Genomic DNA, 141,195 nt, shown 5'->3' on the forward strand with positions numbered 1-141,195 from the left:
AGTAGCCTGGGCGGATCACCTGAAGTTGGGAGTTCGAGACCAGCCTGACCAACATGGAGAAACCCCTGTCTCTGCTAAAAATACAAAATTAGCTGGGTGTGGTGGCGCATGCCTGTAATCCCAGCCACTCTGGAGGCTGAGGCAGGAGAATCACTTGAACCCGGGAGGCGGAGGTTGCAGTCAGCTGAGATCACGCCATTGCACTCCAGCCTGGGCAACAAGAGCAAACTCTCTCAAAAAAAAAAAAAAGAAAAAAAAAGAAGAAGAAGAAGGAGAAAGAAAGAAAGAAAGACAGAAAGAAAGAAAATGAAAAAAGAAAATCATAAAGAAGACAAACTATATTTACTATTCGTGACATGAATATTTAAGAATATTTGTTTTTTTTTTTGCATTTAAATTTTAACTAAAATCTGGAATTGGTTTTGATGTGTGAAATATGATTCCAATTTTACCAATGAATTTTTTTCTCCTTCCTCCAGCACCTGGCAACCACCATTCTACTTTCTCTTTGTATGAATTTGCCAATTTTAGGTACCTCATAAGTGGAATCATACAATTTTTTATTTTTATTTTTTAAAGACAGAGTCTCGCTCTGTCACCTAGGCTGGAGTGCAGTGGCACAATTTTGGCTCACTGCAACCTCTGCCTCCCGGGTTCAAATGATTCTCCTGCCTCAGACTCCTGAGTAGCTGGGATTACAGGCATGTGCCATCATGCCCGGCTAAGTATTTTTTGTATTTGTAGTAGAGACGGGGTTTCACCATGTTTTTACCAGGCTGGTCTCAAACTCCTGACCTCAAGTGATCTGCCTGCCTCGGCCTCCCAAAGTGCTGGGATTACAGGCATGAGCCACCATGTTCAGCCACAATGTTTATTTTTTATGTCTGGCTTGCTTCACTTTAGCATAGTGTCCTCAAGATTCATTCCTGGTGTAGCATGTATCAGAATTTCCTCTCTTATTAAGGCTAAATAATATTCCACTGTATTTATTTTTCTTTTTTTTTTTAAATTGAGATGGAGTCGCACTCTGTCACCCAGGCTGGAGTGCATTGGCACAATCTCGGCTCACCGCAAGCTCTTACCTCCCGGGTTCAAGCGATTCTCCTGCCTCAGCCTCTTGAGTAGCTGGAATTACAGGTGCCTGCCACCACGCCTGGCTAATTTTTGTATTTTTAGTAGAGACAAGGTTTCACCACGTTGGCCAGGCTGGTCTCGAACTCCTGACCTCAGGTGATGCACCTGCCTCGGCCTCCCAAAGTGCTGGGATTACAGGTGCAAGCCACCACGCCCAGGCTCCATTATATTTCTATAAGCACATGTTGTGTCTCCATTCATTCATTGGTGGATACTTGGGATGCTTCCACATTTTGGCTATTGTGAATAATACTGCTATGAACATGGATGTACAAATATGTCTCTGAGCTCCTGCTTTCAATTCTTTGGAGTAAGGACCCAGAAGTGGAATTGCTGCTGGATCACATGGAAATTTAATTTTTGAGGAACTTCCATGCTGTTTTCCATAGCAGTTGTGCCATCTTACATGCCCACCAAGAGTGCACAAGCCGATTCTCTCTCTCTCTCTCTCTCTCTCTCTCTCTCTCTCTCTCTCTTTCTCTCTCTCTCTCTCTCTCTCTCTCCTCTCTCTCTCTCTCCTCTCTCTCTCTCTCTCTCTCTCTCTGTGTGTGTGTGTGTGTGTGTGTGTGTGTGTGTGTGTGTTTAGTAGCTATCCTAGTGGGTGTGAGATGCGGGTATAAGCGCTTCTTGTCCGGTTTAACAATGAAGGGATGATGGCCGCCATCTGGTGGTAGAAGTGAGAATGTTTCCATATTTCCAAACTTTTGACAATTTATAATTTCTACCGAGCGTCCCAGGACCAGTCTGGATGAAGGGAGAGGCAGGGTTTGGCAGCACCAGCCAGGCTGTAACTTTTTGAAACTCTTTTCAGTTCAGTGGGTACTGAAGTGGGTTCTTCTCCCCACTCAGCTTTGGGAGTGCCAAGGCAGAGACCGTGGGCAGAGACCTCCCACACCTTTGTTCATAAGGGCTCTGGGACTCCTTTGAGGTAACCTTGTCTTTTCTGGTTCAGTTCTGGAATGTAAAGCCCTCCCTGGCTGCTCCCGCTCCAGGGGGGCCCTCCTTTGTGGCTTTGCCTTCATCTCAAAAGCCGAGTGGCTTCCTGCCCATGGAGTCTCTGGGATCCAGCCTTGCTTTGTGCCTCCTCCCTTCCTGGCTGTCCCTGACGCAAGCCCTGAGATGTCTCACATTGAAGAGGTTCATTGCAAAATTCAGCAGGAAACCCAGGTTATAGGTAACAATTTAACAGTGGAACTCTAATATCTCTCAGAAATATGAGGGCTCTTGTTCTTGGTCTACAAACTGCTCGTGAAGCCCCTTTTCTCTCAGAAGTTCTACTGACCTGGCCAGGCAGGGTGGCTCATGGCTATAGTCCCAGATATTGGGAGGCTATGGTGGGAGGCTTGTTTGAGGCCAGGAGTTTGAGGCTGCAGTGAACCATGATCATGCCACTCCACTCCAGCCTGGACAACAAAGTGAGACCATCTCAAAAAAGAAAAAAAAAAAAGGCTGGATGCAGTGGCTCACGCTTGTAATCCTGGCACTTTGGGAGGCCAAGGCGGGTGGATCACAAGGTCAGGAGATCCAGACCATCCTGGCCAACATGGTGAAACCCCGTCTCTACTAAAAATACAAAAAAAATAGCCAGGCATGGTGGCACAACCCTGTAGTCCCAGCTACTGGGGAGGCTGAGGCAGGAGAATCACTTGAACACAGGAGGTGGAGGTTGCAGTAAGCCGAGATCTCACCACTGCACTTCAGCCTGGGCAACAGAGTGAGACTCTGTCTCAAAAAAAAAAAACGAAAAATAAACAAACAAAAAAACAAGAAGTTCCACTGACCTGCTCTTCTTTTGAATTTCTCAGCCTCAGCCATCTCTCATATAGAGAGAAGTTTGTGTTTCCTCAGAAAGCTGTGCAGTATGTAAACTCTAGGGCAGCACCAGGGACTGGTTTTGTGGCACCAGGGACTGATTTCATGGAAGACAATTTTTCCATGGACCAGGGGGCAGGGGCAGCAGTATATGGTTCAGGATCATTCAAGCTCATTATATTTAGTGTGCTCTTTATTTCTATTATTATTACATTGTTATTATAATGAAATAATTATACAACTCACCGTAACGTAGAATCAGTGGGAGCCCTGAACTTGTTCAACTAGACAGTCCCATATGTGGGTGATGGAAAACAGTGACCGATCATCAGGCATTAGATTCTCATGAGGAGTGCGCAACCTAGATCCCTGGCATGTGCAGTCCACAATGGTGTTCACACTCCTATGAGAATCTAATGCCCCTGCTGATCTGACAGGAGGCGGAGCTCAGGCAGTCATGGGAACGCTGGGAAGAAGCTGTAAACACAGATGAGGCTTCACTCACTCACCCAACACTCACCGCCTGCTGTGTGGTCCAGTTCCTAACAGATCCCAGACCCCTGTTCTAGAGGACACCTTTCTGGGTTGTCTGATCTCAATTCTCTATAAAGTATGGATGACTGATAGCAATGCAAAAATAATTTTTGTTTATAGAGGTGGATATTCTGTCCTGTCCTGTAGAAGTTGCATTGATTTTCTTCCCCACCTCCTTTGTTAAAAAACAATTTGCTTACATTTGCTCCTCCTGTTACCCAAATGAACCTGGGTGGGCCTGCCTGACCCAGCAAAGCTAAACACTGGCATGAGGATCACAGCCAGAGAAAGCGGGGCATGTATTGCAGGGAGCCAAGCAAGGCGAATCTGGCAGCTCCTGCTTAAGACCTGAACTCTCTGATGGCTTACAGACAAAGGTTTTACTTTTTATGTTTATTTATTTTTGAGGCAGGGTCTTGCTCTGTCACCCAGACTGGAATACAGTGGTGCGATCGTGGCTCACTGCAACCTCCACCTCCTGGATTCAAGCGATTCTCCTGCCTCAACCTCCCAAGTAGCTGGGATTATAGGCATGTGCCACCACACCCAGCTAATTTTTGTATTTTTAGTAAAGATGGGGTTTCATCATGTTGAAGAGGCTGGTCTTGAACTCCTGGTCTCAGGTGATCCACTTGCCTCAGCCTCCCAAAGTGCTGGGATTATAGGCATGAGCCACCATGCCCGGCCAGGCAAGGGTTTTTAAAGGCAGAGAGGCAGAGGTTACAGGCAAAGTTGTAAATCAATACATACAGGCTATATATTGATTTTACCTAGAAAGGCAGGACCTCTCAAAGGCAGGGGGGCCACGGGTCACAGGTAGGTTCAAAGATTTTCTGATTTGCAATTGGTTCGGGAGGCAAAGCTTTGTCTAAAAATTTGGGGTCAGCAGAAAAGAATGTTACCTCTGGCTTCTGGGCATGACTTCCTCCAGGCCCCTCAGGAAGAAATTTTGAACAAAGACCAGAAGTCAGAGTTCAGTTCTCAGCTGCCCTTATCTGAAGTCTAGGAGCCAGCAGATCCATTTCGTGGGTGTCCAGATTTCTGAAAAACAACTCAGGGACATGGGTAACAAAACATCTCCTCACTCTAACTTCCTTGGCTATTTTTTGTTTGTTTTTTGTTTTGTTTTTGAGACAGAGTCTCGCCCTCTCACCCAGGCTGGAGTGCAATGGCGTGATCTTGGCTCACTTCAACCTCCGCCTCCCAGGTTCAAGCAATTCTCCTGCCTAAGCCTCCCAAGTAGCTGGGATCACAGGCGCCCACCACCACACCCAGCTCGCTTTCTTTGTATTTTTAGTAGAGACAGGGTTTCCCCGCATTGGCCAGGCTGGTCTCGAACCCCCGAACTCGGGTGATCCGCTCTCTTTGGCCTCCCAAAATGCTGGGATTACAGGTGTGAGCCACCACGCCCCACCTTGGCTATTGTCTTAAGCTACTATTACCTTCTTCCTTATCAAGCTACTCATTTACTTCTCAGGGCTAGCTAGAGACCTGGAATTTTCTTTGAAGGAACTCAAGATTTTCCTTTATTTTCATGCTTAAAAGGGCTCTCAGGCCCCTAAAACGGGTCCCTACTCTATCCCAGTTCGTTTCAATAACCTTGATTTATAAATGTTGTCTGGTCTTTGGATTTTCTTTTTTTTTTTTTTTTTTCTTTTTTGAGACAGAATCTTGCTCTGTCGCCCGGGCTGGAGTGCAGTGGCTGGATCTCAGCTCACTGCAAGCTCTGTCTCCCGGGTTTATGCCATTCTCCTGCCTCAGCCTCCCGAGTAGCCGGGACTACAGGCACCCGCCACCTCGCCCGGCTAGTTTTTTTGTATTTTTTAGTAGAGACGGGGTTTCACCGTGTTAGCCAGGATGGTCTCGATCTCCTGACCTCATGATCCGCCCGTCTCGGCCTCCCTGGATTTTCTTTTAAATCTCTTATAACATTGGCCTTTTTTTTTTTTTTGGATAGGATCTCCCTCTGTTGCCCAGGCTGGGTGGCTTTCTCCCCTCATTGATTAATAAGTGGAATAAAATCTTTTTTTTTTTTTTTGAGACAAAGTCTTGCTCTGTTGCCCAGGGTAGAGCGCAGTGGCTCGGTCTCGGCTCACTGCAACCTCCGCCTCCCAGGTTCAAGTGATTCTCCTGCCTCAGCCTCCCGAGTAGCTGGGATTACAGGCGCCCGCTACCGCGTCTGGCTAATTTTTGTATTTTTAGTAGAGACGGAGTTTCACCATGTTGTCCAGGCTGGTCTCAAACTCCTGATCTCAGGTGATCCACCCGCCTTGGTCTCCCTAAGTGCTGGGATTACAGGCGTGAGCCACCATGCCCAGCCTACTTTAACCTTTTTCTTTTTATTTCTTTTTTTTTTAAGACAGTTTTTGCTCTTGGTGCCCACGGTGGAGTACAATAGCATGATCTCGGCTCACCGCAACCTCCGCCTTCCAGGTTCAAGTGATTCTCCTGCCTCAGCCTTCCCGAGTAGCTGGGATTACAGGCACGTGCCACCATACCTGGCTAATTTTGTATTTTTAGTGGAGACGGAGTTTCTCCATGTTAGTCAGGCTGGTCTTGAACTCCTGACCTCAGGTGATCCACCCACCTCGTCCTCCCAAAATGCTGGGTTTACAGGCGTGAGCCACCAGGCCCCACCTACTTTAACCTTTTTCAAGAAAGAATTGCTACCAGGGGAGAAGAGAGGGGACAATGGTTACAGTGTTTCACTTTGGGAAGATGAAAAAAGTTCTGGGCCGGGTGCAGTGGCTCACACCTGTAATCCCAGCACTTTGGGAGGCCAAGGCGGGTGGATCACGATGTCAGGAGTTGGAGACCAGCCTGGCCAACATAGTGAAACCCCGTCTCTCCTAAAAATACAAAAATTAGCCGGATGTGGTGGCAGTCACCTTTAGTCCCAGCTACTCGAAAGGCCGAGGCAGGAGAATTGCTTGAACCCAGGAGGTGGAGGTTGCAGTCAGCCCACAGCAAAATTCTGTCTCAAAAAAAAAAAAAAAAATTAAAATAATAAGCCTTATGGTACATACATTTTACCATGACTGCTTTTTTTTTTTTCTTTTTTTTTTTGAGACGGAGTCTCACTCTGCCACCCAGGCTGGAGTGCAGTGGCCGGATCTCAGCTCACTGCAAGCTCCGCCTCCCAGGTTCACGCCATTCTCCTGCCTCAGCCTCCCGAGTAGCTGGGACTACAGGCGCCCGCCACCTCGCCCGGCTAGTTTTTTGTATTTTTTTTAGTAGAGACGGGGTTTCACCGTGTTGGCCAGGATGGTCTCGATCTCCTGACCTCGTGATCTGCCCGTCTCGGCCTCCCAAAGTGCTGGGATTACAGGGTTGAGCCACTTCCCCCGGCCCATGACTGCTTTTTTAAAAAAGAAAATGATTTGCTAATTTTGTCATGAGCAGTACAAGGTTACAGATAACCAGGTTCGTGTGTGTTTGTGTCTTTCCACAGTGTCAGGCTTTTATTGATGCTATTTAAATGACAAAAGCCACAAGCTACATGGAGTTCCCAAGGAGACAATTCTCCTTAGTACTTCCCATCACTCAGCAGTCAGCTGCGTGCACACAGGCTCCAGCCAGTCCATAAGTAAGTCAATATTGCAAACCGTATAAAATAACATACTTAATTAATATGTAAGTGTCACATATTAAACATCCCACAACAAACAAAGTAACATTTAACATAAAGAAGAAAAAGAGATAGGAGAAAGGGTTAAGGAACAAGTCCTGGGGAGCAGGAAGACAGAAGGAGTCCTGGTCTGGTGGTCTGGGCCCGGTAATAGATCTTGCAAGGAAGAGCCTTTAATGTGGCTGAGCTTTCAGGGGTCAAATGCTGAGTTCTTTTGGTTTGTCTGTTTTTTGAGACAGAAGTTCACTCTTGTTGCCCAGGCTGGAGTGCAATGGCGTGATCTCTGCTCACTACAACCTCTGTCTCCTGGGTTCAAGTGATTCTTCTGCCTCAGCCTCCTGAGGAGCTGGGATTACAGGCACCCACCATCACTCCCAGCTGATTTTTGTAGTTTTAGTAGAGACGGGGTTTCACCATGTTGGGAGGCTGGTCTCAAACTCCTGACGTCAGGTGATCCATCTGCCTCGGCCTCCCAAAGTGCTGGGATTATAGGCGTGAGCCACCACGCCCAGCCAAATGCTGAGTTCTTATGAGTGATAATGATGGGTTGTGGCTATTTCAAGCTGTTAGAGGCTTGCTTCTTTTTTTTTTTTTTTCATGGAGTCTTGCTTTGTCTCCCAGGCTGGACTGCAGTGGCATGATCTCAGCTCACCACAACCTCCACTTCCCAGGTTCAAGCAATCCTCCTGCCTCAGCCTCCCAAGTAGCTGGAACTACAGGTGAATGCCACTATGCCCAGTTAATTTTTGTATTTTTAGTAGAGATGGAGTTTCACTATGTTGGCCAGCCTGGTCTCCAACTCCTGACCTTGTGATCCACCTGCCTCAGCCTCCCAAAGTGCTGGGATTACAGGTGTGAGCCACTGCACCCAGCCAGCCGAGGCCTGATGGTTTATAGTCATGGAGTCCTCTGATGAGAACTGATGGTGGAAGAGTGTGCTTGTTTGCATCTTTATCTGGTTGGATGCAGTCTTCTTCTTTTTCTTCTTTTTTATTTTGTTTCTTAAGCAAAAACATCTTATCCTAGTTGGCAAAGTGCTCTATGAAATAGAAAATGGAGCATTTTTCTAAGATGGACTTAGTTGCATCAAGGGTGCTCTGTACAAGTTTGAATACGTTTCTGGCGGGTTCCTATGGGGAAAGCCAAAATTAGGCAAGATTTCACAGATTGTCAGAGCCTGAACCTTTTTTAGTGTATGCAATTTTTAAAAATAGACCTTCTTCCTCCTACCCCACCCCCTCAGTTCTCAACCAAACAACAAACAATGACTGTGACCTCACCATTGATAAGGGCCACAGTAGAGGAGATGGAAGGATCCTTGCTATTGTTGTGTAAGGATTATTTTGGTAGCAAACGGTGGCAGCCTTCCTGGAACTGGCTTAGACATAAACAAAGAAGTACTGGGGCTGGGCGTGGTGGCTCACACCTGTAATCCCAGCACTTTGGGAGGCTGAGGCGAGCGGATCACCTGAGGTCAGGAGTTCGAGACCAGCCTGGCCGACATGGTGATATCCTGTCTCTACTCAAAACTACAAAAATTAGCCAGCATGGTGGCTTACACCTGTAGTCCCAGCTATTCGGGAGGCTGAGGCAGGGGAACTGCTTGAACCCGGGAGGGGGAGGTTGCAGTGAACCAAGATTGCACCACTGCACTCCAACCTGGGCAACAGAGTGAGACTCTATCTCAAAAAAAAAAAAAGATACTAGGAGGATCCTGCAGGTGTTGAAGGGCGTATTCACTTCCTGTTTCTGCTGTAGCAAAATATCAATCACACGTTTGATATTCTCTTACAGATCTGGAGGTGCCAAAGTGCAGCAGTCTGAGATGTGTTGGCAGGCAGGTTCTTTCTGTAGGCTCTGGGGAAGAACCTATTTCGCTGCCTTCTTCACCTCCTGGAGGCCATCTGCATTCCCATGTGGCAGTGGGGAGTGAAAACAGGAACGTGGCAGCTCTGACTGGAAACAATGTGATTGATAAAGAGGGTGGGCAATGGGGGCACATTTTCTCAAAAGAAAGGGTTGCTTTTCACTGAAGAGGGAGTGAAGGCCTGGGAAGGCAAGATAAGAGGGGTGCACTCAGCTGTGATAGAGAGGCCAACCAGGGGCTGGACGCAGTGGCTCATGCCTGTAATCCCAGCATTTTGGGAGGCCGAGGCAGTAAAATCTCTTGAGGCCAGGAGTTTGAGACTAGCTTGGGAAATGTAGCGAGACTCCCATCTCTACAAAAAATTTAAAAATTAGCCAGGCGTGGCGGTGCATGCCGATGGTCCCAGCTACTTGGGAGGCTTGGGTGAGAGGATCACTTGAGCCCAGGAGTTTGAGGCTGCACTGGGCCATGACTGCACCACTGCATTCCAGCCTGAGTGACAGGGTGAGACCGTCTCAAAAATCAATGAATAAATAAATAAATAAATTGCCAGGCCACAGAAAATGCTTAAGTATTACAACTGGTAAATCACAAGAGTTGTGGTTGATGTGGCTCCCAGTCAGTTGAGTGGTAATGGGGCTAGTGGACTCATGGTTGGGAATGAAGAAGCGAGAAGGTTCAAGGGTGAGAACTGAAATCATTGCTGTCTCCCCATCCCTGTCCCACGGGAAAATCCAATGCCCAGTCCTTACCAGCTCCTCGAGACAGCCTGCATTTCTTGGCTCAAGAGCCCTTCTTCGGATCTCCCCAGTCTCTCACCTCTGCCAGCACGTCCCTTGCCACTGACCCTGACTCTCCTGCATCCCTCTCAGAAGGACCTTGTGATTACACAGGGTCCATGTGGATAATCCAGCATGACTTCCCCACTTCAAAATCCTTAGTCGTGCCGGGCGCGGTGGCTCAAGCCTGTAATCCCAGCACTTTGGGAGGCCGAGACGGGCGGATCACGAGGTCAGGAGATCGAGACCATCCTGGCTAACACGGTGAAACCCCGTCTCTACTAAAAAAATACAAAAATCTAGCCAGGCGAGGTGGCGGGCGCCTGTAGTCCCAGCTACTCGGGAGGCTGAGGCAGGAGAATGGCACAAACCTGGAAGGCGGAGCTTGCAGTGAGCTGAGATCCGGCCACTGCACTCCAGCCTGGGCGACAGAGCCAGACTCCGTCTCAAAAACAAACAAACAAACAAACAAACAACAACAAAAAAAACAAAATCCTTAGTCGTATCTGCAAAGTCCCTTCACCATGTAAAATAACATATTCATGGGTTCTGGGGATTAGGGGCCCAATGCTCCAAGTAACTTTCATGGGAATCTTTACCTCCAGAAATGGGGAGAAGTAGGCAGGGACTCCCTTCATACACAAGAGACAGCTGCCTCCTGCTATACCCCCAAATACTTACACACTTGCCTTTTTACATCTGAACTGGAAAGACCCTACCTCAGTGTCATGGGGACCGGGGTGGGAGACAGAAGAGCTGCAACACCTGCTTGGCTATTGTTAGGGACAAACAAAGCAGCCACGGTCGCTTAGTGATGACTTCCGGTTCCACCTGAGTGCTTTGGCCACCCATACTGCTCTCAGAGCTCTTTAAAGATGAGTTCTCGTGCTGGGCACTGTGGCTCACGCCTGTAATCCCAGGACTTTGGGAGGCTGAGGTGGACAGATCACCTGATGTCAGGAGTTCAAGACCAGCCTGACCAACATGGAGAAACCCCGTCTCTACTAAAAGTACGAAATTAGCCAGGCATGGTGGTGCATGCTTGTAATCCCAGCTACTCAGGAGGCTGAGGTAGGAGAATTGCCTGAACCCAGGAGGCGGAGGTTGCAGTGAGCCGAGATCACGCCATAGAACTCCAGCCTGGGCAATAAAAGTGAAACTCTTTCAAAAAAAAAAAACCTTCTTAAAAACTGTAATAAAATATACTAATGTTCTATTTTATTATTTCCCTTTCTTCAGTTTTTTTCTCATGATGGGGATTAATTGACACTTGTGAGTGGTATAAAGAATAACACCCTCATTTTACACATGGCTTGGATGACTGAGTGAGAAGAAACAGAAGAAATAAAACGGCAGAAGCTGGGTGCCACCCGGATGTTGACAAAAACGTTGAGTCATGGGATGAGGGGTGGACTAGAACCCTTTCTGAGTGTCCTCTAGCTTGATGGTCTCTAGAGCTTTAAGAGGTGAACATCGTCGGGCGTGGTGGCTCACGCCTGTAATCTCAGCACTTTGGGAGGCCGAGGTGGGCGGATCATGAGGTCAGGAGATCGAGACCATCCTGGCTAACATGGTGAAACCGTGTCTCTATTAAAAATACAAAAAATTAGCCGAGCATGGTGGTGGGCGCCTGTAGTCCCAGCTACTTGTAAGGCTGAGGCAGGAGAATGGTGTGAACCCGGGAGGCGGAGCTTGCAGTGAGCAGAGATTGCCCCATTGCACTCCAGCCCTCCAGCCTGGGTGACAGAGTGAGACTCTGTCTCAAAAAAAAAAAAAAAGAGGTGAACATCTTGTGTGTCCAGCCATCCCCTCTTGGGAGGTCAGAGGGACCAGAATCCCGAGGAGAAAGTACCACAGATGACCACTAGAGGGTGCCCTTCATTCTCCTTGACCCTCTCTGGTCCAACTGCTAATCTAGGAACCTCTTTAGCTGCCCAGACCAGCAGACGGCATTTCAGATGTGCAGAAAGAACACAACCGCCCCAACTTCCTGCCCTCCTCTTGTGGTGGAAAGACAAATGGTAGAGTCGGGGAAGAATGTAGACAGCAAGGAAGTGGGCAGATCCAGATGCTCTGCTGTGTGTCCCTAAACTTTGCTCTCAGGCTTCTGACTGCCCAATACAGTCACTCTTGATCAGCCATGCAACCATCTGTTTCTCTCCAAACACTATGGCTACTTTGTGTCTGTCCACATTCTCTCCACTTGGTGAGCTCCTACACATCCTTCAAGGCCCAGTTCAAATGCTACCACTCAGACTCTTTCTTCTCTCCCACTTTTGTGCTTCCACAGCACTAGCATTCATCACTTTGCATAGTAATAACTTATGTGCCTTCTGTCCTGTACAGCATGTGCTCTGCCCATGAATGACTTGCCCAGTTCTGAGTCTCTACTTGCATAGGGTCTGGCACAAATTGAAGGTCACTGTATTTAGCCTGCATCATATTATGGCTTCAACTTCCTCCTACACCTTGCAGGACTTTCTTGCGGGCAGATGCTGATTCAGATTCTTTTCTTGAATTCTTGCACTGTCCAGCACATGGCCTGGTAAAGTAGGCACTCAAGTTTGGTAGAATGAGGTTGCCTCCTTTGTGTATGCAACTCTTTTTTTTTGAGCTGGAGTTTTCCTCCTGTTGCCCAGGCTGGAGTGCAATGGCTTGATCTCAGCTCACCGCAACCTCCGCCTCCGGGATTCAAGTGATTCTCTTGCCTCAGCCTCCTGAGTAGCTGGGATTACAGGCATGCCCCACCATGCCCAGCTACTTTTGTATTTTTAGTAGAGACGGGGTTTCTCCGTGTTGGTCAAGCTGGTCTCGAATTCCCGACCTCAGGTGATCCAGCTTCTTTTTTCAGTCAACGAGTATCTATCAGGTATTTCCTATTGTGTTCAGGAATATGCTGGGTGCCATGGTTGGGAGGGTATAATATTGTGAAATACACAGTTGGTCTTTGTCCCCATTTCCTGGCATGCAACTCCTAAAATCCTTAGACTCTTCGAAGTGTTATCTTTCTGTATGCTAATGAGTTGACTTATGACTGGCAGCTCATATGTGGCTTCACAGGATGGGTGCTGATCACTGAAGAGACCCAGAAGGATTAGAAGATTGGCACATTCAGCTCCACCTCCCAGGAGGTGAATGGCGCTGAAAATTAAACTGATCACCAGTGGGTCGATGGTCTCGTCAATCATGCCTACATAATGAAGCCTCCATACCAACCACAAAGGACAGGGTTTAGAGAGTTTCTGGGGAGCCAAACATGTGGAGGTTCCTGCAAGGCAGTGCGTCCTTGGAGGGCATGGAAGCTCTGTCCCTCTTCCCCTTTACCTTTTCCTGTGCAACATTTCATCTGTATCCTTTGTAATATCCTTTACAACAGACTGGTAAGCATAAATAAGCATTTCCCTGAGTTCTGTGAGCCACTGTAGAAAATTAATCAACCCCAAGGAGGAAGCCATGGGAACCCCCATTTATAGCCAGTAGGTCAGAAGCACGGGTAAAACATCCTGGTGCTTGTGATTGGCGTCAGAAGTGACAGGAAGTCTAGTGGGACTGAGCCCTTAATCTGTGTGATCTGATGCTGTCTCCAGGTTGGTAGTGGCGAAATTGAATTGGAGGACACCCATAAGCTGTTGAATGTAGAACAGATCGCTTGCCTGTTGGTAGGGATAAGTTTCCACACATTTCATGGAAGCCTTCTGTGTTGACTGTGGTATGAGAGCAGAGGAAAAGTAGTTGATGTTTTGTCCACTCAGGTGGTACTTGAGAAAGTGTTCAGTCCTCCAGGAGTTTTCCAGCTGGAGAGATCAGTCTATAACAGTAAATATGAAGAAGGCAGAGAGACCCAGATGGTGGAATAGGAGTTGCCTACTCCTATTCATCTCATCTCCTCCACAGTGCCCTGGTTTTGACAACTATCCATGGATTGATGTACCTTTGTGAGAGTCCAGGGAAGAAATTCTAGAACAGCATTGGAGCAAAAAATCTAAACATAGGAACACTGAAGAAAATAAAAAGAACAGTTTCACTGCATCACCCCTGCCCATAGGTGGTACAGGTCAGTGACACGATAGACCCCCTCAGCCCACAGTAACTCCCACAGGGAAATGTAAAAGTATAATGAGTGAACACTCAGCTTCCCCAGCTGTGCAGGATGCTTCCTAAGAGTCCTCCCTCTTCTTCATTCCACCCAGAATACTGAAGGGATGCACATGAACGAGTAGCTGGGAGAATGTGGAGGAAGGAACAGAGGCAAGAGACTCAAAGCAATCAGAGTAGAAAACTCAACAAAGGGTCACATACCTTACTAGCTGCTTCACAGACTCCATCAAGGGCCTGCCCACAAGCTGCTTGGGATGCCTTACCTGTAGACTCTCCAGCTGGCCCATGGGCACCCCGAATACTCTATGTGCTTCACCGCTCTCACCACCCCATGGCTGGACCTCTCTACGTGTACCCTGGACATCAAGTGTAGGGCTTTACAGATGGTTTGCAAGCACACGCACTCAACAGGCTTGACACCGTAGGACTGGGAGAAGGCACACAAATGAGCATTTCAGGGCACTGCCCCTAAGGAAAACAAATGGGAGACTCTCCGTGCTTGGCCTGGCTTTGCAGTATTAACAGAAGGTATACCATCTTTTTTTTTTTTTTTTTTTTTTTTTTTTTTTGAGACGGAGTCTCGCTTTGTCACCCAGGCTGGAGTGCAGTGGCCAGATCTCAGCTCACTGCAAGCTCCGCCTCCCAGGTTCACGCCATTCTCCTGCCTCAGCCTCCCGAGTAGCTGGGACTACAGGCGCTGCCACCTCGCCCGGCTAGGTTTTTGTATTTTTAGTAGAGACGGGGTTTCACCATGTTAGCCAGGATGGTCTCGATCTCCTGACCTCGTGATCCGCCCGTCTCGGCCTCCCAAAGTGCTGGGATTACAGGCTTGAGCCACCGCGCCCGGCCAGAAGGTATACCATCTTAAGAATCCCCCCCATCCCAAGAGCGAACAAGAAGAGTGGAGTGGGTGCATCCACAGAAAAAGTACGAGATAGCCTCAGAATCCCTGAGCCTGCTTAACTGGTAAAGGTGTTTTCCTCCCAAAGCCAGTTATCAAAGACAGGAAGAAGTGATTTCTTCAAGTAAATACAAAGACAGTAATGTAAGACTTTAAGCAACATGAAAACTGAGGAAGCATGACACCATGAAAGGAACACAATAATTTTACAGTAACCAACCCCAAAGAAGTGGAGATCTAAATATTTCCTGACAAGGAATTCAAAATAATTGTTTTAAGGGAGCACAGCAAGCCACAGCAGAACACAGACAACTCAACGAAAATTAGGAAAACAATACATTTAAAAAGGAGATGTTCGCTGGGCGCGGTGGCTCAAGCCTGTAATCCCAGCACTTTGGGAGGCCGAGATGGGCGGATCACAAGGTCAGGAGATCGAGACCATCCTGGCTAATACGGTGAAACCCCGTCTCTACTAAAAAATGCAAAAAACTAGCCGGGCGACGAGGCGGGCGCCTGTAGTCCCAGCTACTCGGGAGGCTGAGACAGGAGAATGGCGTGAACCCGGGAGGCGGAGCTTGCAGTGAGCTGAGAGCCGGCCACTGCACTCCAGCCTGGGCGGCAGAGCAAGACTCCGTCTCAAAAAAAAAAAAAGGAGATGTTCAACAAGAGTGAAACTCTGTCCCAAAACAAAAACAAACACAAAACAAGAAAAATTAGCTGGGCTTGGTGGCATGTGCCTGTAATCCGGGAGACTGAGGCAGGAGAATTGCTTGTACCCGGGAAGTGGAGGTTGCAGTGAGCCGAGATCGCACCATTGGACTCCAGCGTAGGCAACAAGAGTGAAACTCGAAAATAAAATAAAATAAAAATAAAAAGATTTTTAAAAAATTGTATATCTGTATGGGGTATTTGCCATAGAGCTTTCAGGACTGGTTGTTGCCCTGGGTGAGTCAGTGAATGAGCAGTGATGCATATGAAGGTCTAGGACATTACTGTACACGATGCAGACTTTACAAACACTGTACATGTAAGCTATACAAGTTCATTTGAAAGATAATTGTGCTATGATGTTACAAGGGCTATGACATCACTAGGTGATATGAATTTTTCAATTTCATTATAATCTTATGGGACTACCATCTAATATGCGGTCCATCATTGACCAAAACATCATTATGTAGATATAATGTATATGCCGCCCTTTAAGGAAACACACAGGCTGAAAGTGAAGAGATGAAAAAGATGTTTGACTCCCATGTCCATTGCAGCATTTTCCATAATAGCCAAGACATGGAAACAACCTCAGTGTCTACAAACAGATGAATGGATAATGAAAATATAACTATATATTTAACTATATGTTATATACATATAACTGTGTGTGAGAGAGAGAGAGAGAGACAAAGACAGACAATATTATTGAGAATTAGAATTTTACTGAATCTTTAAAAATTAGAATAGACCAGGTACGGTAGCTCATGCCTGTAATTCTAACACTTTGGGAGGCTGAGACAGGAGGACTGCTTGAGCCCAGGAGTTTGAGACCAACCTGGAAAACATAACAAGACCTCATCTCTACAAAAAAATACAAAAATTAGGCACGCATGGTGGCATATGCCTGTGGTTCCAGCTACTCAGGAAACTGAGGCAGGAGGATCGATTGAGCCCAGGAGGTCAAGGCTGCAGTGAGCTGTGATTGCACCACTGCACTCCAGCCAGGGTGACAGAGTGAGATCCTGTCTTTAAAAACAAAGAAAAAGAAGGCCAGGTGTGGTGACTCATGCCTGTAATCTCAGTACTTTGGGAGGCTGAGGTGGGCAGATTGCTTGAGGTCGGGAGTTTGAGACCAGACAGGCCAGCACGGTGAAACCCCGTCTCTACTAAAAATACAAAAATCTGGCCGGGCGCGGTGGCTCAAGCCTGTAATCCCAGCACTTTGGGAGGCCGAGACGGGCGGATCACGAGGTCAGGAGATCGAGACCATCCTGGCTAACACGGTGAAACCCCGTCTCTACTAAAAAATACAAAAAATTAGCCAGGCGCAGTGGTGGGCGCCTGTAGTCCCAGCTACTCGGGAGGCTGAGGCAGGAGAATGGCATGAACCCGGGAGGCGGAGCTTGTAGTGAGCTGAGATCCGGCCACTGCACTCCAGCCTGGGCGACAGAGCGAGACTCTGTATCAAAAAAAAAACAAAAAACAAAAAAAAAACACAAAAATTTGCTGGGCATGGTGGCACGCACCTGTAATCTCAGCTACTCGGGAGGCTGAAGTAGGAGAATTGCTTGACCCTGGGAGGCAGAGGTTGCAGTGAGCCGAGATTGTGCCACTGCACTCCAGCCTGGGCGACAGAGCAAGATTCTGTCTCAAAAAAAAAAAAAAAAAAAAAATTCATGGCAAAATCCTGGAGCATTTTCATGTTTATCAATTGAATTCTTTCATTTTACAACAAGGAAACTGAGGCTCAGAGAAGGGAAGGATTCACAAAGAAAGTTGTTGTCAAACCAGGCCTGGAATTCTGATCACCTGACACCTCAGCCTTGAACTTGGTGTGCAAAAGGCATTGTTGGAAATAGGGTTACAGAGTTTACTATATCACACAGCTGAAATGGGGTCCTTAAAGGTTAGCAAAATAATTTATTGATTGATTTATTGAATGAATGAATGAAACACAAACCAAGAAGTCATAGCTTTGTTAGTTTAGGATAAGTTCTATCCACAGAAGCATTTATTCACCCTTCAGAAGAAAATTTTTTTTTTTTTTTTGAGACGGAGTGTTGCTCTTTTGCCCAGGCTGAGTGCAGTGGCTCGATCTCAGCTCACTGCAACCTCCGCCTCCCAGGTTCAAGGGATTCTTCTGTCTCAGCAGAAGTGAGTAGCTGGGACTCATGAGTAGCTGGGACTACAGGCGCCTGCCACCATGCCTGAATAATTTTTGTATTTTTAGTAGAGGTGGGGTTTCACTGTATTGGCCAGGCTAGTCTCAAACTCCTGACCTCATGATCCGCCTGCCTTGGCCTCCCAAAGTGCTGGGATTTCAGGCATGAGCCTCCGCATCTGGCCTAGCAGAGAATTTTATTTTATTTTATTTTATTTATTTATTTATTTTTATTATTTTTTTTTTTTGAGGCGGAGTCTCGCTCTGTCACCCGGGCTAGAGTGCAGTGGCCGGATCTCAGCTCACTGCAAGCTCCGCCTCCCGGGTTCACGCCATTCTCCTGCCTCAGCCTCCCAAGTAGCTGGGACTACAGGCGCCCGCCACCTCGCCCGGCTAGTTTTTTGTAATTTTTAGTAGCGACGGGGTTTCACCGTGTGAGCCAGGATGGTCTCAATCTCCTGACCTCGTGATCCGCCCGTCTCGGCCTCCCAAAGTGCTGGGATTACAGGCTTGAGCCACCGCGCCCGGCCGAGAGAATTTTAAATTGGCTTTTAGGAAGGTTTTTTAGCAGCTAAACTTTGGATGAGCCTAATAAGAAAGAGTTCAGGCCTTGGCCAGGTGCAGGGGCTCATCCCTGTAATCCCAGCACTTTGGGAGGCAGAGGAGGGCGGATCACAAGGTCAAAAGATCGAGACCAGCTTGGCCAACATGGCGAAACCCTGTCTCTAAAAAAATACAAAAATTGGCCGGGCGCGGTGGCTCAAGCCTGTAATCCTAGCACTTTGGGAGGCCGAGACGGGCGGATCACGAGGTCAGGAGATCGAGACCATCCTGACTAACACGGTGAAACCCCGTCTCTACTAAAAACTACAAAAAACTAGCCGGGCGAGGTGGCGGCGCCTGTAGTCCCAGCTACTCGGGAGGCTGAGGCAGGAGAATGGCGTGAACCCGGGAGGCGGAGCTTGCAGTGAGCTGAGATCCGGCCACAGCACTCCAGCCTGGGTGACAGCGCGAGACTCCGTCTCAAAAAAAAAAAAAAAAAAAAAAAAAAAAAAAATACAAAAATTAGCCAGACGTGGTGGCAGGCGCCTGTAGTCCCAGCTACTTGGGAGGCTGAAGCAGGAGAATCACTTGAAACTGGGAGTCGGAGGTTGCAGTGAGCTGAGATCAAGCCATTGCACTCCAGCCTGGTGACAAGAGCAAAACTCCATCTAAAAAAAAAAAAAAAAAAGAAATTAGTAAATACTGCAAATCATGAATCTTCTGAGCCAGATGTTTTGTTTTGTTTTGTTTTGTTTGAGATGGAGTCTTGCTCTGTCGTCCAGGCTGGAGTGCAGTGGCATGATCTCAGCTCACTGCAACCTCTGCCTCGTAGGTCCAAGCAATTCTCCTGCCTCAGCCTCCCGAGTAGCTGGGACTACAGGCGCCCGCCAAAACGCTTGACTAATTTTTGTATTTTTAGTAAAGATGGGGTTTCACCATGTTGGCCAGGCTGGTCTCGAACTACTGACTTCAGGTGATCAGCCCTCCTCGGCCTCCCAAAGTGCTGGCGTGAGCCACTGTGCCCAGCCAGAGCCAGGTGTTTGTTAAACATTTATCAGACATATCAGGTTATCATCATTATTACTGAAATCGACAACTCATTCGCTCTGGGCAGACACAACACACATCCGTTTGCCTATTTTTACTAATGTGACTGCTCATTTGAGTCAGAGCAGCCAATTCAACAAAATGGTTAACTGGTTTCTCCACCCCATCCCCCATGTTCAGAGGGGCCATGGGCCTCGCTGGGAGTTTCTGTCTCACAGTGTTGCAGGAGGGAACCCAATTCCGTCAAAATGCTCCACTGGCCACATTTCTCAATGTCGCCACTCACACGCCCTTAGAAACAGGAAGCCTGTCCCTTGCCTCCTCCGAGCAGAAGATGTCTCAGCAGTTCCAGGGTGCACAGGAGCTTTCAAGAGTCACCCTCATTGTGAGATGGTGAGTTTGTCACGCATGAGCTGGTTTCTTACCTGGATCTGTCTCTGCGTGGGAGTTGGCGTCCTGTCGCTCTTCTTGAGACTAAGCCTACCACCTCCAGGAATGCTCAGGGCAAACTCGTCTGTGGGGACACCTCACCCACCCACACTGCCAAATCTGCACCCTGGCCCCTGGCCCCCACCAGGACGCCCTCCCATACCATGAGGGTCCTCTGGTGGGTCTTGCTGGAGTGACACAGGGCAGTGAGAAGATTCTGGCTTCCGGACAGCTGTGGACCGTCAGCTTCCCTGGAAAAGGGATGCTTGTCTACAGATGACGCCTGGGTCTCTCCCCCGTGGGCAGACTAGAAAGGGGAAGTGGTCAGGATGAGGCTCACTGTCTCGAGCGGTGGGTGAGGGCCTGTGAGTGAGGAATGCCTCTCGCCAGCTGTGCCTGAACCGCAGCACTCCGGCCACTGCTGTCTCCTTAGCCGCTCGGATACCTTCACAGTTCAGGTAAGCATCTCGGCTTTCCAAGGGACTGTTTCCTGCTCTCTTCACAATAGACATCTGTCAGTGCTGGCATCAGGACATGTGTCCCTGGGAGCCACCGATGGGCACCGGGCCAGGGGATGGCAGCCTGGGGCCCTGGTACGACTGCTGCGTAGGGTTGGAGAAAAACTTGCATTGAAGAATCTGCTCTGCCGGTAACTGGCTGAGTGACCTGAGGCATCACTTCACTTCTCTGGGCCTTTTCCTCCTGTGTATGTCGGGGCGATGAAGTCGTCTACCTCTCGGGTTGAAATGAGATAATGACTGGGAACGAGAGGTGTGAACTGTAACGAGTTATTCCCACTCTCTGGATGCCGAGAGTGTGTTTTGGGACTGATATGTGAGAAGACTGCCATGGCGCCGTGCTGGAGGTAGGGGTGGGAGCAAGGCACTGACTGTGTCAATTTATTTATTTTTATTTTATTTATTTATCTATCTATTTTTGAGATGGAGTTTTGCTCTTGTTGCCCAGGCTGGAGGGCAGTGATGCGATCTCAGCTCATTGCAACCAACACCTCCCGGGTTCAAGCGATTCTCCTGCCTCAGCCTCCCGAGTAGCTGGGATTACAGGCACCCGCCACCACACCTGGTTAATTTCTGTATGTTTAGTAGAGATGGAGTTTCACTGTGTTGGTCAGGCTGCTCTTGAACTCCTGACCTCAGGTGATCCGCCTGCTTCAGGCTCCCAAAGGGCTGGGATTACAGTGGTGTGAATTTAGGCTATGTCTTGGGGCTCTTGGATGAAAGACCTGGAACCTCCAGTCTTGGCACCGTTGTCATTGCGTCTCTGGCTTTAAGTAGTTCATTAGGCACCTTCCCTTCCAGAGGCCTCGAGACCAAAGTGTGTTGGGCTGGCGTGAGTTCTCGGTAGAGCCATCTGCTTTTGCCCTGTAGAAAATTATTTCGAGAAGAGACCTGGGTTCGGCTTCGCCATATCCACTCCCACTGCCCTGTGTATCCACTTGTCCCCGAGGTCTTGGCCGTGAAGCAATGCAGAGCACAGGCTTCACTCTGCTTCAGTGGTAAATAACGACTGAGAGGCAGGCGGGGCGCGGTGGCTCACTCCTGTAATCCTAGCATTTTGGGAGGCCAAGGCGGGCAGATCACAAGGTCAAGAAATCGAGACCAGCCTGGCCAACATGGTGAAATCCCGTCTCTACTAAAAATACAAAAATTAGCTGGACGTGGTGGCGGGTGCCTGTAGTTGCAGCTACTCGGGAGGCTGAGGCAGGAGAATCATTTGAGCCTGGGAGGTGGAGGCTGCAGTGAGCCAAGATTATGCCACTGTACTCCAGCCTGGTGACAGAGCAAGCAGACTCCATCTCAAAACAAAACAAAACAAACCAAACTACTGAGAGGCTTAAAGCAAGGAAAGGACAGGGTCACACTGGTATTTGGCAGCCAGTGGGGAGCCAGATGGGGGCTAGGGGCCCCCGAAAATGGAATGGTCCAGGTACAGAGATGAGGACTTGGACTACATTTGGAGGCTGACAGGCTGAAGCGGGGTGGGGATGGGGCCATGAAAGAGGAATGAAGTGAGGTTTCTGGTCTTTCCCAGAAGTGAAAGGATAGAGAAGGGGAGAAGAGAGGCTGGACGCCTTTTAATGACCCTGCCCTGCACTTCCCCACGCACACTTGGGTTTTAAGTTGCCAGTGACTATCCACATGACCATTTCTGGTGCTGACATCAGTGAGAAGGACAACTGGAGCCAGACTCAGTGGCTCACGCCTGTAATCCCAGCACTTTGGGAGGCCGAGGCAGGTGGATCACTTGAGGTCAGGAGTTTGAGACCAGCCTGGCCAACATGGCAGAACCCCATCTCTACTAAAACTACACAAAAATGAGCCGGGTATGGTGGTGCATGCGTGTCTGTAATCCCAGCTACTCAGGAGGCTGAGGCAGGAGAATGGCTTTAACCGGGAAGTAGGGGTTGCAGTGAGCCGAGATTGCACCAATGGAGTCTAGCCTGGGCGACAGAGCAAGACTCTATCTCAAAAAAAAAAAAAAAGAGAAGGACGAGTGAGAACAAGGCCTCACTGAGCATGAACAGCAACAGTCTGGGAATTAGAGGTGAACTGGGGCAAGAGCTGCTCAGGCCAACCAGCCTAAATGTTCTCTACAGCCTCTCAGATCCTTGAGATCTAGGCTGAGATTAGTTCGAACCCTTATTCTAGGCCTGCGGAAGTCCAAAGCCCTCCCCAAGACTTCTGTGGACTCCCGAGGAGTTCACCTCTTTTTCCATGGTCCGCAATGGGCCTGCAGCCTCTGTGGGTTAAACTGTTTATATTGCACTGTTTATATTCCACCCCTTTCATAGTTCCCCACACCCCCAGTACAAATCTGCTCACAAAAGCACTGGCAGATGCAGCAGACTTTACCAAAGACTAAGCGGGGGGCCACCAGAGGGGCTTGTAACGCACCAGTGCAAACAACTACACATGGAACATAACAAGGCCCTGCTCTGAAAATGTCTTTGCCACCCCATCCCTGAGGACTTTCTATCGGTTTCTTCTCTTATTAGCAAATGAGGCCCATTCTGCTCATCGCACAGTAAGCCGATCACTGAGGTGACCAGTTTTTTTTTTGGTTTTTTTTTTTTTTTTTTGAGACAGAGTCTCGCTCTGTCACCCAGGCTGGAGTGCAGTGGCCGGATCTCAGCTCACTGCAAGCTCCGCCTCCTGGGTTCACACCATTCTCCTGCCTCAGCCTCCCAGGTAGCTGGGACTACAGGCGCCCGCCACCTCGCCCGGCTAGTTTTTTGTAGTTTTTAGTAGAGACGGGGTTTCACCGTGTTAGCCAGGATGGTCTCGATCTCCTGACCTCGCAATCCGCCCGTCTCAGCCTCCCAAAGTGCTAGGATTACAGGCTTGAGCCACTGCGCCCGGCCTTTTTTTTTTTTTTTTGAGATGGAGTCTTACTCTGTCACCCAGGCTGGAGTGCAGTCGTGCGATCTTGGCTCACTGCAACCTCCGCCTCCCAGGTTCACGCCATTCTCCTGCCTCAGGCTCCCAGGTAGCTGGGACTACAGGCGCCCACCACCTTGCCCGGCTGATTTTTTGTATTTTTTAGTAGAGACGGGGTTTCACCGTGTTAGCCAGGATGGTCTCGATCTCTTGACCTCGTGACCTGCCTGCCTCGGCCTCCCGAAGTGCTGGGATTACAGGTGGGAGCCACCACGCCGAGATGACCAGTTTCGCAGCAGAGAATGTGTTTATTCATGAGGCAGCCAAGTGAGGAGATTGGAAAATAGGTCTCAAACTGACTTCCTCAAAGATGGGGTTTAGAGACGTTGATGGGACAAAGAAGCAGGTGGCCTAAGGTGTGGGGAAGGTGACTGGAGGCAAGGAAAAGTAGGGCATCAGCAATCTGTGCAAGCCTAGTCAAGCTTCGCGGTTCTTCATAGGATGCAGGTTCACAAAATGGTGGCATTAGCACGACTGAGGATGGAGTTTTTGGTGCTCTGACATCAAACGTCACCTACTGGACACTCTCACAGACCAAGTTGAAGGACTGATGGTCATAAGTGGCTTGAACTGGATAAGAGCTGACCCCACGTTCCTGAAAAACAACTTTTTTTTTTTTTTTTTGGACGGAGTTTCACTCTCGTCACTCAGGCTGGAGTGCAATGGCGAGATCTTGGAGGCTCACTACAACCTCCACCTCCCGGGTTCAAATGATTCTCCTCCCTCAGCCTCCCGGGTAGCTGGGATTACATGCGCCCACTATCACGCCTGGCTAATTTTTGTATTTTTAGTAGAGACGGGGTTTCACCACGTTGGCCAGACTGGTCTTGAACTCCTGACCTCAGGTGATCAGCCCACCTTGGCCTCCCAAAGTGCTGGGATTACAGGTGTGGGCCACCATGCCCAGCCCCTGGAAAACAACTTAAACAACCATTACTATGATGACCTATATGTCAGAGATGTTATCTAGCAGGAAGCTAGTGGAATTCGAGTTAAATATTGCTTAGCTACATGACTTTTAGCTATATAGTTTGTTTTTTGTTTTTTGAGACGGAGTCTCACCCTGTCGCCCAGGCTGGAGTGCAGTGGCCGGATCTCAGCTCACTGCAAGCTCCGCCTCTCGGGTTCACGCCATTCTCCTGCCTCAGCCTCCCAAGTAGCTGGGACTACAGGCGCCCGCCACCTCGCCCGGCTAGTTTTTGTATTTTTTAGTAGAGACGGGGTTTCACTGTGTTAGCCAGGATGGTCTCGATCTCCTGACCTCGTGATCCACCCGTCTCGGCCTCCCAAAGTGCTGGGATTACAGGCTTGAGCCACCACGCCCAGCCTGTTTTTTGTTTTTTTATTTTTTTTGTTTTTTTTATTTTTTATTTTATTTTTTATTTTATTTTTTATTTTTATTTTTTTTTTGAGGCGGAGTCTCGCTCTGTCGCCAGGACTGGAGTGCAGTGGCCGGATCTCAGCTCACTGCAAGCTCCGCCTCCCGGGTTTACGCCATTCTCCTGCCTCAGCCTCCCGAGTAGCTGGGACTACAGGCGCCAGCCACCTCGCCCGGCTAGTTTTTGTATTTTTAGTAGAGACAGGGTTTCACTGTGTTAGCCAGGATGGTCTCGATCTCCTGACCTTGTGATCCGCCTGTCTCGGCCTCCCAAAGTGCTGGGATTACAGGCTTGAGCCACCGCGCCCGGCGTTTTTTGTTTTTTTAAAGACAGAGTCTCACTCTATAACCCAGGCAAGAGTGCACTGATGGTGATCACAGCTCACTGCAGCCTCAACCTCCTAGAGTCAAGCCATCCTCCCACCTCAGCCTCCTGAGTATCTGGGACTACAGGCACATGCCGCCACATCTGGTTTGTTTGTTTGTTTGTTTTTAGTAGAGACAAGGTCTTGCCGTGTTGCCTAGGCTGTTCTTGAACTCCTGGGCTCAAGTGATCCTCCAGCCTCGGCCTCCCAAAGGGCTGGGATTACAGATGTGAGCCACTGATCCCAGCAGCTATATAGGTTTTAAGATCAACTAGAAGCAAGTGACTAAAATCAAGTAAAGTAGGTTAAGTTCTGCAGGCCTAATCTAGCCCTTGGGTTCATTCCCACCTTTGTACCATCGTGCTGGCTCCCCTTCTTCTCACCCTTCCATCCCTTCTTCTCCTCACCTTCCCTCCCAGAACTCCAAATTCTCCCCCTCTATAACCCGGAGGAATTTAACATTCCCCACTTCCTACCAGCAAACTTCATTCCTAGCCCTGCCAGCTTTGCAGACCTGGAGATCCTCTGCAGGGAGAGTAGGGAATTCTCCTCATCGGGTAGCTGCCCTTCTTTGAAGACATTTGGCGATTGTAAATAGAACTTGGTTGGTTTGCCCTTAATAATGCCTCATGTTTGGTGATCTTCTGCACACAGAGCTCTTTTGCATGCATCATCTCTTGGAAGCTTTTCAGAAGCCTGCAAGGAGATGTTAAGGGTCTTATTCCAAGTGCAACAGCTAAGTGGGAACAGGAAATCTATTCCCCCTGGCCAGGTGCAGTGGCTCATGCCTGTAATCCTGGTACTTTGGGAGGCTGGGGCTGAGGATCACTTGGGTCCCGGAGTTTGAGACCAGCCTATGCAACATTTTTTGTGCATCTACAACATTTTGTTGTCTCAACAAAAAGGAAAGGAAGGTAAAAGAGAGGAGAGGAGAGGAGGGGAGGGGAGGGGAGAAGAGAAAGGAGAGGAGAAAGGAGAGGAGAAAGGAGAGGAGAAAAAGGAGAGGAGAGGAGAAAAGAAAGGACAGGAGAAAGGAGAGAGGAGAGGAGCGGAGAGGAGAGAAAGGAGAGGAGAGAAAGGAGAGGAGAGGAGGGGAGCTTGTTTCCCTCGATGGCCAGCCTATGGCCCTTCAATGCTTCACTTATGTGAATATGTGTATACCTTTCACAGTGTGAACTATATTTCTTACTGAATATCTTATTTTAAAAATGCTAAATAGGCAGAACACCGTGGCTCATGCCTGTAATCCCAGCACTTTGGGAGGCCAAGGCGGGTGGATCACCTGAGGTCAGGAGTTTGAGACCAGCCTGACCAATATGGTGAAACCCCATCTCTACTAAAAGTATAAAAATTAGCTGGGTGTGGTGGTGTGTGACTGTAGTCCCAGCTACTTGGGAGGCTGAGACAGGAGAATTGCTTGAATCCGGGAGGTGAAGGTTGCAGTGAGCCGAGATCGCACCACTGCATTCCAGTCTGGGTGACAGAGCAAGACTCCATCTCAATTAAAAAAAAAAAAAAAGGCCAGGCGCGGTGGCTCAAGCCTGTAATCCCAGCACTTTGGGAGGCCGAGACGGGTGGATCATGAGGTCAGGAGATCGAGACCATCCTGGCTAACACGGTGAAACCCCATCTCTACTAAAAATACAAAAAACTAGCTGGGCGAGGTGGCTGGCGCCTGTAGTCCCAGCTACTCCGGACGCTGAGGCAGGAGAATGGCGTGAACCCGGGAGGCGGAGCTTGCACTGAGCTGAGATCCGGCCACTGCACTCCAGCCCGGGCGACAGAGCAAGACTCCGTCTCAAAAAAAAAAAAAGCTAAATAAACCACAGTCTCAGAAATTCCTGGTGAAGGAAAATGTGATTTCTGTCCCTGACGCCCTGGAAATGCCCTTTGGAGAAATGAAAGTGAAGCTGACGTGGTGACTGCCTTTAGCTGCTCTCCCACTCACCCGCCCTCTTCCCTGTGGAATGGTTGCCAAATCCTTTCCACTGAAACCATCCAGAACTGCAACAGGCTCACTCATGTTCCTTGAAAATGTCATGGACAACTAGAGGAATGGGGAGAAACAAAGGGGAAGCTGGAACTCCACCTCCCCAGCATTGTATGGCCACTGCTTCCCAGCCAGCCTCTTGACCCCAGTAGCCAAAGGCCAGCGTAGAATGGGGAGCCTGCCCAGGGTCGCGTGTTCAGATGAGGCTTTGGAATTAGACTGCACAGCACAGGAATTTCAGGTACTGGACCCAAAGTGACTTCTGCCTGCATTCTCCGGGGGGATGTCCATCTATAGCAGGGGAAAGAGACTGGGGCATCATCCATTCATTCCCATATTCACAGATATGTATGGAATGTCCTGCTCCAGGTGATGTTCTAGGCTCTAGAAACACAGTGGTAATTACAGGCAAAGCCTCAGCTCTTACGGCTCTTATGGTGCTTACCCATCAGTGTGGGAGACAGACAAAGAACAAATAAACGAAGAGGACAAATACACCAAGAGACAACTGTCACTGTCACAGGCTCAGTTGGAAGAAAAATGCATTTCACTTTTTTTTTTTTTTTGAGACAGGGTCTTGCGCTGTTGCTCAGGCTGGAGTGCAGTGGCACAGTCATGGCCCAATGCAGTCTCATGCTCCTGGGCTCAAGCAATCCTCTCACGTAAGCTTCTTGAGTAGCTGGTACTATAGGCATGCGGCACTTCACCTGGCAAATTTTTAAATTTTTTTGTAGAGACAAGGTCTTGCTATGTTGCCCAGGCTGGTTGCTAACTCCTGGCCTTCAGTGATCCTCCTGCATCAGCCTCCAAAAGTATTGAGATTATAGGTGTGAGTCATTGTGCTCAATGCATTTTTTTTTTTTTTTTTTTTTGAGACAAGATCTGGCTCTGTCACCCAGGCTGCAGTGCAGAGGCATGATTGCAGCTCACTACAGATGCAACTTCCTGGGCTCCAACAATCCTTCCACTTCAACCTCCCATGTAGCTGGGGCCACAGGCGCATGCCACAATGCCCAACTTATTTTTTTTTTTTTTTTTTGAGACGGAGTCTCGCTCTGTCGCCCAGGCTGGAGTGCAGTAGCCGGATCTCAGCTCACTGCAAGCTCCACCTCCCGGGTTTATGCCATTCTCCTGCCTCAGCCTCCCGTGTAGCTGGGACTACAAGCGCCCGCCAACTCGCCCGGCTAGTTTTTTGTATTTTTTAGTAGAGACGGGGTTTCGCCGTGTTAGCCAGGATGGTCTTGATCTCCTGACCTCGTGATCCACCCATCTCGGCCTCCCAAAGTGCTGGGATTACAGGCTTGAGACACCGTGCCCGGCCGAAACTTATTTTTTTTTAATTTTTTTTGGAGAAGGAGTCTAGCTTTGTCACCCAGGCTGGAGTGCAGTGGCGTGATCTCCGCTCACCACAACCTCCGCCTCCCAGTGTCAAACAATTCTCCTGCCTCAGCCTCCCAAGTAGCTGGGATTACAGGTACACACCACCACGCCTGGCTAATTTTGGTATTTTTAGTAGAGACGGGGTTTCACCATGTTGGCCAGGCTGGTCTTGAATTCCTGACCTCATGATCCACCCGCCTCGGCCTCCCGAAGTGCTGGGATTACAGGCATGAGCTACCACACCCAACATATTTCACATATACATATTGCAGGGGTAGTGACATCCCTTCACATAGCTGAGGAGTTCTCCTTGGGATGCAGCAGGCGAGGAGGAAGGACGGCCTCACAAGAAAGGCTCCATCAACTGAAACTGTGAAGAAAGCGCCATGGGAATGGGGAATGGGGTCTGGGCTGGAAGGTGGAGGAGTTGGTGTGTGCTGTTGCACTGCTCTGCTCAAGCCAGCCCCTCCCACCTCAGCCCCCAGGCTGTTGATTTTGCCTCCCAACTCAGAGGAAACGGAAACTTAAGTGTGAGCTCTCAACTTCCTGTCCCCAAGCCCCTTCTCCGGTTCTGGTTCTATTCGGTGTCACTCCCTTCTCTAATCCTTGTTCCCTTTTGAAAGTTCATTCTGGGTGGGGCGGTGGCTCATGTCTGTAATCCCAGCACTTTGGGAGGCAGAGGCGGACGGATCACTTGAGGTCAGGAGTTCAAGACCACCCTGGCCAGCAGGGTGAAACCCCTGAGTAGCTGCTGAGAAGCTTAACCTCCTGAGTAGCTGGGACTACAGGCGCATGACGCCACGCCCGGCTACGTGTGACTGTGTGTTTGTGTGTTGTGTGTGTGTGTATAGAGACAGGGTCTTGCTGTGTCTCCCAAGCTATCTTGAACTCCTGGACTCAAGTGATCCACCTGCCTTGGCCTCCCAAAGTGCTAGGATCACAAGCGTGAGCCACTGCACTCAGTCCAGTGCAAACACTTCTCTGCAATCCTTCAGTAGCCCTCAGCAGTCCTGTACTCACAATCTTATCAGCCCTCTGTGGCCACAACTCCAGGCCTGCTAGCACAGGTAGGATGCAGCTTCCATACCTTCCCAGGGCCTGAACTTGGTCATGCAGTCATTGTGATCTTCCCATTGTCCATACTCTCTGTCATCCTTCCCCAGGGCTTCCCCTGTCTAGAAGCACCTTGGCCATTAAACCAGCCTGGTGGCCTAGAGGACTTCCCACTGGAACTAGAATATGATTCTCTTAGGCCCCCTCTCTCAGCTGCCCTCTCTCAAAAAGCAAGCTCTCCTTGGTTCTGTTGAAAATGTGTCGGCCAGGCGTGGTGGCTCATGCCTGTAATCCCAACACTTTGGGAGGCCGAGGCAGGTAGATCACCTGAGGTCAGGAGTTTGAGACCAGCCTGGCCAACATGGTGAAACCCCATCTCTACTAAAAATACAAAACAAATTAGCCGGGCATGGTGGTACACACCTGTAATCACAGCTACTCGGGAGGCTGAGGCAGAAGAATCGCTTGAACCAGGGAGGCGGAGGTTGCAGTGAACCAAGATCTCACCATCATACTCTAGCCTGGGGGACAGAGCGAGACCTCATCTCAAAAAAAAAAAAAAAAAAAAGAAAAGAAAAGAAAAAGAAAAAGTGTCTCTCTGCAGTCCATTTCATTTGTAAGAACAAAACTGACGCCTCGTTTTTGGCCGGGCGCGGTGGCTCAAGCCTGTAATCTCAGCACTTTGGGAGGCCGAGATGGGGGATCACGAGGTCAGGAGATCAAGACCATCCTGGCTAACACGGCGAAACCCAGTCTCTACTAAAAAAAATACAAAAAACTAGCCGGGCGAGGTGGCGGGCGCCTGTAGTCCCAGCTACTTGGGAGGCTGAGGCAGAAGGATGGCGTAAACCCGGGAGGTGGAGCTTGCAGCTAGCCGAGATCCAGCCACTGCACTCCAGCCTGGGCGACAGAGCGAGACTCCGTCTCAAAAAAAAAAAAAAAATACAAAAAACTAGCCGGCCGACGTGGCGGGCGCCTGTAGTCCCAGCTACTTGGGAGGCTGAGGCAGGAGAATGGCGTGAACCCGGGAGGCGGAGCTTGCAGTGAGCTGAGATCCGGCCACTGCACTCCAGCCTGGGCGGCAGAGCGAGACTCCGTCTCAAAAAAAAAAAAAATACAAAAAACTAGCCGGGCGAGGTGGCGGGCGCCTGTAGTCCCAGCTATTCGGGAGGCTGAGGCAGAAGGATGGCGTAAACCCGGGAGGTGGAGCTTGCAGTGAACTGAGATCCAGCCACTGCACTCCAGCCTGGGCGACAGAGCGAGACTCCGTCTCAAAAAAAAAAAAAAAAAACTGACAAAAAATATTTATCACTCTGAGTAGTTGTGAAAACGACCCATGGTTTCACTTTCTGACAACATTATTCCACTTCCTCTTTCCCCAGAAACTGATGAGAATGAAATTTCCTTGACCTTGAAACCTAAGCAATAGTTTTTCTTGGAGGCTACACTACATGGTGAATTTCTTCTTTTCAGTGTTATCAAAGTAAATGTACCTAGTGCAAAAATCCAGTAATGCAGAGAGTTTATAACGAAAAGCAACAGTCCCTGTCTTCCCACCTCATCCTTTCACGCAGCCCCCTCCTTCCTCGCAGCCCCGTCCTTCCACGCGGCCCCCTCCTTCCACGCGGCCCCGTCCTTCCACGCTGCTCCGCACTTCCCCGCGGCCCCCTCCTTCCACGCGGCCCCCCTCTTCCACGCGGCCCCCTCCTTCCACGCGGCCCCCTCCTTCCACGCGGCCCCGTCCTTCCACGCTGCTCCGCACTTCCCTGCGGCCCCCTCCTTCCACGCGGCCCCCTCTTTCCACGCAGCCCGTCCTTCCCGGCGGCCCCCTCCTTCCACGCGGCCCCGTCCTTCCACACTGCCCCCCCTTCCCCACGGCCCCCTCCTTCCACGCGGCCCCTCCTTCCACACAGTCACAATCCAGATACAACAGCTTTGAATGCGCAGGTCCTGGTATTTATCTCTATCACTCTAAAAGAGTATCGTTTCAGGAAAACTCTGCCGACGGTGTTTTTCCTCTGTTCTCACACACCACCACAATCATCAACACAGAAAAGGGCTTCTGTGACCATATGTGTGCGGGTTTTTACCCCCCACACACCAAGCAGTGAACACCAGCTGGGTGTTCTCCAATTCAATGCCAGCACTATAGACCAAGAGACAGCATCAGATCCCACAGCTCAGTCCCCAAGACTGCTGCCCCCAACTCCCCAGACATTGGTCGCAAGTCCGGGCCTCTGGAACTTGAGAGCAACCAGCTTCAAAGTTAGGGTTCTCACAACTCCCTCTCTGAGATCAGTGTTTTTTTTGAGATGGAGTCTCACTCTTGTTGCCCAGGCTGGAGTGCAATGGCGCAACCTCGGCTCACCACAACCTCTGTCTCCTGGGTTCAAGCAATTCTCTTGCCTCTGTCTCCTGAGTAGCTGGGATTACAGGCGTGCACCACCATGTCCAGCTGATTTTTTGTATTTTTAGTAGAAAAGGGGTTTCACCATGATGGCCAAGCTGGTTTCGAATTCCTGACCTCAAGTGATCCGCCCGCCTCAGCCTCCCAAAGTGCTGAGATTACAGGCGTGAGCCAGGGCGCCCAGCCTTTGTTTTTGTTTTGAGATGGAGTCTTGCTCTGTTGTACAGGCTGGAATGTAGTGGCATGATCTCGGCTCACTGCAACCTCCGCTTCCTGGCTTTAAGCAATTCTCCCGCCTCAGCCTCCCCAGTAACTGGGACTACAGGTGCAAGTCACCACACCCGGCTAATTTTTGTATTTTTAGTAGAGACGGGGTTTTGCCATGTTGGCCAGGCTGGTCTTGAACTCCTGACCTGAAGTGATCTGCCTGCCTCAGCCTCCCAAAGTGCCGAGATTACAGGCGTGAGCCACCGCGCCCGGCCATGTTATGCAGTTTTATTGGAGGTTTGATGGTAACAAAAGGTGACACCACCGCATAACCCAGGTAGCAATTTAAAGCTGGACATGAGGCATTACTGTCCTAAAAATGCCTTGGTTATTTGCCACTGCGGGAGCTTCCTAACCAGGCTCTGACTTGCCGCTCTCTTCTTGACCTCTCTCTCTGCTGCTAACCTTTTCCAAGATTTTTCCCCTCTCTGGTCTGTCAGCCTCCAGCCCCCAAATGCCTGTTAACTCTCTCATGTAGATCAACTCAATTTGCCCCTCTCTCTTCAGCTTCACCCTTCTGACCATATCTCACTCAAAGAGATCCATCTAGCTATTTTTCTAACCCTCACCTCAAACAAAAGCTCTTACAATTTCTCTCCCTTGCTATGCATTAAATCTGACTTGTCCTTGTGATTAAAAACAACTGGCTGGGCACGGTGGCTCACGCCTATAATCCTAGCACTTTGGGAGGCCGAGGCAGGCGGATCACGAGGTCAGGAGTTCAAGACCAGCTTAGCCAACATGGCGAAACCCCGCCTCTACTAAAAATACAAAAATTAGCCAGGCGTGGTGGCACACACCTTTAATCCCAGCTACTCAGGAGGCTGAGGCAGGAGAATCGCTTGGGAGGCGGAGGTTGCAGTGAGCTGACATTGTGCCACCGCACCCCACCCTGGGCAACACAGCAAGACTCCTTCTCAAAAAACAAACAAAATAAAAAACAAAAAATCCCTGCAGTCAACTATTGCTTTAAATGGCACCTTCCCCCTCCTGCTGCATGTCTGAAAGAGCAGTGATGATGTCTACCATTTCTAGAGGGCCCAGTAGGTACATGCTTGATCTCCAGTCCTCACAAACCTCACTGAAGTAGGAGGTATCATCCCCATATTACAGATGAGGCTCACAGAAGGTCAAGTGACATGCCTGAGGTCCCCCAGGTGTTAATCAGTTGGGTATGGCTGTGAACCAGCACCTGATTCCTAAGCAGATATCTGCATCTCTACACAACACAGTAGATTAGCTGGGCGCCGTGGCTCATGCCTGTAATCCCAGCACTTTGAGAGGCCAAGTCGGGTGGATCACCTGAGGTCAGGAGTTCGAGACCAGCCAGGCCAACATGGCGAAACCCCGTCTCTACTAAAAATACAAAAATTAGCTGGGCGTGGTGGCAGGTGCCTGTAGTCCCAGTTACTCTGGAGGCTGAGGCAGGAGAATCACTTGAACCCGGGAGGTGGAGGTTGCAATGATCGGAGAGCTGAGATCACGTCATTGAACTCCAGCCTGGGTGACAGAGTAAGACTCCGACTCAAAAAAAAAAAAAAAAAACACAGTAGATAACTGCCCCACTCCACCCCACCCCAGGATGTCTTTCATTCATGCCTCATTCTTGTCTCTCCATTCTTCTCAGGATTCCACTGCAATGAGTTGGTGGAGGAACAATTTTTGGATCATCTTAGCTGTGGCCATCATCGTTGTCTCTGTGGGCCTGGGCCTCATCCTGTATTGTGTCTGTAAGTGGCAGGTTCGACAAGGTAATGGCCATCTTACCTGGGCAGATAGAGGGAGGAGCCAGGTGGTTATCCGTGCAGTAGAGCTCCTTTAGGGCAAGCAAATCAATCCTGGGCCTGAATGAGCTGAATTTTGGATTAAGCATCTTGCATTCTGGGTTTGAGTCCTAGCCCTGCCACTACATTATGTCTCTAGGCCTCAGTTTCCTCATCTGCATAGTGAAAGGAGGGACGTCAACTAATCTCCAAGAGCCCTTCCAGCCCTAATCATCCGGTGAACGCAGAATCTGTTTTAAGGCACAGTATGCTCAAGGGCTTTTTCTTTCCTATATGGCTACTGATCACAGCATCTTGAGAGAACACAAGTATATGAAATATTAAGAACTGTCGGCCAGGCGCGGCGGCTCACGCCTGTAATCTCAGCACTTTGGGAGGCCGAGGCAGGCAGATCATGAGGTCAGGAGATCGAGATCATCCTGGCTAACACGGTGAAACCCCGTCTCTATTAAAAATACAAAAACATTAGCCGGGCGCAGTGGCGGGCGCCTATAGTCCCAGCTACTCGGGAGGCTGAGGCAGGAGAATGGTGTGAATGCGGGAGCGGAGCTTGCAGTGAGCCGAGATCGCGCCACTGCACACCAGCCTGAGGGACAGAGCGAGACTCCGTCTCAAAAAAACAAAACATAAACAAGAACTGTCGGCTGGGCACGGTGGCTCATGCCTGTAATTCCAGCACTTTGGGAAGCCCAGGTGGAGGGAATCACCTGAGGTCAGGAGTGTAAGATCAGCCTGGCCAAAACGGGGAAACCCCATCTCTACAAAAATTACAAAAATTAGCTGAGTGTGGTGGAAGGTGCCTGTAGTCCCAGCTACTCAGGAGGCTAAGGCAGGAGAATCACTTGAACCTGGGAGGTGGAGGTTGCAGTGAGCCGAGATCGTGCCACTGCACTCCAGCCTGGGAAACAAGAGTTAGACTGTCTCAAAAAAAAAAAAAAAAGAACTTTCTTGAGTAATAAAATATGGACTCAACCCACAGCCAACATGTTTGACCACCACGATTGCCTTCTCTGAGACCATACTCTGAATCTTCTGGTATTACCTAGACCAGAAACCTCTTGGTACCCTCAGACATAAATAAGTGGTCTGGGGATTAACACTAACTTTAGATTATCTGTAAGTGGGGTTTCCACTTTCCTGTTCATCTCCAGAAACATGAAAGCCTTGATTCAATGGTGTGTTATCTTGACATCTCATCCCTTTAAATAACAACCTGGCGGGGCACAGTGGCTCACGCCTGTAATCCCAACACTTTGGGAGGCCAAGGTAGGTGTACCACTTGAGGTCAGGAGTTCAAGACCAACCTGCCAACATTGCAAAACCCCGTCTCTACTGAAAATACAAAAATTAGCCAGGCGTGATGGTGGGTGCCTGTAATCCCAGCTACTCAGGAGGCTGAGGTGGGAGAATCACTTAAACACGGGAGGCAGAGGTTGCAGTGAGCTGACATGGTGCTACTGCACTCCAGCCCAGGCGACAGAGCGAGATTCCATCTCAAAATAATAATAATAATAATAACAACAACAATGACCTAAGCAGGGAGTACACCTAGGGATGGTAAGCACACTGAGAGGTACAGTCACCTTCCCTGGGGCACCCTGGACTGACATCCCTCAATGACGAAGCCACTATCCACTCACTGTATCTGGTCATAGCCTCCAGATTCCTGCTCAGCCCAGCTCAGTGCTGGCAGGTCACAGATAGACAAGAAGTGAAATCTTTCTGTCATTCTTCTCAATCTCTCTTTAGAGATAAGAAAATTAAGGTTCAAAGGAAGATGAGAGCTTCACTGAGGTGCCATAAGAATTGGTGGCAGAGGCCGGGCGCAGTGGCTCAAGCCTGTAATCCCAGCACTTTGGGAGGCCGAGACGGGCGGATCACAAGGTCAGGAGATCGAGACCATCCTGGCTAACATGGTGAAACCCTGTCTCTACTAAAAAATTTTTAAAAAGCCAGCCAGGTGAGGTGGCGGGCACCTGTAGTCCCAGCTACTCGGGAGGCTGAGGCAGGAGAATGGCGTAAACCCGGGAGGCAGAGCTTGCAGTGAGCTGAGATCCGGCCACTGCACTCCAGCCTGGGCGACAGAGCAAGACTCCGTCTCAAAAAAAAAAAAAAAAAAAAGAATTGGTGGCAGAGTTGGGACCAGAACTCAGGTCTGCTGGGCTTCCAGTTCAATGTTCTTTCTTCTCTATTGTAATTAATTTTTTAATACAAAAAGTGTATTCTGGGACCCTACAGTCCTCTGTCCTTTTGCCCTTTTTTTTTTTTTGAGATGGAGTCTCACTCTGTCGTCCAGGATGCAGGGCAGTGGTGTGATCTGGGCTCACTGCAACCTCCACCTCCCAGGTTCAGGTGATTCTCCTGCCTCATTCTCCTCAGCAGGTGGGATTACAGGCGTATGCCATCATGCCTGGATAATTTTTGAAGTTTTAGTAGACACAGGGTTTCACCATGTTGGCCAGGTTGGTCCTGAACTCCCGACCTCAAGTGATCCTCCAGCCTTGGCATCCCAAAGTGCTGGGATTACAGGTGTGAGCCACCGTGCCTGGCCTCCTTTTGCCTTCTTAAAAGTTTTCATTCCCACCAGGTGTAGTGGCTCACACCTGTAATCCCAGCACTTTGGGAGGCCGAGGCGGGTGGATCACTTAAGGTCGGGAGTTCGAGACCAGCCTGGCCAACATGGTGAAACCTCCTGCCCCGTCTCTGCTAAAAATACAAAAATTAGCCAGGTGTGGTGACGGGCGCCTGTAATCTCAGCTACTCTGGAGGTTGAGGCAGGAGAATCGCTTGAACCTGGGGAGCAGAGGTTGCAGTGAGCCAAGATTGTGCCACTGTACTCCAGCCTGGGCAACAAGAGCAAGACTCTGTCTGCGGGAAAAAAAAAAGTGTCCATTCTTAAATATGGACAAAAGAATGACCCTGAACTAAAACTTTACCTACTTTTTTTTATCCTCAACCACTCCTATTAACAAGCAGGTTATGATTTATGACAACTTATATGTCCAGCACATTACAGGATACAAACTGCTTTTCTGATGCTTTATCTGATTTCCTCCCAACCACACTTTTGATTATTCATTCAACCAACATTTCTAAGTGCCACCTAAGTGCCAGTCATAGAGGAAATAAACACCACCCACACTGTGGCCGCCCTCACTGGGTTAGTGCAGAGGCTCTGTGGTCAGACAGTCTGAATTCAAAGTCCAATTCTATCATTTATTAACTCTGTGTCCCTAAGTGTGTTTTTTCTGGGTTCAATTCGAAAATTACAACTTTTGCTAATTCTTCTTCAATGAACATGCTTTTCCTTCTCTTAGGCAAGAAATGGGAAATTGCCAAGCCCTTGAAAAACAAGCAAGCAGATGAAGAAAAAATGTATGAGTAAGTGGGGAGGAATCCTTCTGCTTTTTACTGTTATGAACTGCCTGTTCACTTCCACCCTTGCCCCTCCACTCTGTACCAGTATGACGGAGACATCTGCATTTCCTGTAGAGCTGGTGAGATGTCACACCTGCCAAATCTCTCCACATAAGAGCAAAGACTCAGGACATTGTCAATGCTGGGCAAGTCCTCCCTCCTCTTGTCTCTCTCTCTTTTTTTTTTTTTTTGAGACGGAGTCTTGCTCTGTCACCCAGGCTGGAGTGCTTTGGTGCCATCTCGGCTCACTGCAGCCTCCGCCTCCTGGGTTCAAGCAATTCTCCTGCCTCAGCCTCCCAAGTAGCTGGGATTATAGGCACCCACCATCACGCCTGCCTGATTTTTGTATTTTTAGTACAGATGTGGTTTCACCATGTTGGCCAGGCTGGTCTCAAACTCCTAACCTCATGATCCACCCACCTTGGCCTCTCAAAGTGCTGGGATTATAGACGTGAGCCACTGCACCTGGCCTCTTTTTTTTTTTTTTTTTTTTTTTTGAGATAGGGTCTGCTATGTTGCCCGGGCAGCTCTAAAACTCCTGTGGGTCTCAAACTCCTGGGCTCAAGCAATTCCCCCACCTCATCCTCCCAAGTAACTGGGATTACACGCACATGCCACCGTGCCCAGCCTACTCTCATCTGTTCTGACAAAGGTCACAGGTTGGGCTCTGTGTTCTGGGCCCCACGCCTGGTCTATACTTCTTTTTTTTTTGGTGGATTCCAAATATAGTGCTCCGAAAGCTATTGTGCTAAAGGAAAATATGCCATCCACTTTACTTTTGTGTTTTGTGATCTGTTTGGGGCTTTATGGCCAATATCTACATTGGGGATCTCCAAGGCCATTCTTTTTTTTTTTTTTTTTGAGACGGAGTCTTGCTCTGTCACCCAGGCTGGAGTGCAGTGGCCGGATCTCAGCTCACTGCAAGCTCCGCCTCCCGGATTCACGCCATTCTCCTGCCTCAGCCTCCCGAGTAGCTGGGACTACAGGCGCCCGCCACCTCGCCCGCTAGTTTTTTGTATTTTTAGTAGAGACGGGGTTTCACCATGTTAGCCAGGATGATCTCGATCTCTGACCTCGTGATCTGCCCGTCTCGGCCTCCCAAAGTGCTGGGATTACAGGCTTGAGCCACCGCGCCCGGCTGGCCATTCTTAGGCTTGAGAATTTACTAGAAGCACTCACAGGACCCAGAAAAGCTATTTTACTCAACAGTTACAGTTGAGTAAAATTATACAAAGAATACAGATTAAAATCAGCAAATGAAAAAGGCAGGTAGTGCGGAGTCGAGCAGAAAGCAGGCAAGTCCTCTCCCAGTGAAGTGTCACAGATAGCCCCAGTTCTCCCAGGAACAATGTGTGGCAACAGACGTCAAGCACTGCTGACTGGAGAAGCTCACCCGAGCCTTGGAGTTCAGAGTTTTTCTTTTACTGGGGGTTAGTCATGCAGGCATGGAATACCTGCATTTAGCTTTATCAAATTGATAAACCATGGCCCAGGGCCCCAGGCAAACAAAAACAGGCATTCACCATAAACCACATTATTAATATAAACTATCTGGTGTGGCCCAAGGCTCCCAGATATACAAAGACACTATTTATTTATTTATTTATTTATTTATTTATGAGCTGGAGTCTCACTCTGTCGCCTAGGCTGGTGGGCGAAGGCGTGATTTCGGCTCCTTGCAACCTCTGCCTCCCAGGTTCAAGTGATTCTCCTGCCTCAGCCTCCTAAGTAGCTGGGATTACAGGCACCCGCCACCACGCCCGGCCAATTTTTGTATTTTTAGTAGAGACGGCATTTCACCATGTTGGCCAGGCTGATCTGGAACTCCTGACCTCAAGTGATCCACTCACCTTGGCCTCCCAAAGTGCTGGGATTACAAGTGTGAGCCACCATGCCTGGCTTCAAAGACACTTTTTGTTTTTGAGACAGACTCTCGCTCTGTCACCCAGGCTGGAGTGCAGTGGCGCGATCCCGGCTCACCGCAAGCTCCGCCTCCCAGGTTCATGCCATTCTCCTGCCTCAGCCTCCCAAGTAGCTGGGACTACAAGTGCTCGCCACCACGACTATCTAATTTTTTGTATTTTTAGTAGAGATGGGGTTTCGCCATGTTGTCCAGGCTTGTCTCGAACTCCTAACCTCGTGATCCACCCATCTCGTCCTCCCAAAGTGCTGGGATTACAGGCGTGAGCCACCGCGCCTGGCTGGAGACACTCTTATTAGGGAGGATATTCCAGGGTTTAGACATTATTTCCCAGGAGCCAGTCAAGAGCCAGTCCTTTCTTTAGAATATACACACTATCTAAAACAAAACTTACTCTTGGGGCGAGGTGCAGTGGCTCATGCCTGTAATGTCAGCACTTTGGGAGGCCAAGGTGGGAGTATCACTTGAGGCCAGAAGTTCAAGACCAGCCTGGATAACATAGTGAGACACCATGTACAAAACATTGTTAAACCTATGCTTTTCTAAAATGCCTTCGACTGTAGCTTCAGGGATCCAGCAAATAAGACTCCCCCTGCCTCCATCAATTCCGATCCCCTTCAGGAATAAGACAGGTGACTAAAATACTGCCTTTTAAAAGAATACAACTGGGGCCAGGTGTGGCAGCTCACACCTGTAATCCCAGATCTGGGAGGCCGAGGCAGGCGGATCACCTGAGGTCGGGAGTTTGAGACTTTTAGTAGAGACGGGGTTTCATCATGTTGGCCAGGCTGGTCTCGATCTCCTGACCTCATGATCTGCCCGCCTTGGCCTCCCAAAGTGCTGGGATTACAGGTGTGAGCCACCGCGCCCGGCAGCTTTTTGTTTTTTATGCAATCTATTAATGGCATCATACAGTATATATTATTTGGTGTTTGGCTTTTTTGCTTACATCATTTTTATGAGATTCATGGTGTGTGGTTATAGATTGTTCATTCTTGTTGCTATAGAACATTCCACCGTGGGAGTACACCACTATTTATTTATTTTTTATTTTGAGACAGGGTCTCACGATCAACCAGGCTGGAGTACAGTGGTGCAATCATAGCTCACTGTAACCTCAGATTTTGGGCTCAAGTGATCCTCCTGCTTCAGTCTCCTGAGTAGCTGGGACTACAGGTGTATGCCACCATAACCAGTTAATTATTTTGATTCTTTTGTAGAGACAGGGTCTCCCTGTGTTGCTCAGGGTCTCCCTATATTACCCTTAAACTCCTGGGCTCAAGCTGTCCTCCCTCTTTCACTTCCCAAAGTGCTGGTATTACAGATGTTAACCACCTTGCCCAGTCGCTATACTATAATTAATCTATCCATTCTACTGCTGATGGGCATTTGGGTTGTTGATGGCGAATTTTATGTGTCTCTGCTTCTCTGGACAACCCAGACTAACACAGGTAGTGTCCAATTTGCAGCTGTTATGAATAGTGTTGCTCTGAACATTCTAATGCATGTTTTGGTGAACATATGTGAGCATTTCGATAGGCTGTAGACCCAACAGTGGAAATGCTATCTCAAAGTTTGTGTACATTCTGCTTTAGGAGTTCATCTGTTTTTGTTTTTTGGGTTTTTTTGTTTGTTTTGAGACAGAGTCTCGCTCTGTTGCCTAGGCTAGAGTGCAATAGCATGATCTTGGCTCATTGCAATCTCCGCCTCCCGGGTTCAAGCGATTCCCCTGCCTCAGTCTCCCAAGTAGCTGGGATTACAGGTGAGCATCATCATGCCTGGCTAATTTTTGTATTTTTAGTACAGACGAGGTTTCACCATGTTGGCCAGGCTGGTCTTGAATTCCTGACCTCAGGTGATCCTCCCACCTCGGCCTTCCAAAGTGCTGGGATTACAGGCGTGAGCCAACATGCCCTGCTCATCTGTTTTGCAAATAGAAATACATCTGGTGCCTACCGCTCCTAAACCAGCTCAGGTGAACCGGGAAGGTACGCTCCACGCTCTGAATTGTAGCACTTTATTTCCTTCCCCTCAGTTTCAGCCATTTCCTGGGCTAGAGGAAACGGTTTCATTAGGGTGCCAATTACAAATGGGATCCAGGACCTACAAAGGAAAGGAAATGCTTCCAATTCGTAGAGATCAAGATTTGAATGTTCAACCCATTCACTTTCCTTGATGTTTTCTCTTAAATCTGCTGGGAACAGGCATGGCCCAAATCAAACACTGATTCTCTCTCTCTCTCTCTAGGAATGTTCTTAATGAGTCGCCAGTTCAATTACCGCCTCTGCCACCAAGGAATTGGCCTTCTCTAGAAGACTCCTGTAAGTATATTTTACTGGTAGCAGTTTCATTTAGGGTAGGATAACAAGTTTATCAAGGTGTTTTTTTTTTTTTTTTTTTTTTTTTTTGAGACGGAGTCTCGCTCTGTCACCCAGGCTGGAGTGCAGTGGTGCAATCTTGGCTCACTAGCTCACTGCAAGCTCCGCCTCCCGGATTCACGCCATTCTCCTGCCTCAGCCTCCCGAGTAGCTGGGACTACAGGCGCCTGCCACCACGCCCAGCTAATTTTTTTTTTTAGTATTTTTAGTAGAGATGGGGTTCCACTGTGGTCTCGATCTCCTGACCTCATGATCCACCCGCCTCAGCCTCTCAAAGTGCTGGGATTACAGGCGTGAGCCACGGCGCCCGGCCCCTATCAAGGTGTCTCAGATAGCTCAGGCTGCTGTAACAAAAATACCATAGACTGGGGTGCTTACCCAACAGAAATTTGGTTTCTTGTTGTTCTGAGACTGGAAGCCCGAGATGAGGGTGCTGGCCAATTTCTGTGAGGTTTCTGGTGAGGGCTCTCCTCCTGGCTTGCAGACAGCCACCTTCTTGCTATGTCCCCACAAATGGCCTTTCCTTGGTGCATTCAAGCTGGGGAAGAGCGTCGGGGAGCCAGATTTCTGGTGTTTCTTCTTACAAGGACACTGATCCTGTCGGATCAAGGCCTCATCCCTATGGCCACATATAGCCTCACTGGGGGTTAAGGCTTGAACACATGAATTTTGGGGGGACACAAATGTTCAGTCTGTAGCACTAGGATTTATAGATTCAGCATCCTGATTATTTTACTTTTGAGGCAGAGTCTTGCTCTCTCACCCAGGCTGGAGTGCTGTGGCGTGATTTCAGCTCACTGCAATCTCCACCTCCTAGGTTCAAGCTCTTTTCCTGTCTTGGCCTCCTGAGTAACTGGGATTATCGGTGCACAGCACCACACTCAGCTAATTTTTTGTATGTTTAGTAGAGATGGGGTTTCACCATATTGGCCAGGCTGGTCTTGAACTCCTGACCTTAAGTGATCCGCCTGCCTCGACCTCCCAAAGTGCTGGGATTACAGGCATGAGCCACTACACCCAACCAGCATCCTGTTTAAAAGAGACAGCCAGGCTGGGCGCGGTGGCTAAAGCCTGTAATCCCAGCACTTTGGGAGGCCGAGACGGGTGGATCACGAGGTCAGGAGATCAAGACCATCCTGGCTAACACGGTGAAACCCGTCTCTACTAAAAAATACAAAAAACTAGCCGGGCGTGGTGGTGGGCGCCTGTAGTCCCAGCTGCTCAGGAGGCTGAGGCAGGAGAATGGCATGAACCCGGGAGGCGGAGCTTGCAGTGAGCCGAGATCTGGCCACTGCACTCCAGCCTGGGCGACAGAGCGAGACCCATCTCAAAAAAAAAAAAAAAAAAAAGAGACAGCCAGAGGCCAGGCACAGTGGCATCTGCTTGTAATCCCAACACTATGGGAGGCCAAGGCGGGCAGCTGACTTGAGCTCAGGAGTCTGAGAGCAGCCTGGGCAACATGGCAAAATCCTATCTTTACAAAAATTAGCCAGTGTGATGGTGCACACCTATAGTCCCAGCTACTTGGAAGGCTGAGGTTGGGGGATCAAGCTTGAGCCTAGAAGGTCTGTAGTGAGCTATGATAGCAAATCACTACACTCCAGCCTGGATGACAGAGTGAGACCCTGTCTCAAGAAAAAAAAAAAAGAAAAAGAAAAAGAAAAAAGGGGGCAGAATAAGAACCAACGCCCCCAATATCCTGATATAAATGTGTAAATTCATGTTCAAATTCCCGCTTGGAACATAAGCAGAAAGAAACATGGCTGTCACTAGGCCTCTCACTTCCTATCAGAAAAACTCTGCCTGGTTCCTTTGACTGGAATGTTCTTCCTTAAGCTCTTTGCATAGCTGGATTTTCCTCATCCTTCAGATGTCAGCTCAAAAGTCATCACCTCAAAGAGGCCCTCTCTGACCACTCAACCTAAAGTAGTCCTGCTAATTTCCTTTATGAAACTGACAGTTATCCAAAATTGTGTTATTTACTTGTTCATTTGTGTATTATTGATCTCCTCCACTGGAGTATAAACTTCAGGAAAACAGGAACCTTTCTTGTCCACCACTATTTATGTTTATCCACTACCTAGAGCAGGGCGTGAGGCTTAGTCGATACTTAAGAAAAATATTTTGATTGGCTAGATAAACAGTATTAGCTACCATTTACTGAGCATGCGCTTGTTTCAGGTCCCACACTAAGCACTTGACAGGTATTAGCTCATTCAGTCCTCACAACAACTCTACAAGCCAGGTACTTTTTTTTTTGAGACGGAGTCTCGCTCTGTCACTCAAGCTGGAGTGCAGTGGTGTGATCTTGGTTCACTGCAAGCTCCGCCTCCCGTGTTCACGCCATTCTCCTGCCTCAGCCTCCTGAGTAGTTGGGACTACAGGCACCCGCCACCACACCTGGCTAATTTTTTTGTATCTTTAGTACAGAGGGGGTTTCACTGTGTTAGCCAGGATGGTCTCGAACTCCTGACCTGGTGATCCGCCCACCTCGGCCTCCCAACGTGCTGGGATGACAGGCGTGAGCCACCACCCCTGGCCTGTGGACCTGTTCTGTACTAATTCCACCTTTTGAAAATAATGCCATCCCCTTTCTTCTTAGCAGAGAGATTTGTGCATAAGCAATTACAGAGAGCCCTGGAAAACAGTGTAAGTCACTGGAAGGGATGTGCCAAAAAGGAAATATGATTTATTTCACTTCCTTGTGAAAATTAGGATCTGTAACACAACAGCACTCATATGACTGCTGTGCTCTGGTCTGTTTCTTTTCATCCATTCTTTTTTTTTTTGAGACAGGGTCTTACTACGTTGTCCAGGCTGAAGTGCAGTGGTGTGATCATGGCTCATTGTAGCCTCAACCTCCTGAGCTCAGGAGATCCTCTTGCCTCAGCCTCCCAAGTAGCTGGGACTATAAGCGTGCACCACCACATCCAGCTAATTTTTAAATTTTTCTGTAGAGACGAGGTCTCCCTGTGTTGCCCAAGCTGGTCTGGAACTCCTGGGCTCAAGTGATCCTCCCACCTCGGCCTTCCAGAGTACTGGGATTACAGGTGTGAGCTCCTGCACCTGACCTGGTCTGTTTCTTTTCTAAGCTTTTGCTTCATGGTTTCCATGCAGGGCAGTCTTAGGCAAAGAGACGGGAGTCAAGATGTCTGACTAATATTTTCCATTTACTCACTTGGGTGATCCGGAGACTGTGTCAGGTCTGCATCTGAATTTCCTCTGTAAAATGGGGATCTGGCCCACTAGAAGTGGGAAGATCACTGAAACGTGAAAATCACACTGAGCCACTGCGTCAAAAATATAAAAACACATGATAGCTTTGCATTTAAGGATCTTTTTGTGTATTCTAGCCCCACAGGAAACCCCAAGTCAGCCGCCACCTACATACTCATTGGTAAATAAAGTTAAAAATAAGAAGACTGTTTCCATCCCAAGCTACATTGAACCTGAAGATGACTATGACGATGTTGAAATCCCTGCAAATACTGAAAAGCATCACTTTGAAACAGCCATTTCTTCTTTTTGACAAAACTGAAGAGGGTTTACACGACTTATTTTAAAGCAATGAAGAATGGTTCACTTCAGTAGGTCTCTGGGCCCTGAAAGCCAGTGGTGATTTTATGAAGCTCTATAAGATAAAGCACTTCCCAAACCTTAGATGAAGGCACCCTGGCAATCAGATGACTGCAGCCAGAGGAGAGACATGGGTGCTCGGCTCTGAGGACTTAGAGGGGTCAGCCTTGCGTTGTTGAGGGACGTTTCCATGGGAAGGACCACAGGGCTCCATGGCTCCCACCTGTGAGAAACTACTCATTTCTTGGCACGCTTTCCCCCTTCACTCCCTTTGGTTTGCATGGTTCTGAGTGATCTGAAATCTCTGCATTTGGTTTTGCAGACCCTCCCAGGCTCCCATCCCCAGCAGGGCCCTCACCAAGCATGCTGGTCTTCACCCTCTCACCCCACCCACCTCCTGCAGTGTGAGGCCGTGGGTGAGTTACAGCTGAGTGCTCTTGTGCCCAGGCTCCCATAACCACATCTCGCAAGTTTGCAAGGGCAGGGAGTACCTTTTGTTCTTGTGAACCCTCCCCACCTAGACGCCCAGAAAACCCCAGTGCCTTTACATGACATAGGCCAACTTGACCACGGAGATTTGAGTTTTCGCCTAGGTTTTTGCCCTGTGCTTGCAAGTTGTACTGTAACAATAGACAAAGGACCAAAGTTACCTTCTGATTTACACCGAGAAGCATCATTTTGCAATAGGTGTGTTGGGGGTGCTACAGGAAAAACAGATTTCCCCCATGAGAAATCATAGGGAACAGGAAAGAAAAGGGCATGTACCAATGGCATATTCAAGATGAGAGTTCAGGGCGCTTAGCATCCCCTGTCCATCATTTTCTTTCTTTTTTTCTTTTTTTTTGAGACGGAGTCTCGCTCTGTTGTCTAGGCTGGAGTGCAGTGGCGCGATCTCGGCTCACTGCAAGCTCCACCTCCCAGGTTCACGCCATTCTCCTGCCTCAGCCTCCCGAGTAGCTGGGACTACAGGCACCCGCCACCACGTCCGGCTAATTTTTTTGTATTTTCAGTAGAGACAAGGTTTCACTATGTTCGCCAGGATGGTCTTGATCTCCTGACCTCGTGATCCACCCGCCTCGGCCTCCCAAAGTGCTGGGATTACAAGCGTGAGCCACCGTGCCTGGCCTGTCCATCATTTTCATCAGTACTTCCTCGAGTTCTATGAAAACAGCCTCAAGCCCCTTCCTTCCCTGGGCATCTGGGAGGAGACAGAAGGTCCAGTATGATGTGCTGTAGCCAATAAGATGCCAGGGACATGGGCTGATGTCTTGTTAAACAAGTGTCCTAATGGGGCCAACGAGGCCCGAGTCAGTTTTGTAGGCTCTTAGACCTCATCGGTTCCTTCTAGCTGATCTGTTAGAGCCCTAGGACTTGACTCATTCTAACTATACTCACAAGATTCTGGTTTCTAAGCAACCTCTGGGAAATCTGGCAAATGAATAGGCTTGCAGAGAGAGCTCTGTGGACCTGGAAAGGCCTGAGAGTGACTCTCAGATGGAGCTTTCCCTCAAGAGATGGGAAAATGTGTTCCTCCTATTTTCAAGTTTTCTCCCTCAATCAACACTGGAGCGCTGGGGACCTGGCCTTTCTCCCTGATTCTCTCTTTCTAGACTCTATGAAGGCTTCCAACTTGCTATTAATACCTCCTTGAGAGGCTGAGAAGGGCGGATCACCTGAGGTCAGGAGTTCAAGACCAGCCTGACCAACATGGAGAAACCCCATTTCTACTAAAAATACAAAATTAGGCGTGGTGGCGCATGCCTGTAATCCCAGCTACTTGGGAGGCTGAGGCAGGATAATCGGTTGAAATCGGGAGATGGAGGTTGCGGTGAGGCAAGAATGCGCCATTGCACTCCAGCCTGGGCAACAAGAGTGAAACTCCATCTCAAAAAATAAGAACAAATAAATAAATAAACCCTCCTTATGTTAGGCCAGCAGTTCTCTAACTATGGCCTTATGGGACTCTGGTATCTCATCAGCCAAAGAGAGGACTCTTCCCAAATTATAGAACAAAAATAAGCCAAAGGACTGGAGTGTTTCAAACACATGCTTGCTTCTTACAAATGTTCTGTAAACCCTCCGTGCCTATGACAAAAGTTAAAAAGAAATATGAGACAAATATTGACTCTTGCTTGGTTTCTGGGACGCCACCCTCTCCTGGTTCTCCTCCTGTCTCCATCTCATTTTGGGGCCACCCACTCTTTCTAAAGCATCTCTTCAATGCTGGTCTTCTTCAGGTTCCGCCCCTGTGTCTCTGCCCACCTGCCTCCAACACTCACGAGTGACCTCACCAGTGTCCATGAGCTCAGTGGGCCCCTCCATTCTTTTTTTTTTTTTTTTTTTGAGACCGAGTCTCATTCTGTCACCCACGCTGGAGTGTAGTGGCACAATCTCAGCTCACTGCAACCTCCCCCTTCCAGGTTCAAGCGATTTTCCTGCCTCAGCCTCCTGGGTAGCTAGGATTATAGGTGTGTGCCAACACGCCTGCACTTGCTTAATTTTTTGTGTGTTTTTAGTAGAGACGGCGTTTCACCATGCTGGCCAGGCTGGTCTCGAACTCCTGACCTCAAATGATCCGCTCACCTCAGCGTCCCAAAGTGCTGCGATTACAGATGTGAGCCACCATGCCTGGCTGCCCCTCTATTCTGACTTCAGCTGAGCTCTTTCTCTCCAGTTCCAGCGGGGTTGCCTCAAAGACATCTGCCTGTGACTGCCCCACAGACCCCCCCCATCAAGATCAGCATACACCAAAAGGAACTGATGACCTACCTCCAGTCCCAAATGTCTTGTGGTCTACTATCTTCTTAGTTGCTGAAGTCAGAAACCAGCATCCTTCTCCCCACACTGCTTTGTTTCCAGAGTTCCCCATGCTACTTGTGCCTCCCACGTGGTTCTCCAATGAGTCCACATCTCTCCATCACTGTTCTGAGGACAGAGCATTGCCAGCACCTGCAAGAGAACACCAAGAGCCCCCTAACTGCTCCCCTGCCTCTGGCATCTCACCTGCAGTCCATTTTCTACATGGCACCCAGGGACTTGCTAAAGTGAACATCTGACCACTTTGTTCCTTTGCTTAAATCTTCTCTTTGCCCGTTAACCCCAGAAAAAGACCAAACCCCTTAACATGGCTTACAAGATTTGTCAGGATCTGGTCACTAATTATCTTTTGCCAAACTCTTCTCCCCTTACCCCCTTGCAACCTCCATTCCGCCCGAGTTTTTTGCTCCAGCCATTTAAAATGACGTTCACAGGCCAGGCACAGCAGCTCACACCTGTAATCCCAGCACTTTGGGAAGCCGAGGTGGGTGAACCATGAGATCAGGAGTTTGAGACCAGTCTCACCAAGATGGTGAAAACCCGTCTCTACTAAAAATACAAAACTCAGTCGGGCATGGTGGTACATGCCTGTAATTCCAGCTACTTGGGAGGCTGAGGCAGGAGAATCACCTGAACCTGGGAGGCAGAGGTTACACTGAGCCTAGGCTGCACCACTGCACTGTACCTTGGCAAAAGAACAAGACTCCGTCTCAAATAATAATAATAATAATAATAAAATGACCTTCACTATGGTCCCTCTTGCCCCTGTGCACAGCGCTATTCCTCTGTACGAAACATTCTTCCCCACTTTTGGATTCTTCCCATTTCATCTCGGTTACCCTTTCCTCATGACCCAACGTGGGCTGGTGCCTCCTGGACGCTCTCCTTTCATAGTATTAGCATGTTATAATTACTGCGTATCTGTCTCTCTCCTCCACTAGACCCAAAGCAACATGAGGGCAGGGGATATGTCCTTCTTTCCTCTATTGTTTTCCCTGTTCCTAGCACAGTACCCAGGCACATTGTAGATGCTCAATAAATATGCTGAATAATCAAGTGGGTCGAATGGATGAATCCATGAACTCCCCTGAGCTCTCACAGCTCCCATACTTGGCCCCATGGAACTACTTCTCCCTTTGTATTATCATTATTCTATATTATAATTATAATTACCTGGTTACTTGCCATCCTCCTTTCTAATCTGGGGGCTCCTTTGGAATGGAAATTGTCTCACTGCTATATTCCCAATGTCCAGCACAAAACCTGTCACATGGTAGGCAATATTTATTGACTGTTGAACATTCATGGAAAACCTATCAATCGGTTTGACACACAAAAAAATTTTTTTTTCCCTGGACATGAGTAATTTGGCTGAGACTTTATACTGGGAACGTATAATAAAGCCAAGTTTTCTACTAGGGAAATTGTTACCAGTTTGGATGATAGATTTAAATATATCAAGATTTCATAGGATCTCTTTGTATATTCCAGCACCACAGGAAACCCCGTCACCTATCGAATACATACTTATCAATAAATAAAGTTAGAAATAAGGGCCGGGTATGATGGTTCATGCCTGGAATCCCAGCACTTTGGGAGGCCGAGGCGGGTGGATCACCTGAGGTCAGGAGTTCGAGATCAGCCTGGTCAACATGGTGAAACTCCGGGTCTACTAATAATACAAAAAATTAGCCGGGCGTGGTGGCGGGCACCTGTAATTCCAGCTACTTGGGAAGATGAGGCAGGAGAATTGCTTGAATCTGGGAGGTGGAGTTGCAGTGAGCTGAGATCATGACATTGTACTCCAGCCTGGGCGACAGAGTGAGACTCTGTCTCAAAAAAAAAAAAAGAAAAAAGAAAGAAAGGACAAGATAGTTTCCATCCTGAGCTATATTGAACCTGAAGATGACTATTATGATGTTGAAATACCTGTTCTGCCACCTTAACTGTTTTAAGAACTGATGCTTGGCCAGGCGCGGTGGCTCATGCCTGTAATCTCAGTACTTTAGGAGGCCGAGGCAAGTGGATCACTTGAGGTCAGGAGTTTGAGACCAGCCTGGCCAACATAGTGAAACCCCATCTCTACTAAAAATACAAAAATTAGCCGGGCATGGTGGTGGGCACCTGTGATCCCAGCTACTCAGGAAGCTGAGGCAGGAGAATCACTTGAAGCTGGGAGGTGGAGGTTGCAGTGAGCCGAAATCGTGCCACTGCACTCCAGCCTGGGCGACAGAGTGAGACTCTATCTTGAAAACATGCCACAAATCAGTGGATTATAATTTTCCTTATAATAATTACTATCTGATCTTCTTTGCAATACAAACAAGATTGTTTTCAGGAAATGCACTGGTATTACCAGCAACAAATTTTATAAATGAAGTGTATTCGTCAGGATGCTTTAGGCTGCAAAGAACGGGCTATTTAACTAAAGATAACTTACACAATGAGGAGTTTATAATTTCACAAAGCAAAAAGTCTAGAGTTAAACACTCCAGAATTCATCAGCTCCACAACTTAGGAGTGTGGACTACTTTCAAATTGCTTAGCTTTATCCTCGTGGTGGCAAAATAGCTGCCACAGCTCCAGGCATCTGTATATGATGACATTGAAAGTCAGAAAGAAAAGGGACATTACTAACATATATCCTTTTTTTTTTTTTTGAGATGGAGTCTTGTTCTGTTGCCAGGCTAGAGAGCAGTGGCGCAATCTCAGCTCACTGCAACCTCTGCCTCCCGGGTTCAAGTGATTCTCCTGCCTAAGCCTCCTGAGTAGCTGGGACTACAGGCGGGTGCCACCACACCCAGCTAATTTTTGTATTTTTAGTAGAGACAGGGTTTCACCATGTTGGCCAGGATGGTCTCGATCTCTTGACCTCGTGATCCACCCGCCTCAGCCTCCCAAAGTGCTGGGATTACAGATGTGAGACACCGCACCTGGCCATATCTCTTTTTTATTAGGGAGGGGAGCCCCCAGCAACTTTCCCTAATGTCTCATTGGACTGGAGTGGTCCACATACCCAGCGTCTTAGTCCATTTGGTTTACTGTAACAAAATTCCTTAGACTGGATAATTTGTTAAAAACAGAAATGTTGCTGAGAGTTCTAGAGGCTGGGGAGTTCAAGATCAAGGCGCCAGCAGATGTGGTGTTTGGTGAGGGCTCACTCTCTGCTTCACACCTTCTCACCGTGTCTTCACATGATAGAAGGGGAAGGCAGCTCTCTAGGGCCTATTTTATTTTATTAATTTTTTTTTTTTTTTTTTTTTGAGATGGAGTCTCGCTCTGTCGCCCAGGCTGGAGTGCAGTGGCCGGATCTCAGCTCACTGCAAGCTCCGCCTCCCGGGTTTATGCCATTCTCCTGCCTCAGCCTCCCGAGTAGCTGGGACTACAGGCGCCTGCCACCTCGCCCGGCTAGCTTTTTGTATTTTTTAGTAGAGACGGGGCTTCACAGTGTTAGCCAGGATGGTCTCGATCTCCTGACCTCGAGATCCGCCCGTCTCGGCCTCCCAAAGTGCTGGGATTACAGGCTTGAGCCACTGCGCCCGGCTATTTTATTATTTTTTGAGACAGAGCCTTACTTTGTCACCCAGGCTGGCGTACAGCAGCACAATCATAGCTCACTGCAGCCTCAAACTCCTGGGTTCAGGTGATCCTCTCGCTTCAGCGTCCTGGGTAGCTGGAACTACAGGCACATGCCACCACACCTGGCTATTTTCTTTCTTTTGAGATGGAGTCTCACTCTGTTGTCCAGGCTGGAGTCCACTGGCATGATCTCGGCTCACTGCAAGCTCCGCCTCCCGAGTTCACGCCATTCTCCTGCCTCAGCCTCGCGAGTAGCTGGGACTACAGGCACCCCCCACCACACCTGGTTAATTTTTTTGTATTTTTTTAATAGAGACGGGGGTTTCACCATGTTAGCCAGGACGGTCTCGATCTCCTGACCTCGTGATCCACCCGCCTCAGCCTCCCAAAGTGCTGGGATTACAGGTGTGAGTCACCATGCCCAGCCTATTTTCTTTCCTTCCTTCCTTCCTTCTTTCCTTTCTTTGCTTCCTTTCCTTCCTTTCCTTTCCTTCCCTCCCCTCCCCTCCCCTCTTCTCTCCTCTCCTCTTCTCTTTTTGGTAAAGATGGAGTCTCACTATGTTGCCCAGGCTGGTCTCAAACTCCTGGACTCAAATGATCCTCTTGTCTCAGCCTCCCTAAATGCTGGGATTACAGGTATGAGCCACCGCACCCAGCCTGGGTCCTTCTTCATAACTGCATTAATCCCATTCATGAGGGCAGGACCCTCATGATCTAATCACCCCAAAGGCCCCGCTTCTTAAGACCATCATCTTGGGGGTTAGGTTTCAACATATGAATTCTGGGGGGAATACAAACATAGACCATAGCATTCTGTCCCTGACCTCACAAAATCCGTGTCCTTCTCAAATGCAAAATAGATTTATTCCATCCCAATAGCCCTGAAAGTCTTAACTCATTCCAATATCAGCTTTAAAGTCTAAGTCAACATCTCAACTAAATGTTGACTCATTCCAAGTACGGGCAAAAGTCAAGATATGATTCATCCTGAGGCAAATCGCTCTCCAATTATGAGCCTGTGAAATCAAACTACTTACACAATGTAAATATGCTTCCAACATACAATGGTGGGACTGATGAAGGATAGAAATTTCCATTCCAAAAGGGGGAAATAGGAAAGAAGAAAGGGGTAATGGTCTCAAGTAAGTCCGAAACTCAACAGGGCAAACAACATTAAGTCTGAAGGTTTGAAGATAATTTTTTTTTTTTTTTTTTTTTGAGACGGAGTCTCGCTCTGTCACCCAGGCTGGAGTGCAGTGGCCGGATCTCAGCTCACTGCAAGCTCCGCCTCCCAGGTTTACACCATTCTCCTGCCTCAGTCTCCCGAGTAGCTGGGACTACAGGCGCCCGCCACCTCGCCCGGCTAGTTTTTTGTATTTTTTTAGTAGAGATGGGGTTTCACCAGGTTAGCCAGGATGGTCTCGATCTCCTGACCTCGTGATCCGCCCGTCTCGGCCTCCCAAAGTGCTGGGATTACAGGCTTGAGCCACCGCGCCCGGCCTGAAGATAATTTTTGACTTGACATCCTACCCCCCAGATATTGGGATGGGGGTTGGGCCCCCAACGATCAGGGCAGCCCCACCCCCATGGCTTTGCCGGGCACAGCCCGCTCTGCAGCTTTCATGAGTTGGAGTCTCGGGCCTGCAACTTTCCTAGGCTGAGTTGCCCGCTGGTGGCCCTACCATTCTGGGGTCTTGGAGGCAGCCCCGTCCCCATGGCTGTGCTGGGCACTGCCCTAGTGGGGGCTCTCTGCAGTGGCCCTGCCCCTTTGGCGGCGCTCTGTGGGGAAAGAAAGAGAGATCAGACTGTTACTGTGCCTATGTAGAAAAAGTAGACATAGGAGACTCCATTTTGTTCTGTCCTAAGAAAAATTCTTCTGCCTTGAGATGCTGTTAATCTGTAACCCTACCCCCAACCCTGTGCTTGCAGGGACATGTGCTGTGTTTACTCAAGGTTTAATGGATTGAGTGCTGTGCAGGATGTGCTTTGTTAAACAAGTGCCTGAAGGCAGTATGCTTGTTAAAAATCATCACCATTCTCTAATCTCAAGGACCCAGGGACACAAACACTGCGGAAGGCCACAGGGACCTCTGCCTAGGAAAGCTAGGTATTGTCCAAGGTTTCTCCCCATGTGAGAGTCTGAAATACGGCCTCGTGGGATGGGAAAGACCTGATCGTCCCCCAGCCCGACACCTGTAAAGGGTCTGTGCTGAGGAGGATTAGTAAAAGAGGAAGGCCTCTTTGCAGTTCAGATAGAGGAAGGCATGTCTCCAGCTCCTCCCTGGGCAATGGAATGTCTCGGTAAAACCCAATTGTATGATCTATTTACTGAGGTAGGAGAAAACCCCCTTAGGTCTGGAGGTGAGACGTGCTAGCGGCAGTGCTGCTCTTTAATGCACGGAAATGTGTGTGGAGATGTTTGCATACATGCACATCAAGGCACAGCACCTTTCCTTAAATTCATTTATGACACGGAGACATTTGTTCACATGTTTTCCTGCGGACCCTCTCCCCACCATTAACCTATTGTCCTGCCACATCCCCCTCTCCGAGATGGTAAAGATAAGGATCAAGACATACTGAGGGAACTCGGAGACCGGTGCCTGCGCAGCATGGCACGGGTCCTCCGTATGCTGAGCGCCGGTCCCCTGGGCTCACTTTTCTTTCTCTATACTTTGTCTCTGTGTCTCTTTCTTTCTCAAGTCTCTCTTTCCACCTGAGGAGAAAAGCCCACAGGTGTGGAGGGGCAGGCCACCCCTTCAGTGCTCTGTCTGGGTCTCAAGCTTCCCACAGAAATCCTTTGAAATCTAGGTAGAGGTAGCAATGCCCTCACAGCCCGTGCACTTTGCACAGCTGTGGAGATAAAACTGCTTGGACACTACTATGCTTTATTGTCTGTGCCTCCCAGAGGGATGGGCTGAGCCACAGTTGGGCCCACTTGAGCCCACCTGAGCCATAGCTAGGGCATCCCAGAAGCCCTGCACCAGAATTCAGGGAGCAGAGCCTTGAAATCTCTTTGACTTCAAGGTCCCAGTTTTCTGGGCCTGTGATGGGCAGGGCAGCCTCTGAAGATCTTCAGAATGGTTTCAGGGTCCTTCTTCACTGTGATGCTGAGTATCTGGCTTCCATCTCCCCACACTAACCTCCTTATCAAAAGTTTCCTCGGTCACATTCTTGGTGTTTTCTTTTCAACAAGCTTTTTCATTCTTTACAACATGGGCGGGTTGGTAAATTTCTAAACATTTAAATTCTGCTGTTTTTTTTTTTTTTTTAAATCATAAATAACATCTTTGGCCAGGGGCGGTGGCTCATGCCTGTCATCCCAGCATTTTGGGAGGCTAAGACGGGCGCATCACCTGAGGTCAGAAGTTCGAAACCAGCCTGGCTAACATGGTGAAACCCCATGTCTACTAAGAATACAAAATTAGCCGGGCATCATGGCACACACCTGTAATCCCAGCTACTCAGGAGGCCGAGGCAGGAGAATCACTTGAACCCAGGAGGCGGAGGTTGCAGTGAGCCAAGATCGCGCGATTGCACTCCAGCTTGGGCAAAAAGAGCAAAACTCTGTCTCAGAAAAAAAAAAAAAAAAAAGAAAGAAAGGAAGGAAGGAAGGGAGAAAGGGTATCTTTAATTGGTTTCTCTCTGCTAGCATTTTACTATAGGCATTCAAGAGAAGTTTTTCCACACCCTCAACGCTTTACTCAGATTTTTTTTTCCACCAAATATCCTATTTCATCACTCAGAATTTCTACCTTCCATAAAACACTAGGACACACAATTCAGCCACATTCTTTGCCAGATAATCAGGATCATTTTTCTGCCAGTTTCCAATAACATGTTCTTCATTTCCATCTGAGACCTCATCAGAATGGCCTTTAACATCCATACTTCTACTAGCCTTCTGTTACAACCTGTTAGGTAATCTCTAAGAAAACTGAGGCTTTCTCTGCAGCTCTCCTCTTCTTCTGAACTCTCAGGAGAATCACCCTTCACAATCTATTTACAACAATACAGGCTTTTTTGTGTGTGTGAAACCGAGTCTCATTCTGTCACCCAGGCTGAGAGTGTAGTGGCTCCATCTCGGCTCACTGCAACCTCCACTTCCCAGCTTCAAGCGATTCTCCTGCCTCAGTCTCCCGAGTCGCTGGGATTGCAGGCACGCACCACCACACCTGGCTAATTATTGTATTTTAGTAGAGACAGGGTTTCACCATGTTGGCCAGGCTTCTATTGAGCTCCTGACCTCAAGCGATCCACCTGCCTTTGAAAGAGATCAAATGAAGAGACTAAGAGGCAGAATTGAAGTCCACAGGCAAACAGCCTGGGCGGCGCCCTGACAGCCCGGGCGGCGCCCTGAGCCTAGTTAAAGATCGGCCTCGGACCTAACCAATTAGGTTATCTATAGACTCCAGACATTGTAAGGACAAACGTTGTGAAAGTCTCTGTCCTGCTCTAATTACCAGTGTCTGCCACATATCTTAGTCCTGGGCTCAGTACAAACACAATCCTCTATTTTGTCCCAACTTCCTGAGCCCAACGCAAACACATCCCCCTCCCCACACATCTCAGAAACACCACCTAGAGAGCCCCTGATAAGGTTACAACCGTTTGTAAAAGCGCAGGAACCGATAAGAAGGCTGCTAAAAGCATAACTTAACATTAACATGTAAACCAATTGTAATGCTGTAGCCTAGAGAATGCCTTGTTCCTCTGTAACCTGACAAGTCCTGTTTACCTCGAGCTATAAAAAGCAAGCGCACGCATTGTTTGGGGCCCTCTTGTATGTTGTAGAACGGAGGGACCAAGTTCGAACTTGCATTAAAGATCCTTGCTGCTTGGCTTTGACTCTGGACTCTGGTGGTCTTCTTCGGGGAATAAACGGTCTGGGCATAACACCTTGGCCTCCCAAACTGCTGGGATTACAGGCATGAGCCACCGCGCCTGGCCAGTTTTGACTTTTTAAAGAGATTCAAATAAAGTCAGTAATCCAAAAGGCTAAGACCAACAATTCTGGTTTATCTTCCGGTTGAAAGGACCCTCCATACAGAACTCCACATCCAAACCTACTCATGCTGTATCAACAACTTTAGAACCCAGTAACTCCAGGAGTCTGGTTATTATGACAAATGAATACAGTGGACCATCTCTTCTGCTGGGACGACAGTTCCCTCATTTAACCCCACTAATTGCTAGGTATCCCCTAAAGACAGATTTAAAAAAAAAAAAAAAAAAAAACGGCTGGGCATGGTGACTCACGCCTGTAATTCCAGCACTTTGGGAGGCCGAGGCAGGCGAATCACGAGGTCAGGAGATCAAGACCATCCTGGCTAACATGATGAAACCCCGTCTCCACTAAAAAAAAAAATACAAAAAATTAGCCAGGCATGGTGGTGGGTGCCTGTAGTCCCAGCTACTCGGGAGGCTGAGGCAGGAGAATGGCGTGAACCCGGGAGGTGGAGCTTGCAGTGAGTCGAGATTGCGCCACTGCACTCCAGCCTGGGTGACTGAGCGAGACTCCGTCTCAAAAAAAAACAAACAAAACAAAAAAGCTATTTCTTGCCAGGCGCCATGGCTCACGCCTGTAATCCCAGTACTTTGGGAGGCTGAGGCGGGTGGATCACGAGGTCAGGAGATTGAGACCATCCTGGCCAAGATGATGAAACCCCGTCTCTACTAAAAATACAAAAATTAGCTGAATGTGGTGGCACGCACCTGTAGTCCTAGCTACTAGGGAGGCTGAAGCAGGAGAATCGCTTGAATCTGGGAGGCGAAGGTTGCAGTGAGCCGAGATTGTGCCACTGCACTCCAGCCTGGCGAAAGAGTGAAACTCCATCTCGAAAACAAACAAACAAAATTTCCATTTGTTTTTGTGATGTATGTTGCATCATAGTACTATTTCTGCGTGGACATGTCTCCTGAATTGGAGTGTGCTTCTGTTTATAATCTATTCCATCTACTTTCCCTGAGTGCACATGGATGTACTCTGCCGTGGCTAAGTGGCAGAATGGAATCTCACTTAAATTAACAGTTGGTTGCCAAACACCTTCCGGCATAAATAGGTAACCGTTGACTGTGGTCGCATTTCATTTTACTAGAGCAGAGTGTACATATAACTATGTGCCAAACTACTGTCAGAAACAGCCAATTAATATTGCTACCCCTGGCCGGGCACGGTGGCTCACGCCTGTAATCCCAGTACTTTGGGAGGCCGAGGCGGGCGGATCACAAGGTCAGGAGATCGAGACCACGGTGAAACCCCGTCTCCACTAAAAATACAAAAAAAAGCCGGGTGCCATGGCGGGCGCCTGTAGTCGCAGCTACTTGGGAGGCTGAGGCAGGAGAATGGCAGGAACCCGGGAGGCGGAGCTTGCAGTGAGCCGAGATAGCGCCACTGCACTCCAGCCTGGTGGACAGAGCGAGACTCCGTCTCAAAAAAAAAAAAAAAAAATATTGCTACCCCTTGCCCCTTCAACTGTAAAACTCAACCTCTCATATTGATCAACATATTTCTTTTTTTCTAGTTGAGATTATAGGCACCCATCACCACTTCCAGCTAATTTTTGTATTTTTAGTAGAGATTAGGTTTTGCCATGTTGGTCAGGCTGCTCTTGAACTCCTGACCTCAGGTGATCCACCTGTCTCAGCCTCCCAAAGTGTTAGGATTACAGGCGTGAGCCACTGCGCCCGGCCTGATCAACATATTTCATTGCCAAAATTTAATGCCATTAAAGTTTTAGATCAGCTACATTTGAACAAGTAAATATTCTGTGAATAATTTTTAAAAGCCCTAAATTGGTTAAAATAAACACTCATTTACAAAGTGAACTAACAGCTTTTAAGTTGTTTTCACATTAGATCCCTCTGTATTTATTTTTTCTTTTACAAATTAGGTGTTAGTGGAACATGGTTTTAACAAAAATTGCAGAAGGTAGTATTTAAGAACAATGAAATTCCCCTGATGTTAAAAAAGGGTTATTTGCATAATTTGTACGCTTTTACTACTCATGAGCCACCAAACAAAAATAAATTTTCCGATACATGTAATGTTGATACTGTACAAAACTATTCTCAGTGACCAAGAGAAACTTCCTCTGAGAACATTTCAGATAAATATGACCCTGCTTTTCACAGTATTGTTTAGAAAAGATAATGAACATTTCATACACCAACTCACTATTGTATTGTATCACTAGCCTACTTTATTTTTTTTTCTTTTGCTAGCCTACTTTAATAATTTCACAATTGTTTACAATTTGAGATTTGGGAAAAACAACAACAAAAAAACAAGGATATATACATTTCTTTCTTTTTTTTTTTTTTTTTTGAGACAGGGTCTTACTCTGTCACCCAGGTTGGAGTGCAGTGGCACAATCTCAGCTAACTGCAACCTCTGCCTCCCAAGCTAAAGCCATCCTCCCACCTCAGCTTCCAGTAACTGGGACCACAGGCACGGACCACCATGCCTAACTAATTTTTTTTTTTTTTTTTCCTTAGTAAAGGCTTCCAACTAATTTTTTAAAATTTTCTGTAGAGATGGGGTTTTGCCATGTTGCCCAGACTGGTCTCAAATTCCTGGGCTCAAGTGATTTGTCCTCCTTTGCCAGTTTGTTTGGTTGGTTTTTTTTGTTTTTTTGTTTTTTTGTTTTGAGATGGAGTCCTGCTCTGTCACTCAGGCTAGAGTGCAGTGGCACGATCTCAGCTCACTGCAACCTCTGCCTCCTGGATTCAAGTGATTCTCCTGCCTCAGCCTCCTGAGTAGCTGGGACTACAGGCGCGCACCACCATGCCCAGCTAATTTTTGTATTTTTAGTAGAGATGGGGCTTCACCATATTGGTTAGTCTGGTCTTGAACTCCTAACCTCATGATCCACCCACCTCGGCCTCCCAAAGTGCTGGGATTACAGGTGTGAGCCACCACACCCGGCCTGGTATTTTGAGGGTTCTTTTGTTTGTTTGTTTGTTTGTTTTTTAAGATTAGCTTTTGGCCCGGCGAAGTGGCTCACGTCTGTAATCCCAGAACTTTGAGAGGCTGGATGGCTTGAGGTCAGGAGTTTGAGACCAGCCTGGCCAACATGATGAAACCCCATGTCTACTAAATATATAAAAAAATAGGTGTGGTGGTACGTGCCTATAATCCCAGCTACTCAGGAGGCTGAGACAGGAGAACTGCTTGAACCTGGCAGGTGGAAGTTGCAGTGAGCCAAGATTGCACCACTGCACTCCAGCCTGGATGACGGAGTGAGACTCCTTCTGAAAAAAAAAAAAAAAAAAGCCAGGCGCACAGGCTCGTGCCTATAATCCCAGCACTTTGGGAGGCCAACGCGGGTGGATCACAAGGTGAGGAGTTTGAAACCAGCCTGGCCAACATGGTGAAACCCCAACTGTACTAAAACACAAAAAAAATTAGCCAGGCGTGGTGGTTGTGCGCCTGTAATTCCAGCTTCTCAGGAAGTTGAGGCAGGGGAATCACTTGAACCCGGGAGGCAGAGGTTGCAGTGAGCCGAGATCGCGCCACTGCACTCCAGCCTGGCAACAGAGCAAGACACAATCTCAAAATAAATAAATTAAATTAAAAATTAGCTTTAGCCACTTTGGAGAGCAATTTGGCAACACCTAGTAAAACTGAAATTGTGGACACCATAAAACACAGCAACTCCACTTCGGGATAGATACCCTAGAACAGCAGTTCCCAACCTTTTTGGCACTAGGGACGGGTTGAGAGGAAAGGGTGGAATGGTTTTGGTATGAAACTGCTCCACTTTAGATCATCAGCCACTACATTCTCTTAAAAGGCGTGCAACCCAGAGTCCTCATGTGTGCAGTTCACAATAGGGTTCGCGCTCCTATGAGAATCTAATACCGCCCCTGATCTAACAGGCTCAGGCAGTTAATAATGCTCGCTTGCTCTCCACTTACTTCCTGCTGTGCAGCCTGGTTCCTAACAGGCCACAGACTGTACTGGTCCAGGCTTGGGCAATGGGGACCCTTGACCTAAAACAGTGGGTCTCAAACCATTTGGTACCAGGTCTCCATTGCACTTAAAAATGATGGAGAGCCAGGCTCAGTGGCGAGAGCTTGTAGATCCACCTACTTGGGAGGTTGAGGTGGGTGGATTGCTTGAGCCCAGGAGTTAGAGGCCAGCCTGGGCAACATAGCAAGACTCAGTCTCTACAAAAACTAAAAATAAAAACGTTAGCCAGGCATAGTGGTGAGCACCTGTAGTCCCAGCTACGTGGGAGGCTGAGTCAGGAGGATCACTTGAGCCCAAGAGTTTGAGGCTGCGGTGAGCTATGATGATGCCACTGCACGCCAGCCTGAGCAACAGAGTGAGACCCTGTCTCAAAAAAATAATAAAATAACTATATTTTCCCAAACAAAAAAATTAGTGAGAAAAGTGTCATTTTTCTCACTGGATGTTACATTTTTTTTTCAAATCTCATATCCAGCTTAATAGAAAACATCTGGATTCTCATATCTGCTTCTGCTGTCAATTTGTTGCAATATCGTATGTCATGTAGCCTCATGGAAAGGTCCACTGAACATTCATGAGAAGAGTGAGCATGAAAAAGGCCAAATAACATCTTAATATTATTATGAAAATTGTTTTGGTCTCATGGCCCAGACCACTCTCTGAGAACCATTGCCCTAGAGAAACTCAAGTGCACATATGAAATGTTCTTTGTAGTATTATTTGTTATAATGAGAAGGTGGAACCAACCTGTCTGTCCATCAGTAAGGGACCATAAGATCCACAGGGACTACACTGGTGTTGCTTTGCTCACCATTGCATTTCCAGTAACTTAGCACATGTTAGCACCCAATAGGTACTCAGTCAACTTTTGTCGAAGTAGAGAAGGAAGGGAGAGAGGCAGAAAAGAAAGTGAGGAGGTATCAGGCCGGGCGCGGTGGCTCAAGCCTGTAATCCCAGCACTTTGGGAGGCCGAGACGGGCGGATCACGAGGTCAGGAGATTGAGACCATCCTGGCTAACACGGTGAAACCCCGTCTCTACTAAAAACTACAAAAAACTAGCCGGATGACGTGGCAGCGCCTGTAGTCCCAGCTACCCGGGAGGCTGAGGCAGGAGAATGGCATGGAACCCGGGAGATGGAGCTTGCAGTGAGCTGAGATCCGGCCACAGCACTCCAGCCTCGGTGACAAAGCGAGACTCCGTCTCAAAAAAAAAAAAAAAAGAAAGTGAGGAGGTATAAATATTGTTCTGTAACCTACTATTTTAACTTAACTCTACCTCATGGACATCTTTTCACAGTTTTAGACTCTTTGTTCACAGGGTAGGAATACACAAAGGCCAAAGGACTCTTGCATAATGGGAAGCTTGCTTTTTTTATTGTCTAAAAATAAAGGCGTATTTAAGATGTCTCTTTAGGCCGGGCACAGTGGCTCACGCCTGTAATCCCAGCACTTTGGGAGGCCGAGGCGGGCGGATCACCTGAGGTCATGTGTTCGAGACCAGCCTGACCAACATGGAGAAACCCCGTCTCTACTAAAAATACAAAAATTAGCCTGGCATGGTGGCGCATACCTGTAATCCCAGCTACGTGGGAGGCTGAGGCAGGAGAATCGCTGAACCCAGTAGGTGGAGGTTGTGGTGATCCAAGATAGGGCCATTGCACTCCATCCAGCCTGGGCAACAAGAGCAAGACTTTGTCTCAAAAAAAAAAAAAAAAAGTCTGTTTAATACAACCACGGGCTGCAAATCACTGCCACCTAGTGGTGCATTAAGAAGTTCACACATGAGACCAGGCACGGTGGCTTACGCCTGTAATCCCAGCACCTTGGGATGCTGAGGCGGGCGGATCACGAGGTCAGGAGATCGAGACCATCCTGGCTAACACGGTGAAAACCCCGTCTCTACTAAAAATACAAAAAATTAGCCGGGCGTGGTGGTGGGTGCCTGTAGTCCCAGCTACTCAGGAGGCCGAGGCAGGAGAATGGTGTAACCCGGAAGGAGGAGCTTGCAGTGAGCTGAGATGGCTCCACTACACTCCAGCCTGGACAACAGAGAGAGACTCCGTCTCAAAAAAAAAAAGAAAAAAAAAAGAAGTTCATACATGGGGCCCTGGCGCCATGTCCCAGGCCTGTAATTCCAGCACTTTGGGAGGCCGACGCAGGCAGATCACCTGAGATCAGGAGTTTGAGACCAGCCTGGCCAACATGGCGAAACCCCGTCTCTACTGAAAATATAAAAATTAGCTGGGCATGTTGGCACATGCCTGTGATCCCAGCTACTCCAGAAGCTTGAGGCAGGAGAATTGCTTGAACCCAGAAGGCAGAGGTTGAGGTGAGCTGAGATCAGGCCATTGTACTCTAGCCTGGGCAACAAGAGCGAAACTCCACTCTGTCTCAAAAAAACAAAAACAAACAAACAAACAGTCTTTTGTACGCTGCTGAGATGGCTGATGGCTGGGAGCCCCTAGGTAACTTCAGGATGCGGGCTGGTTGCCAAAAAGATCAAGGCAGGATTAGAGGGTTGAGACTTTCAGTCTCATCTTCCAACCTCCGAGGGAGGGAAGGGAGAGGGGTTGAAGACTGAGTTAATCACCAATGGCCAATGATTTAATCAATCATGCCTACGCAATGAAGCCTTCATTAAAAACTCCACAGGATGGCCGGGCGCGGTGGCTCAAGCCTGTAATCCCAGCACTTTGGGAGGCCGAGACGGGCGGATCACGAGGTCAGGAGATCAAGACCATCCTGGCTAACATGATGAGACCCCCGTCTCTACTAAAAAAAATACAAAAAACTAGCCGGGCGTGGTGGCGGGCGCCTGTAGTCCCAGCTACTCTGGAGGCTGAGGCAGGAGAATGGCGTGAACCTGGAGGCGGAGCTTGCAGTGAGCTGAGATCCGGCCACTGCACTCCAGCCTGGGCGACAGAGCGAGACTCCATCTCAAAAAAAAAAAAAAAAAACTCCACAGGATGGAGTTCTAGGAGCTTCCAGATAGCTGAACATGTGGAAGACGGTGGATGGCACTCAGAGAGGCATGGAAGCTCCACACCGCTTTCTGCCTACCTTGCCCTATGCATCTCTTCCATCTGGTTATTAACCTATGTCCTTTGTAATATCCTTTATAATAAACAGGTAAATACAAGTAAGGTGTTTCCCTGAGTTCTGTGATCTGTCCTACCAAACCCTAGGAAGGATTTGTGGGAACCTTGCTTTAGAGCCAGTTTGTCAGAAATACAGGTCACAACCGAGGGTTTGTAATTGGCATCTGAAGTGGGCAGTAGTCTTGTGGGACTGCAGGATCTAACGCTATCTCCAGGTAGATAGTGTCAGATTGAATTGAATTAGAGGACAGCTATCTGTTGTCTGCTAGAGAATTGCTTTGTGTGTGGAGAAAGCCCCAACCCATCTGGTGTCAGAAGTATTGTGTTGAGTGACCGCATAAGACAGTAAAGAGGGCCAGGGTCAATGGCTCACACCTGTAATCCCAACACTCTAGGAGGCTGAGGCAGGCAGATCATGAGGTCAAGAGATCGAGACCATCCTGGTCAACATGGTGAAACCCTGTTTCTACTAAAATTACAAAAATTAGCCAGTTGTGGTGATGCATGCCTGTAGTCCCAGCTACTTGGGAGGCTGAGGCAGGAGAACCACTTGAACCCAGGAGGCGGAGGTTGCAGTGAGCCGAGATCATGTCACTGCACTCCAGCCTGGTGACAGAGCAAGATTCCATCTCAAAAAAAAAGCTCCAAGACCAGGCACGGTGGTTCACACCTGAAATCCCAGTAGTTTGTGTTTGGGAGGCTGAGATGGGAGGCTTGAGCCCAGGAGTTCGAGACTAGCCTGGGCAACATAGTAAGACTCAGTTTCTCCAAAAGTACAAAAATTATCTGGGTGTGGTCATGTGCACCTGTGATCTCAGGTACTCGGGACACTGAGATGGGAGGATTGTTTCAACCTGGGACGTTGAAGCTGCACTGAGCTGTGATTGCACCACCATACTCCAGCGTGGGCCACAGAGCAAAGCCCCTCATCTCACTTAAAAAAAAGAAAAGAAAAGAAAACAAATCTGGTAGGGCCAGGGGTGGTGGCAGGTTTGGCTCACGCCTGTAATCCCAACATTCTGGGAGTCTAAGGTGACAGGATTAGTTGAAGCCAGGAGTTCGAGAACAGCATGGTCGATATAGGCAGACTCCATATCTACAAAAAAAAAAAAAATTAGCCAGGCATGGTGGCAGTGCCTGTAGTCCCAGCCACTCGGGAGGCTGAAGGATCACTTGAGCCCAGGGATGAGGCTGCAGTGAGCTATGACCACGCCACTGACAGAGACCTTATCTCTAAAAAAAAAAAAAAAAATCTAGTAGGGCTAGTTGTCGTCAGAACCATTTTACATGTGTATGAACATTTTCTTGTATTTCTTATACTACTTTTAAAATAACAAAATTAAGTTTTTAAAAAATTTATTTTAAGAACCAAGATCTGCATAAGCCAGAAAAATGAAAATGGGAGGCAGTAGGTGCGGGGAAGACAGTAGTTGCATTTTTTTGTTGAGAAATATATGTCTGGCCGGGCGCGGTGGCTCAAGCCTGTAATCCCAGCACTTTGGGAGGCCGAGACGGGCGGATCACGAGGTCAGGAGATCGAGACCATCCTGGCTAACACGGTGAAACCCCGTCTCTACTAAAAAAAAATACAAAAAATTAGCCGGGCGAGGTGGCAGGCGCCTGTAGTCCCAGCTACTCGGGAGGCTGAGGCAGGAGAATGGCGTAAACCCGGGAGGCGGAGCTTGCAGTGAGCTGAGATCCGGCCACTGCACTCCAGCCTGGGCGACAGAGCGAGACTCCGTCTCAAAAAAAAAAAAAAAAAAAAAAGAGAGAAATATATGTCATGCCGAAAGTGGCTATTTCGACTTTTTAGTCTTAAAAAGAATAGCTCTGGCCGGGCGCGGTGGCTCACGCCTGTAATCCCAGCACTTTGGGAGGCCGAGACGAGCGGATCACGAGGTCAGGAGATCGAGACCATCCTGGCTAACACGGTGAAACCCCGTCTCTACTAAAAAATACAAAAAAAAGCCGGGCGCGGTGGCTCAAGCCTGTAATCCCAGCACTTTGGGAGGCCGAGACGGGCGGATCACGAGGTCAGGAGATCGAGACCATCCTGGCTAACACGGTGAAACCCCGTCTCTACTAAAAAATACAAAAAATTAGCCGGGCGTGGTGGCGGGTGCCTGTAGTCCCAGCTACTCGGGAGGCTGAGGCAGGAGAATGGCGTGAAACCAGGAGGCAGAGCTTGCAGTGAGCCGAGATCACACCAGTGCACTCCAGCCTGGGCGACAGAGCGAGACTTGGTCTCAAAAAAAAAAAAGAATAGCTCTTCTTTTTGATCTCCTTTAGAGTTCACGTGCTACCCCTGTCAGTGGCATGGATTCATTATGTAATTTATTGATTCTGCAAATATGTATGGAGTGCTGGTCCTGTGCCAGACACTGGTAATACAACGAATGCTGAGCAAAACCCAAGGTTCTCTCAGGGAACTTGAAGTCATGTGGAACTCTTTTAAGTCATGCATGTTATCCCTTTCCTATCATGTATGCTACAAACATTTTCCTTTTTTTTTTTTTTTTTTGAGACGGAGTCTCACTCTGTCGCCCAGGCTGGAGTGCAGTGGCCGGATCTCAGCTCACTGCAAGCTCCACCTCCCGGGTTCACGCCATTCTCCTGTCTCAGCCTCCGAGTAGCTGGGACTACAGGCGCCCTCCTCGTCGCCGGCTAGTTTTTTGTATTTTTTTAGTAGAGACGGGGTTTCACCGTATTAGCCAGGATGGTCTCGATCTCCTGACCTCGTGATCCGCCCGTCTCGGCCTCCCAAAGTGCTGGGATTACAGGCTTGAGCCACCGCGCCCGGCCATATTTTCCCTTTTAATACTTTCACGATCTGCACCATTTTTTTTTTTTTTTTTTTGAGAGGAGTCTCGCTCTGTCGCCCAGGTTGGAGTGCAGCGGCGCAATCTCGGCTCACTGCAAGCTGCGCCTCCCGGGTTTACGCCATTCTCCTGCCTCAGCCTCCCGAGTAGCTGGGACTACAGGCGCCCGCCACCTCGCCCGGCTAGTTTTTTGTATTTTTTTTAGTAGAGACGGTGTTTCACCGCCATAGTGAAACCCCATCTCTACTAAAAATACAAAAATTAGCAGGGCGTGGTTGTGGGCGCCTGTAATCCCAGCTACTGGGGAGGCCGAGGCAGGAGAATCGCTTGAACCTGGCAGATGGAGGTTGCAGTGAGCTGAGATCTCACCATTGCACTCCAGCCTGGGCAAAGAGCCAGACTCCAACTCAAAAACAAAACAAAACAAAAGGGAAGAACAAAAACGTAGTTACTCGGAGGGGTCACCCACCCCGTAGGCGTGTCTAGGACCAGCTGAGGACTCCATGTCAGGGTGGTAACCTTGGTAACCTGCTAGCGCGCAGCTGACCCTCCGGAAGTCAAACTTCGCCCGGCTGAGCGAGTTACGCCAGCGCCGACTGGCGTCCTGGTGGAGTCTGCACAGAGGCGACACCTGATCCGGTGGGAGGCGGCCAGGGGAGCGCGCGCGGATTGGCTGGAGCAGACGGGGGTCGGCTGGGCGCGGCGCTGACTGGGAGACCGCAGTCCCGGGAAGCGCACCGAAGTTCTCGCGTGGCCCAGGCGCGGGGTCCAAGATGGTGGCGTTAGGAGCCCCGACTCAGTGATGGCGGCCGTGGAGGGGCCCCCTACCGAGCGGGAGGCTGGGGGTGGCCCGGAAGTGAGACTCCGCTGCATTCACAGAGTTGGGGGCCGCGGCGCCTGCGTCCTCCGGCAAGCTAGGAGTGGAGCAGAAGTTATATGCCTATGCGGAGAGGCCTGGGGGACTTCAGGAGGATGTAGGCTCCCGGTGCGCATGGCTGGGCGTTCTTGCTCTCGGTAGGCTTCTTGGTCTCCACGTGCCCCGCCCCCGGCCCTGTCCGGCTACTCTTGCCTATTCCAGTTCCCTCCTGTGGGTACCGCTAACGGCATCTTCCCGAGGCCCAGAATCCACCATCAGGCATAAATTGATTATTCCTCACCCAAAGCTGTACCAGGTATATTTGTATCTGTAACCAAATCTGGTTTCTGCATCCCAGGAGTGACCCCGCGGGGAGACTAGACTAAGCTACAGGAATGAACTGTATGGTTCAGGTATGTTCTACTACTCAGTCTAAAATATTAGGACTGTTAAGAGTTAAGACAAGGGAGGGATTTAGGTGGGCTGGTCCCTGTAAGGGTCTACATTCCTTTTAGGAGCAGCTCTGAAGGGGTGGCCTGCCCCTCCACACCTGTGGGCGTTTCTCGTCAGGTGGAAGGAGAGACGAGAAAAGAAACAGACACAAAGACAAAGTATAGAGAAAGAAAAGTAGGCCTAGGGGACTGGCGCTCAGCATACGGAGGACAGACCAGTGCACCGGTCTTTGAGTTGCCTCAGTATTTATTGATCATTATTTTTACCATCTCAGAGAGGGGGATGTGGCAGGACAATAGGGTAATCGTGCGGAGAGGATCAGCAGGAAAACATGTGAACAAAGATCTCTGTGTCATAAATAAGTTTAATGAAAAGTGCTGTGCCTTGATGTGCATGTATACAAACATCTCCACAAACATTTCTGTGCATTAAAGAGCAGCACTGCTGCTAGCATGCTAGTCTCACCTCCAGACCTAAGGCAGTTTTTTCCTATCTCAGTAAATAGAACATACAATCCATTGCCCAGGGAGGAGCAGGAGACAGACGTCTTCCTCTATCTCAACTGCAAAGAGGCCTTCCTCTTTTATTAATCCTCCTCAGCACAGACCCTTTACAGGCTGGGGGACAGTCAGGTCTTTCCCATCCCACGAGGCCGTATTTCAGACTCTCACATGGGGAGAAACCTTGGACAATACCTGGCTTTCCTAGGCAGAGGTCCCTGCGGCCTTCCGCAGTGTTTGTGTCCCTGGGTACTTGAGATTAGAGAATGGTGATGACTTTTAACAAGCATACTGCCTTCAAGCATTTGTTTAACAAAGGACATCCTGCATAGCACTCAATCCATTAAACCTTGAGTAAACACAGCTCAGGTCCCTGCAAGCACAGGGTTGGGGGTAGGGTTACAGATAAACAGCATCTCAAGGCAGAAGAATTTTTCTTAGTACAGAACAAAATGGAGTCTCTATGTCTACTTATTTCTGCACAGACACAGTAACAGTCCAATCTTTCTTTTCCCCACAAGCTTCAAAAGTCATGTTGTTTGGGAAGTCTTCCCGGATTGCCACCACAGCGCTTTTAGCATCTAATTCATAGGCTCTTACTACCTTGTTTCGTGTGTGAGTCTTCCTCTAGGCATAGACTCTTTGTTTAGCTTCACCTAATGCATGCCCATGAATGTGAATTAAAAAGGATTGACATAGTTACAAGGTACTAAGAACTGGGCATGAAATAGTGGTATTTCCTAAGTTAAGAAATGGTGGCCCCTGGGCCAGCTTTGAGTGTAGACACATTTTCTTGGCTCATGCTCTTTGTTTTTATTTGAATTAATGGCCAGCTTACTTTTTTTCTTGAGACAGAGTCTTGCTCTGTCACCAGGCTGGAGTGCAGTGGCGCAATCTCAGCTCACCGCAACCTCCGCCTCCCGGGTTCAAGCGATTCTCCTGCCTCAGCCTCCTGAGTAGCTGGGGTTATAGGTGCCTGCCACTATGCCCGGCTAATTTTTGTATTTTTAGTAGAAACAGGGTTTCAACATGTTGGTCAGGCTGGTCTTGATCACCCGACCATGTGTCCACCCGCTTTAGCCTCCCAAAGTGCTGGGATTACAGGCCTGAGCAACCGTGCCTGGACTTTTTTTTTTTTTAATCAATTATGCCTACTTAATGAAGCCTCCATTAAAACCCCAAAGGATGGAGTTTAGAGAGCTTCCAGATAGCTGAACACATAGAGGTTCCTGGACAGCGGTATGCCCAGAGAGGGCATGGAAGCTCTGCTCCCCCTCCCACTTGGCTTGCCTTATGCATCTCTTCATCTGTGTCCTTTGTAATATCCTTTATAATAAACTGGTAAATATAAGTACATGTTTCCCTGAGTTCAGTGGCAGTGTTTGCCACTCTAGCAAATAATTTAACCCAATAAGGGAGCTTGGGATCCCTGATTTATAGCTGGTTGGTCAGAAGCACAGGTAAAACAACCTGGGACTTGTGATTGGCATCAGAAGTGCAGTGCAGTCTGGTGAATTGAGTCCTCAACCTGTGGGATCTGACGCCATCTCCAGGTAGATAGTGTCCGAATTGAACTGAATTAGAGAACACCTAGCTGTTGTTGCTGCAGAATTTATTGCTTGCTTGGTGTGTATGGGAAAACCCCAAAATATTTGGTCAGAGGGTATCGGTGCTCTGTAACCGCTCAGTGGGATCACCTTGCCCACTGCCTAGACAGAGCCAATTTATCAAGACACGGGAATTTATCAAGAAAGGGGAATTGCAACAGAGGAAGAGTAATTCATGCAGAGTTGGCTATGCAAGGAGACGGGAGTTTTACTATTAACGGTCTCCCAGAGCATTTGTAGTCAGAGTTTTTTAGGATAATTTGGCGTATGGGCTCGGAAAGTGGTAAGTGCTGATTGGTTGGGCTAAAGATGAACTCATCGAGGGGTGAAGTGAGTTCTACTTTCTGACTTATGCTCCCAAGTGGGATTGCAGAACTGGTTGATCCAGGTTATCAGTCTCGGTGGTGTCATTTGCTGCACTGGAATGCAGGGTCCACAAAATATCTCAAGCATTGATCTTAGGTTTTGCAACAGTGATGTTATTCCCAGGGGCAATTTGGGGAGGTTAAAACTCTTGTAGAGGCTGTATGGCCCCTAATTGTAATTTCTAATCTTGTAGCTAATTTGTTAGTCCTACAAAGGCAGACTAGTCCCCAGGCAAGAAGGGGTTTTTCAGGAAAGGGCTATTATCAATTTTGTTTCAGCATTTAATCTATAAACTAAATTCCTTCCCAGGGCTGGTTTGACCTATGCCTTTGTTCATACCAGGAATGAACAAAGACAGTTTAGAGGTTAGAAGATGGGGTTAGTTAGATCTGCTCTCTTTCACTGTCATAATTTCCTCAATTATAATTTTGCAAAGGCAGTTTCAGCTCTTGCCTATTATCCCAACGATTCAGGAGGCTGAGGCAGGATGGTTTGAGGCCAGGAGTTCAAGGCTGTAGTGAACTATGATGGCACCACTGCACTCCAGCCTGGGTGACAGCAAGACCCTCATCCGTAAAACTAAAAATAATTAAAATAAACATTTGGTTACACAAGTCTTCTGTGCTGACTGTGGTGTAAGAGCAGAGGGAAAACTTTTTTTTTTTTCGTTAGACTATTCTTTTACAATGCCCTCTTAATTCCTGAGGGTTCATCTTAATTCACTTCTTATTGGCTATATCTCTTTGCAATAGTTATTTTCAAAAAGGGCTTATAACTGTCATACTCCCTAAGTTTTTACGTAACTGGAAATGTTTGCCTATTGCTTTTCATGCAAGAGAACACTTTACTGGGTAAAAAAATTATCGGCTCACACTTTCTTTCTCCTTGGAATTATATGGGCATTACTAATTCTGGTATGGAGTATAACTGGGGAAGGGCAAAGTCAACCTGAAATTCTGTCTTGCACATTAATTCCTTTTCTGCCTAGATGCCCATTTGCTCATTTGTTCCTGAAATTTAATTACTTCAAAAGGACATGTCTCAGTTTTGACTCTTCTACTTTTTATGAGCTACAATTTACCTTTCCAATAGATTTAAGTGTTTATTTCAGCAACATTTTTCTCTGTTATATATTGATTTTTTTTTTTTTTAATGTTCTTTTTTTTGTTTTCAGATGGAGTTTTGCTCTTGTTGCCCAGGCTGGAGTGCAATGGCACGATCTCGGCTCACCACAACCTCCGCCTCCCGGGTTCAAGCGATTCTCCTGCCTCAGCCTCCCGAGTAGCTGGGACTACAGGCACATGCCACCATGCCCAGCTAATTTTGTGGTTTTAGTAGTCATGGGATTTATCCATGTTGGTCAGGCTGGTCTCGAACTCCTGACCTCTGGTGATCCGCCTGCCTCAGCCTCCCACAGTGCTGGGATTACAGGCGTGAACCACTGCGCCCGGCCTATGTTTGCTCTTTTCTTTAGGAACACTAATTATATGTATTTGATTATCTTTCTTTAGTTACTGGTTTTCTCTGTAATCACATTTGTATTCATTTCATTTTTTATTATTTCTCCAGGCTTCACTGTGACCTTGTCATGATTATTTTCGTTGTTCCTTATGTGAATTTCATCTACATAATGCTTTTCATTTGCCCTTCCATTTATTTCCTCAGTTTTGTCAAATCACTTCCCACTTCTTTTTATTGCTTTCTAATCTATTTTGTTTTTGGCCAGGCATGGCGGCTCATGTCTGTAATCTTAGCACTTTGGGAGGCTGAAGGATCGCTTGAGGCCAGGAGTTTGAGACCAGCCTGGGCAACATAGTGAGACTTCCTCCCTACAAAAAATTGTTTTAAACTAGCTGGATATGGTGGTGTGCCTATGGTGTCAGGCTGAGGTGAGAGAATTGCTTTAGCCCAGGAGTTTGAGGTTGCAGTGAGCTATGAATGCACCACTGCACTCTAGCCTGGGTGACAGAATGACAGCATGTATGAAAAAAACAAACTGGACGCACTGGCTCACACCTGTAATCCTAGCACTTTGGGAGGCCGAGGCAGGAGGATTCCTTGAGGCCAGGAGTTCCAGAACACCCCGGGCAACATGGGAAGCCCCATCTCTTCAAAAAATTTGGCATGTGTGCTGCAGCATGCCTGTAATCCCAGCTACTTGGGAGGCTGAGGTGGGAGAATCATCTCCGCCTGAGAGGTCAAGACTGCAGTGAACCATGATTGCACCACTGCACTGCACTCCAGCCTGGGTGACAGAGTGAGACCCTATCCCCCCCAAAAAAAAAAGTAAAAAAAAAAAATGGCCAGGCTGGGCGCGGTGGCTCAAGCCTGTAATCCCAGCACTTTGGGAGGCCAAGACGGGCGGATCACGAGGTCAGGAGATCGAGACCATGCTGGCTAACACAGTGAAACCCCGTCTCTACTAAAAAATATAAAAAAAAAAAAATAGCCGGGCGAGGTGGCGGGCGCCTGTAGTCCCAGCTACTCAGGAGGCTGAGGCAGGAGAATGGCGTAAACCCGGGAGGTGGAGCTTGCACTGAGCTCAGATCTGGCCACTGCAATCCAGCCTGGGCGACAGAGCGAGACTCCGTCTCAAAAAAAAAAAAAAAAAAGGCCTGGCACAGTGGCTCACACCTATAATCCCAGCACTTTGGGAGGCCAAGGTGGGAGGATCGCTTGAAGCCAGGAGTTCAAGAACAGCCTGGGCAGCCCTACTGCTATTATTTTTTCCTTTTTCTTTCTTTGTTTCTTTTTTGTTTTTTGGCTACATGACTCGATGTTTTTTTTTAATTAAAAATGTCAATTTTTTTTTTTTTTTTTTTGAGACGGAGTCTCGCTCTCTCGCCCGGGCTGGAGTGCAGTGGCCGGATCTCAGCTCACTGCAAGCTCCGCCTCCCGGGTTCCCGCCATTCTCCTGCCTCCGCCTCCCGAGTAGCTGGGACTACAGGCGCCCGCCACCTCGCCTGGCTAGTTTTTTTTTTTTTGTATTTTTAGTAGAGACGGGGTTTCACCGTGTTAGCCAGGATGGTCTCGATCTCCTGACCTCGTGATCCGCCCGTCTCGGCCTCCCAAAGTGCTGGGATTCCAGGCTTGAGCCACCGCGCCCGGCCAAAAATGTCATATTTTTAAATGTGTAATCTGTTTTAAACCCTTATATCTCTTCTTTAGGCTTTTATTTAAAGAGTTATTTTGTCTAAAATTTCTTTGAGATAATGGAGAACTCTCTGCTGAATGTTTACTATTAATTTCCTTGTATTCCTCATGGATGGATGTTTCTGTTCTTTTTTTTTTTTGAGACAGAGTCTGGCTCTGCCGCCCAGGCTGGAGTGCAGTGGCGCGATCTCAGCTCACTGCAAGCTCCGCCTCCCGGGTTTACGCCATTCTCCTGCCTCAGCCTCCCGAGCAGCTGGGACTACAGGCCCCGCCACCTCGCCCGGCTAGTTTTTTGTGTTTTTAGTAGAGACGGGGTTTCACCGTGTTAGCCAGGATGGTCTCGATCTCCTGACCTCGTGATCCACCCGCCTTGGCCTCCCAAAGTGCTGGGATTACAGGCGTGAGCCACCGCACCCGGCCTCATGGATGTATGTTTCTAATCTGTTACTCATCTGCCTTTCTTTCCTTTATTCTTCCTTGAAAATACATATTTTTTTATTTTAAGCATACATCCTACAAATTTATCTTAACAATTACTACTCAATAATGAATGAAGCAGGCTCTTTATTAAAAAGTACTATGGGAACAAGCAGAGGAAATTGAGCCCAGGCACTTCAAAGCCTTCATACAGATTTGCTGCCACAAACACCTCATCAAATCTAGAGGCACACCTTCCTTCAGCTTTTGGCATTCAAGAGTTCAGTATGACACAATAAAAGCCCTTCAGATCACAAGTTTTTTGTTAAAAAAAAAAAAAATTGGACAGCCTTTAATCTACCATCTTTTAAATAGTAATCTACTTCTGAATTTTGAAATATATATATATATCTCTCAAACCAAAAGAAAACAACCACTATGCTCTTTAAGGGAAATTATGACAAAGCCAATTCTTTCCAATAATAAAGGTTAGGGATTTGATAATAGGGACACCCAAAAGCAGTAAGCCCACTGTCTTTCAGTTGCAGGAGAGGGTATGGTATTTAAATGAAATCCAAGGCCAGGTGCAGTGACTCACACCTGCAATCTCAGCATTTTAGTAGGAGCCCAAGGCAGGAGGGTTGCCTGACCCCAGGAATGTGAGACCAGCCTGGGCAACATGGTGAGACCATATCTCTAAAAAAAAAAAAAAGAAGGAAATCCAGCCTTTTTTTGTTCTAGGGACATATTACTTAATATTTAAAGGGTAAACAATAATAATAGTAATAACAGCAGCTGACACATAGTGCTTTCTATATGCAAAACACTGTTCTAAATGTTTTATGTATATTTTTATGTTTGATTCTCATAACAAGTCTATGAGGTAAATACTATTATTATGTCCATTTTATAGACGAGGAAGCTAGGGCACTGAGAGCTCTGTGATTTGCCTGAGGTCTTACCATCATTAAGTGGTGGAGCCAGGTTTCAAACTCAGGCAGTTTGCCCTTCAGTCCATGCTCTTAATCACTGTGCCATGTTGCTGCTCATTCACTGCAAGAAGATTAATGACTAGAGTCCCTATCAGCAGGACCATGCTCCCAAGGAGCTCAGAAATGTGTTTTTGTGACTGACTGATATGGTTTGGCTCTGTGTCTCCACCCAAATCTCATCTTGAATTGTACTTCCATAATTCCCACATGTTGTGGGAGATAATATGAATTATGGGGATGGTTTCCCCTATACTGTTTTCGTGGTAGTGAACAAGTCTCATGAGACCTGATGGTTTTATCATTGGTTTCTGTTTTTGCATCTTCCTCATTTTCTCTTGCCACCACCATGTAAGAAGTGCCTTTTGCCTCCTTCCATAATTGTGAGGCCTCTCAAGCCATGTAGAACTATAAGTTCAATTAAACCTCTTTCCCAGTCTTGGGTATGTCTTCATCAGCAGCGTGAAAACAGACTAATATAGTAAATTGGTACCAGAGGTGATGCTGAAAAGACACCCAAATATGGAAGCAATTTTGGAGCTGCATAACAGGCAAAGGCTGGAACAGTATGGGGGGCCTCAGAAGAAGACAGGAAAATGTGGGAAAGTTTGGAACTTCATAGAGAGTTGTTGAAGGGGTGGCCTGCCCCTCTACACCTGTGGGCATTTCTTGTTAGGTGGAACAAGAGACTTGAGAAAAGAAATGAGACACAGAGACAAAGTATAGAGAAAGAAAAAGTGGGCCCAGGGGACCAGGGCTCAGCATACAGAAGACCTGCACCGGCACTGGTCTCTGAGTTCCCTCATTATTTATCAATCATTATCTTTACCATCTCAGAAAGGGGAAGTGGCAGGACAAAAGGATCATAGTAGGGAGAAGGTCAGCAGAAAGACATATGAATAAAGATCTCTGTGACATGAATAAGTTTAAGGAAAAGTGCTGTGCCTTGATATGCATGTGCAAACATCTCCATAAACCTTTTGAGTGCATAAAGAGCAGCATTGCGACTAGCAAGTCCCACCTTCAGCCCTAAGGCAGTTTTCTCCTATCAGTAAATAGAACATACAATCGGGTTTTACATGAGGTTCCATTGCCCAGGGACAGGCAGGAGACAGATGCCTTTCTCTATCTCAACTGCCCAGAGGCCTTCTTTCCTCTTACACTAATCCTCCTCAGTCACAGACCCTTCATGGGTGTCAGGCCAGGGGACCATTAGGTCTTTCCCTTCCCACGAGGCCATATTTCAGACTATCACATGGGGAGAAACCTTGGACAGTACCTGGGTTTCCTAGGCAGAGGTCCCTGCGACCTTCCGCAGTGTATGTGTCCCTGGGTACTTGAGATTAAGAGAATGGTGATGACTTTTCACAAGCATACTGCCTTCAGGTACTTGTTTAACAAGGCACATCCTGCACAGCCCAAAATCCGCTAAACCTTGAGTCACCACAGCACATGTCTCTTGCAAGGACAGGGTTGGGGTAGGGTTACAGATTAACAGCATCTCAAATACAGAACAAAATGGAGTCTCTTATGTCTACTTCTTTTTTTTTTTTTTTTTTTTTAAGAGACGATGTCTCACTCTGTTGCCCAGGCTGGAGTGCAGTGGCGCGATCTCGGCTCACTGCAAGCTCCGCCTCCTGGGTTTACGCCATTCTCCTGCCTCAGCCTCCCGAGTAGCTGGGACTACAGGCGCCCGCCACCTCGCCCGGCTAGTTTTTTGTATTTTTTAGTAGAGACGGGGTTTCACAGTGTTAGCCAGGATGGTCTCGATCTCCTGACCTCGTGATCCGCCCGTCTCGGCCTCCCAAAGTGCTGGGATTACAGGCTTGAGCCACCGCGCCCGGCCTCATGGTGTTGACTCTTTAGGTACACAGAAGTCAAGAACTGAGGTTTGGGAACTTCCACCTGGATTTCAGAAGATGTATGGAAACGCTTGGATGCGCAGCCAGAAGTTTGCTGCAGGGGCAGGGATGTCATGGAGAACCTCTGCTAGGGCACTGCAGAAGGGAAATATGGGGTGGGAGCCGCCATATAGAGTCCCTGCTTGGGCACCTTCTAGTGGAGCTGTGAGAAGAGGGCCAATGACCTCCAGACCCCAGAATGGTAGATCCACCTACAGTTTGCACCATACGCCTGGAAAAGCCGCAGACATTCAACACCAGCCCGTGAAAGCAGCCAGGAGTGAGGCTGTGCCCTACAAAGCCACAGAAGTGGAGGTGCCCAAGACCATGGAAACCCACCTCTTGCATCAGCATGACCTGGATGTGAGACCTGAAGTCAAATGAGATCATTTTGGAGGTTTAAAATTTGAATGCCTTGCTGGATTTCAACTTGCATGCGCCCTGTAACCCCTTTGTTTTGGCCAATTTCTCCCATTTGGAACAGCTGTATTTACCTAACAATACCTGTACCAATTGTATCTAGGAAGTAACTAGCTTGCTTCTGACTTTACAGGCTCATAGGCAGAAGGGATTTGCCTTGTTTCTGATGAGACTTTGAACTGTGGATTTTTGGGTTAATGCTGAAATGAGTTAAGACTTAGGGGGAGTGTTGGGAAGGCATGATTGATTTTGAAATGTGAGGACATAAGATTTGGAGGGGCCAGGGGCAGAATGATGTGGTTTAGCTCTGTGTCCCCACTCAAATCTCATCTTGAATTGTACTCCCATGAATCCCACATTTTGTGGGAGGGATATGGGGAGACAGAATTTGAATCATGGGGGCAGATTCCCCCCTATTCTTATGGTAGTGAATAAGTCTCATGAGATCTGATGGTTTCATCATCAGTTTCTGCTTTTGCATCTTCCTCAATTTCTCTTGCCACCGCCATGTAAGATGTGCCTTTCACCTCCCACGAATCTGAGGTCTTTCCAGCCGTGTGGAACTGTAAGTCCAATTAAACCTCTTTTTCTCTCCAGTCTTAGGTATGCCTTTCTCAGCCACATGAAAATGAACTAATCCACTGGGGAAGGTCAGGGATTTGATAACATGGACACTCAAAAGCAATAAGCTCATCTATCTTGTAATTTCAGAAGAAATAAAATTGCCATACAAAAGGAGGCAATTTCATCTGAATATCAGAAAGAAAAATGTGAAGTCTGAGAAAAAGAGAATTGATTTCTATTGAAATGACAGCCAATTATTTTTATTCTGAGGCATAGTACAGATTTGCGTAACTATCATGGTATATTGGGAGGAATGAGCAGTATGCTGGTTATTAATTTATTACCTCTCAACTCCAAATCCTCCATCTTTGTTTGCTTGTGTTACAAAGCTGGATTCTGTAAACATTTTTCCTTTTCCAGTTGGTACAAGATTTAGACTTTGTCAACAGAGGATGCTGGAGGGCCAATGCATGGCCATAGGAAGAGAAACTAACTTATTTTCCTGGTACTAGTGTGCTGTTCTATTTTTATTTGTTTATTTTAATTATTTACTGATGTGGCTGCTAGCAGATCAACTTGTGGAAGGCCTGGTGGCACCTACCCTAGTGGGCTGCTTCCTGTGAACCAGTTCAGGCCCAGCCACACCATCTAGCAAGTTCCTCCCCCATCCAACAGGCCAGTTCCTGTGGACCAACTCCAGATTGCCCTCCTCCCCCAGTGAATTAATTCACCACCCTTTAGGCCACTCCCAGAGCCCAGCTCCAGCCTGCACCCTGGCAGGTTTCTTTACCAACAGGGTATGTGGTAGCACAGGTTCCTGTGATAGCGACAGTGTCTCTCATGAAGTCCACATTCTCAGCTTTGGCAGGGAAAGGTCTGAGTTCTTTGTTCCTCCCTCTTAGACTGCCCAGCATAGTGAAGAGGTGATATTTGTATTTCAGGAATCATAGAATGATCTACTTATCATTTCAGATTCTGAAAACAGGATTAAGATGAAGGAATGAAAATCAAAGATGGAAATTTCTGAAGAAAAGAAGTCAGCAAGGGCTGCATCCAAAAAACTCCAAAGACAGATCACCCAGGAATGTGAGTTAGTTGAAACCAGTAATTCTGAGGACAGATTGTTGAAGCACTGGGTAAGCCCTTTAAAGGATGCAGTGAGACATGTCCCTTCCCAAAAGAGAAGTATCAGGGAAATGCGTATTATCCCCAAGAAAGCCATTGTGGGCGAGATTGGCCATGGATGTAATGAAGGAGAAAAAATACTTTCTGCAGGAGAAAGCTCCCATACATATGAGGTTAGTGGCCAAAACTTCAAACGTAAGTCAGGATTAACTGAACATCAGAAAATTCATAATATAAATAAGACCTGTGAATGTAAGGAATGTGGAAAAACCTTCAACAGGAGTTCAAACCTGATCAGACATCAGAGAATTCATACAGGAAATAAACCATATGTGTGTAATGAATGTGGAAAAGACTCTAATCAAAGTTCAAATCTTATACATCAGAGAACTAATACAGGAAAGAAACCTTATATATGTCATGAACGTGGAATAGACTTCAATCAGAGCCCTAATCTGGTGAGACATAATCAAATTCACAGTGGTGGGAATCCCTATGAGTGCAAAGAGTGTGGGAAGGCTTTTAAGGGAAGCTCAAATCTTGTCCTACACCAGAGAATCCACAGTGTGGGGAAGCCATATTTATGCAATAAATGTGGGAAGGCCTTCAGCCAAAGGACAGATCTTACTATACATCACAGAATTCACACTGGAGAGGATCCCTATGAATGTTATGACTGTGGACAGATGTTCAGTCAGAGTTCACACCTTGTCACACATCAGAGAATTCACACTGGAGAGAAACCCCTCAAGTGTAATGAATGTGAAAAAGCCTTCAGGCAGCATTCTCGCCTTACTGAACACCAGAGACTCCACAGTGGAGAGAAACCCTATGAATGTCACAAACGTGGGAAGACCGTCAGTGGGCGCACAGCTTTCCTCAAACATCAGAGACTGCATGCTGGAGACAAACTTGAAGAATGTGAGAAAACCTTCAGCAAGGATGAGGAGCTTACGGAAGAGCAGAGAATTCACCAGGAAGAGAAAGCTTATTGGTGTAATCAGTGTAGTAGGAATTTCCAGGGCAGCTCAGACCTCATCAGACATCAGGTAACTCATACAGGAGAGAAACTGTATGAATGTAAAGAATGTGGGAAAACTTTTAATCAGAGCTCAGACCTTGTGAGACATCATAGAATTCACAGTGGAGAAAAACCTTGTGTATGTGGCAAATGTGGGAAATCTTTTAGGGGTAGCTCAGATCTTATTAGACACCATCGTATTCATACTGGAGAGAAACCCTATGAATGTAGTGAATGTGGGAAAGCCTTCAGCCAGCGGTCACACCTTGTTACACACCAGAAAATCCATACTGGAGAGAAGCCCTATCAGTGCAATGAATGTGGGAAAGCCTTAAGACGGCATTCCCTCCTTATTCAACATCGGAGAATTCACAGTGGTGACAAACCCTATGAATGTAAGGAATGTGGGAAACTCTTCATTTGGCGCACAGCTTTCCTCAAACATCAGAGATTGCATGCTGGAGAGAAACTTGAATGTGAGAAAACCTTCAGCAAGGATGAGGAGCTTACGCAAGAGCAGAGAATTCACCAGGAAGAGAAAGCTTATTGGTGTAATCAGTGTGGTAGGGCTTTCCAGGGCAGCTCAGACCTCATCAGACATCAGGTAACTCATACAAGAGAGAAACTGTATGAATGTAAAGAATGTGGGAAAACTTTCAATCAGAGCTCAGACCTTCTGAGACATCATAGAATTCACAGTGGAGAAAAACCTTATATATGCACCAAATGTGGGAAATCTTTTAGGGGTAGCTCAGATCTTATTAGACACCATCGTATTCATACTGGAGAGAAACCCTATGAATGTAGTGAATGTGGGAAAGCCTTCAGCCAGCGGTCACATCTTGTTACACACCAGAAAATCCATACTGGAGAGAAGCCCTATCAGTGCAATGAATGTGGGAAAGCCTTCAGACGGCATTCCCTCCTTATTCAACATCAGAGAATTCACAGTGGTGACAAACCCTATGAATGTAAGGAATGTGGGAAACTCTTCATTTGGCACACAGCTTTCCTCAAACATCAGAGATTGCATGCTGGAGAGAAACTTGAATGTGAGAAAACCTTCAGCAAGGATGAGGAGCTTACGCAAGAGCAGAGAATTCACCAGGAAGAGAAAGCTTATTGGTGTAATCAGTGTGGTAGGGCTTTCCAGGGCAGCTCAGACCTCATCAGACATCAGGTAACTCATACAGGAGAGAAACTGTATGAATGTAAAGAATGTGGGAAAACTTTCAATCAGAGCTCAGACCTTCTGAGACATCATAGAATTCACAGTGGAGAAAAACCTTACATATGCACCAAATGTGGGAAATCTTTTAGGGGTAGCTCAGATCTTATTAAACACCATTGTATTCATACTGGAGAGAAACCCTATGAATGTAGTGAATGTGGGAAAGCCTTCAGCCAGCGGTCACACCTTGTTACACACCAGAAAATCCATACTGGAGAGAAGCCCTATCAGTGCAATGAATGTGGGAAAGCTTTCAGGCGGCGTTCCCTCCTTATTCAACATTGGAGAATTCATAGTGGTGAGAAACCCTATGAATGTAAGGAGTGTGGGAAACTCTTCATGTGGTGCACAGGTTTCCTCAAACATCAGAGACTGCATGCTGGAGACAAATTTGAAGAATGTGAGAAAACCTTCAGCAAGGATGAGGAGCTTACGCAAGAGCAGAGAATTCACCAGGAAGAGAAAGCTTATTGGTGTAATCAGTGTGGTAGGGCTTTCCAGGGCAGCTCAGACCTCATCAGACATCAGGTAACTCATACAAGAGAGAAACTGTATGAATGTAAAGAATGTGGGAAAACTTTCAATCAGAGCTCAGACCTTCTGAGACATCATAGAATTCACAGTGGAGAAAAACCTTATATATGCACCAAATGTGGGAAATCTTTTAGGGGTAGCTCAGATCTTATTAGACACCATCGTATTCATACTGGAGAGAAACCCTATGAATGTAGTGAATGTGGGAAAGCCTTCAGCCAGCGGTCACATCTTGTTACACACCAGAAAATCCATACTGGAGAGAAGCCCTATCAGTGCAATGAATGTGGGAAAGCCTTCAGACGGCATTCCCTCCTTATTCAACATCAGAGAATTCACAGTGGTGACAAACCCTATGAATGTAAGGAATGTGGGAAACTCTTCATTTGGCACACAGCTTTCCTCAAACATCAGAGATTGCATGCTGGAGAGAAACTTGAATGTGAGAAAACCTTCAGCAAGGATGAGGAGCTTACGCAAGAGCAGAGAATTCACCAGGAAGAGAAAGCTTATTGTGTAATCAGTGTGGTAGGGCTTTCCAGGGCAGCTCAGACCTCATCAGACATCAGGTAACTCATACAGGAGAGAAACTGTATGAATGTAAAGAATGTGGGAAAACTTTCAATCAGAGCTCAGACCTTCTGAGACATCATAGAATTCACAGTGGAGAAAAACCTTACATATGCACCAAATGTGGGAAATCTTTTAGGGGTAGCTCAGATCTTATTAAACACCATTGTATTCATACTGGAGAGAAACCCTATGAATGTAGTGAATGTGGGAAAGCCTTCAGCCAGCGGTCACACCTTGTTACACACCAGAAAATCCATACTGGAGAGAAGCCCTATCAGTGCAATGAATGTGGGAAAGCTTTCAGGCGGCGTTCCCTCCTTATTCAACATTGGAGAATTCATAGTGGTGAGAAACCCTATGAATGTAAGGAGTGTGGGAAACTCTTCATGTGGTGCACAGGTTTCCTCAAACATCAGAGACTGCATGCTGGAGACAAATTTGAAGAATGTGAGAAAACCTTCAACAAGGATGAGGAGCTTAGGGAAGAGCAGAGAATTGACCAGGAAAAGAAAGTTAATTTGTGTAATCAGTGTGGTAGGACCTTCCAGGGCAGCTCAGACCTCATCAGACATCAGGTAACTCATACAAGAGAGAAACTGTATGAATGTAAATGTGGGAAAACTTTCAATCAGAGCTCAGACCTTCTGAGACATCATAGAATTCATAGTGGAGAAAAACCTTACGTATGCAACAAATGTGGGAAATCTTTTAGGAGCAGCTCAGATCTTATTAAACACCATCGTGTTCATACTGGAGAGAAACCCTATGAATGTAGTGAATGTGGGAAAGTCTTTAGCCAGAGATCACACCTTGTTACACACCAGAAAATCCATACTGGAGAGAAGCCCTATCAGTGCACTGAATGTGGGAAAGCCTTCAGGCGGCATTCCTTCCTTATTCAACATCAGAGAATTCATAGTGGTGAGAAGCCCTATGAATGTAAGGAATGTGGGAAACTCTTCATGTGGCGCACGACTTTCCTCAAACATCAGAGACTGCATGCTGGAGAGAAACTTGAAGAATGTGAGAAAACCTTTAGCAAAGATGAGGAGCTTAGGAGAGAGCAGAGAACTCACCAGGAAGAGAAAGCTTATTGGTGTAATCAGTGTGGTAGGAATTTCCAGGGCAGATCAGACTTCATTAGACATCAGGTAACTCATACAGGAGAGAAACCATATGAATGTAAAGAATGTGGGAAAACTTTCAATCAGAGCTCAGACCTTGTGAGACATCATAGAATTCACAGTGGAGAAAAACCTTATGTATGCAACAAATGTGGGAAATCTTTTAGGGGAAGCTCAGATCTTATTAGACACCATCGTGTTCATACGGGAGAGAAACCCTATGAATGCCCTGAATGTGGGAAGGCCTTCAGTCAGAACTCACACCTTATCAGTCATCAAAGAATTCATACCAGAGAGAAACCCTTTGAATAGCAGCAACTGTGGTAAGGCCTTCGGGGGGGGACAGCTTTTCTTAAACACCAGAAACTTCACATTGGAAAGGAATTTGAGGACTGTAAGAGAGTCTACAAACAGGACCTATTCTAATAGATAGCAGAAACCAAATGAATGCAGTAAAACTACAAAAAGCCTGATGGAGACCACATCTTATTGCACTACAGATGGGTTTTATTAGGAAGACCATGTGAAGGTGGGAAAGCATAGAAAATTCCTGCTGGATTTGTCAGAGATGTAAGTATAATCAAGTGGAAAAGCTAAAAGCTCTTGGACGTAATCACCTTTTTTTTCTGTCTCAGAATTGACACTAGAATATGGTCCCAACGATACAATTTTTTTTTTTTTTTTTTTTTTGAGACGGAATCTCGCTCTGTCACCCAGGCTGGAGTGCAGTGGAGCGATCTCGGCTCACTGCAAGTTCCGTCTCCCAGGTTCACGCCATTCTCCTGCCTCAGCCTCCCGAGCAGCTGGGACTACAGGTGCCCGCCACCATGCCTGGCTAATTTTTTTGTATTTTTTAGTAGAGACGGGGCTTCACCGTGTTAGCCAGGATGGTCTCGATCTCCTGACCTCGTGATCAGCCCGTCTCGGCCTCCCAAAGTGCTGGGATTACAGGCTTGAGCCACCGCGCCCGGTCACAATTTTTTAAATTATTTATTTTTTAAAATACAAAGAGAAGAGGTCTCACTATGTTGCCCAGGCTGGTCTTGAACTCCTGGGAACAAGCAGTCCTCCCTCCTCAGCCTCCCAAAGGGTTGGGATTATACGCATGAACCACTGCACCAATGTTTCAGGGGATGTCTATCATTATTAAAATCATTATAAATCGCTTTGGCAACAACCCCGAAACTAAATTATTCATGGAAAGAGCCATTTCAATCTTGACTTCCTAGTCGAGTGACAAGTTTAAATGTGGGAAAAAAACCCTGTGAAAGTAAGGAGTGTAGGCCAGGTGTGGTGGCTTGTACCTGTAATTCCAGCACTTTGGGAGGCCAAGGTGGGTCGATCACGAGGTCAGGAGTTGATCACGAGGAGTTACTATGCCTGGCCAACATAGTAAAACCCTGTCTCTACTAAAAATACAAAAATTAGCTGGGCATGGTGGGGCATGCCTGTAGTCCCAGCTACTTCGGAGGCTAAGGCAGGAGAATCACTTGAATCTGGGAGTTAGAGGTTGCAGTGAGCTAAGATCGCGCCACTGCACTCCAGCCTGGGCAACAAGAGTGAAACTTCATCTCAAAAAAAAAAAAAAAAAGTCTAACTCTTTTACTTGTCTTTACGATGCTGTACAGTGAGAGCTAATGTTTATAAGGATAAACAGGATACTTAAAGGGATGTGAAGGTAATTTAATGCAGTAGTTTCCAACTTTTTAATCACCAAGGCCTTCTTTTTACTCCCCTATGTCCTATGTTTTAAAAGATTATGTTTACCAAACTGCATTTATTAAATAATTATATTTTGCTACATAAAGGCATGTAGAATACAAATCATGCTTCTGACTGGCATCATGTAGGCAGACCTAGGTACTAAAATTCCAGCCCAAAGCAAATAATTAAACATTTTCATTAGCTTTTTTATCCCTTTTGTGGGCAAACATATCACCTATGTTAGGCTTTTTGAAATATTAACTATTACTTGTAAACTGCAGATTAAAAACTAACCAATTCATCTTTGATGGAACTTGAATCAAACTAAGGGTATTGGACTTTTGAAAGACTGAAATTTTTGTTACAGTATGGAATGTTTTCAACTGTGAATGCTGAAATAAAAGTTATTTAAGAATTACAAGCTGGGTGCGGTGGCTCAAGCCTGTAATCCCAGCACTTTGGGAGGCCGAGACGGGCGGATCACGAGGTCAGGAGATCGAGACCATCCTGGCTAACACAGTGAAACCCCGTCTCTACTAAAAAATACAAAAAACTAGCCAGGCGAGGTGGCGGGCGCCTGTAGTCCCAGCTACTCGGGAGGCTGAGGCAGGAGAATGGCGTGAACCCGGGAGGTGGAGCGTGCAGTGAGCTGAGATCCAGCCACTGCACTCCAGCCTGGGCGACAGAGCGAGACTCCGTCTCAAAAAAAAAAAAAAAAAGAATTACTTAGTGACTGTTTAGTATGTGCCAGGGTCCATAATTAGATGGGGCTAAAGAAAGACAGTCATTGTTCAAAGAATTAACAGTCCAGTGGGGACTGAAGGAGTACAAAGAGTTAATCTTGGCCGGGCGCGGTGGCTCAAGCCTGTAATCCCAGCACTTTGGGAGGCCGAGACGGGCGGATCACGAGGTCAGGAGATCGAGACCATCCTGGCTAACACAGTGAAACCCCGTCTCTACTAAAAAATACAAAAAAAAAACTAGCCGGGCGTGGTGGTGGGCGCCTGTAGTCCCAGCTACTCGGGAGGCTGAGGCAGGAGAATGGCGTGAACCCGGGAGGTGGAGCTTGCAGTGAGCTGAGATCCGGCCACTGCACTCCAGCCTGGGCGACAGAGCGAGACTCCGTCTCAAAAAAAAAAAAAAAAAAAAAAAGAGTTAATCTTCAGATAATCAGATAATGAGTGAAATAAAAGCCCACCTATTCAAAGCTTTTATAGGTAGCAGAAGCTAATGTAGTAGTGTCCAGTTTGTAAACCTGAATTCTGCAAAATAAAACCTACCTGTTAAGGAGCAGTCTACTTTCGAACTTTGAGAAAAGAGCCTAAATGACCAAAGTTTGCCTTCATAAGATTTTAAACAGCTAAAGAACCAAAGTCCAAGAGGACCAAAGCTGAGAAAGTCAGAGTGTGATCATCTCTTTGAGGAAGAGGGGTGATGGGAATGTGGCTTAGGAGAGGTTTCTTCATACAAATATTTGATAGTGATAGAGGCAGGACAGGAAGTTGAGAATTTCTAAGCAGATGTGGCAGGCCCCCAGTGAAACCCCACCTTTGAGCCGAAAAGCCTGAAACCCACAGCCCAAAGTAAGAACTTCCATTCCTGTTTGCTTGCTCCCTCCTAGTTGGTTCTTTCTGAATAATGTCTTCTTACCAATTGAATGTTGCCTTTTCCAAAACTATCTATGGCCGCCCCACCCTCATTCTGTGCCTACAAAGACCCCAGACTCAGTCAGCAGACGAGAGAGATGGCCAGACTTTCGGGAAGAGATAGCCAGACTTTGGGGAGAAGATGACCTGCCCTTTCTATCCCCTCTCTAGCTCCCCTCTCCACTGAGAGCCATTGTGACCACTCTATAAAATTCTCCACCTTCATCATCCTTCAAGTGTTCTACACAACCTCATTCTTCTTGGATGCCAGACCAGAGCTGGGGACCCACCAAGTTTGGCTACCCAGAAGGCTGTCACACCCGCCCTTTGCCCTCACTGGTGGCGGGTAGCCACCCCACGCAATGAGGCTAGGAACCAGCTGAGCTGTTAACACACAGCCATCCTCAAACAGTGGCACTAAGAGAGCACTGTAACACTCCCTCTGGGGCTTTGGGGTCACAGGCACCCCTACTTGGGTACCACCACAGACCCCAAATGGGGCTTGCTCCTGAAGCTGCCCAGAGCAGCCAACTAGATCTGCAGTCATTTTCTCATGCCTGCTCTGGTCACAGGCCCTGCATAGAGCTTGCTTGTGCTGGTGCCTGTAGTGGCCAGTCAGATCCTGCATTTGCTTGCTTACCTGCACACTCCTGCAAGAGGCTGAGCACAGTGGGCTGAGTAAACAGGGTGCCCCTGTCCTGAGTCCCACGAAGGAATCAAGGAAAAAAATCCTGCATCAATAGGAAATAAGACTGTCACTACCATCCCTGAGGTAGCGAGTGCATGACTATGGTAGAATAAGTGAATGCTATCCAATAATCTGCCAATATATTCCACTTGTCTTTTTTTTTTTTTTTTTTTTTTCCTGAGATGGAGTCCCACTCTGTTGCCTAGGCTGGAGTGCAGTGGCATGAACTTGGCCCATTGCAACCTCTGCCTCCCGGGTTCAAGTGATTCTCCTGCCTCAGCCTCCTGAGGAGCTGGGATTACAGGTGCAAGCCAGTACACCCAGCTAATTTTTGTAGTTTTGGTAGAGACAGCGTTCCACCATGTTGGCCAGCCTGGTCTCAAAACCTGGTGATCTGGCTGCCTTGGCCTCCCAAAGTCCTGGGATTACAGGTGTGAGCCACTGTACCCAGCCTCACCTGTCTTGATTTTTAATGCCCTTAGAGTGAGGCCACCATCATCTCTTGCCTGTACTATTACCCAGCCTCCTAACATGCCTCCCTGATTCCAACCCTTCTCTACAGGGCAGCTGGAATGATCTTCCTTCAGAACAAATCTGATAGTGCCACCCCTTCTCTAAATTTCCACACTGATTTCCCACTACAGCCTGAAGTCCAAAGTGCTTAATGTGACATACATATTCTGATGCAATCCCATTTATCCACGTGTGCCATAAATATTTACTGAGCTTTTTTTTTTTTTTTTTTTGAGACAGAGTCTCGCTCTGTCACCCAGGCTGGAGTGCAGTGGTGCAATCTTGGCTCACTGCAACCTCTGCCTCCCGGGTTCAAGTGATTCTTCTGCCTCAGCCTACTGAGTAGCTGGGACTACAGCCATGTGCCACCACACCCGGCTAATTTTTGTATTTTTAGTAGAGAGGGTGTTTCACCATGTTGGTCAGGCTGGTCTCGAACTCCTGAAAGAGATCAAATGAAGAGACTAAAAGGCAGAAATGAAGTCCACAGGCAAACAGCCCAGGCGGCGCCCTGAGCCTAGTTAAAGATCGACCCCAGACCTAACCGATTAAGGTTATCTATAGACTCCAGACATTGTAAGGACAAATGTTGTGAAAGTCTCTGTCCTGCTCTAATTACCAGTGTCTGCCACATATCTTAGTCCTGGGCCCAGTACAAACAATCCTCTATTTTGTCCCAACTTCCTGAGCCCAACGCAAATACATCCCCCTCCCCACACATCTCAGAAACACCACCTAGAGAGCCCCTGATAAGGTCACAACCGTTTGTAGTTTTACTAAATGCGCGGGAACAAATAGAAACTGTTAATTGTATTAACCAAATTACCAGTTGTGATGCTGCAACCAAAAGAATTCCTTTGTACCTCTGTAACCTTACATATCCTGTATGCATCGGGCTATAAAAAGCGGGCACATGCATCATTCGGGGCCCTCTTGTATGTTATAGAACGGAGGGACCAAGTTCGAATTTGCATTAAAGATCCTTGCCGCTTGGCTTTGACTCTGGACTCTGGTGGTCTTCTTCGGGGAACAAACGGTCTGGGCATAACATTTGGGGGCTCTCCCGGGATTCCCCAAGCCCACCAGACCCCTGGTCAATGGATCTACTAGGACCGATCTGCTAATAGGTGAGCCGGCTCGTCTCTGTTTGTCTGTCTGTGTCCGTTCTGAATCTGCGGCTCTCTGAGTCTGCGGCTCGTCTCTGTTTGTCTGTCTGTGTCCGTTCTGAATCTGCGGCTCTCTGAGTCTGCGGCTTGTCTCTGTTTGTCTGTCTGTGTCCATTCTGAATCCGCGGCTCTCTAAGTCCACTCTGAATCTGAGGCTGTTAGCCTGTCTGAATCCGCGGCTCTCTAAGTCCGCTCTGAATCTGTGACTCGCGAGGTCTGAAGCTGAAAGCTGGCATAAGTCCTGGCGGACGCGCTATAGGACAGCCAGCGGAGACCGGTGGGAGACGTCCCCTGGCTCTCATCTGATTCTTGTCTGAACTTGTTCTGACCCAGATTTCTGGAGCGCACCTGCGACTGACATAACTTGTTGTTGATATTCCGTAACTCACTTTCCCTTGCAGGACCTGTTTACCTGATAGCGGGGACCCACTGTCCATAGAACCCCCTCCGTACCTCTCCGGGCCGCAGGCCTCAGCACCCCCAGGCTGAGCCGCGGGAGGGAGCAGGCGGACGGGAGGCGGCCAGCACACCCGGACCCACTGAAAGGGAAAGTAACTCTGAAGGGCCGGCGTGGGTCCTCTGTAAACTGAGTGCTGGTCCCCAGGGCCCCGTCTTTCTTTCTCTATACCTTGTCTCTGTGTCTTATTTCTTTTCTAAAGTCTCTCGTTCCACCTAACGAGAAACACCCACAGGTGTGGAGGGGCACACCACCCCTTCATCTGGTGCCCAACTTGGAAGCTTTTCTCTAAGGTGAAGGTATGCTGGAGCGTGGTCATTGAAGACAAGTCGACGAGAGACTCCCGAGTACGTCTACAGTCAGCCTTTGGTAAGCTTGTGCGCTTGGAAGAACCTAGGGTAACAATGGAGCAAACTAAAAGTAAATATGCCTCATCGCAGCTTTATAAAAATTCTCTTAAAAATAGGGGGAGTTAAAGTGTCTAGCAAAAATCTAAATACGCTCTTTCAAACAATAGAACAGTTTTGTCCGTGGTTTCCGGAACAGGGAACTTTAGATCTAAAAGATTGGGAAAAAAATTGGCAAAGAATTAAAACAAGCAAGTAGAGAAGGTAAAATCATCCCACTTACAGTATGGAATGATTGGGAGATTCTGGCAAAATCCTCACTTTCACCCTCTCAATTTTTATAATTTAAGACTTGGTGTATTGATGGGGCACAAGTGCAGGTCCGAAGAAATAGGACTGCCAATCCTCCAATTAACATAGATGCAGATCAACTATTAGGAATAGGTCAAAATTGGAGCACTGTTGACCAACAAGCAATAATGCCAAATGAGGCCATTGAGCAAATCAGGGCTATCTGCCTTAGGGCCTGGGAGAAAAATCCAAGACCCAGGAACCGCCTGCCCCTCCTTTCACTGTCAGGAAACGAGAGGAGGGGCCAGCCTCAGGCCCTGCAACAAACTGGGGCATTTAAAATTCAACCCTTTGTTCCTCAGCGTTTTCAGGAACAACAACCCCCACTGTCACAAGTGTCTCAGGGAATAAGCCAGTTATCACAATACAGCAATTATCCTCCGCCACAAGTGGCAGTGCAGCAGTAGATCTATGTTCTTTACAAGCAGTCTCTCTGCTTCCAGGGGAGCCTCCACAAAAAATCCCCACAGGGGTATACGGCCCATTGCCTGAGGGGACTGTAGGACTAATCTTAGGAAGATCAAGTTTAAATCTAAAAGGAGTTCAAATTCATACTGGTGTGGTTGATTCAGACTATGAAGGCGAAATTCAATTGGTTATTAGTTCCTCAATTCCTTGGAGTGCCAGTCCAGGAGACAGGATCGCTCAATTATTACTCCTACCTTATATTAAAGTTGGAAACAGTGAAATAAAAAGAACAGGAGGGTTTGGAAGCACTGATGTGGCAGGAAAGGCTGCATATTGGGCAAGTCTGGTCTCTGAGAGCAGACCTGTGTGTAAGGCCATTATTCAAGGAAAACAGTTTGAAGGGGTGGTAGACACAGGAGCAGATATCTCTGTCATTGCTTTAAATCAGTGGCCAAAAAAAAAATTGGCCTAAACAAAAGGCTGTTACAAGACTTGTCGGCGTAGGCACAGCGTTGTACTTGGATCAAATAGCTACATTAATTGGTCAGACAAGATTACGAATAATAAAATTGTGTGGTAATGACCCAGACAAAATAGTTGTTCCTTTAACCAAGGAACAAGTTAAACGAGCCTTTATCAATTCTGGTGCATGGCAAATTGGCCTTGCAGATTTTGTAAGAATTATTGATAATCATTACCCAAAAACAAAAATCTTCCAGTTTTTAAAATTGACTACTTGGATTTTACCTAAAATTACCAGACATAAACCTTTAGAAAATGCTCTGACAGTATTCACTGATGGTTCCAGCAATGAAAAAGTGACTTACAGAGGGCCAAAAGAGCGAGTAATCAAAACTCAATATCAATCTGCTCAAGAGCAGAGTTGGTTGCAGTCATTACAGTGTTAAAAGATTTTAATCAACCTGTTAATATTATATCAGATTCTGCATATGTAGTACAGGCTACAAAGGATGTTAAGACAGCTCTAATTAAATATAGCATGGATGATCAGTTACACCAGCTGTTCACTTTGTTACAACAAAGATAGGACATGAGAAATAGAGGAAGGTGATAACCTGGGGAAGAGGTTTTGCTTGTGCTTCACTAGGAGAAAATCAGCTTCCTATTTGGATACCCACTAAACATTTGAAGTTCTACAATGAACCCATCGGAGATGCAAAGAAAAGCGCCTCCACGGGGACGGAAACACAGCCATCGAGCACCATTGACTCGCAGGATAAATCAAGTGGTGACATTAGAAAAACAGATAAAGTCACCACGCACCAGGAAGGCAGAGCTGCCGACCTGGGCACAGTTAAAGAAGCTGACACTGTTAGCTAGAAAGAGCCTAGCCAGCACAAAGGTGACACAAACCTCAGGAAAAAAAAAAAAAAAAAATGCTGCTTGCAGCTTTAATGGTTGTATCAATGGTGGTAAGTCTCCCCATGCCTGCAGGAGCAGCTGCAGCTAATTATACCTACTGGGCTTATGTGCCTTTCCCGCCCTTAATTCGGGCAGTCACATGGATGGATAATCCTATTAAAATATATGTTAATAATAGTGTGTAGGTACCTGGTCCCACAGATGATTGTTGCCCTGCCTAATCGGAGGAAAAAGAATTGATGATAAATATTTCCATTAGGTATCGTTTCCAGTTACAGTGTGACTGGAATACTTCAGATTTTTGCATTACACCCCAAGTTTATAATGAGTCTAAACATCACTGGGACATGGCAAAACGCCATCTACAGGGAAGAGGAGATAATCTCACTTTAGACATTTCTAAATTAGAACAACAAATTTTGAAGCCTCTCAAAGTCATTTAAATAGTGTGCCTGGAACTGAGGCATTAGATCAAGTGAAAAAAAAAAAAATTCTTTATAGATTAAACCCCACGACTTGGATTAAGTCTATTGAGAACTCTACTGCAGTAAATTTTGGAATTATGTGTCTCTGTTTAATCGGTTTGTTTTTAGTGTGCTGGACCAGTCAAAGAATCCTATGCCACAATCGAGAGAACGAACGAGCCTTCATCGCCATGGCACTTTTTTTTTTTTTTTTTGAGACGGAGTCTCGCTCTGTCGCCCAGGCTGAGTGCAGTGGCCAGATCTCAGCTCACTGCAAGCTCCGCCTCCCGGGTTCCCGCCATTCTCCTGCCTCAGCCTCCGGAGTAGCTGGGACTACAGGCGCCCGCCACCTCGCCCGGCTAGTTTTTTGTATTTTTTTAGTAGAGACGGGATTTCACCGTATTAGCCAGGATGGTCTCGATCTCCTGACCTCGTGATCCGCCCGTCTCGGCCTCCCAAAGTGCTGGGATTACAGGCTTGAGCTACCGCGCCCAGCCGCCATGGCACATTTATATAGAGAAAAAGGGAGAGAGAATGTTGCGGGGAGTCAGAGACCTTGAATGGAGGGACTGGCTGAAGCCACGGCAGAAAAACATAAAATATGAAGATTTCATGGACATTTTATTAGTTCTCCGAAATTAATACTTTTGTAATTTCTTATGTCTGCCTTTACTTAATACTTTTGTAATTTCCTATGTCTTTACTTTAATCTCTTAGTCCCATCATCTTCTTTGTAAGCTGAGGAGGATATATGTCACCTCAGGACCCTGTGATGATTGAGTTAACTGCACAAATGGTTTGTAGAGCATGTGTGTTTGAACAATATGAAATCTGGGCATCTTGAAAAAAGAACAGTATAACAGTGATGTTCAGGGAACAAGGGAGGTAACCTTGAACTGGCCGCCGATGAGCCGGACGGAACAGAGCCATATTTCTTTTCTTTTTGAATGCAAATAGGAGAAATATCGCTGAATTCTTTTTCTCAGCAAGGAATATCCCTGAGAAAGAGAATGCGCTCTGAGGGTAGGCCTATAAACGACCCCCTTGGAGGCGTGCCGCCTTTTACAGTTGAAGCCGAAGGGATGAAATAAGCCCCGGCCTCCTGTAGTGCTCTCAGGCTTATTAGGATGAGGAAATTCCCACCTAATAAATTTTGGTCAGTCAGGTTGTCTGCTCTCAAACCCTATTTCCTGATAAAATGTTATCAATGACTATGCATGCCCAAAATTTCATTAGCAATTTTAATGTTAACACCATCCTGTGCTCTCATCCTGCCCCCACTTACTTTGTAATATTCTATTACTTTGTAAAGTTTGTAATCTCAGTGTCATGATGACAATGGTAAAATTCCTCTATGTTTCCCCTGTTAGCCCCCTTCCTTGGACCCCTGCTAAGTCTACTATTTCTGCTTACTGTAGGACCTTGTGTTATTAACAGAGTTTTGCAGTTTGTCAGGGAAAGGTTTGACACCATACAGCTCATGGTCCTCAGAGCCCAATAACAACCTGTAAACGCTGAAACAGAATCAGACTTATAAGACCCAAGATTGGCTCCAGATGTACCTGAGAAAGGGGGGAATGAAAGAGATCAAATGAAGAGACTAAAAGGCAGAATTGAAGTCCACAGGCAAACAGCCCGGGCAGCGCCCTGACAGCCCGGGCGGCGCCCTGAGCCTAGTTAAAGATCGACCCCGGACCTAACCGATTAAGGTTATCTATAGACTCCAGACATTGTAAGGACAAACGTTGTGAAAGTCTCTGTCCTGCTCTAATTACCAGTGTCTGCCACATATCTTAGTCCTGGGCCCAGTACAAACACAATCCTCTATTTTGTCCCAACTTCCTGAGCCCAACGCAAATACATCCCCCTCCCCACACATCTCAGAAACACCACCTAGAGAGCCCCTGATAAGGTCACAACCGTTTGTAGTTTTACTAAATGCGCGGGAACAAATAGAAACTGTTAATTGTATTAACCAAATTACCAGTTGTGATGCTGCAACCAAAAGAATTCCTTTGTACCTCTGTAACCTTACATATCCTGTATGCATCGGGCTATAAAAAGCGGGCACATGCATCATTCGGGGCTCTTTTGTATGTTATAGAACGGAGGAACCAAGTTCGAACTTGCATTAAAGATCCTTGCCGCTTGGCTTTGACTCTGGACTCTGGTGGTCTTCTTCGGGGAACAAACGGTCTGGGCATAACACTCCTGACCTCGTGATCCACCCGCATCAGCCTCCCCAAGTGCTGTGATTAGAGGCGTGAGCCACTTCACCCAGCATTATCGAGCTTTTAATATGTGTTAAGCATTGGGTGCTACAAAGCAGGGTGAGCATAAATGGACAAGTCTCTGGCCAGATGGAGGTTATAATTGTAGAAGAGAAACTAATTGGAATCATTAATAAAGTTGCAACCATAGTAAGTGCCTAAAAGGAGAGGCATATGATACTACAGTGGGGAGTCTGACCTAGTTGGGGAAGGGTTTCTGCAAAGTACTTACTTTTCCTTCCTATTATTTACCCATGAACTCTCTGCAGTTCCCCAAGAATGCAGGCACCGCCCTCTTGCCCTGTGGCCATTCCAAGAGATGTTCCCTCTGTTAAGGGGGAAATCAAATCCCGGTGAGCCCGACTCGAAAGGGGTCTCCGCGGTACAGTCTTGTGTCTCCCAAGTCCTTCCTGTCCAGGCCTCACGTATCTGCCCGTCTTTCCTGACGGACTCCTGGTGACGGTCTAGTGCCTCCACGGGCCACGGCCATGGCAAGGCAGCAACTGTAACTTGTCGCCTGCTCCACTAGGCTGAGCTCTTCCTGGACAAGGACCGGCCTTTTCCCTTTTGTCGGCTCCGTGACTCCGGGTAGATGCCCCTCAGACGCCACGCACGACGGTGGCTCACGTGGGCCAGAAGTCTTCCCCCTCTCTCCCCACGGCTTTTCTAGGAAAGCAGGAGGACTCCGTTGGACTCGATGGTGCGGCGCCCCAGCCCCGTGAAGCCTGGAGTGGTGAGGCCGGCCGCCCGCAGACGGGCAGTCAGTGACGGCGCGCAGAGAGACCGCAGGCGGTAAGTCATTGCAGTGAGCATCTCCAGCGAGGCCCGCGACCCCTCATCATGACTACTAGTTGGGGCGGGGACAGCATGGGCGCGGCCGCCAAGGTAGCGCCCAGTGAAGGGAAGACTGATGGGCGCCTGGAGACAAGCTCCCACAGAGGCCGCGTATTTGGAGCTGGGAGCCGGGGCCCGCCTATCCCGGTGAGCCGCTAGCTGTCCCCTCCGCCTGGTCTCCGTGCCTTGCCCCCCTAGCGCCGTCCAGCCCTGCAGCTTTGAGGCCCTTCGGCGCACGCACCCCGCCCGGATCCCCTGGCGCTGCCCCGGGAGGCTCTGCCTAGCCCGGCGCCTCGAGGACCCGGGCCTCACTGGCCAACGGCGGCGCGGGGTGCGCCCAGGCCCTGTCCCCGGGAGGCTGGACCGCCAGTCCGCGCATGAGGCCATCTGCGAGGCACGAGTGCAGGAGAGTGAAGGAGACCGGGGCTTGCTGAGTAAGGACCTCCTGCAGTGACTGGAAGGTTATTCTTGAGGGCTTCTGACACTCTAAAAACGGAATTTCTCCAGGGTTTGATGAGCATCAGGGTGGTGGCTTCTTGAGTTTTGAACAGGCATCACAAATAAATCCCTCTGGAACACAGAACTGCATCTGTTCCATTTTGGGTGTTGTGTGTGTGTGTTTTTGGAGACGGAGCCTTGCTGTTGGCCAGGCCGGAGTGCAGTGGCGTGATCTCAGCTCACTGCAACCTCCACCTCCCGGGTTAAAGCTATTCTCCTGCCTCAGCCTCCTGAGTAGCTGGGATTATAGGTGCCCACCACCACGCCAGGCTAATTTTGTATTTTTAGTAGAGACAAGGTTTCACCGTGTTCACCAGGATGGTCTCGATCTCCTGACCTCGTGATCCGCCCGTCTCGGCCTCCTAAAGTGCTGAGATTACAGGCGTGAGCCACTGCACATGGCCAGAACTCAGTCCTTATAGAACATCAGCGAATCCATCCAGGTGAGAGGTCTTATAAATGCAGTGGGTATGGGAAAGATGTGAGGGGTAACTCACAACTTATTCAGCATCAAAGAATTCACAGTGGAAACTTTATGAATGCAACGAATGTTCAAAGACTTGTAATCAGAGCTCACACCTTATTCAACATCATAGAATTCATAGTGGAGGAAAGCCCTATGAATGTGACAAGCATGGGAAAGCCTTCAGATGGAGCTCGGACCTTGTGAGGCATCTGGAAATTCATACTGGAGATAAAGTTTTGGAATGTAGTGAGCATGGAAGAATTTTCAATCAGAGCTCAGGTCTAATACAGCATCAAAGAAACCAAACAGAATCATAACCCTAGAAAGACAGTAATGATAAAGATGTCAGTATGTACATATAGGAAGAGAGAAGGAGAGTTTGTTTTTGCCATAACTGCTTGGAAAATTCTAAGCTTCCTAAGAGCTAATTTTCATCTGATTCGGTGTATAGTACTTAGTCTCAGGTCATGTGCAGGTATGTCCTCCCCAAATGCTTACCACAAGATAAATCAGAAAATTTTTTTTTTTTTCTTGAGGCGGAGTCTCGCTCTGTCGCCCGGGCTGGAGTGCAGTGGCCAGATCTCAGCTCACTGCAAGCTCCGCCTCCCGGATTTATGCCATTGTCCTGCCTCAGCCTCCTCAGTAGCTGGGACTACAGGTGCCTGCCACCTCGCCCGGCTAGTTTTTGTATTTTTAGTAGAGACAAGGTTTCACCGTGTTCACCAGGATGGTCTCGATCTCCTGACCTCGTGATCCGCCCGTCTCGGCCTCCTAAAGTGCTGAGATTACAGGCTTGAGCCACCGCGCCCGGCCAAATCAGAAATCTTGACTGGAATAAGCTTCTAGTTCCATTTCACCCCTTTATTGTCAGAGGTTCCACACCACAGGAAAATCTTGTAAATGGTGGAAGCTGCATAAAGCACCATCATCATCACAAAATGGTGTCCTTGTGTCTCCTGTTTAGCAGCACTGGGAATCTAATAGCTATCCCCTTGTCTTTTTTTCCTTACTATGAATTGTGCCAGGGGAACAGTAAAATGGCTATGATATCCTGAACTCTAGGGTGGATGTCTTTCTGGGACAGAATCTAATCCAAAAGTCTGCAAATGGACTTGAGGTTTTCACATTAGTATAAATGTCAATATGTAGTTTAGGGAGTTTGCGTTATTCCCCCATTCCTAGCAAAATTAGACACAGAAGCAGCTAATTAAATCAGGAAAGGGAAATTGATGGTAAGTCGTAAGACCCATCGTCTTCTTTCATGTAAACGTGGAAGTTGTGATTCAATCTATTCTGTAGGATTTGAAAGTATAATGGCATGTTGAAGTCTGACATACCGAAATCCAGGCTCTGTCAATTTCATCTCTGTAACCTTTATTGTTTCTGAGTCTTGATTTTTCTCATCTGTAAAATCAAGATAATGACATTAATACAGTCCCTTGTGGGGCAACTGTGAAGACTAAATGAGACAATTTCATTAAGTTCCTAGCATAGTTCTAGACACATAGTAGACATTCAACAAATAACTAATTTTATCCATAGCTCCTACGTGCAGTAATTATCCATGGCACTTTGAAGGAAAAAAGATAATATATCCCCCAACCATGACCTTGAGGATTACAAGATTCTGCACTTCCTGATCCTACTTGAAGTCAGACGGGACTTGGCCCAGTATAAGTAAATTACAAGGATTTGGGGGGGGGGGGTGTTATGTACATTTTCAAGGATACTATATCTTGGAGAAACAAGTTTAATAATCTGAGAACTACACAGTTGAATAACAATTTTTCCTGGAGAGACTAGGATTAAGCTATTTTATAAAAGTATTGAGAGAAAAGCTATTTTATGAAAGTATTGAGAGACTGGATCAATCAATATCCTACAAATTTGATAGTGAGATAAATTTATTTTTAATTAATTAATTTTTTTTTTTTTTGAGATGGAGTCTCGTTCTGTAGCCCAGGCTGGAGTGCAGTGGCACTATCTCAGCTCATTGCAACTTCTGCTTCCCAGGTTCAAACGATTCTCCTGTCTCCTGAGTAGTGGGGACTACAGGCGCCGGCCACCACGCCAGGCTAACCTTTTTGTATTTTTAATAGAGACAGGGTTTCACCATATTGGCCACCACGTCTCAAAAAATAAAATAAAATAAAATAAAATATAAAATATAAAAAAAATTAAAAATAAACAAAAAAACACCAACTCCTATTTCCCGCATCGCAATAAAATTAACCTTAGAATTCTTCTTTCTCCTCCCCTCCCCGTACCCGGCCAGTGGTTGGGGAATATTTTTTCGTGGAGGGAACCGTCTTCCTCAGCTGTGACCCTCTCATCAGGTCTGGGAAGAGGTAACTGGAAAATAGAACTCTTGGCCGGGCGCGGTGGCTCAAGCCTGTAATCCCAGCACTTTGGGAGGCCGAGACGGGTGGATCACGAGGTCAGAAGATCGAGACCATCCTGGCTCACACGGTGAAACCCCCACTCTACTAAAAAACACAAAAAACTAGCCGGGCGCGGTGGCGGGCGCCTGTAGTCCCAGCTACTCGGGAGGCTGAGGCAGGAGAATGGCGTAAACCCCGGAGGCGGAGCTTGCAGTGTGCTGAGATCGGCCACTGCACTCCAGCCTGGGCAACAGAGCGAGACTCTGTCTCAAAAAAAAAAAGAAAAGAAAATAGAACTCCTGGAGAAGTGTTACCACAGGCCATGCACAAGGCCAGAATTTCCCTGACATCTGTCCGCCAGCACCGCCCTTTCAGGCACAACTCCACAAGAGACCCGCCAAACTTGGTGAAGTCACCCGCTTACGGGGCTCGCGCTCCACCTGAGCAAGGACTGCAATTCCCAGGGGCCTCCAGGGCATCCGGCCGCGCCATTCCAGTCGTGCAGGCGGCGCGCTCTTTCCCGCTGGGCTCAAGTACGGGAACCGTTCCCGGGCTCCCAGCCTTTCGGCAGGACCCACGCGCCTGGGCCAAAGTCCTCAGCGGAAGCCGGCGTCGCGGAGGCTTCTGGGAGATGGAGGCCGAGGCTGCGACCTGCGCAGGCGCAAACCTGCAGCTGGGGGTGAGGGCTGGAAGTGGCGCGGTTCGCGGCAGCGCCCGGATGGAACCTCCTGGTCCTGTGAGGTGAGTGTTGGCGGCGGCTTCCCCGAGGTCCACCTCGCGGCTTGGCTTTTGCCCGTCCCGCAGGCAGCGGCGGCTCTGCAGTGAGCAGGCCTGGCAGGCAGCTCCGCGGGCGTGTGTGGAGAGGGGTTTGGGTTGCCCACGGTGCCCGCGCTGCGCTGCCCGCGTTGCGTCACGTGCCGTGGAGGGGGGTCTTGATGTCCCTCTAATCTTTTCTCGACACCCCCGGGTAGGGAGTGAAGGGTGGGAGGGGGAGTTGTACCTGGCCTGGACGACGGCCCCCTTCCCGGGCTCCCGGGCGGGCACCTGCCCCAGGCCAGGGTAGAGAAGTTTTGCTGGGGCCAGCGCCGCCGGGCATCACCCTGGGAGACACGAGCTCCGCGTTTTGCTTCGCGCCTCCTTTGTCTTCGGCCAGCGGCCCCTCTGTGCTCCTTTCTTGGCCTCTGATGCGTCCCACCTCCTTCCCTGTGTGAAAGGAAAATGAAATCTCAGGACCCCAAACTTACTATGCCAAAGGGAAGAGTTAAGCTTGGAAACTGAGTCACGGAAAAAAACTGCCTTTCCTTTTGTTCCTAAACCGATAGCTGCAAGACAGAAAGCAACATATGCCCCAGATGGCCTCCCTCACCCTGGCAATGTAAATGAACAGCCCAGCTTCACCGGGCAAGACTAGAAATCCTTCCCCCACCCGGAGACAAAGCTATTTGACTTCTTCCTCTACTCTATATCTACTTTATCTTGTGGAAAATGCAGATTTACTGAGCACGAGACAAATTCATAATTGACTTCCTCTTTTCACGTGCAACAGGTGAACTCAGCTCTAATCAAATCCTCACAAGAATGCGGCCACTTACCTCACCACATACTCACCCTCTTCTTTACTCCTTCCCCTCCTGCCAGCTTTCTCCCCATTAAATTGAAGCCCTCAAAACCCTCGGTGGTAAAAGTGCGGGCCGCGGATCTTACTGTGGCTTGTGTGTCTTTTTCCTGGCTGCATCCTCAACCTTAGCAAAGTAACCCCTAAATTGGTTGAGACCTATCTCAGCTGCTTTTGTGGTTTACACCTGTTAGATTCCTTGACGCAGGTCACTGTACCCGAGTTTTGTTCATAGCTGCCCCTTAATAGGGCTTCTGCGTTTGAATGAGATCCAACTCCTTGGAGGGGACTTAACGACTTAACGTTTTTCTTTTGCTGAAACTGCTACTTCAGAAGTTTTTAAAGCAGGGAGGAGCCTCCCCAGCAAACCCCACCTTGCAGTGAAAGCTGCTTGGCTCTGGGCTCAGCATCTGGAAACTTGGGTTTTGCTTCAAACTTGTTTCTTCCCAATAGTCATTTCTTCCCATAGGCCCCCACAACTTTTTTTTCTTGATATTTTTTCCTGTTAATGCCATTTATTTAGCTGTATTGTAGAAAACCACTTCACATCCCCGTCTCTACAACAATGCAAGTTTCTCAAAAACATTGACTTAGTACATCAGAATTCTCGGGAGGGGTGGAAGAAAAAGCCGGACTAAAGGGTATATATAGTACAGGGTTTGACTCTTTGTAGTGCTGAGTATATGTTTAATGAACGAAAAAAAGAAGAAGAGGCCAGGCATGGTGGCTCATGCCTGTAATCCTGCCACTTTGGGAGGCCAAGGCGGGTGGATCACCTGAGGTCAGGAGTTCAAGACCAGCCTGGCCAATATGGCAAAACCCTGTCCCTACTAAAAATACAAAAAAATTAGCTGGGCGTGGTGGTGGGCGCCTGTAATCCCAGCTACTCGGGAGGCTGAGGTAGGAGAATCTCTAGAACCCTGGGGGTGGAGGTAGCAGTGAGCTGAGATCACACCACTGCACTCCAGCCTGGGTAACAGAGTGAGACTCTGTCTCAAAAAAAAAAAAAGGAGAGGAGGAATGATTTCTTCTTATGTTACAGGGGGCCCTTGCAATATTTCAGCTGGTATGAGCCTTCTGCAGAGCTAGTCCAGACTAGAATGGCTGTATCACTAACAGCAGCTGAAACTCTGGCCCTTCAGGGTACACGGGGACAAGAGAAGATTATGATGATGGAACCAAAGGAAGAGGAACAGTCTTGTGAGTATGAGACCAGGCTACCTGGGAACCACTCTACCAGTCAAGAGATCTTCCGCCAACGCTTCAGGCATCTCCGCTACCAGGAGACTCCTGGTCCCCGGGAGGCCTTGAGCCAACTACGGGTACTCTGCTGTGAGTGGCTAAGGCCAGAGAAACACACGAAGGAGCAGATCCTGGAGTTCCTGGTGCTAGAACAATTCTTGACCATCCTGCCTGAGGAGCTCCAGTCGTGGGTGCGGGGACATCACCCTAAGAGTGGAGAGGAGGCTGTGACTGTGCTGGAGGATTTAGAGAAAGGACTTGAACCAGAGCCGCAGGTGGGAAGGGGGATTTGGTCTGTTATGGGAGCCAGATCAATGACCTTCAGGCTGGACAGAGGGGCAGCAGTAGGGGGAGTTGCCAAGTTCAAACCTCTCTTGGGCCAGGTAGAGCAGTTAGTATATGTTTCTGTGTCTGTCTTTTCCGCCCTGGAGCCCTGAATGAGAAAGAGACTCTAGTTCCTCTTCCTTCCCTTGTGCTGACTCCAAGGAGGCTCTCTAAAGTCTTCTTGGAAGCTTTGGTCCAAGGAGGGTCACATCTGCAAGTGTCCAGGCAGGGGACAGGAACCACACTAGTAATTGGAAGAAAATTTAAAACTGAGTGGTGCCTGATCACCTCCAGGTCCCAGGCCCTGCACGTGGACCTGCACAGGAAGAGCCATGGGAGAAGAAGGAATCTCTGGGAGCAGCCCAGGAAGCACTGAGCATCCGGCTCCAGCCTAAGGAGACCCAGCCTTTCCCAGAGAGTGGTGAGGAGCAGGATTCTGTGGGGAGGGAGAGAAGAAAGAGGGATGATAAAGGGCACAGTACCTAGTACCTGTAAAGGGTAAATAGTAGTAGGCACTTAAATGTTTGGTATCATCACAGCCTTACTTTTCTTATCTCTTAAGTGAGAGACTTTGCCTGTTTCATCACTTGTAAAATTAGGAGTAAGAATAACCTGCCTCATAAGATAGCTCTGAGGATTAAGCTGAACTTGGGTCATATCTAGATATAAAGCCTGGCCAGCGTCTCTTAACTTTTGAGAGCCCTAAATCAGGACCAGGAAATAGTTCATTCACTTATGCCTTATCATCTTCACTGCACTTAACTCCTAGTCTATAATAACTCTGCCCTGAGCTAGAGGCCAGCCTTGAGATCCTTTTTTTTTTTTTTTTAAACTCCTAAGGCCTTGCAAAACACACTTTATAAGCCATAAAGCACTCCTATGTGAGATACAGCCTGTCATCACCTTTACCACCTCTTCCTCATGTAAACAGCCCTTGTCATCACATTATCTACCACCTCTTCCTCATGTAAACAACCCTATTTGAAACTCTCTTATGTGTGCCCTCACCTTCTACCCTTCAGATTCACTACAGAAACTTCCTTCTTGGCCTGCATACATGCCGGCAAACAACCTCTCCTCTCTGCCAGTGGCAAACACTAGGCTTAGAGCCTCAGGGTGTGAACTCTCCTTGTTGACCTCTGTAGCATCGTGACCATATTGTGAATATGCTGCTAACCAAAAAGAGTCTACTTGATACTTGCTTTTACACCATAACCCCTCCCCGACATCACTATCACCAAACCAAGGCATTTGAAAAAATCAAATTCTTGTTAGTTACAAAATGGGAAAAAATAGAAATGGAGATTAATTAGATTCTGTCCCAAAAGTATGTTTCTACTTCTCAGCTCTTCTTTCTTCTTTGCCTTTTTTTCAGACTTTTTCTTGTCTCCTTAACTTCTGTTTAGTAAGCCTGTATTCATTTATCACTTTTATTACTTTACTTTCAAAAAGAAGCTAGCTATTGTGTGATTTTTTTTTTTCTCTATAGCAAGCATATTTCAGATTTTTTTAACCACAGCATTTAACCTGAAAAAACGAATTTTTAAAAATCAAATGATCTTGGCTGGGCACAGTGGCTCACACCTATAATCCCAGCACTTTGGGAGGCTGAGGCAGGCGGATCACTTGGGGTCAGGAGTTCAAGACCAGCCTGGCTAACATGGCGAAACCCTGTCTCTACTAAAAATACAAAAATTAGCCGGGTGTGGTGGTACGCACCTGTGATCCCAGCTACCGGGGAGGCTGAGGCATGAGAATCACTTGAACCAGGGAAGCGGAGGTTACAGTGAGCCAAGACCATGCCACTACACTCCAGCCTGGGCAACAGAAAAAAAAAAAAAAGTCAAATGACCTTGAGTTATCTTAAAGCAGTTGGTTTCTGTTCTCCTTAGGCTATAGGGAGTGTTACAACAGATAAAACATAAAATGTTCTATGGACATTTAAAAACAAAAAGGCAGGCCGGGCGCGGTGGCTCAAGCCTGTAATCCCAGCACTTTGGGAGGCCGAGACGGGCGGATCACGAGGTCAGGAGATCGAGACCATCCTGGCTAACACGGTGAAACCCCGTCTCTACTAAAAAATAAAAAAACTAGCCGGCGAGGTGGTGGGCGCCTGTAGTCCCAGCTACTCCGGAGGCTGAGGCAGGAGAATGGCGTAAACCCGGGAGGTGGAGCTTGCAGTGAGCTGAGATCCGGCCGCTGCACTCCAGCCCGGGCGACAGAGCGAGACTCCGTCTCAAAAAAAAAAAACAAACAAAAAGGCAACACACTCTTTTTCCCTTTTTAAGGAAGAGAAAGGCAGAAATCACCAAGCAGATAGGAGGCAGGGAGCTGGAAGTCCTTTTGGTAAAGGAAGCAGTTAGTTGAGGATCCTCTAAAGAGACTATAGATTTATGCAGCTGGGAAATGGATGGGCAGAGGTGAAGGTTGCAGAGCCAGGAAGGGCACAGTTTTTTTGCCTTTAGAAACCTCCCTTTTCCAGGCTGGGTGCGGTGGCTCAAGCCTGTAATCACAGCACTTTGGGAGGCCGAGATGGGCGGATCATGAGGTCAGGAGATCAAGACCATCCTGGCTAACATGGTGAAACCCCGTCTCTACTAAAAAAATACAAAAAACTAGCCGGGCGAGGTGGCGGGCGCCTGTAGTCCCAGCTACTCTGGAGGCTGAGGCAGGAGAATGGCGGGAACCCGGGAGGCGGAGCTTGCAGTGAGCTGAGATCCGGCCACTGCACTCCAGCCTGGGCCACAGAGTGAGACTCCGTCTCAAAAAAAAAAAAGAAACCTCCCTTTTCCTTAACCCTAATGATTCTTGTTTTTCCCTTTCATCACACCATCACTCCCTGATTCCTTGAAAATATGAAAAATCCTAAAAAAAAATACCATGCTTTTGTAATTGCCTTTTTTCTTTTTTTGAGATGGAGTCTTGCTCTGTCGCCCCGGCTAGAGTGCAGTGGCACGATCTCGGCTCACTGCAAGCTCCGCCTCCCGGGTTCATGCAATTCTCCTGCCTCAGCCTCCCGAGGAGCTGGGACTACAGGCGCCCGCCACCTCGCCCGGCTTGCTTTTTTTTTTTTTTTTTTTTTTTTTTTTTTTTTTTTTTTTTTTTTTGAGACGGAGTCTCGCTCTGTCGCCCAGGCTGGAGTGCAGTGGCCGGATCTCAGCTCACTGCAAGCTCCGCCTCCCGGGTTTACGCCATTCTCCTGCCTCAGCCTCCCGAGTAGCTGGGACTACAGGCGCCCGCCACCTCGCCCGGCTAATTTTTTGTATTTTTTTTAGTAGAGGCGGGGTTTCACCGTGCTAGCCAGGATGGTCTCGATCTCCTGACCTCGTGATCCGCCCGTCTCGGCCTCCCAAAGTGCTAGGATTACAGGCTTGAGCCACCGCGCCCGGCCGCTTTTTGTTTTTGTTTTTGTTTTGTTTTTTTTTTGAGACGGAGTCTCGCTCTGTCACCCAGGCTGGAGTGCTGTGGCCGGATCTCAGCTCACTGCAAGCTCCGCCTCCCGGGTTCACGCCATTCTCCTGTCTCAGCCTCCCGAGTAGCTGGGACTACAGGCGCCGCCACCTCGCCCGGCTAGTTTTTTTTTTTTTTTTCTGTATTTTTTAGTAGAGACGGGGTTTCACAGTGTTAGCCAGGATGGTCTTGATCTCCTGACCTCGTGATCCACCCGCCTCAGCCTCCCAAAGTGCTGGGATTACAGGCGTGAGCCACCGCATCCGGGTTGCCTTCATTTTTTCAATAAAACTTCTTTAGTGTTTCATTATGGAGAAATTAGGGGAAAAAAAGCAGACAAATGGGAGAAATTAAAAAGCAGAAACTCTCTTCTCTGTGTAGTCCCATCACCAAGAGATAACCGTTGGTAATATCCAAGTAAATATTCTTCCAGTCTTTGTCATATATATAGTAGTTTTTAAGCATTTGTTTTCATTCCAGAAATGTAAATTTTAATCTAAGTGTCATTTCTTCATACATCCAGAACAGGTATATTTACATTTTCTGTCAGTTGTTACAGAAGATGGCCCAGAGCCCAAGGACAAAGGATCATTGCCACAACCACCCATTACTGAAGTGGAATCACAGGTGTCCTCAGAAAATCTTGCTACTGACACCTCTACATTTGAAGCTACCTCTGAGGGTACCTTACAACTGCAGCAGAGAAATCCCAAAGCCCAGACACTGAGGTGGTCTCCTGCCCAGGGGAAAAGTTTCATGCAGATGGTTGTCACCCATAAGGAAATTCCAACAGGGAAAAAAGACCATGAATGTAGTGAATGTGGTAAAACCTTCATTTATAACTCACATCTTGTTGTCCACCAGAGAGTTCATTCTGGAGAGAAACCCTATAAGTGTAGTGACTGTGGGAAAACTTTCAAACAGAGCTCAAACCTCGGTCAGCATCAGAGAATTCATACAGGAGAGAAACCCTTCGAATGTAACGAATGTGGGAAGGCCTTCAGGTGGGGTGCTCATCTTGTTCAGCATCAGAGGATTCACTCAGGAGAGAAGCCCTATGAGTGTAATGAGTGTGGGAAGGCCTTTAGTCAAAGCTCATATCTCAGTCAGCATCGGAGAGTTCACAGTGGAGAGAAACCTTTTATATGTAAAGAATGTGGGAAAGCTTATGGATGGTGCTCAGAACTCATTAGACATCGGAGAGTTCATGCCAGAAAAGAGCCTTCCCATTGAATTGAAGGGGAGAACGTCTCCAGACAGGATTCTACATCGGTCTAATCTACTTTAGGACTGGATCCCATAAAAGTTATAAGCTCCTTAAGATTTTTCCTGTGTCTTTCTTGATTTAGGAAAAACTGTTTACTTAGTTCTGCCTGTAGACCATCCCTTCATGTCCTTTGATTAAGATACCAATATTCATTAGGACGCCTTTGGCTGCAAGTAGTAGCCAAGTTGGTTTGCTTCTTTCTAGCATGATCTGCCTAGTTTGCCCACCAATAATGTCTACCTCATTATAATTTTTTTTTTTTTTTTTGAGATGGAGTCTTGCTCTCTCACCAGGCTGGAGTGCAGTGGCATGATCTCAGCTCACTGCAACCTCCACCTCCTGGGTTCAAGCGATCCTCCTGCCTCAGCCTCCCAAGTAGCTGAGACTACAGGCGCATGCGCCACCACCACCATGCCCAGCTAATTTTTTGTATTTTTGGTAGAGATGGGGTTTCACCATGTTGGTTAGGCTGGTCTCAAACTCTTGACCCTATGATCTGCCCACCTCTGCCTCCCAAAGTGCTGGGATTACAGGCCTGAGACACGATGCCTAGTTATTTCATTAGAGTTTTTGTTTTTTTGTTTTTTGTTTTGAGATGGAGTCTCACTCTGTAGCCCAGGCTGGAGTGCACTGGTGCGATCTCAGCTCACTGCAAGCTCCACCCCCCGGGTTTATGCCATTCTCCTGCCTCGGCCTCCCAAGTAGCTGGGACTAGAGGCGCGTGCCACCATGCCCGGCTAATTTTTTTGTATTTTTAGTAGAGAAGGGTTTCTTCATGTTAATCAGGATGGTCTTGAACTCCTGACTTTGTGATCCACCCACCTCGGCCTCCCAAAATGCTGGGATTACAGGTGTGAGCCACTGCGCCTGTCCTTCATTAGAATTTTTAACCTGGCACTGAGCAGCTGCTTGAGAAGTGTTATATTTATTGTGAATGGGGCTTTGGTCTGGCTCCCCCCTTTTTTTGTTGTTGTTGGTAGAGATGGAGTCTCACTATGTTGCCCAGGCTGGTGCCAAACTCCTGGCCTCAAGCAATCCTCCCGCCTTGGCCTTCCAAAGTATGGGGATTACAGGCATAAGCTGCACTGCCTGACCAGTTCTGGCCATTTCTCAGACCCATACTAGTCTGCCTGCTCAGACGGGGTCATATCTGCAAATGTCCAGGCAGGGAACAAAAACCACACTAGTAATTTGAAGAAAATTTAAAGAAGTATTAACTAGTAAAAGGAGTATCTGCTAAAGGGAGTAAAGAGATCTCTAAAGAATATAGGGGAAAAAAAAAGAATATAGGGGCTGGGCGTGGTGGCTCATGCCTGTAATCCCAACACATTGAGAGGCTGAGGCAGGTGAACCACTTGAGGTCAGGAGTTTGAGACTAACCTGGCCAACATGGTGAAACCCCATCTCTACTAAAAATACACACACAAAAAAAGTATCCGGGCATGGTGGTGGCGGGCGCCTATAATCCCAGCTATTCGGGTGGCTGAGGTAGGAGAATTGCCTGAACCTGGGAGGCAGAGGTTGCAGTGAGCCAGGATCGTGTTGCTGCGCTCCAGCCTGGGTGACAGAGTGAGACTCCATCTCAAACAAACCAAAAGAATATAGGAATAGGCCAGGCATGATGGCTCACTCCTGTAATCCCAGCACATTGGGAGGCCGAGGTGGGCAGATGGCTTGAACCCCGGAGTTTAAGACCAGCCTGAGCAACATGGTGAAACCCCATCTTTACAAAAAGATACAAAAAATTAGCCAGGTACGGTGGTGCGTGCCTAGAGTCCCAGCTACTTGGGAGGCTGAGGAGGGAGAATCACCTGAGCCCGGGAGGTTGAGGCTATGGTAAGTCATGATCACACCACTGCACCCAAGCTTGTGTGACAGAGTGAGACCCTGTGTCAAAAAATAGAGGAATAGCAGAAAAGGGAACAGCTAGTTCTCAAGAAGCAAACTTAGAAGAGCCCACATCCACCCTGACCAAGATTGAAATTGACACCTTATTGTGTAGGGTGTGGCTTTTCCAGTGTTGTGCTAGAGCCAGTCTGTACAGGCTGGCCAGAGCCAGTCTCGCACATCCCTTCCCAAGTCTGCATTGAAATCAGCCATGGTGGGAGTATTCACACTATAGAAATCAGCAAACACAGCAAAACCAAAAAGGTTTTGAACTACCTATTAGCTAGTTGTTAAATGTCTGCCAACACAAGTCAGGCCCGGTAGCAGGTACCTATAGTCCCAGCTACTTGGGAGGCTGAGGTGGTCCAGCCTGGGCAAGATAGCAAAATCCTACCTAAAAATAAAAAAATAACCTTTTTTAGTGTGCCTATCGTATAGAGTGCAAGGGACAAATGCATTCGATGCGGCTGGAGAGATGACGTTTAGCAGGTATCAAAGCCTTTTAAGTCAGGTAAGGGATTTTCGATTTAAGAGCAGTGGGGAGCCATTACTAGGGAGTGACACCGTCAGTTCCTCAGTTGTGTACTTCAGAAAGATCACTTCATCTACAGTGGAAAACTGCAAACAGACTCCTATTAGGAGACTTGTGGTAACCTCCAAGTAATATGGCTACCTAAACTGAGGGAGTGACCATGGGGAAGTAGAAGAGGAGACAGATTTGAAAAGTATGTCCTGGCTAACACGGTGAAACCCCGTCTCTAATAAAAAAAAAAAAAAATACAAAAAACTAGCCGGGCGAGGTGGCGGGCGCCTGTAGTCCCAGCTACTCAGGAGGCTGAGACAGGAGAATGGCGGGAACCCGGGAGGCAGAGCTTGCAGTGAGCTGAGATCCGGCCACTGCACTCCAGCCTGGGCAACAGAGCAAGACTCTGTCTCAAAAAAAAAGAAAAGAAAAGAAAAGTATGAAGGGGGCAAGATCAGTGGACTTTTGGGGGTAGATCTGACTGCCAGGCAGAAACCAGCTCACCCTGCCTCAGTTTATGCTTCAAGCCAAACAGTGCAAATGGCTCCAAGTTTTCCTCCCAAGAGCCTTGGGCTCTGTCCAGCAGCCCCATTCTACAGGCCTTTCTCGGGCACCTGCCTCTGCACACACCCAAGAGGACCCTGAGGCCAGAGGTGGCAGAGTAGCTGCCTTACAGACAGTGTGGCCGTAAGCCCTGGAGGGAGGGAGGAGAGCTGCAAACCAGGGAGCACATGGAAACAGGGAAGTTTTGGGCTTAGGGTTAAGGAAGTCAGTCTCCTCTTCTTCCAGCCACCCGAAAATTACTGAAGCAGTGTTGTAACTGTACTGCTAACCTTCAGAAGGAGGCTTTATATTGCAATGTTATGGATGAAAAAACAGACTAAAATAGATGAAATAATTTGTCCAAGGCCACATAATTGATAAGTGACAGGGCCAAGATCTGAACCTAAATATGATTTCAAAGCCTGTGCACATGGTACTCTTTACTGAGAGCTGCAGGGAAGAGAAGGGGGGCTTTTGCATTTCTAACTTGAACTGTGGAGCAGAGAAAGCCAAACTCACTGTCCCAGTCAGTACTGCTTCCCAGACAGATGAGTGCATGGTCCCACCAATGAGACTATCTCTGCTGCCCAGGAACCAATGCAAAGTTTAACTAAATTGAAAATTAAATGTAATTGGATGGGTATAGTGGCTCACGCCTGTCATCCCAGCAGTTTGAGAGGCCGAGGCAGGTGGATCACCTGAGCTCAGGAGTTTGAGACCAGCCTGACCAACATGGTGAAAACCCATCTCTAGTAAAATTACAAAAAATTAGCTGGGTATGGTGGCGGGCGCCTGTAATTCCAGCTACTCGGGAGGCTGAGGCAGGAGAATCGCTTGAACCCGGGAGGCGGAGATTGCAGTGAGCCAAGCTCACACCACTGCACTCCAGCCTGGACGAGCGAAACTCCATCTCAAATTAATAGAGTAAATGTAATTAATTCTTGTTAATTAATTCTGCAAATTAATGCTGTCACCTTAATTGCTTAATGGAACAATGAGAAATGAAGGTCTTTATTTAAAAAACGAAAGCCTTGAAAGAGTTCCATCAGCCACAAAATTGGCATACCCATAAACTATATCAAATGAGCAAATTTGGCTGGGCGCGGTTGCTCACGCCTGTAATCTTAGCATTTTGGGGGGCTGAGGCAGGCGGATTACTTGAGCTCAGGAGTTCCAGACCAGCCTGGGAAACATGGCAAAACCTTGTCTCTACAAAAACAAAAACAAAAAAAAAATAGCCAGGCACGGTGGCACACACCTGTAATCCCAGCTACTTGGGGGGCTGACACAGAAGGATTACTTGAACCTGGGAGGTCGAGGCTGCAGTGAGCCGAGATTGTGCCACTGCACTCTAGCCTGGGTGACAAAGTGAGACCCTGTTAAAAAAAAAAAAAAAGGCCGGGCGCAGTGGCTGAAGCCTGTAATCCCAGCACTTTGGGAGGCTGAGACGGGTGGATCACGAGGTCAGGAGATCGAGACCATCCTGGCTAACACGGTGAAACCCCGTCTCTACTAAAAATATACAAAAAACTAGCTGGGCAAGGTGGCGGGCGCCTGTACTCCCAGCTACTGGGGAGGCTGAGGCAGGAGAATGGCGTAAACCCGGGAGGCGGAGCTTGCAGTGAGCTGAGATCTGGCCACTGCACTCCAGCCCGGGCGACAGAGCGAGACTCCGTCTCAAAAAAAAAAAAAAAAAAAAAAATGGAAGCAAATTTCTTTTTTCTGCTTCCAAGTATGAAACCATGATGGAGTCACGGACTGAATTTACCATCCCACATTTAAAAAGCCAGATAAAATATATGAAACAATAATTTTCAGAACTGGGCAACAGGCAATGTGGAAGAGCCCTGAGAGAAGGGAAAGAGAAGGGAAACAAATGGGAGGAATCCTAGCATTGGCCCAGCTTTTTTTTTTTTTTTTTTTTTTTTTTTGAGACAGGGTCTCATGATGATAGTTCACTGCGACCTCGACCTCCTAGACTCCCAAGTAGCTGGGACCACAGGTGCACAGCACCACACCCAGATGATATTTGTATTTTTTTGTAGGGACAGGGTTTTGCCATGTTGGGAAGGCTGCTCTGGAACTCCTGGGCTCAAGTGACCCTCCTGCCTTGGCCTCTTAAAGTGCTGGGATTACAGGCGTGAGCCACCACGCCTGGCCCAGCATTCTATAGGGTGAGTTTCTAGGCTGGAGTGCCAGGAGGAGGAACCCAAACAGCCAGCAGACTCCCTGAGTTGAGGAGACAGACTTGTGAATTCAGAGAAGCCGTGGTAGAACAGCACCAGAGAGGAGAGAGTCACACAGGGCTCCAGAGATCTGCAGGAAGTTCCCTCAGTTCAACTGGGGACTGATCCCCACAAATGTTCACAGAATGTCTCCCTCTGGGCCCAGCCCTGGACTGCGCAATGCCTGGGACTTGAAGGTGATTCAAACCTAGTGTCTGCCCTTGGGGAGCTCCCAGTCTAGTGGGGAAGACGGACTAAGTCAACAACTGTGAACCAATCCTTGGCCTTAGGAGGCCTTGGGAGGAACCTGCTACTGCCGGGGGGTTGGAGGACAGTCAGGGAAGGTCTCAGAGGACAAGCCCTTTGCAATGGCCCTTGAAGCTAGAAGTAAAGAAGGTGGGGTGGGGAGGTGTTAAATGGACAGCAGTGCCCTGGGAGGAGGGATGGAGTCTGTAAAGGAAAGGAGGCATCTAAGTGCTGGGTGTATGTGAGTATAAGCAGATCAGGGTGACTGGTGCATGGTGCTGGTGCCGGGATGGGAGGTTCTGGGACCAGTTGTCAAGGGTCTTGAATGCCACAGAAAGGATTTTTCCCCTAGGATGCCACGGGCTCCAGGGGCAGGGTGGGGATGGGGAGAAGGATCCTGAGAAGTAAGGGGTATGATGAGAGCTGTCATTTCCAAAGCGTGGGGAGGATGGACAGGAGGTGGTGAGAAGTATGAAAGAAAGATTTTTGAGGATGATACAGGCAAAAGATCTGACTTCCTCTTCCTTTGCTTTGCAGGGCTGAAAGGGATGCGTTTTTTTGTTTGCTTTTTGAGACGGAGTTTCGCTCTTGTTGCTGAGGCTGGAGTGCAATGGCGTGATGTTGGCTCACCATAACCTCCACCTCCCAGGCTCAAGCGATTCTTCTGCCTCAGCCTCCTGAGTAGCTGAGGTTACAGGCATGTGCGACCTCACCCAGCTAATTTTGTATTTTTAGTAGAGACAGGGGATTCTCCATGTTGGTCAGCCTGGTCTTGAACTCTGGACCTTAGGTGATCCGCCCGCCTCAGCCTCCCAAAGTGGCGTGAGCCACAGCGCCTGGCATGGATGTGTTTAAAGCAACCTGTGGCTATCTTGTTTTTGAGTAAATGGTATGATAAATTCCCTCAACTAAAGAAAGGTTTTGGTTCACCTGTTCAACATTGTACTTGCCCACATCACAGAAAAATCAGATCATCATTTGTTGCCTCTTAATTTTTTTTTTTTTTTGAGACGGAGTCTCGCTCTGTTGCCCAGGCTGGAGTGCAGCCGCCGGATCTCAGCTCACTGCAAGCTCCGCCTCCCGGGTTTACGCCATTCTCCCGCCACAGCCTCCCAAGAAGCTGGGACTACAGGCGCCCGCCACCTCGCCCAGCTAGTTTTTTCTTTGTATTTTTTAGTAGAGACGGGGTTTCACCGTGTTAGCCAGGATGGTCTTGATCTCCTGACCTTGTGATCCGCCCGTCTCGGCCTCCCAAAGTGCTGGGATTACAGGCTTGAGCCACCGCGCCCGGCTGTTGCCTCTTATTTATTATTATTTATTCATTCATTCATTTATTGATTTGTGAGTGGCAACCCTGGGGTGAACACTATTCTGCAAGTTAGCCCTGTCCTCAAGGAGCAAAGCAAAATTACTGCTCCCAGTGAAGAAGAGGCAAGATCAGAGTTCCATGTCAGAATGAAAGTGTCCTACAGTGAGTAAGCCCCCATATCCCTGGACACTGTGCATGCTCGGATGCTGAAGTTGACGAGAACTGGGCTGGTCTTTCCCACATTGGCATTCAAAGGTCCTCTCCAGTGTGCATTTCCTGATGAACTCCAAGGTGAGAATTCCATCTCAAGGCTTTCCCGCGCTCTACATAGTAGTGTTTCTCACCAGAGTGAATTTGAATGCAGAAGTATCCCCCATCTCCACCTGAAGGCATGAAGCTCTCCCAGGTCCTTCCCACATTCAAGGCACTCCTGGGATTTCCCCGCCTTCAGAGTCAGTGGAATGGAACCTAGATTTATAGTGCCTACTCCAACTAAAGTCCCTCCGCACCCCCATCCAGAGTCCAGCTTGGAGAATGCGTGACATACCCAACTGACCAAGGGCACAGAAGCATTTGCTCTTTTAGCTTTTTCTTTTCTTTCTTTCTTTTCTTTTGTTTTCAGATGGAGTCTCGCTGTGTCACCCAGGTTGGAGTGCAGTGGTGCAATCTCGGCTCACTGCAACCTTCACCTCCCGGGTTCAAGCAATTCTCCTGCCTCAGTCTCCCAAGTAGCTGGGATTACAGACACCCACCACCACGCCCGGCAATTTTTGAACTTTTAGTAGAGACAGGGTTTCACCATGTTGCCCAGGCTGGTCTCAAACTCCTGAGCTCAGGTGATCCACCCGCCTCAGCCTCCCTGCTGGGATTACAGGCGTGAGCCACCGCACCTGGCCTGCATTTGCTCCTTTCTTGATGACTCTCTGGATAATCTGCCAGAAAGCCTCCCAGATCTCTGCCCACTCCCAGTGCATAACCACCGTCGCTCTTAGCAAAAGGCCTCAAATGATCAACTCCACTGTCTCTGACTCTCATAACTTCCATACCTATCTTTTTCTTTTTTGGGGGGGGGACGGAGTCTCGCTCTGTTGCCCAGGCTGGAATGCAGTGGTGCGATCTCGGCTCACCGCAACCTCTGCCTCCCGGGTTTAAGTGATTCTTCTGCCTTGGCCTCCCAAGTAGCTGGGACTACAGGCGCCCGCCACCACGCCCAGCTAATTTTTTTGTATTTTTAGTAGATACGGGGGTTTCACCAGGTTGGCCAGGCTGGTCTCAAACTCCTGACCTCGTGATCCACCCACCTCAGCCTCCCAAAGTGCTGGGATTACAGGCGTGAGCCACTGTGTCTGGCGCTTTTTTTTTTCTTTTGAGATGGAGTCTCACTCTGTTGCCCAGGCTGGAGTGCAATGGTGTGATCCTGGCTCACTGCAACGACTGCCTCCTGGGTTCAAGTGATTCTCCTGCCTCAGCCACCCGAGTAGCTGGGATTAGAGGTATATGCCACCACGCCCAGCTAATTTTTGTATTTTTAGTAGAGACGGGGTTTCACCATGTTGGCCAGGCTGGTCTTGAACTCCTGACCTCAGGTGATCCGCCTGCCTCGGCCTCCCAAAGTGCTGGGATTACAGGTGTCAGCCACCGCCCCCTGCCCTCCATACCTATCTTCTTAGCCCCTCTGACACTCTTTGACCACAGTGACTTCTTTCTAAAGCCAACCCTGCCTTTCGTGTTTTGAGTCTATGCTTCCCGACTGCAAATAAGTTTAACTGTAATAATTATATATTAAATAGTTATAACAGGCCTGGCTTGGTGTCCTGAAAAGCCTGGGCCGCGGAAGGGATTCCGTAAATATCCATGGGATGTGAAACGTCCTCACAAACTGTAAATCCCAGCAGGCAGAGAGACAAAAGTACAGGCCCATTGATTTGCCCCCAACTGCCACCCCGACCCCACCCCGCACACGCACTTGGGGGTCTCCGCGGACGCCCCAGAGCCCCCGCACGCGACCGTGAGCCCGCCCGGGTGGGGGGGGGGTCCCTCGGCCCTCAGCGGCCACCCCACTGGTCCCCGACAGAAAGGCCCGCCGGATGGCAGCTAATCCGCGCGCGGCGCGCCGCCCTCAGCCCTCGAGCCCCGCCCCCGGCCGCCGAAGTCCCGCGCTAACGAGGGGTCCTCCCGGCGTCCTAGAGAGGCCCCGCGACAGACACGCTTCCGCCCGCGCCGCCGGGGCTCTTACCTCTCGGATACCGGGCTGGCAGGCCTACTAGCGCATTTGGGGACTTTTTGGAGAAGACGAGTACCCACAGAGCTGGGTCCATCAGAAGACACCTGCCTGTGAAGTAAAAACAATGGGTGTTCTTGTCCGCGGTACTGCAGGAGAGTGGAGTGGCCGTCGATTCCCAGGATTAGGAGACAAAGACGTGGGAAAGACGCCTGGGGGATTGGCAAGGGGCCCGAGCTCGGGTCCCGGGGCTCCTGAAATGGACTTCCACTGTCCGGTCGGTCACTGCCCTCAAGCCACCTTCCTCCTTCCCTTCTGTGCATCGTGCTGGCTCAGTGCTTCGGGGAGAGGGATAGGTGGGCGCGACACTGCGTGGCCGCCCTGCGTTTGGGACCCTTTCCTGCTCCACAGCGCTGACGCTACTGGGCTGTTGAGGCGCCCGCGAGTGTCGGGGCTTACCCGCCGCGCCCAGCGCAGGTGCTTCACGTCGCAGGCGGCCAGCGAGTGGTTGACGACTGTGTCCACCTGCCCTGCTGAGGCTGCTCCCTTTCTCATGTGATCGCCAGAATCGTCCCCGCCCCTTCCCACTGGGCTCTTACTGAGGTCCAGCTGACCTCCATTTGCAGGGGTTCACCCAGACAGGTCTTTTTGACATAGCTTCGTTCCCAAAGCTGAGAGGTGCGGTGAAGAGGAAATTATTGCAGAAGTGACTTGGTCTTTTTTTTTTTTTTTAAAGGTAAAATGTTTGATTTGGGAAACAGTGGTCAGAGGATGAGTTTCAGGAAGTCCATGAATTCTCTGAAACTGCATGTACATTTTTCCCGGCAGAGCTTTCCCGGTTCTCAAAGAAGATTCATGACTCAACAGCATTAAGAACCTGGCATCCGCCAGGAGTCACAACACTTGTAAAAATTGAATGGCAAACAAGCAGCAGCACCCGCCGCCACCCTGAAATTTCAGTAATAAGGTGATTTTTTGTTAAAGGCCATACAAATGGTCCGGAGTATCTTAAGTTGCTAATCACGAAGAAAAACGTGTATACCAACACACACACAATAGATAACACTTGTCCTGTTATTTAAGATGAAGGATCTCACCAAGCAAAGCAGAAGATCAAGGACACAGAATGTACACTGTATGCAAAACCAGAAGCTAACAAGCATGTTGGGGTACTTCGGTAAGGTGAAACTTACAAGGTGGGGACAAAACTGGTAACCAAAGTCGTATTAAAAACCACAGTGAAACATAATGCAATTTGGAATAATAAACATGACAAAGGCATTATCTCAATAAAATAGTAAAGAAATTTTATTCACCTAAGGTGTTAGTATACCATTAAAATTAGGGAAGGAAGAAAATGTACATGGGCATAGCTTCAAAAATTCTGAAGAGTATTTCTGGGTATTTAGGTAGGACTTTAAGATTGAGGCCTGTGCGGTTTTTTAATGGGTCTAAAATTAAGACAATTCATGTCCTTTCCTGGATAGTATTTGCACAAATCATCATTACCAGTCATGACTGTAGTCAGATGCTGACTCCCAAGTAAGTCGAAGAGGGAGGCAAACAGAAGGAGAAGGGAAATCTTCCTGAGATATCTGGGTAAGACATGGAAGAGGACAGGGAATTGAGGTTAAGGATTTGTGTGTAGTGTACCTAACAAGATGCAGGTAATTTCATTCACCAGCAATCTTCTGGGGTGGGAGGCAGAGGGCAGGCGGGTGGGGAATACATTTCTACATACGGTAGATTTTTCTGGGAATGAGACGTGAGACTTCCCCCTTAAGAACATGCTCAGGTACAACAGGTCACTAAATTGCCTCCTAATGTTCCATTGAATTAATGGTGAACTAGAGGACATTTTGCTGAGCAGTGATGAGATTGAGCCAGGGCCAGGGGAGGTGAGGGGATGGATTGTATATCGAGTACGCAAAAAGGAGTTGAGGTGACTGGGCCTTGAGAGGGGAGGACAAAGAGAAAAACCTGCATTGGTGGTTTGGCCAATAAGGTACTTCTGAGAACAAAACATCTAATAGGATGCACAGTGTGAGCTCTTCTCTTTGCTTACACGCTACCTTCAGTGAAGTCCAGATTGCTCAGGGGTGTTTGTGTGAATAGATTGTTTAGGAGAAGCCTGAAGGGGTGCCGAATTCTCTGTCAGGGCTGACAAGAGGTAAATGTGGAAATGAAATATGCAAATGCGGGAATCAGGCATGGAAGGGATAGGTGAGATCCAGGTTTCATGTGGGAAAGATATGGTCTGGGCACAATTCAATCTGTGCTCCAGCAATGAGAACAGGAGGAGGAGGGCGCACTTCACTTGTCATCAATCAAGGGAAGAAGTAAATCTAACAGCTTCCCTTACCAAGAGTGTGACTGTTCGAGGCAGAGGTATCTGAAGGACGTGAAAACTCTGCAGTCATCTATTTGTACAACCCTTTTCTCAAGCCAAGTAGATAAACCTGGGAAGACACCTATATTAGAGTACAGAATAAACCCATTTGGTGAATGTATTTGGCTGTGATCAGTTCTGTTATCAAGGACATGATTTAAATTTATTATATTCAGATCTACGTAGAAATCAGTAATAGAAAATGTGCAAAGGATTTCAGATAAGGCGGTAATGAATCTGCTTTTCTGCAGCACAGCACAGTGGTTAAGATCATCAACCAGGTTTGGAGTCTTGGCTCTCGCTCTTACTAGCTGTGTAATCATGGGTGAATTACTTAACACTGCCCCTTCCGCCCCTCCTTATCTTTTAAATTGGGGTAAGAATACTCACATCATTGATGGTTGCACCACTATATAAATTAAAAATCATTCAACTGAACACTTAAAACAGGTGCATTTTATAGTATGTAAATTATACCTTCATAAAGCTTTAAAAAAATGAGTACCCATCATAGAAGTGATGTGAAAATTAAAATGTAAACTGGCACTGTGCCTGTCAGGTAGTAAACACTCAATAAATATTAGTGACTAATACTAGTGTAACAAAGATGAGGTTAAAGAACAATAAAGATATTTAAAGTTAAATTTTTTAAGAATTAAGGAATTACTGGGCTGGCTGAAACTTTAGTGATCATTTAGTTCAACTCTTCCATTTTACAGATGAGAAAACTGGAGACCAGCAGGTGAAGTGCCTTATTCAAGGTCTAGCACTAAGACCAGACCCCAGGCCTGCTGGACCCCCATTAGTGCAATTCCCACTAACACCCACTACCTCAGAAACATGGACACATGAAAAATGGAGGCTGTTTCCTTAAAGAATAAATAAATATAGAACACAAAAAACATGCAGCGATGGTGAAGAAAGAATTTCAAGTCTGGGCATGGTAGCTCACACCTGTAATCTCAATACTTTGGGAAGTGTAGGCGAAAAGATCACTGGAGCCCAGGTGTTCAAGACCAGCCTGGGCAACACAGCAAGACCTTATCTCTGTTTTTTAAAAGTTATTCAAGAAAAAAGAATTTCAAGGCCAAGGGGGAAAACCAAGAGGCTGCCACATCCTGTCTTAGCCAGGGCCTCCAGTGGGGTCCAGGTAATGAGAACTGAAGTGCTCTGGCAAGGCCAGACCCTGGATTGTCATCAAGTGAACTGGCTCACCACTGGAGCCAGGTGCCTGGAGGAGGCGAAGCCACAGTCCCCTCTGCTACTTCCCGTCACAGTATCTGTCAGCAGTGGCAGGAATTTTGGATGGGGCCAAAAATGTATGCAGCAGAATTCTTAGGAGCAGTCAGTCTGAGAACCCCTGAAGCGTGGACAGCTCCTGAATAGCTGCTTCTGCCCATGCCAAGTAGTGTGACCTCAACTGCTTATCCCCTGTTGTTGCCTAATCGGCCCCTCTGGATGCTAAGGCCTTCACTTATAACCCTGTTGTAAATTGCCTGGCAGTTCCTCCATCATGGCAGCCTCTTCAGATGAATAAGGAAGCCTAACAGACTTATGAAATGACCCTGCTTCTTCATTAATGCTGCCATCTTCTAAAGTAACTCGATAGCAGGGCTGGAAGACCTTGAAGCTAATAAAAACTCACTAAATTATTCCAATGCTAAACAGTGGACAGGAGAATGAGGTGTGTCTTCTAAGTTATGACTTTCCAATATTTCAGGGGGTAACATTCAGTGCGTCAACTCTGTCATTCTTAGGAGGTGGTGGAATCCTGTTCCCACAATTTTGCTGAAGAGTAATTTAGGAAAGATGGCTGGTACAGACCCTTCATGTTTGTTATGTGATCCACTGGGGGAGGAGAAGGGAAAGGAAGACGGACAGAGGGGAAATTAAGGCCTGAAATAGCTTTTCTGATTTAACTCAGTACATTGAAACCTCTCAATGAATAATTCATAAAAGTGCCTCATTAGTACCTGCAGTCCTAGCTACTTGGAAGGCTGAGGCAGGAGGACTGCTCGAGCCCAGCAGTTCAAGGAAGCAGTCAGTTATGACTGTGCCACTGCATCCCATCCTGGGCAACAGAGCAACACCCCAACACTTAAAAAAAAAAAAAAAAGTGCCTCATCTTCTTCAACCCACTGTTTAAGATCAGTGGGAGGACAGAGGTTCTGTCCATTCATTTGATTTGAATACTTGGGACACATATTATAAACAAATGAATACATTGGAGTTTAGCTTTTCCCCTAAAAGCTTTCCTATTTTGCAGATTACTCCATACAGTGAACACTTTGATGTCGGAGGAGGTGAGAGCTCCGACTGAAAGTCTTCTGACATTCTTGGCACTCATAAGGCTTCTCTCCAGTGTGAATTCTCTGATGTATGATAAGTTGGGAATGCTGGCTAAATGTTTTCTCACACTCACTACATTCATAAGGTTTCTCTCCAATATGAATTTTCTGGTGGAGAAGCAGCTCAGAATTATCCCAAAAGGTTCTTGCACACTCATTACACTGATGGGGTTTCTCTCCAGTATGAATTCTCTGGTGGACAATCAGGTGAGAGGTCCGCCTGAAAGCCTTGCCACACTCAAAGCATTCATAGGGTTTCTCTCCAGTGTGAATTCTCTCGTGTCTAAGAAGTTCTGAGTTTCCCCTGAAGGCCTTCCCACATTCCTTACATACATAGGGCTTCTCACCAGTATGAATTCTAATATGTCTAATAATCTCTGAGTTCTGGCCAAAAGTTTTCCCACATTCATTACATTCATAGGGTTTGTCCCCTGTATGAATTCTCTGATGCCGGATAAGCTCTGAACTCTGACCAAAGCCCTTCCCACATTCATTACACAGATACGGTTTTTCTCCAGTATGAATTTTCTGGTGTCTGATAAGGCCTGAGCTATGCTTGAAGGCTTTGCCACACTCGTTGCATTCATGGTATCTTTCTTCAGTATGAATTCTCTGATGCTGAATAAGCTGTGAACTAACCCTAAAGGTCTTCCCACATTCATTACATTCATACGGTTTCTCTCCAGTATGGATTCTCTGGTGTAGAATAAGGGCTGAATTTTGACTGAAGGCTTTACCACATTCTTCACATTTATAGGGCCTCTCTCCAGTATGAATTCTATGATGGTGGATAAGATGTGAACTCTGAATGAAGGCCTTTCCACATTCGTTACAAGCAAAGGGTTTTTCTCCAGCATGAATTCTCAGGTGCCGTCGAAGGCTTGAATTAGTTCCGAATGTCTTTCCACATTCTTGGCATTCAAAGGGTTTTTCTCCACTGTGAACTCTCATATGCTGGATGAGATGTGAGTTCTGATTAAAGGCTTTCCCACATTCTTTACACGCGTGAGGCTTTTCTCCCACAGAACTTCTCTGTGTTTTGTGAGATTCTAAAATCTCTATGAAGTTTTGGCCAGAGGTAGCAAATGCGCTCACTCCGTCTGTTGTAGTAGCTCCCTGATGTGTAACCAGATTTGCGCTGGGACTGCAGCCTCTCTCACTCTCATTATTCTCCTGGTCTTTCTCACTTGAGGGTGATTTCTTAAAGATCATCAACCCTGATGGAAAGTCTCTCTCCTGAGGAGATATCTGCTCTAGAACCTCTTCCATGGACTCCTTTCTCGAATGTCCCTCCAACCTGTCTTCTTCACATCCTGCTCCAAACTCATGACCTTGGTAAACCAGTTTTGGAAATTTTTCTAATATTGACCCATGTGGCTCAGATTCTTCAGAAATTTCTTCCTTGGGAATCACCTCCTTGTTCTCAGTCCCCATCTCACAATCTGAAATGAGAAAGGGTAAGTATGTGAAGGGACCGTATCCTAGTTAAATGAAGCTACACTGTAGGACAACAGAGCTTTGATGTAGTTCTCATAGCACTCAAAAACACTCTTGGTAAGGGGAAGAGGGCAGCAGCTGAGGCAGGGGGATTGCTTGAGCCTGGGGAGGTCAAGGCTGCAGTGACCTGAAACGCACCACTGCACTTCAGCCTGAGTGACAAAGCAAGACCCTGTCTCAGAATAACAAAACAGTCTTGGTATCTGGTGACATGACAGCATACTGCCAAAAAGAAAGTAAAGACTGGCCGGGCACGGTGGCTCAAGCCTGTAATCCCAGCACTTTGGGAGGCCGAGACGGGCGGATCACGAGGTCAGGAGATCGAGACCATCCTGGCTAATACGGTGAAACCCTGTCTCTACTTAAAAAATACAAAAAACTAGCCGGGCGACGAGGCGGGCGCCTGTAGTCCCAGCTACTCGGGAGGCTGAGGCAGGAGAATGGCGTAAACCCGGGAGGCGGAGCTTGCAGTGAGCTGAGATCCGGCCACTGCACTCCAGCCTGGGTGGCAGAGCAAGACTCCGTCTCAAAAAAAAAAAAAAAAAAAAAAAGAAAGTAAAGATTTAGGATTATGGTGGACATGCTAAACAGTGGATGCTGACTAACAGGAGTGAGAAGAGATTTCAAGAGAGAAGTAGGAAATGGATGGTAAGGAGATGCTGATTTAAAAAAAGTTCCATAATATTAATGGTAAGTTGGTATATAACCTGAAGGTGATAAAGAAAACATCTAGGGAAAATGGTGGCCATATTAATAGATAGGTATATGACAAATGTTGAAAGAAGGGACAGAAATGACATGGTGGTTCACACCTGTAATCCCAGCACTTTGGGAGGCCGAGGTGGGCGGATCACTTGAGCTCAGGAGTTCAAAACCAACCTGGACAACATGGTGAAACCGTGTCTACTAAAAATACAAAAATTAGCTGGGCACAGCGGCGAGCACCTGTATTCCCAGCTTCTTGGGGGGCTGAGGCAGGACAATCACTTGAACCAGGGAGGCAGAGGTTGCAGTGAGTCGAGACTGCACCACTGCATTCCAGCCTGTGTGACAGAGTCAGACCCTGTCTCAAAAAAAAAGGACAAGTTAATAGAAATAACTTTTGGGTGTGTAGGGGAAGTAACGGCAAAATGAGTAACAAGAGGACTATTCTTAGTCCTGTTCTCTGATACTCATCAGCTGTGTAGAGCAGGAGAGGGGACATACAGGGCTTACCCCTTCAAAAGGTGAATGTGTCTTAACTGAAACTAGCACAGAAGCACCACCTTTGACTCCCTGACATTTGGAGCCACTGGCTTTAATCTTCTCCAGATGGCTAGTGAATTGTGTCAATACCATTTATTGAATAATTCTCTCCCCTACTGATTTAAAATGCCACCTATGCCATAGTCTGAATATCCATCTATATTTGGGCCAACATCCAGATTCTATTCAGTTCCACTGATCTGTGTCTTCTCTAATATCAAACAGTTCAGCCTGTTAGCTTTATTAACATTTTTAATATATGCTAGAGAAAGTTCTCTGTTTTCTTTTTCAGACCTTTCCTCTCTATTCTCATATCTTCCCAAGTAAACTTTAGTATAAATTTGTAGTCCAAACTTATTCTGATGTTGTTTTCATGTTCATCATGTCTCTGTACCTCTTTTCCTTTAGTGAGTTTTTCTTACATTTTGTAACTGGCTATTACTTTTATATATACCAATGCTGTTGATCATTACATATTAATTTTGTAATCAGCTCTCTTATAGTATTTTCTTAATACCTTCATAAATCTTAAAGAGTACATTTTTGGGCCAGGTGCAGTGGCTCACACCTGTAATCCCAGCACTTTGGGAGGCCGAGGCAGGCGCATCACAAGGTCAGGAGATCGAGACCATCCTGGCTAACATAGTGAAACCCTGTCTCTACTGAAAATACAAAAAAATTAGCCGGGCGTGGTGGCAGGCACCTGTGGTCCCAGCTACTTGGGAGGCTGAGGCAGGAGAATGGCGTGAACCCGGGAGGCGGAGCTTGTAGTGAGCCAAGATGGCGCCACTGCACTCCAGCCTGGGCGACAGAGCGAGACTCCGTCTCAAAAAAAAAAAAAAAAAAAAAAAAATTGGCCAGGGGCAGAGGCATGTGTCTGTAGTCTCAGCTACTGGGGATGCTGAGGTAGGAGGGTCAGTTGAGCCCAGGAGGTCAAGGCTGCAATGAGCCGTGACTGTGCCACTGCACTCCAGCCTGGGCAACAGAACAAGACACCTTGTTTCTTGGGTGGTGGTGGGGGGCGGGGGGAGTATATTTTAAAAATTTTTATAAAGATTTTTAGTTGTGGCAAAAATGTTTAGTTGCCTACCCCAATATCTCTTATTCCCCACTGCCTTATAACCGAATAATAAATTTATGTAGTGCGGCAATTAGCCTAGCAATAAAAACACATTCCCCAGCTTTTTAATTTTTGCAGTTGGGATTGGCCACATGATCATATTCTACCCAATGAGACAGTGAGATGCAAATGAAACCACATGGGACTACTAGGAAATCTAAAGGATGAGGGGATACATTTATTCCAGCTTGCTTTCCATGCTATTCCCAGAGCATGATGTGATAGCTGGACACCATCCTAGACCATGAGTATACTGGTATACCCTAGGACTGGGGATCACAGCTGGAAGGAACCTGGGTCCCTGATGACTCCATGGCACTGCCACACCATTCCTGGAATGCCAGCCACTGGACTTCATTTATCCAAGAGAGAAATAAGCTTTTGCCTTGCTTAAGATATTGGGGGGGTTGTTATTATACGAGTCCAAACCTATTCCTAATAAAATTATCCCAGGGATTTAGCTGTCCCCACCACAGACAAGGGGTCCAAATGCCAGGAGAATAAGCCTCACCTTTGTTCAGATGGTAAACAACCTGGAACTAATATTCAAATGGCCTTTGCTTAGGGCAGTATATTTGTGCACTACAGCAAATCTGAGGCATACAATCCTCCCGTCAGTGAGAGTGTTCATTGTGGAAGGTGATTCTCAAGGGGGTGTGGGCATGTATGGAACTTCATCCTTCAGACAATGCACAACTATGGGATGTTTTTTTTTTTTTTTTTTTTTTTTTTTTTTTGAGACGGAGTCTTGCTCTGTCACCCAGGCTGGAGTGCAGTGGCCGGATCTCAGCTCACTGCAAGCTCCGCCTCCCGGGTTCACGCTATTCTCCTGCCTCAGCCTCCGGAGTAGCTGGGACTACAGGCGCCCGCCACCTCGCCCGGCTAGTTTTTTTTTTGTATTTTTTTAGTAGAGACGGGGTTTCACCGTGTTAGCCAGGAGGGTCTCGATCTCCTGACCTCGTGATCCGCCCGTCTCGGCCTCCCAAAGTGCTGGGATTACAGGCTTGAGCCACCGCGCCCGGCCGGGATGGTTTTTTTTAACCAAGGAGTTATGCCAGGCGCGGTGGCTCACGCCTGTAATCCCAGCACTTTGGGAGGCCGAGGCGGGTGGATCATGAGGTCAGGAGATCAAGACCATCCTGGTGAACACGGTAAAACCCCGTCTCTACTGAAAATACAAAAAAAAAATTAGCCAGGCATGGTGGTGGGTGCCTGTTGTCACAGCTTCTAGGGAGACTGAGGCAGGAGAATGGCGTAAACCCGGGAGGTGGCGGAGCGTGCAGTGAGTGGAGATCACACCACTGCACTCCAGCCTGGGCAACAGAGCGAGACTCCGACTCAAAAAAAAAAAAAAAATTGGCCGGGTGCGGTGGCTCAAGCCTGTAATCCCAGCACTTTGGGAGGCCGAGACGGGCGGATCACAAGGTCAGGAGATTGAGACCATCCTGGCGAACACGGTGAAACCCCGTCTCTACTAAAAATACAAAAAACTAGCCAGGCGAGGTGGCGGGCACCTGCAGTCCCAGTTACTCGGGAGGCTGAGGCAGGAGAATGGCGTGAACCCGGGAGGCGGAGCGTGCAGTGAGCTGAGATCTGGCCACTGTACTCCAGCCTGGGCGACAGAGCGAAACTCCGTCTCAAAAAAAAAAAAAACATTCAAATGCAGTTGAGATTCACTAGCATCAGCATTAGAAAATGTTTACTGAGGCCGGGCGCGGTGGCTCACGCCGATAATCCCAGCACTTTGGGAGGCCAAGGAGGGTGGATCATGAGGTCAGGAGATCCAGACCATCCTGACTAACACAGTGAAACCCCGTCTCTACTGAAAATACAAAAAAATTAGCCGGGCGAGGTGGCGGGCGCCTGTAGTCCCAGCTACTCCAGAGGCTGAGGCAGGAGAATGGCGTAAACCCGGGAGGCGGAGCTTGCAGTGAGCTGAGATCCGGCCACTGCACTGCACTCCAGCCCGGGCGACAGAGCAAGACTCCGTCTCAAAAAACAAAGAAAAAAAAGAAAATGTCTACTGAGACAATAGATAGTCATATATGAACTGTGAGCACAGATTCAGGGGAATGACAGAAGCAAAAATCAGCTGGTAGTGGACTGAATAATGAATTTGCTGCTGCTTTCAAAAAAAAAAAAAAAAAGTGGCCGGGCGCGGTGGCTCAAGCCTGTAATCCCAGCACTTTGGGAGGCCGAGGCGGGCGGATCACAAGGTCAGGAGATCGAGACCATCCTGGCTAACATGGTGAAACCCCGTCTCTAATAAAAAAAAAAAATACAAAAAACTAGCCAGGCGAGGTGGCGGGCGCCTGTAGTCCCAGCTACTCGGGAGGCTGAGGCAGGAGAATGGCGTGAACCCGGGAGGCGGAGCTTGCAGTCAGCTGAGATCTGGCCACTGCACTCCAGCTTGGGTGACGGAGCGAGACTCCGTCTCAAAAAAAAAAAAAAAAAAAGTGGATGAAAGGAGAAGACCAAGATAATGCTATAGAGAATGGCTTTTCTCTGATGAGATAGGGACATGTTTACATCAGAAGGAATAGTTCCAGCAGAAAGTCAGGGGTTAAGAGTGAAGAGAGGACGAGATCACTGAAGAAAAAAGACTCTGAGCAGCAGAGGAGGCTGCAGTCATGTGGTAAGGGAAGGGGAAAGGTGGAGATTTGGGGGTGACTTTGGACTCCCCTTCTCTCTGCCCAGCCTCCGTTATCCACAGGATGTTGGTTACTAACACCATCTGGCTCAGGCACCTCCAGTCACTCATCAGGGAAGCCCTGGCAATGTCCCCTCCCCAGACACCTGGAAGGAACCTGATCTCCTAGTGGAATCCTGAAGTCTTAGAAGCTCTTTGTGCTGCACCCGAAAATGAGATGGAACTTTCTTCAACTTCCCCATCGCAGCATCTTCTCTCATTTTCCCATGAAGTAAGAGAGGGCACCTTAAAACTGTACTTCTCCTTTTTGTTGAACTCTTTGAAAACGACAGGTAATGTGTATCTATACCATTGTAAGAATCCACTGTCAGCCGGGCGCGGTGGCTCAAGCCTGTAATCCCAGCACTTTGGGAGGCCGAGACGAGAGGATCGCGAGGTCAGGAGATCCAGACCATCCTGGCTAACACGGTGAAACCCCGTCTCTACTAATAATACAAAAAACTAGCCGGGCGAGGTGGCGGCGCCTGTAGTCCCAGCTACTCGGAGGCTGAGGCAGGAGAATGGCGTGAACCCGGAGGCGGAGCTTGCAGTCAGCTGAGATCTGGCCACTGCACTCCAGCTTGGGTGACGGAGCGAGACTCCGTCTCAAAAAAAAAAAAAAAAAGTGGATGAAAGGAGAAGACCAAGATAATGCTATAGAGAATGGCTTTTCTCTGATGAGATAGGGACATGTTTACATCAGAAGGAATAGTTCCAGCAGAAAGTCAGGGGTTAAGAGTGAAGAGAGGACGAGATCACTGAAGAAAAAAGACTCTGAGCAGCAGAGGAGGCTGCAGTCATGTGGTAAGGGAAGGGGAAAGGTGGAGATTTGGGGGTGACTTTGGACTCCCCTTCTCTCTGCCCAGCCTCCGTTATCCACAGGATGTTGGTTACTAACACCATCTGGCTCAGGCACCTCCAGTCACTCATCAGGGAAGCCCTGGCAATGTCCCCTCCCCAGACACCTGGAAGGAACCTGATCTCCTAGTGGAATCCTGAAGTCTTAGAAGCTCTTTGTGCTGCACCCGAAAATGAGATGGAACTTTCTTCAACTTTCCCCATCGCAGCATCTTCTCTCATTTTCCCATGAAGTAAGAGAGGGCACCTTAAAACTGTACTTCTCCTTTTTGTTGAACTCTTTGAAAACGACAGGTAATGTGTATCTATACCATTGTAAGAATCCACTGTCAGCCGGGCGCGGTGGCTCAAGCCTGTAATCCCAGCACTTTGGGAGGCCGAGACGAGAGGATCGCGAGGTCAGGAGATCCAGACCATCCTGGCTAACACGGTGAAACCCCGTCTCTACTAATAATACAAAAAAACTAGCCGGGCGAGGTGGCGGGCGCCTGTAGTCCCAGCTACTCGGGAGGCTGAGGCAGGAGAATGGCGTAAACTCGGGAGGCGGAGCTTGCAGTGAGCTGAGATCCAGCCACTGCACTCCAGCCTGAGCGACAGAGCCAGACTCCGTCTCAAAAAAAAAAAAAAAGAATCGGCCGGGCGCGGTGGCTCAAGCCTGTAATCCCAGCACTTTGGGAGGCCGAGACGGGCGGATCACGAGGTCAGGAGATCAAGACCATCCTGGCTAACACGGTGAAACCCCGTCTCTACTAAAAATACAAAAAAAAAAAACTAGCCGGCGAGGTGGCGGGCGCCTGTAGTCCCAGCTACTCCGGAGGCTGAGACAGGAGAATGGCGTAAACCCGGGAGGCGGAGCTTGCAGTGAGCTGAGATCCGGCCACTGCACTCCAGCCTGGGTGGCAGAGCAAGACTCCGTCTCAAAAAAAAAAAAAAAAAAAAAAGAATCTACTGTCGAGAATTTAGCTGTCTTCTTCCTCCATGGTACCATCTGAGTTGGGAAGTACTGTCTTAAATACATTCTCTGTCATCCCTACCCAAGAGCAAGTTCCACAAGCTGCCATTTCAGTCTCCATCTGCTTCCAACCCCCTCTCTGGTCTTTCCTTTTCATCCTCATGCCTCCTATAGTTGCTTCTTTTCCATCATCTAGTTCTTTACAAAATCAGCATTCATAGAGCCGACATGTGTACCACAATAAATGGAAAATCACTGTTTCTTAGTAAAAACAAGATACAACAGAAGTTAGGTATATATTTATCCCCAGTCAAGTAACCAGGACTTAGTTTAAAACTCAAATTCGGCCGGGCGCGGTGGCTCAAGCCTGTAATCCCAGCACTTTGGGAGGCCGAGACGGGCGGATCACGAGGTCAGGAGATCGAGACCATCCTGGCTAACACGGTGAAACCCCATCTCTACTAAAAAATACAAAAAAAAAATTAGCCGGGCGAGGTGGCGGGCGCCTGTAGTCCCAGCTACTTGGGAGGCTGAGGCAGGAGAATGGCGTGAACCCGGGAGGCGGAGCTTGCAGTGAGCTGAGATCCGGCCACAGCACTCCAGCCTGGGCGGCAGAGCGAGACTCCGTCTCAAAAAAAAAAAAAACAACAACAACAACAAAAAAAAAACTCAAATTCAGGGCCGGGCATGGTGGCTCACGCCTATAATCCCAGTGCTTTGGGAGGCAGAGGTGGGCGGATCACGAGGTCAGGAGATCCAGACCATCCTGCCTAACAGGGTGAAACTCCATCTCCACTAAAAATACAAAAAAATTAGCTGGGTGTGGTGGTGGGCGCCTGTAGTCCCAGCTACTCAGGAGGCTGAGGCAGGAGAATGGCGTGAACCCGGGAGATGGAGCTTGCAGTGAGTCGAGATTGTGCCACTATACTCCAGCTTGGGCGACACAGCAAGCCTCCATCTCAAAAAACAAAACAAAACAAAACAAAACAAAACTGCAATTCAGAAAGTCTCCCCTGGCCAGGCGTGGTGGCTCATGCCTGTAATCCCAGCACTTTGGGAGACTGAGGCAGGCAGATCACCTGAGGTCAGGAGTTCGAGACCAGCCTGGCCAACATGGTGAAACCCTGTCTCTACTAAAAATACACACACAAAAATTAGCCGGGCGTGGTGGTGTGCATCTGTAGTCCCAGCTACTGGGGAGGGTGAGGCAGGAGAATCACTTGAGCCCAGGAGGCACAGGTTGTAGTGAGCCAAGATCACTCCACTGTACTCCAGCCTGGGCAACAGAGCAAGACTCGGTCTCAAAAAAACACAGAAAGTTGACCGGGCGCGGTGGCTCAAGCCTGTAATCCCAGCACTTTGGGAGGCTGAGACGGGCGGATTGCGAGGTCAGGAGATCGAGGCCATCCTGGCTAACACGGTGAAACCGCCGTCTCTACTAATAATACAAAAAAACTAGCCGGGCGAGTTGGCGGGCGCCTATAGTCCCAGCTACTCGGGAGGCTGAGGCAGGAGAATGGCGTAAACCCGGGAGGCGGAGCTTGCAGTGAGCCGAGATCCGGCCGCTGCACTCCAGCCTGGGCGACAGAGCGAGACTCCGTCTCAAAAAAAAAAAAAAAAAACACACAAAGCCTTCCCCAACTAAATCTTACCTGCTGTGATCATTATTTTACTTTGCATTCTGCCAGCAACACAATATCAATGTCATTTGTTAAATACTGCCTTTTTTTTTTTTTTTTTTTGAGACGGAGTCTCGCTCTGTTGCCCAGGCTGGAGTGCAGTGGCCGGATCTCAGCTCACTGCAAGCTCCACCTCCCGGGTTTACGCCATTCTCCTGCCTCAGCCTCCCGAGTAGCTGGGACTACAGGCGCCCGCCACCTCGCCCGGCTAGTTTTTTGTATTTTTTAGTAGAGACGGGGTTTCAACGTGTTAGCCAGGATGGTCTCGATCTCCTGACCTCGTGATCCGCCCGTCTCAGCCTCCCAAAGTGCTGGGATTACAGGCTTGAGCCACTGTGCCCGGTCTAAATACTGCTTTATGGGTATTTTATCAAATACAAATCAATCAAAGCCAACCTCCATTTGGTTGATTTTTCCAGAGGCACAGCCATACATTAGGCCTCAGACTCATATGGAAACACCACTTCTCATAGCCTAAATTCAAGTTCCCAAATACAATTTTCTATCTTTCCATTTCTCACTTCCTCACTTTTCTCAATTGAAATTAAATGTTTCTGAAGAGAGGTAAGACGAAGGTGCTACTGGAGGAGTGCAGGTTGACCACTGGTCCTCAGTTTGGGGATGACAGTCAGATCTCTACTGGGGCTCCATAGCTCAGAATAGGATCCTCAGCTTGGCAGACCTAAATTTGTCTTTTCAATGCGCCCAAGGAAAGCAAGCTCAAAAAGCCTCATTCATAAAGTACTGATGTAGAAACCAGATATCTATTAATTAACAACAAGAAATAAAATTTCTAAAGGACCATATTACCTAGATGAAAATCTACATGAGCTGGGCATGGTAGCTCATGCCTGTAATCCCAGCACTTCAGGAGGCTGAGGCAGGCAGGTCACTTGAGGTCAGGAGTTCAAGACCAGCCTGGCCAACATGGTGAAACCTCATCTCTACAAAAATACAAAAATTGGCTGGGCATGATGGTGAGTGCCTATAATCCCAGCTACTCGGGAGGGTGAGGCAGGAGAATCGCTTGAACCTGGGAGGTGGAGTATGCAGTGAGCTGAGATCGCGCCATTGTACTCCAGCCTGGGCGACAGAGCCGGACTCCATCTGAAAAGAAAAAAGAAAGGAAAGGAAAAGGGGAAAGGAAAAGGGGAAGGGAAGGGAAGGGAAGGGAAAGGAAAGGAAAATCTACATGGAAATCCACATAAAACCCTGAAAATTGCTTAGTCGCCCTGAAATCATGGCAGGAAGATCTTGTTAGATGAATGTCTCTTAAACAATGGTTCTTGGTTTGGAACTAGGCTAGCTGCATAAGAATCCACTGAGAAATCTGTTAAAAATACTAATTTCCAGGTCCCATCTCAGATGTCTCAGAATCAGAATCTCTAGTGGGGCCAAGAGATCTCTATTTTTTTTTTTTTTTTTTTAGGAGGTTTTGCTCTGGAACTCCTGACCTCAAGTGATCTACCTGCCTTGGCCTCCAAAAAGTGTTGGCATTACAAGCACAAGCTACCGCACCTGGCCTTAACTTTTATTTATTTATTATTTATTTATTTATTTATTTATTTATTTATTATTATACTTTAAGTTCTAGGGTACATGTGCATGACGTTTATATCATGTATAACTCCCCAATGGAATCCCTCCCTCCTCCCGAGATCTCTATTTTAAACAGTGCCCTAGGTGATTCTGATGCCCAGCCAGGTTTGAAAACCACTGTTACAAAGTCTTTTTTTTTTTTTTTGAGATGGAGTTTCGCTCTTGTTCCCCAGCTGGAGTGCAGTGGTGTAATCTCAGCTCACTGCAACCTCCACCTCCCGGGTTCAAGTAATTCTCGTGCTTCAGCCTCTCAAGTAGCTGGGATTACAGGCATGCACTACCCTGCCCGGCTAATTTTGTATTTTTAGAAGAGACAGGGTTTCTCCATGTCGGTCAGGCTGGTCTGGAACTCCTGACCTCAGGTGATCCACCCACCTCGGCCTCCCAAAGTGCTGGGATTACAAGCGTGAGCCACTGCGCCTGGCCTACAAAGTCTTAATGACTGGAGTTATCCTACTCTTAATGTGGTGTATCCATCTCTCCCCAAAATCTGGCCTACAGGCAGATCAACACAGGGGTCAAGCAGCAGAATTATGATACATTGCCAGTTCCTGCTCAGACTTTTTTCCTCTTCTCAATCTAGATTGCCCCTGCCCTCCCCTAAACCTGAGAGCAGATAGGGCAGATAGAATACAACTGACGCCGGGCATGGTGGCTCACGCCTGTAATCCCAGCACTTTGGGAGGCCGAGGCGGGCGGATCACAAGGTCAGGAGATCGAGAGCACAGTGAAACCCCGTCTCTACTAAAAATACAAAAAATTAGCCGGGCGTGGTGGCGGGCGCCTGTAGTTCCAGCTACTCGGGAGGCTGAGGCAGGAGAATGGCGTGAACCCGGGAGGAGGAGCTTGCAGTGAGATGAGATCCGGCCACTGCACTCCAGCCTGGGCGACAGAGCGAGACTACGTCTCAAAAAAAAAAAAAAAAAAAGAATACAACTGACTGCTTACCTTTTCTCAGTTAAAAACCACCTTTCTGTTATGCTTATCAAACTGACTCTAGTTACTGTAACTGGACTTGATTTTGCCCAAACTGCATAAATCTACATTTACAGCAATCTCTTATGATAGCAATATCACAACTTTTTGAACTTATCTGCCAAAAAGCCACACGGTGATTTGTAGTAAAACATTACAGCATAATCTGTCAGCTGACTGACAACCTGATTACATATTTTAAAAATTTTGTCTCCTTAAGGTCACCATGGTGCATCACTCTGTGGTGGAAAATCCTCTAGCGTGCCATAAAGAGATAATTTGTTGCGTTTCTTGGACCTTTTGTAATACAAGTCCCAATCTTTGCTCCCGCAAAAATTTTACTTTATTTTTTGAGATAGGGTCTCTTATTCTGTCACCCAGGCTGGAGTGCAGTGGTGCAATCACAGCTCACTGCAGCCTTGACCTCCCAGCCTCAGGTAATCCTCCCACCTCAGCCACCCAGGTAACCTGGGACTACAGGCATGCATCACCGTGCCCAGCTAATTTTTTTGTAATTTTTCTAGAGACAGGTTTCACCATGTTGGCCAGTCTGGTCTCAAACTCCTGGGCTTAAGTGATGTGTCCACCTTAGTCTCTCAAAGTGCCAGGATTATAGGCGTGCCCAGCCCCTATAATTTTAAAAAAAATTTTTAAATATGTATTTACTGATATATAATCCCAGTACTTTGGGAGGCTGAGGCGGGTGGATCACGAGGTCAGGAGATCGAGACCATCCTGGCTAACATGGTAAAACCCTGTCTCTACTAAAAACACAAAAAATTAGCCAGGCATGGTGACGGGCACCTGTAGTCCCAGCTACTTGGGAGGCTGAGGCAGGAGAATGGCATTAACCCTGGGGAAGCGGAGCTTGCAGTGAGCGGAGAACCACATTCCAGCCCAAGCCACCACACTCCAGCCCAAGCGACAGAGTGCAACTCTGTCTCAAATAAACAAACAAAGAACAGAAACAGAAAAAACATTTGGATTTCAATGTAGCTTGCACAAGGGTGGGATAAATATGGAAGGGGGGAAGATGAGCAAGGCAGCACTGACATTTTGATGTGGAAGGTAATGATAAGCTCTCACTAAGTGCTAAGCAACGTACAGACATTAACCCTCACCACCTCCTGATGAAACAAGCACAGTGGAGAGCATCAGAGTGAAGAGGGGCCAATCACCATGCTCTCCTGACTTCCTTCAGTGGCAGTTTTGGCAGCCTGAGAATCAGGGAGGTGTGTGGTGGAAGACTGAGGAGGTGAGGCCTAGGGAGGTTAGTCAAGACAGAGCTGAGATGACTGAGTGAGACAGGCATGGAAATGAAGTGGGGCTCGGAGGAGTGGGGTGCTAACAGAAGGTTCCAGAGACGGTGAAGGATGTGACGAGCACCTTCTTTGTGCTCCAAGGGAAGGTAACCAAGGGAAGGTATCTGGGAAGCTGGGATGAGGCTTTATTTTGAAAATTTTTAATACCTCAAAAATAATATCCTTTGAAACTCATTAAAATGTATGAGAAATGGAAATGTTTCGGATGTCAACTTGCAAGTGTATAAAGAGATACAAACCTTCCAAAATTATTTTACAGGGTATGTGAGCAAAAATATTTGCAGTGGCTTTGCTTTCCTTGCCAGAGATCTAACCTCATCCAAGAGCTCCAGCAGTACACTCCAACTGAGTTAACCCAGTCAAATAAATGCCCTAATTCTTGCAAGGCACTGGTTCAGAAACAGCAAGGATTCGGGAATTCCTGGTTCAGAAATGCACATCCACCTTCATCTGGGTCAATATTTTGAGGAAGTTTGCTGGGAGCTTCTGAGAATAGTTTCCTGCCATACTGAGAGAACTATATGATAATATTTCCATATATTATTGCCTGTACCTGCTGCTGCCATCTCACTACCAGTCTGTGGATGAGGGCAGCTAAAGCTAAGGAAAACAAGAGAGATACTGGCCAGGCACGCTGGCTCACGCCTGTAATCCCAGCACTTTGGGAGGCCGAGGCAGGCAGATCACGAGGTCAGGAGATCAAGACCATCCTGGCTAACACGGTGAAACCCCGCCTCTACTAAAAATACAAAAATTAGACGGGCATGGTGGCGGGCGCCTGTAGTCCCAGTTACTCGGGAGGCTGAGGCAGGAGAATGGCGTGAACCCGGGAGGCGGAGCTTGCAGTGAGCCAGGATCGTGCCACTGCACTCCAGCCTGGGCGACAGAGCAAGACTCCGCCTCAATAAAAAAAAAAAAAAGAAAAAAAAGGAAGAAAGAAAAACAAGGGAGATGCTGCCAGGATTAAATCTGTCCTGAAACCCCTATACCTCTTTTTTTTTCTTTTCTTTTCTTTTGAGACAGAGCCTTGCTCTGTTTCCCACATGGGAGTGCAATGGCAATCTCGGCTCACTGCAACCTCCACCTTCAAGGCTCAGGCGATTCTCCCGCCTCAGCCTCCCGAGTAGCTGGTATTACAGGCATCCGTCACCAGGCCTGGCTAATTTTGTATTTTTAGTAGAAACGGGGTTTCACCATGTTGGCCAGGCTAGCCTCGAGCTCCTGACCTCAGGTGATCCACCTGCCTCAGCCTCCCAAAGTGCTGGAATTACAGGCATGAACCAACACGCCTGGCCTATACCTCTTGACTTCCAATTATGAGAGCCTATATACTTACGAATTTTAAAGCCAGCTTGAGTTGGGTTGTGTTACTTACAGCTCAAAAGCATCTTAACTGATGCAAATGATTTTCCTTAATCTCTGAAAGGCCAGATCCTACCAGATATTCCATATTTAGTATAAGGATCACCTCCTTCTCAAAGTCTTCGCTAACATCTGCAGGAAAGAGGTTCTCTCTTGGTCCTCTGAGCCAGCATTTCATTGGCCCTTTTCTTTCACTGTACTATAGTTATCATGTTGCTTCCTGTTTATTGCACCCCAAAGCCTACAGAATAAAAACTCCTTCCCATGGCTCATAATGTTGTCCCCCCCTCCCCCCCCCCCCCCCCCCCCCCCGAGAAAGCCCATTTCCCTTTCTCATCTCCTGTCCCACACCCTCCATTAACTGCTGGAAGGTGCAGTCATGCTCAGTGTCCTGCAGTTTAAACATTTTTTTTTTTTTTGAGATGGAGTCTCGCTCTGTCGCCCAGGCTGGAGTGCAGTGGCCGGATCTCAGCTCACTGGAAGCGCCGCCTCCCGGGTTTACGCCATTCTCCTGCCTCAGCCTCCCGATCTTTTTTTTTTTTTTGAGATGGAGTCTCTCTCTGTTGCCCAGGCTGGAGTGCAGTGGCGTGACCTCGGCTCACTGCAAGCTCAGCCTCCTGGGTTCACACCATTCTCCTGCCTCAGCCTCCATAGTAGTTGGGACTATAGGCCTGTGCCACCATGCCCGGCTAATTTTTTTTGTATTTTTAGTAGAGATAGGGTCTCACCATATTAGCCAGGATGGTCTGGATCTCCTGACCTCGTGATCTGCCCGCCTTGGCCTCCCAAAGTGCTGTGATTACAGGCGTGAGTCACCGTGCCCAGCCTAAACATTTTTTTTTTTTTTTGAGATGGAGTCTCGCTCTGCCACCCGGGCTGGAGTGCAGTGGCCGGATCTCAGCTCACTGCAAGCTCCGCCTCCGGGTTTATGCCATTCTCCGGCCTCAGCCTCCCAAGTAGCTGGGACTACAGGCACCCGCCACTCGCCCGGCTAGTTTTTTTGTATTTTTTAGTAGAGACGGGGTTTCACCGTGTTAGCCAGGATGGTCTCGATCTCCTGACCTCGTGATCCGCCCGTCTTGGCCTCCCAAAGTGCTGGGATTACAGGCTTGAGCCACTGCGCCCGGCCTGGAGTATCACTTCTTCATCTAGACTGGAGTGTAGTAATGTGATCTCGGCTTACTGCAACCTCCGCCTCCCAGGTTCAAGTGATTCTCCTGCCTCTCCTGCCTCAGTCTCCCACATAGCTGGGATTACAGGTGTGCACCACCATGCTTGGCTAATTTTTGTATTTTTAGTACAGACAGGGTTTCACCATGTTCGCCAGGCTGGTCTCAAACTCCTGACCTCAGGTGAGCCGCCCACTTTGGCCTCCCAAAGTGCTGGGATTACAGGTATGAGCTATCACACCCGGCTGACCCTCTCCATTTTCTTCCCTGACCCCCATGCTCTAAGGCAGACAGCTACTCCTTCACCTTGTAGCAGCTACCCCACTGCATTATTAATTTTCATACCTATTTGCTTCTCTAGACCATAAGCAAGGATGCTGTTCCATTCATCCTGGTATTCTGGGTACCTAGCATATTTCAGATACCTGGTAAATGTTAAGTAAACTTGTGTAACTGTCTTATGTATATATAATGAATCTGCAATACCTCCCTTTTTTCTGAGACAGGGTCTTGGCTCTATTGCCCAGACTCACTGCAGCTTCAACTTCTTAGGCTCAAGAAAATCCTCCCACATCAGTCTCCCAAGTAGCTGGGACTACAAGCATGCGCCACCACACCCAACTACCCAACTAATTTCTTTATTTTTTGTACAGATGGTGTCTCACTATGTTGCCCAGGCTGGTCTTGAACTCCTGGGCTCAAGTGATCCTCCCGCCTAGGCCTCCCAAAATGCTGAGATTACAGGCATGAGCCACTGCACCCAGCCTCTGCAATACTCTTGATGGCTAACTGGATATTTCATTCATCATTGTATCTAAAGAGCCTAGGATAATGTCTGACACACAGCTGCTGTCAATAACTGTAAAAATAAGTTCCTTCTCCCAATCTGGGTGATATTTAATTTATGACACTGTTATCCTCCTTTCCTCTCTTCTCCCTCTGGTACCCATAATAGGGCTCTATCTTTGCAGGTCAAACCTGTCTCCTTTTCACAACCACCCCTCATAATCCAATATCCTGTCTAGCAGCACAGGGCACAATCTGCCACTGGGGTCTTAAGTTTGTGACACTGCCCGCCATTTCGTCCTAGCGGTTTACTTGGGGGTGGAATGTCTGAGAAAACCACAGCTCCCATGGGTCCCCACCTCGGGACATAAGGGAGTGTCCTGCTTCTCCCGCCCCCACGGCTGACAGGCACCAAACCAGAGCTGGGACGGTCCCTGGCGGTGTCCAGGCGCCACCCTGTCTGCGTGCAGGTGGAAATGAAGGCCTGGGGGCGGGGGCAATGGAGGGAGGCATAAACTTCAAGGTCACAAACCGAAACCCAGTCAGAACGGGCCTAAACGTAGGGTTTCCGCCCGGCTCTCTAGGGAGTTGGGAGCCCTGCCCCCGCCTACCCCTACAGCCGCGACGGAATGAGGTCTCACCGCAGGCCGCTACCGCCCCGCGCTCGCTCACTCCGCTCAGGCTCCGCGCTGCTGGGCCGCTCGCACAGAGCCCGCAGCTGTTGTCCCGGTGTCACTGGCGACGGGCATCGGCCACTTCCGGTACCCGGGCGGCACTCCAGCCAATCGGCGCGCGTTGCACTCCGCTGGAGGAACAGGTGGTGAGCGCACGAACGCCCCCTTGGCTTTACAGGCTTTGCTTTTTGTTGGTTCTCGCCCTAGCCCTAGCTCCACGTCGCCGCCCCCTGCCAAGCCGGCTCCCTGGAACAGCAAAGTGCACCCGTCGACGCCCACTTCAGCCCCGGGATCACTGACGAACTGAGTCCTCCGGGTTTCCTAGAACGGCTCCGGGGATGAACTTCCGCTCCGCGATCTGCCTCTCTGCGCCCTGGTGTCGCTCCCCACGCATTGCGCTGTGCTGAAGAACTCGGGAATCTGCTTCACATTCCCGCGGGGACGGATTGCGCTACCCTTTCAACTCTCCCAACCCGCGTCGTTCTTATCCCGTCCTTCCCTTCCACAGACTCCTTGAGTCTGATAAACACAGGATGCAGACCCTGGGAACAGGCCGCTCCTCGGCGGGAGCGAAGGAAGACCTGCTTTGAGTTCCGGGAGGGCTTGCAGGAGTGACGTTTGGGCTGAAATCTCAAGATTGAGTGGGAATTACCTAGGTTAAGAGTAAAGGCCTAGGTTAAGCAGCTGAGGCTGCGGAAACAGCATTCTGCAGCTAGCCTTCCTGGGTTCCCTGAGCAAAGTTTGACCCATTCTCACCTCAAACCCTTCCTTGTTACTTCCTCTGTAGTTTTGCACAGCCAGTTTGTTTTTTTGAGATGGAGTTTCGCTCTTGTTGCCCAGGCTGGCGTGCGATGGTGCCATCTCGGCTCATCGCAACCTCCGCCTCCCAAATTCAAGCGATTCTCCTACTTCAGACTCCCCGAGTAGCTGGATTACAGGCATGTGCCACCACGCCCGGCTAATTTTGTGTTTTTAGTAGAGACGGGGTTTCTCCATTTTGTTCAGGCTAGTCTCGAACTCCCGACATCAGGTGATCCGGCCGCCTCGGCCTCCCAAAGTGCTGGGATTACAGACATGAGCCACCGCGCCCGGTCTCCAGCTTGTTTTTTTGTTTTTTTTTTTTTTTTGAGACGGAGTTTCGCTCTTGTCGCCCATGCTGGAGTGCAATGCCATGATCTCCGCTCACTGCAACCTCCACCTCCCGGGTTCAAGCGATTATTCAGTCTCAGCCTCCAGAGTAGCTGGGATTACAGGCGCCAGCCACCACGCCTGGCTAATTTTTGTATTTTTAGTAGAGATGGGGGTTTCACCATGTTGGTCAGGGGGGTCTCGAACTTCTGACCTTAGGTGATCCACCCACCTTGGCCTCCCAAAGTGCTGGGGTTACAGGCCTGAGCTACCGCGCCCGGCCAGCCACCTTATTTTTAGGTGTCAGTTCCAAGATCATCACATTGAAGACTTTCATTCTATGTAATGTTGCCTCAGAGTACACTGTCCTTCCCAAATATCAGTTACAAAGAAGGACTATGATTAACCCTGTTTGGGTCTGGTGCTCAACCCTGGACCAGTCAAGAGGGAAAGGACCACGTATTAACCAAACCTGGTCACCTGCCTTCCCACAAGGATGAGGGTGGGCTTCTCTGGTTGCCTCACCATAATCCTATGAAATAGGGAAAGGAGTGAACACCTTCAGAAAGGAATATTGTGTTTATATCCCGTACACAATCTAGCAGAAAGAAAACTTTCTCTTGAATTCATCATTGCCGTTAGGCCCTAGACTCTAGGGCCCATCACTTTAGCCACTCGTACTAAAATCCTTAACTCCTTTGCCCTACTGTCTACAACTGCATGGGTAGTTTGTTAACTCTGATTCAATCAGAATATATATTTTCCAGCCAGGCGTGGTGAGTCACGCCTGTAATCCTAGTACTTTGGGAGGCCGAGGCAGACGGATCACTTGATGTCAGGAGTTTGAAACCAGCCTGGCCAAAATGGTGAAACCCCATCTCTATTAAAAGTACAAAAATTAGGGCTAGGTGTGGTGGGTCACGCCTGTAATCCCAGCACTTTGGGAGGCCGAGGAGGGCGGATTGCAAGGTCAGGAGTTCGAGACCAGCCTGGCCAATATGGTGAAACCCCGTCTCTACTAAAAATACAAAAATTAGCCAGGCATTGTGGCTCGTGCCTGTAGTCCCGGCAGGAGGCTGAGGCAGAATAATCACTTGAACCTGGGAGGCGGAGGTTGCAGTGAGCTGAGATCTCGACACTGCACTCCAGCCTGGGCGACAGAGTAAGACTCCATCTCAAAAAAAAAAAAAAAAAAAAAAACTACAAAAATTAGCTGGGCGTGGTGGTGGGCACCTGTAATGCCAGCTACTCGGGAGGCTGAGGCAGGAGAATCACTTGAACCCGGGAGGCAGAGTTTGCTATGAACCAAGATCATGCCACTGCACTCCAGCCTGGGCCACAGAGTGAGACTCTATGTCAAAAAAAAAAAAAAATTCTATTTTCCTTGCCCGTTAGTGGGAAAAATATATTTTGTTGAGGAGTCCTAAGGTAATTTTATGGTCTCTGCTTTCCACAGGCCCAGAAATCACTTTCTGTTTCCCTAATCAGCTTGTCTACCATTTTCCACGGTTACCATTGCAACCTTCCTCCCTCTGCTCAAAACTTTCTCCAAGCCGTGATCCAAGAAAAGACCATTTCAATCAAAATCATTGCAAGCTACATGTATCCCAAGGAAAGATGCCCAGACTACAAAAATATCCTGCCTCAGAACCAAGGGTAGAAGATGTTTGGTTTTACTGACCTTTATCTAGTACACCTGCGTTAATGGGTGTCTGCCTCAAGAGCCTAAATGGTGATTCTCAACCTTGACTGCACATTAGAATCACCTGGGATCTAAAATTATGGCTGTCTGGTGCCTCCCACATAGACTCTGTTGAGATTGATCTGAAATA

General features: G+C 47.9%; 5 protein-coding genes and 3 long non-coding RNA genes across 13 annotated transcripts; 5 read left to right on the plus strand and 3 right to left on the minus strand.

Moving 5' to 3' along the window:
• Window positions 1-1,646: 1,646 nt before the first annotated feature.
• On the minus strand, window positions 1,647-19,732 carry LOC117067853. The gene is made up of 3 exons (XR_004430871.1): window positions 19,644-19,732; window positions 12,579-14,320; window positions 1,647-1,658 (listed from the first exon to the last, which is right to left on the minus strand). It is a non-coding gene; the product is annotated as an uncharacterized LOC117067853 (long non-coding RNA).
• On the plus strand, window positions 19,402-45,342 carry SCIMP (SLP adaptor and CSK interacting membrane protein). 3 transcript variants are annotated; one of them, XM_033184927.1, is made up of 5 exons: window positions 19,402-19,611; window positions 33,573-33,696; window positions 37,047-37,110; window positions 41,315-41,388; window positions 44,799-45,342. In XM_033184927.1, the coding sequence occupies exons 1-5, from the start codon at window positions 19,609-19,611 to the stop codon at window positions 44,972-44,974; spliced, it is 441 nt and encodes a 146-aa protein (XP_033040818.1). In that variant the 5' UTR covers window positions 19,402-19,608; the 3' UTR covers window positions 44,975-45,342. The 3 variants fall into 3 exon arrangements, with proteins under 3 accessions (XP_033040818.1, XP_033040819.1, XP_033040817.1); XM_033184928.1 differs by lacking the exon at window positions 19,402-19,611 and adding an exon at window positions 19,954-20,105; XM_033184926.1 differs by lacking the exon at window positions 19,402-19,611 and adding an exon at window positions 26,667-27,079.
• Window positions 20,736-29,753, minus strand: LOC117067855. Its single transcript, XR_004430873.1, has 3 exons — window positions 29,695-29,753; window positions 25,363-25,544; window positions 20,736-21,029 (listed from the first exon to the last, which is right to left on the minus strand). It is a non-coding gene; the product is annotated as an uncharacterized LOC117067855 (long non-coding RNA).
• Window positions 45,343-66,833: 21,491 nt separating the features above from the next.
• Window positions 66,834-71,319, plus strand: LOC117067854. Its single transcript, XR_004430872.1, has 3 exons — window positions 66,834-67,323; window positions 67,524-67,578; window positions 71,266-71,319. It is a non-coding gene; the product is annotated as an uncharacterized LOC117067854 (long non-coding RNA).
• A 6,167-nt stretch (window positions 71,320-77,486) lies between these two features.
• Window positions 77,487-80,947, plus strand: ZNF594 (zinc finger protein 594). The gene is given in 2 exon segments (XM_033184923.1): window positions 77,487-80,912; window positions 80,915-80,947. Coding segments are annotated over 2 exon segments (2,418 nt in total). The 5' UTR covers window positions 77,487-78,527.
• Window positions 80,948-81,251: 304 nt separating this feature from the next.
• On the plus strand, window positions 81,252-83,827 carry LOC117068034 (zinc finger protein 594-like). The gene is made up of 2 exons (XM_033185292.1): window positions 81,252-81,789; window positions 81,933-83,827. The coding sequence occupies exons 1-2, from the start codon at window positions 81,252-81,254 to the stop codon at window positions 83,453-83,455; spliced, it is 2,061 nt and encodes a 686-aa protein (XP_033041183.1). The 3' UTR covers window positions 83,456-83,827.
• A 12,605-nt stretch (window positions 83,828-96,432) lies between these two features.
• Window positions 96,433-138,579, minus strand: ZFP3 (ZFP3 zinc finger protein). Of its 4 annotated transcripts, none has more exons than XR_004430870.1 (5): window positions 138,203-138,577; window positions 115,587-121,750; window positions 99,720-99,922; window positions 97,676-97,742; window positions 96,433-96,657 (listed from the first exon to the last, which is right to left on the minus strand). XR_004430870.1 is itself a non-coding variant. In XM_033184925.1 (2 exons), the coding sequence occupies exon 2, from the start codon at window positions 121,740-121,742 to the stop codon at window positions 120,228-120,230; it is 1,515 nt and encodes a 504-aa protein (XP_033040816.1). In that variant the 5' UTR covers window positions 121,743-121,750; window positions 138,173-138,579; the 3' UTR covers window positions 116,305-120,227. The 4 variants fall into 4 exon arrangements, 1 of the variants encoding a protein (XP_033040816.1); XR_004430869.1 differs by having other exon boundaries at window positions 99,160-99,922; XR_004430868.1 differs by having other exon boundaries at window positions 99,144-99,922.
• Window positions 99,008-106,673, plus strand: ZNF232 (zinc finger protein 232). The gene is made up of 4 exons (XM_033184924.1): window positions 99,008-99,460; window positions 101,377-101,851; window positions 102,195-102,321; window positions 105,874-106,673. Exons 1-4 carry the CDS (start codon window positions 99,042-99,044, stop codon window positions 106,581-106,583), a joined length of 1,731 nt encoding a protein of 576 aa, XP_033040815.1. The 5' UTR covers window positions 99,008-99,041; the 3' UTR covers window positions 106,584-106,673.
• Window positions 138,580-141,195: the final 2,616 nt, after the last annotated feature.

Source organism: Trachypithecus francoisi, unplaced genomic scaffold (assembly GCF_009764315.1).
Source record: "Trachypithecus francoisi isolate TF-2019V2 unplaced genomic scaffold, Tfra_2.0 Lachesis_group20, whole genome shotgun sequence".
NCBI lineage: Eukaryota > Metazoa > Chordata > Mammalia > Primates > Cercopithecidae > Trachypithecus > Trachypithecus francoisi.

What these genes read in the sequence shown, in the direction of transcription:
- SCIMP (XM_033184926.1), top strand. Translation starts at nt 27,008, where the DNA reads ATGGGGAGCCTGCCCAGGGTCGCGTGTTCAGATGAGGCTTTGGAATTA. An exon ending in TAAGTGGCAGGTTCGACAAG is followed by an intron (nt 33,697 to 37,046) that starts GTAATGGCCATC and finishes TCCTTCTCTTAG; the next exon opens with GCAAGAAATGGGAAATTGCC. An exon ending in GCCTTCTCTAGAAGACTCCT is followed by an intron (nt 41,389 to 44,798) that starts GTAAGTATATTT and finishes TGTGTATTCTAG; the next exon opens with CCCCACAGGAAACCCCAAGT.
- LOC117068034 (XM_033185292.1), top strand. Translation starts at nt 81,252, where the DNA reads ATGTGGTGCACAGGTTTCCTCAAACATCAGAGACTGCATGCTGGAGAC. An exon ending in ACATCAGAGAATTCACAGTG is followed by an intron (nt 81,790 to 81,932) that starts GTGACAAACCCT and finishes ACGCAAGAGCAG; the next exon opens with AGAATTCACCAGGAAGAGAA.
- ZNF232 (XM_033184924.1), top strand. Translation starts at nt 99,042, where the DNA reads ATGCACAAGGCCAGAATTTCCCTGACATCTGTCCGCCAGCACCGCCCT. An exon ending in GACTTGAACCAGAGCCGCAG is followed by an intron (nt 101,852 to 102,194) that starts GTGGGAAGGGGG and finishes GATCACCTCCAG; the next exon opens with GTCCCAGGCCCTGCACGTGG. An exon ending in CCAGCCTTTCCCAGAGAGTG is followed by an intron (nt 102,322 to 105,873) that starts GTGAGGAGCAGG and finishes TCATACATCCAG; the next exon opens with AACAGGTATATTTACATTTT.
- ZFP3 (XM_033184925.1), bottom strand. Translation starts at nt 121,742, where the DNA reads ATGGGGACTGAGAACAAGGAGGTGATTCCCAAGGAAGAAATTTCTGAA.